The 139,816-nt window shown below is 41.9% G+C and overlaps 11 protein-coding genes across 41 annotated transcripts in view; 6 read left to right on the top strand and 5 right to left on the bottom strand.

Moving 5' to 3' along the window:
* The window catches only part of pou2f1b (POU class 2 homeobox 1b), a 15,613-nt gene extending 12,947 nt beyond the window's left edge, over positions 1-2,666 (bottom strand). For 3 of the 10 annotated variants that reach the window (XM_081720830.1, XM_081720825.1, XM_081720826.1), the window contains exon 1: positions 2,419-2,665. In XM_081720830.1, coding sequence (XP_081576956.1) covers positions 2,419-2,464 — 46 coding nt within the window. In that variant the 5' untranslated portion in view covers positions 2,465-2,665. Of the gene's footprint in view, positions 1-2,418 lie in introns of all 10 variants that reach the window. The other 7 variants (XR_014125331.1, XM_081720824.1, XM_081720828.1 and 4 more) reach the window with 5 other exon arrangements.
* Positions 2,667-4,472: 1,806 nt separating this feature from the next.
* On the top strand, positions 4,473-8,985 carry gpa33b (glycoprotein A33 (transmembrane), paralog b). Of its 2 annotated transcripts, XR_014125305.1 has the most exons (9): positions 4,473-4,604; positions 5,106-5,275; positions 5,437-5,653; positions 5,883-6,047; positions 6,150-6,266; positions 6,444-6,567; positions 6,702-7,296; positions 7,732-7,816; positions 8,029-8,985. XR_014125305.1 is itself a non-coding variant. In XM_081720768.1 (8 exons), the coding sequence occupies exons 1-7, from the start codon at positions 4,565-4,567 to the stop codon at positions 7,291-7,293; spliced, it is 1,425 nt and encodes a 474-aa protein (XP_081576894.1). In that variant the 5' UTR covers positions 4,473-4,564; the 3' UTR covers positions 7,294-7,296; positions 8,029-8,985. The 2 variants fall into 2 exon arrangements, 1 of the variants encoding a protein (XP_081576894.1); XM_081720768.1 differs by lacking the exon at positions 7,732-7,816.
* Positions 8,986-9,778: 793 nt separating this feature from the next.
* On the top strand, positions 9,779-21,245 carry ildr2b (immunoglobulin like domain containing receptor 2b). 4 transcript variants are annotated; one of them, XM_035522873.2, is made up of 10 exons: positions 9,779-9,913; positions 11,983-12,312; positions 13,303-13,422; positions 16,485-16,541; positions 17,168-17,314; positions 17,468-17,632; positions 18,235-18,348; positions 18,904-19,102; positions 19,206-19,839; positions 20,597-21,245. In XM_035522873.2, exons 1-10 carry the CDS (start codon positions 9,868-9,870, stop codon positions 20,630-20,632), a joined length of 1,848 nt encoding a protein of 615 aa, XP_035378766.1. In that variant the 5' UTR covers positions 9,779-9,867; the 3' UTR covers positions 20,633-21,245. The 4 variants fall into 4 exon arrangements, with proteins under 4 accessions (XP_035378766.1, XP_035378768.1, XP_081576511.1 ...); XM_035522875.2 differs by lacking the exon at positions 18,235-18,348; XM_081720385.1 differs by lacking the exons at positions 13,303-13,422; positions 18,235-18,348.
* Positions 21,246-21,349: 104 nt separating this feature from the next.
* On the top strand, positions 21,350-27,366 carry ildr1b (immunoglobulin-like domain containing receptor 1b). Of its 2 annotated transcripts, none has more exons than XM_027005153.3 (8): positions 21,350-22,372; positions 22,947-23,117; positions 23,543-23,692; positions 23,893-24,012; positions 24,259-24,405; positions 24,684-24,809; positions 24,936-25,759; positions 25,930-27,366. In XM_027005153.3, the coding sequence occupies exons 1-8, from the start codon at positions 22,216-22,218 to the stop codon at positions 25,966-25,968; spliced, it is 1,734 nt and encodes a 577-aa protein (XP_026860954.3). In that variant the 5' UTR covers positions 21,350-22,215; the 3' UTR covers positions 25,969-27,366. The 2 variants fall into 2 exon arrangements, with proteins under 2 accessions (XP_026860954.3, XP_081576513.1); XM_081720387.1 differs by having other exon boundaries at positions 24,936-25,787.
* Positions 27,367-27,553: 187 nt separating this feature from the next.
* me3 (malic enzyme 3, NADP(+)-dependent, mitochondrial) lies at positions 27,554-33,812 on the top strand. Of its 2 annotated transcripts, XM_035522756.2 has the most exons (15): positions 27,555-27,708; positions 28,042-28,265; positions 29,088-29,221; positions 29,345-29,494; positions 29,669-29,744; positions 29,844-30,005; positions 30,406-30,509; positions 30,591-30,700; positions 30,822-30,919; positions 31,079-31,192; positions 31,456-31,561; positions 31,649-31,791; positions 31,924-32,097; positions 32,269-32,367; positions 32,720-33,812. In XM_035522756.2, exons 2-15 carry the CDS (start codon positions 28,047-28,049, stop codon positions 32,879-32,881), a joined length of 1,851 nt encoding a protein of 616 aa, XP_035378649.2. In that variant the 5' UTR covers positions 27,555-27,708; positions 28,042-28,046; the 3' UTR covers positions 32,882-33,812. The 2 variants fall into 2 exon arrangements, with proteins under 2 accessions (XP_081576509.1, XP_035378649.2); XM_081720383.1 differs by lacking the exon at positions 32,269-32,367 and having other exon boundaries at positions 27,554-27,708.
* A 4,557-nt stretch (positions 33,813-38,369) lies between these two features.
* On the bottom strand, positions 38,370-44,445 carry nxpe3 (neurexophilin and PC-esterase domain family, member 3). 2 transcript variants are annotated; one of them, XM_027005151.3, is made up of 7 exons: positions 44,239-44,445; positions 43,722-43,899; positions 42,082-42,851; positions 41,734-41,804; positions 41,311-41,346; positions 41,032-41,232; positions 38,370-40,883 (listed from the first exon to the last, which is right to left on the bottom strand). In XM_027005151.3, the coding sequence occupies exons 2-7, from the start codon at positions 43,812-43,814 to the stop codon at positions 40,318-40,320; spliced, it is 1,737 nt and encodes a 578-aa protein (XP_026860952.2). In that variant the 5' UTR covers positions 43,815-43,899; positions 44,239-44,445; the 3' UTR covers positions 38,370-40,317. The 2 variants fall into 2 exon arrangements, with proteins under 2 accessions (XP_026860952.2, XP_026860953.2); XM_027005152.3 differs by lacking the exon at positions 41,311-41,346.
* Positions 44,446-45,499: 1,054 nt separating this feature from the next.
* On the bottom strand, positions 45,500-49,624 carry mpc2b (mitochondrial pyruvate carrier 2b). Its single transcript, XM_027005146.3, has 5 exons — positions 49,342-49,624; positions 48,005-48,045; positions 47,425-47,509; positions 47,144-47,255; positions 45,500-46,523 (listed from the first exon to the last, which is right to left on the bottom strand). The coding sequence occupies exons 1-5, from the start codon at positions 49,439-49,441 to the stop codon at positions 46,478-46,480; spliced, it is 384 nt and encodes a 127-aa protein (XP_026860947.1). The 5' UTR covers positions 49,442-49,624; the 3' UTR covers positions 45,500-46,477.
* A 2,553-nt stretch (positions 49,625-52,177) lies between these two features.
* On the top strand, positions 52,178-76,038 carry dcaf6 (ddb1 and cul4 associated factor 6). 9 transcript variants are annotated; one of them, XM_035522749.2, is made up of 21 exons: positions 52,178-52,665; positions 55,853-55,914; positions 57,362-57,454; positions 58,278-58,463; positions 59,314-59,427; positions 60,429-60,564; positions 60,802-61,013; positions 63,139-63,232; positions 63,493-63,609; positions 64,136-64,510; positions 65,907-66,077; positions 67,180-67,239; positions 68,289-68,511; positions 68,747-68,844; positions 69,311-69,623; positions 69,811-69,852; positions 70,873-71,011; positions 71,156-71,312; positions 71,414-71,502; positions 72,276-72,381; positions 74,884-76,038. In XM_035522749.2, exons 1-21 carry the CDS (start codon positions 52,533-52,535, stop codon positions 74,925-74,927), a joined length of 2,964 nt encoding a protein of 987 aa, XP_035378642.1. In that variant the 5' UTR covers positions 52,178-52,532; the 3' UTR covers positions 74,928-76,038. The 9 variants fall into 9 exon arrangements, with proteins under 9 accessions (XP_035378642.1, XP_081576505.1, XP_035378644.1 ...); XM_081720379.1 differs by lacking the exon at positions 67,180-67,239; XM_035522751.2 differs by lacking the exon at positions 65,907-66,077 and having other exon boundaries at positions 52,179-52,665.
* A 492-nt stretch (positions 76,039-76,530) lies between these two features.
* Positions 76,531-93,225, bottom strand: LOC113574341 (G-protein coupled receptor 161-like). Of its 4 annotated transcripts, XM_081720376.1 has the most exons (25): positions 93,009-93,221; positions 92,293-92,375; positions 92,043-92,165; positions 90,751-90,963; positions 90,370-90,531; positions 90,053-90,274; positions 89,777-89,942; positions 89,512-89,692; positions 89,282-89,378; positions 88,630-88,835; positions 88,363-88,513; positions 88,073-88,285; positions 85,248-87,807; positions 84,524-84,692; positions 84,189-84,425; positions 83,887-84,103; positions 83,397-83,576; positions 83,177-83,293; positions 82,998-83,069; positions 82,826-82,911; positions 82,575-82,730; positions 82,319-82,463; positions 82,079-82,230; positions 81,811-81,993; positions 81,115-81,705 (listed from the first exon to the last, which is right to left on the bottom strand). In XM_081720376.1, the coding sequence occupies exons 1-25, from the start codon at positions 93,149-93,151 to the stop codon at positions 81,559-81,561; spliced, it is 6,381 nt and encodes a 2,126-aa protein (XP_081576502.1). In that variant the 5' UTR covers positions 93,152-93,221; the 3' UTR covers positions 81,115-81,558. The 4 variants fall into 4 exon arrangements, with proteins under 4 accessions (XP_035378651.2, XP_081576503.1, XP_081576504.1 ...); XM_035522758.2 differs by lacking the exons at positions 81,115-81,705; positions 81,811-81,993; positions 82,079-82,230; ... (7 more) ...; positions 84,189-84,425; positions 84,524-84,692 and adding exons at positions 76,531-77,307; positions 77,545-77,664; positions 77,935-78,042; positions 78,348-79,066; positions 79,566-79,880 and having other exon boundaries at positions 86,562-87,807; positions 93,009-93,225; XM_081720377.1 differs by lacking the exons at positions 81,811-81,993; positions 82,079-82,230; positions 82,319-82,463; ... (19 more) ...; positions 92,293-92,375; positions 93,009-93,221 and adding exons at positions 76,531-77,307; positions 77,545-77,664; positions 77,935-78,042; positions 78,348-79,066; positions 79,566-79,947 and having other exon boundaries at positions 80,865-81,559.
* Positions 93,226-94,381: 1,156 nt separating this feature from the next.
* On the top strand, positions 94,382-98,754 carry slc35a5 (solute carrier family 35 member A5). Of its 4 annotated transcripts, XM_027005141.3 has the most exons (8): positions 94,406-94,478; positions 94,803-94,945; positions 95,431-95,601; positions 95,802-95,900; positions 96,165-96,298; positions 96,470-96,537; positions 96,686-97,454; positions 98,231-98,754. In XM_027005141.3, exons 3-8 carry the CDS (start codon positions 95,451-95,453, stop codon positions 98,294-98,296), a joined length of 1,287 nt encoding a protein of 428 aa, XP_026860942.2. In that variant the 5' UTR covers positions 94,406-94,478; positions 94,803-94,945; positions 95,431-95,450; the 3' UTR covers positions 98,297-98,754. The 4 variants fall into 4 exon arrangements, with proteins under 4 accessions (XP_026860941.2, XP_026860940.2, XP_026860942.2 ...); XM_027005140.3 differs by lacking the exon at positions 94,803-94,945 and having other exon boundaries at positions 94,382-94,749; XM_027005139.3 differs by having other exon boundaries at positions 94,382-94,945.
* A 3,233-nt stretch (positions 98,755-101,987) lies between these two features.
* ccdc80 (coiled-coil domain containing 80) lies at positions 101,988-113,118 on the bottom strand. The gene is made up of 8 exons (XM_081720795.1): positions 112,676-113,118; positions 110,456-112,357; positions 109,327-109,483; positions 106,803-106,939; positions 105,703-105,854; positions 105,219-105,322; positions 103,579-103,662; positions 101,988-102,668 (listed from the first exon to the last, which is right to left on the bottom strand). The coding sequence occupies exons 2-8, from the start codon at positions 112,190-112,192 to the stop codon at positions 102,349-102,351; spliced, it is 2,691 nt and encodes an 896-aa protein (XP_081576921.1). The 5' UTR covers positions 112,193-112,357; positions 112,676-113,118; the 3' UTR covers positions 101,988-102,348.
* Positions 113,119-139,816: the final 26,698 nt, after the last annotated feature.

The following is a 139,816-nucleotide window of genomic DNA, read 5'->3' as shown; positions in this document are numbered from 1 at the left end:
CTTCTTAAATATGGAAGCTCTTTCATTTGCATGATAAATTAGATGTAGGATAGATGATGTGGGGAGCAAAGGTTTCTCCAAGTTGCATTACAAAAAAGGAAAACAGAATGACTGTTTAATTAATATCTCAAGGGTCAACAATCAGTGCCAGATTAAACCCTGGGGAGGCCACTAGGCAGTCAAAATATCTGGGAAATTATCACAAAGTAATGTTTTTATGTTTTACCAACCAACAGTTTTTAATACACCAATTATACTAGAGTCTTTAATGTAAGGTTTTGGCTTCTTTGAGTTGGTTCATTTTTTCTCTGTTTTAGAAAAAAATTCAGAAAGCTTGAATGCACTTCTCTTTCAAGATTAAATCAATATTAGTCTGATTTATTGGCACAGGGCCCCTAAAGGTGCGGGGCCCATAGGCCACTTTGACTATTTGGTTAATCCGGGACTGCCAACAATGTAGAATTTAAATCAAAGGTACTCGCTGTAAATTATATGATGTTTATAGCCTGGTGTATGTCAATAGACCAACAAGAATAAGTGGACCATCAAGAGGAAACGTATGAGGAAACTGTTTCCATGAAAACATTTTAAAATTACAATCAAGATCACGTGAAATGTTTTCATCGTTCAAATATTACTTTATAGCCGGTTGAGATCAAAGCTGTATAGGTTCTGAAGCCTTTGTCTCCAAAGAAAATGCTAATACAAACATTTTGCTGTTTTAAAATGTAATTCTTTCTCTATGTCGCTGTTAATTTTAGCCCAACAAGCTTCCACGCTGCGTTCAACGTTATAGAGCAATGTAGAGGCTGACGCTTGCTAAGAAAGAAAGCAAGAAGCCGCTGTCGTACAAACAGCGATAAGTTATTAACACAGCAAACAGACGTGTTGCGACATGCAGCGGTTCCCACAGACAAGCCTTGGGACGGCAAACAGAACAGCGCCTGCAAATAGCGTCTCCTTCACGCGTTACCTGTGAACCGTAGGCTCGGGGTTTTTTCTCCTGTTTCACGACACCTCCCATAATTAGACTTTCTAATGAGACGCAAGGCTAATAAGCCTCATTCTTTAATCGCTAACAAACGCCTCCCCTCAAGGCGGGAGCGCTCGGTTTGAACGGAGCTAAAGCTCAAGCGACTTCTGTGCTGCTGGGGGGTGGTGGGCGCGTTGGCGTGCGCGCCGGGCGAGGACATTTCAACTTTTCACCGAACACGCTGTAAATTACCGCAACCAAACACGACACTTCATGTAAATACGAAAATCCGCGCAGGGGTCACCCGTAATTTGTCGACTGGAAACAACCTAATGCCTCAGTGATCGTTTTGACAGACAGCATCAAAAGTGGAGCTGCGTATATCCCCTCGATAGACAGATCTAATTAAACCCATTCAACCGCTAGCTGGCCTGCTAAATATGCAGCAGCCTTACAGCTGCCCGGGTACTCCTGACAACACGGGTAAGCTATTTAATAAGTGAGGAATTTTGCCTGTAAGAAGCCTAAATAATTGTTGCTGAGAATAAACAGCACTAGTTACGTTATGTTCGGCATGATGGCTGCACAGGACCTTTTATGTGACTATTACCCAGGCCTACTGTAAAACGCACTGTAGCTGTAACAAAAAAGCATAATAATAAACCAAAGAACAGCGTACACTATGAGAAGTGTTTCGACGTCTCATCTGGCTCAGTGATGATGATGATGATGATGATGATTATTATTATTATTATTATTATTATACAGGCCACATGTGTTATAAACTGCTAATGCATTATAAACCGGGCTGGTGGAATATGCTGAACGCCACATTCAGGCGGCCCCGCACCAAGAACACAATACCCGCCTGCGACAGGCACAAAGGCAGGCGGACGGACGCAAAATCAGAGTCCTGGGCACAAACCAGGACACGGAACCGCAGTCGGTGGAGTTACTCGGGCTCTGAAACGCTGGCGTCCAAACATGCGCCCTCGCCGGCCGGCCACGGGGAGATGAATATGCAAACCTTTGTGCTGTGGCACAATACCAAACACAAAGCCGCTGCATTAGCATTAGCCGCGTAGCTACTTATAACAGTGAAACTCCGCCAGCTCTGGCTGTGGGCCCGAGTGATGTCGCCGATTACTAATAAAATATGCTAAATGGCATTTGCTGGGACTCAGTATGAATATGTAAGCGCTTCTCTAATCACACAAAGGGGACATTTTGCCTTTAATTCGCCGTCGTTCTGCGATGCCAGTTTCACCCTCAGACAGACGGACCGAATTATTGCCCGATATTGCTACGTGAATCGAGAAACGGCGGGTTTATTACAACGCCGAGCCCTGCATGTTTTGTTTACGCTCTTCCCTTCATGCTCGTCCGAGTTGAGAGAAAGAGCGTTTGAATATGAATATGAATATGTAAAATGCAGTAATGATTACCTGGTCCTGAACTCTCATCTTGACTCGCTGCTCCTCCGTCCGCCATTTTGAATATTTAAGGCGAAATCCCAACCCAACAAAAACACAATACAGCAGCGCCTCACTGAACGAGAGGAGTCTGCTCACACCAAGGACTTCTGCTGGTCATCGTGCTAAACTTCAAAAAATACCCAGTTCCACGTCTAAGAACATGACTGATTAAATATACAGCTTTCATCTACAAGTTAAAACATTTTTCTTAGCTATTCATTTCGTTGGCTAAAGGTGGGGAGACTCACAACAAGCAGGCTACTAAGACCTAATAACCTATGCTGAAGTAACCTTCCTGTTATTCTAAAGGCGATATTTTCATGTGTATTGTGTTGTAGAGCTTGTCCGCTTGACTGCAGACATAATGGATTTCTCAGGCAAACAAATTAAAATGCTATTTAGCTACCGAGTCATGAAAAGAAACTACGATAATCTTATTAAATTGTGACTTTATGGTGCCCAACTCTGAATAGTGGTTGGATTCTGAACATTATTTTTCCAAGATAGAAATAGCAGAATTTCTATATGCCTAAAAGGATCTCCAGTATTTAATAATTATCAGATTGCAGGGATGTTAGCTGTTTCATCATTGTTGATTATTGTTTTTGTTGTTGCAGTTGATTTTTTAAATTTATTTTACACATTTTAATATTCATTTCTTTCTGTGTATTTCACAGCAAGCCAATGACCTCTTAAATGGTTTCCAATGATTCAGATAGTCATTGCAAGTCTCACGATTCGTTATATCCTAGAGACACTGGGCTCTGTTGTCTCAGCCAAGGAGACACCTTCCAACTTTTAGCCACTGGGAACTTTTTTAATGACTGTGGACTTTAAGAAACTGTGGTATTAAACATTAGTTCATTATTATATAGCGTTTCATTACTGTTTTTGTTTGTTGGTTGGTCAGGTTATTTATTTTTGATTTACATTGCTATTGTTTGTATTTTTTTGTGTGTGTGTACCGATTATCTATTAATGAGGCACATGTTTACTTACTGGAACATCAAGGTGAAGTATCATAGATACTAATCGCCCTTAGAGTAGTTTAGTTTTATTGTTGTTTTTGATATTAAATTTATCTAACAGCTAGCCGTTGTGTTTGAATCGAGACACCGTGGACATGGTGACTATATCAGTATTCACTTCCAAGAGATATCTTAGAATTCAACTTCAGAATATACAAATAATAACCGAGTAATTCTGAGCCTTGTTTCTTTGGATTAAGCACGTCTATAGATCACAGGGTTCCTAAATCACCGTCTCTGTCTACACAGCCCAAAAAATCCAGATCTGTTCCTAACAGTCTAACAAACGTCACCACGCACTTACTAATTAATGACATCAATATTATATTGCCACCTGCTGGTAAGAAACGGAAGTGTACTCAGATGAACTCATGCGACAAATGAATCACGGAAAATGGTTATTCCTGACGATCTGAGTATTGTGTAGTTTGCATGGGAACATTGCAGGTAATGCAATATGCCTACATAACCCATTCATTCAATATCCTGTTACCGGGGATTCCAAGCATTTACTTTCTAGTCTGTTGTTTTGGTTGTTCCCTGTACTTGTGCTTTTTTATACTTGATGGTTTAGGATCCATGAACTGAGAATTGAATATTTAGCATGTATTTAGTCTGATAGTGGATTATATATGCTTTGAATATCCGAGTGATTATCACGTTTCCTTGTGTGCTTTTATGGTGTGTGACTGATGACGGATTGTAATCTTGAAAATGGTACAAATACCAAACAATATCTGGGCTACTTAAACAACTGATCTTGGTCCAAATGTACCTATGACTTGCTATGATAGGAAAGCAGATATGATGTGCTATGCTATCATATATGATGTGACATGACGTGATATATGATACGTCGCTCCTGGGATTCGTTGTTTTGCATCTGTCGTGTTTGAAAGGAAGCTCATTAAAAGTCCAAAGGTGAAAAGGTGTGCCTGGTGCAGGTGGGCAGACATAATGGCGTTAACGGGCAGACTCATTGACCTAGCTGTCATAAGGAAGTGCACAGAGACCAGACTGCCAGGAACATTTGTACTGTTACATGGCTGAAAGTGAGATACTGTGGAGAGCGATCAGACCTCAGTAGAATGGAAAAATGGAAACTCAGATTTTTCGGACTGATTTCAGGTAACAGTATATCATTTGGTTATTATTAACACTACCAGGTGTCTGAAGAAATACTCCCTTGTATTTACAAGGTAGTGTTTTATCAGTATAAAACATGAGAGTATTGAGTGTTCCAGAAATTCACTTAGTAGATATTGTAATAGTCCATGTTCTGATAGATTTCCCTGTAATATAGTTCTGTATCACTTCAGCGTAGGAACAACAGTTCCACTATGCGTATGTGTCTGAGACTCCATGACAAAGCTATATAGGCAACTGGACCCAACAGTCTTAAACATGTTTCATATATAAAAATTCTTACAAAGAAAGCTTACAATAAAAGGAGGAAGGATTTGCTGAATGCCGCTCCGATAACAGGAAAGGCTAGCATGTATCCTGTGTGCCCGTTGAGGGTTTTATATCTGTGATTCTTTTGTTTTTTATTGGGAAAAAATTTTTAAAGTTAGTTTTGTATGAATTACAATAGGTTCTGAATATGTCTTGTTTGTATCTTTTCTATAGTGGTGTCTACTGTTTTTGGATTAAAAGTTACTATTCCACAGTCCCTATATGAAGTTGCCAGAGGTGAAGAGGTCACCATTACGTGCAATTTTCAGCCTAAAAACCCAGAGAATCGGCTTATTATCATCTCCTGGACTGGTGAGCCTGATGGGTCATTTGACGATGAAGGGGTAAGCGTGGAAACACAGATGGTTTCTGCTGAGCTACAGAGACAGTGGTATAGATTAACAAACTTAAGCGCCAGGTCTTTCATTTATTGAATCTTTACTGCCCTTATGAACGACTATGAACTTGCTGTGCAAATAACAGAAGTGTTCTTCTTCTAATATAGATTTCTTTTGGGACCTTCTATTCAGATAAGAACCAAGTAGACATTGATCCCATGTATGAAGGCAAAGCCCTGATTCAAACTAATCTGGTCGGAAAAGAGTCCAAGCTAATCCTGAAACAAGTCACTCTGAGGGAGAGCAGGCGCATAAAATGCCGGGTTCAGATTCCCGGTGATGACGAAGGACAGACATTAGCCACAGCATCTCTAGCGGTACTGGGTGAGAAAACATAAATCATTAACTGCAGTAATATCACTGGAATTGGGAGTCTTATCACATCTGAAAATTCTTAAATGAATGGTGCCGCTACATATGTGGGTTTGTGCTTTGATTGCGGCTCATATCCATTTGTCAGTACAAAGTTCACAGAACCCAAGCAGTCATGAAAAGGATGAGTTTTGCTGCCCTAGATGTATGTGGTACAGAGTTCTCTGTTTCTGTTTGACAGTTCCGCCATCAGAGCCTGTGTGTATGATTAAAGGCAAGGCAGAGTATGGACAGAACATCAGCCTGACCTGCATCTCCGAAGAAGGATTTCCAGCTCCCACCTACAAGTGGGAAAGCTATGATGTCAGAAATGTCCCAAGATCATTCCCACCCAAAACAACTGAAAGTATGTGTAGGGGTGGCTTCTGTGTTTTTATTTACCAATGTTACCATTTTTATTTACATATGTAGCCATGACATATGTTTACTTCTCCTGACTGTCTAACAGAAGACGGAGTCCTTTCTCTGATCAACGTGTCCATGAGCACATCGGGTTACTACATATGTACTTCGGCCAATAAGATTCGCTTTGCCAAATGCAACCTCACCTTATCAGTAATACCTTGTGAGTGTTCTGTTTTCACTATTTCCTGCTTTACACCAATGTCCAAGAAAATGAATGGGGATTACATTTTCATACAAAGAAAAGAGAAGCATTCATCTTGTTTGCCCTGCATTAACTCTGGCAGTAGTCGTAGTCATGACAATGGCCCCCTTGCTAATTTCCCCTCAATCTTTGCAGCTAGAATGAACATTGGCGCTACAGTGGGCGTCATCGGAGGCTGTGTTGCTGGAGTTGCAGTTCTTGTGCTTATCATTTACTGCTGCTGCAAAAACAAGGAGAAGCCGGAGGAGTTTGAAATGGAGTACGTTTCCTCTATAAAGGCCCTTATATTTAACCACATGTGAATCCCAACATTCTACCCACAACTGCTACTTTTGAAAAGCCACCAAAGTATGTGTGGGTTCTTTTGTTTAATAAATGTTCTCTGTTATTTAGACCCCCAGTGGTCGAGTACCATGACCTACTAGAAAAGAAAAAAGAAGAGGATCCTAGAGACCTGAGGAGGATTAGTATTGAGGGGAGTATTGACCAGAGAGAGAAGTACGAGATGAAGGCTGAAAAAGAGCCAAACCTGCAGAGGTCTGAGGACAGTGATCGTAATCCTAATCGGCGTTTAGATTATGATGACCGCCGGGAAAGACCTGCTCACCGTCGAGAAGGTGACCGCGGTGAGAGGTTTGATGATCACAGGGACAACTATAATAGCGATCGGAAGGATAACTACAGAGATCACTACAATGACCGCCAGGATCGCTATGACGATCGCAGAGACCGTTACGATGACCGCTATGACGATCGCAGAGATCGTTATGATGACCGACAGTATCACTATGGTGACAGGAGAGATCGCTACGATGACCACAGAGAACAATCCAATGACCGAAGAGATCGTGATGATGATATTCAGGATCGCTATGATGACCGCAGAGATCGTGACGATCCCCGTCGCAATCGTTATGATGACCGCCAAGATTACAGTCACTACAGCGATCGCAATGACCGCAGAAATTCAAGTGGGGACCTATAAAGGGTAACTATGATGACTATAAATAACTAACCACAAGCAGGAAACTATTTGTGCTCACAGTTATGAGATTATTTGTTCTCGCATGAGTTTGTAAAACTGCTTGTGGTAAATTCTTGTATACACTATCTTGCAAAAGAATTCAACCCCAATATTCAGGATTACTCTCGATTACAAATTACTCTTAGTAGGATTATTCCAGATAATAATTTTACTGAATACCAATATGCTTTCAAATTCAATATTCATTATTTTTCAGCATATGTTTAAACAAATATATAAACTGAAAAAAAACCCTGAAAACTTGTTTAAGAATTCATTCCTTTCAGATTAGCACTTGGTAGATATTTTGCTGTAATATCAGATTTAAGTCTTTTATGGTAAGTTTCTTACAGCTTCGCACACTATTTTGGAGTGATTTTCACACATTCTTCCTGACAGATTTGCTTCATGTTGCTCAAGTTGTTCTTCACTGGATTAACATCTGGACTCACTGATCTTGAGTTTTTTAGTAGACTGAAACAAGGTATCTTGCAGTACCTCCCTGTATTTTGCATGATCGTGATGCTGCCACCTCATGCAATGTTTGTTGAGGAATAGGCAGTGTTAGTTGTCACACCCAAGTTTCTAAGTTTTGAATTTTGAATGAAAACCTGCAAAATTCATATTTTTCTTCAGTGTTTTTTCTTTCTTTCTTTCCAGCTAACCTCCCATTCTAACTAACTGGTGTTCCTTCAGTTTCAGCCAATGAACTCGGGAGCTGCTTCGAAGTGATTGCTGGCACATCTGTTTGAGGTTTGAGGGTTGCCTGCATGATGTAATGAAGCTTTTGCTTCCTCACAATTGATCCAACAATGTTCACTGGCATATCCTAACATTTGCATATTATTTTGTAGACTTTTCTGTACTTACATTGATATTTTATGGCACTTCCTTGGCGCTTTTTATCCAAAGAGTACAACTTGAGCAATGGAGGGTTAAGGGTCTTGCTCAGGGGCCCAACAGTGGCAACCTGACAGTGGTTGATCTTGAGATGGCAACCTTCCATTTACAAGTGGAGTACCTTAACCACTGAGCTGCCACATTTTAAAAAAATGATCATTTTTAACTATTCACATGTAAAGGTATATTGTAAGGCAACGGTATGCTCATTAGGGCAAGGATTTTCATATGTGGAATCCTGGAGCTTCCACAGCATACGTGTGAATACATATGGAAAAAGCACATTTCACTTACTCATTTTTGGCACAGAATATAATCTTAATCAACGCCAAAATTAATTCATTTTGAGTGTCGGGTTGTTGTTTTTTTTAAAGAAGTGACCTAACAATAATTTTCAAAGCATATTTTTAAGGCAATACACCTTTATATGTGAATTGTTAAAAATAATAATTTTTTAAAATGTGGCAGCTCAGTGGTTAAGTTACTCCACTTGTAAATGGAAAGTCGCCATTTCAAGCTCCACCACTGCCAAATTTTATGACTTTTAAGGAGGTTAATTGCTTTTGCACAGTAAATGCATTTTATATACAGAACTAGAATTTTATGTGACCCAATCAGTTTCTTCCTTTTTTAAAATGTCTATGTCTTTGTTGTTACTTTGGCATGTTTTGATTTTGTTAAAATCAGCTTTATATGGGACATAATTATAAATGGAACATAACTTACAGAGGTGCTTAATTTTATGCTTCTAAATCTCGCACATTTTTATTTTAAAATCTTTTAAGCATTTTGACTTCAATTAATGTTTTACATGAGATTCAATAAAGATTAAATGCATTTTCTAATTAAATTAACTTGTCTCGAGCTTGGTTTCAAATTTCATTATTGTTATTATTTCAGCGTTGATTTATTATTATTTAATTACTGACTTACTCAATTTTAGCAGTATTGCCAGAAAATATGCATTTAGGTCTATAGAGAAGATGAGCCTCATTGAATTTTTTTTATTGTAATTTCTCTTTCAGTGTAAAATGATTCCACATACAATATGCCTATTTATTTATTATTAGAAATATTTAGATTGAGGAAGACTTGCCCACAGTAATGTTATATATATAATGTTATATAATATATATATATATATATATATATATATATATATATATATATATATATATATATATATATATATATATATATAAAACATTACTGTTATTACTGTTAATAACATTACTGTTACTGTTAATAACATTACTGTTATTACTGTTAACATTACTGTTATGCATTTCTTTAACCTTCGTGGGCACGTCAATTTAAAAGATGGGGAGTGAAAAAAAAACCTGTTGCAAATGACTTGTTTTTGATAGCGTCTCAGATATTAATTGTGACAAAAAATATCCCTATATTGTATTTTAAAAAGTATTATGTGTACCCATTATACATATATCATCTTTGGTCGTTGCAAACTTTCTTTTGAAATGACTAATTTCGCCGTGTTTATACCCGTTTCTAAAAATGGTACACTCCACTCTTCTTGACCGAGTTGAATTATCCATCAGTGAGCCGAGTGGACGTGAGAATGAGACGAAGAGAGTTCAGGAACATGAAGTGAATTCACTTGCCCTTATTTGGACGATGACTATTTTATCGAGTCGTTGGATTCCCTTTCTACTCTTTTCACGTGAGTTTTCAATGTAATAGTTAATTTATAGAGGATCTATAACGGAGCTATGCAACAGGTTGGACCTCCAGGCCAGAAAAAAAAAAAACATCCCGTTCGCGTTTTATTTCTGGTCCCTCTCTCTGGGTGTTTGAGTCAGATCTTTACGACTAAGTATAACTGATTATATTATGCGCAGACGTGCATTCATTCTGTTTTTCTCATATTTATTCTCATGCGTGCTTCTCTGATAACGGGTCTCAGCATGTTGTGCTCCCATTTTGCTTGTGTAGGGTAAGAGTGGTCGATAATACGTTATTGTGCTAAATATAGTAGCAGCATTTCAACTCCGGTCTTGTTCGTGGTGTAAACCCAGTTAGTTAGAGAGACAACTTCTTTATCAGCAAAAGGGAAATACAAGGTAGTCCGTTGCTTGCCTCCCCGAGCTTTTGTGTGTATGCAAGTTTCAAGAGCGTGTAGTTACACACTGAGTCTTGTTCAGTTGGAGAATCCTGCTGTGGGCGACAACGCTTCAGTCTCCTCCGCTGGAATGAGGCCACATTGGGTCAGCTCTGGGACATGCCTTTGAGATGATACCAAACTATGCTGCAAGTGTCTGCTGGGGGATAAAACTGGCCATTGCTTTCGCAAAATATCACGCAAGCTTAAACCCAGTGGTAGGGGCAGGTGACTGCGATTAAATATGACCTGATTTTTTGTGTTTTTACGGGAATCAGTGATATTTGGGCCCCTTAATTGTGTTTTTTTTTGGTCGAATTATTATCTAACTTGAACTTCAATTAATGAGCTTTGCTAGCTTAATTGCTGACCCAAGAAAATTGTTTTCTAACTGGTTACTATAGTATTAGTTTGGCAATACCATACTTCCCAATATGGCAATCCTGTAACGGTTTTGTTGAAATCTCTCATACCTAATTGGATGTTCAAGGCTGACTGGGTTTATCTTATTGGTGGGATTTAAACGTCCCCCTCCTGTTCTGGGTCTTTTTGGGTGGGGGTTCTCCACTACACCAAACAATGAGTCAGACCAGCAACAAATGGACAAAGGAAGAGCCTACATAGCTCCTGCATGAAGACTTGTAGAATGGAGTTCACCAGTGGTGTTAAGAGGCTTGTCTTTCCTCTGCTAGTTTTGTAGCAAACAGGCTGGAATCTGGGGATGAACTGTTCCTCTCCACAGAGTGAATTAAATTGTATCTCAGGAGCTCACACTCACACTCCTCAAGTTGCTTCCTGTTGGTTGGGAATGTTAAGACGGGAACCACCCCACCATGATCAAGCTCACATGTGTTTGACCTCTCTTTAAAATGACAGCTCTCTACCACTCCACACCTCCCACACAGCCAGGAATTTCACTTCTCATAGACACGCACACACACACCCACACTAAGCAGATCCACCTCCCTGTGCACTTTTGATTCTGTCCAATTCGCTGTTCAGAAATCTCCCACACACAGATGGACAAACACTCTCTTTCATCCTCAGGCACACACACACTCACACACACAGTGGAGGAGGAGACCCAGATGTTTTTAGGCATTTGTGATTTCTGGTTGTCACTTCCCTATCTCTCAGCCTGATCGGCAGCTGATAGTGGGTTCCTCTTGGAATAGAAAGGGCAGTCATCCTTCCTGGCTTTTATTTGGCACATGTTACAGTCACACAGTCAGGAGGAAAGAGCTTGATGTAATCAAGGCATACTGTGACACATAATTACTCAAACAGGGATTGTATGTAAGGATCAATGTTTTCTTTTGTATTTTTAAAAGCACAGATCATCTAATTGTCAGTTATTGTTTAGTAAACATTTTCATTTAGTCAGTTTCATATATAGAAAACCATCTGTATAAAAACATTTTAAAGGAACTGTAAAGGTAAACAAAAATGTACCTGCAAATTTTTGTTGTTATCATTGGCTAAAAATACTATTTTTAGTATGCATTCTTCTGTATGAAGTAAGACTCAACCATGCATTTTTGTTGAATTCAAATTCAGTGGTTTCACTGAATTTACATGAATTGCATAACTTCTGTGATCCTCTCTGCACTCCCTCACCCTCCTCTACTCAGTGCTCAGTTGCAGTGGTGTGCAGGTGATGGTGAGGGATGAGAAGAAGTTTGCCATGCTGTTCTCCTCTGTGGTCCTGCCGTGCCAGTACAGCACCCATTCCAAGCAGACCCCTGTGGTGCAGTGGTGGTATAGCTCCTACTGTACTGACCGCACCCATGATTCCTTCACCTTCCCTGAGACTCTGGGCATGAAGGGCTCCGAGCTGGGTGCCACAGCCCACCTGGACTGCCCCGACAGCAGCCGCACCGTCCGCATCGTGGCCTCCCGACAGGGATCCTCCTTCACCCTGGCTGAGCACTATAAAACAAGAGACATCTCCATCATAAACAGTAAAGTATCCTTATGCGGGTATCTGAATAACTTTAGCTGTGAGCTTAGTTTCTGTCCCGGACAGTAGATTTTACTGTTGATTGGAAAGAATTCTCACGGTTGTCCTCTGTGACAGCACAAGAAGAGTGTATGTAGTTTCATTGCAGGTTGAGCTCATTTCCATTTGAGCAAACGCCAAGCCCAGTAGTGATGACAGGGCTCCCATTGGCAGGAGGTAATCAGTAGAGTAATACAAAACTTAAAGACTTTGAGAGGGGGATTGGCCTCGTCATTGATTAACCAATGGTATCATTCTGGCAATTTTGAACTCTGAGTGAAAGGGAAACCAACTGTCTACATGCTCTGCATGATCCTTATTTGTATACCATCATCATATACATTTCAATATTGCATTAGGTGATACCTGATGAAAGGATTCTGATGCTATCAGTCTTGTACTAATCTCTGAATTAATTCAAAATCTAGAGGCAACAGTTTCTGGCATGTTTTGGAGCCACAGGTTTTCTACATAAGTCATCTGTGATTGTGAAATGCCAGTGATTGCGCTGTGCTTTTCCTGTTCCCCAAATAGAGTGGACATGTTTTGTTTTTTTTTCCTGTAGGCTGAACAATGGCCAGACGCTGGCCTTCGTGAAGGTACCCCTGGCCTGCTGTTCCTCATACACCCTTCCCCCTGCACTCTTTATCAAAAACAAACAATCTGCCCCTGTGACCTTACTAAACAAAGGCTTCTCGCCCCTCACCGTCTCACCCTCCGACAAAGCCTAAGGTTGATCATGCGCATGAGTCCCGAATGACATAATTGTGCTGGATTCTACGAAGTTAGCATAGATTCCTGACATATTCACCAGCTGGAGCAGAGTCCGATCATTTTGCGCTGCCGTGCTGAAGCATAGAGCTACGGTAGCGCAACCGCAGCTAGCGCAGCTAGCGCAGCTGTCGGATCGGAACCAGCTGCTAAGGGAGAATGTGTCGCTGTTGCCGTGCAGATGCGGAGTTGCGCATCGGGGAGCTGCAGTGGGGGGACAGTGGCATCTACTCATGCAAGGTGATCATCGGTGATGACGTGGACGGCGAGACAGAAGGGCAGCTGGAGCTGCTGGTGCTCGGTGAGTCAAATAAAAAAAAAAAGAAATCCAGCTTTTAAAAAGACTCGCAAAACTAAAGCTAAATGAAAGACCATTTAAGTTTGCATTTTACTCAACTGAGCAGAATAAAAGCTTGAGAAATTGCTAGATGTGAAATGATCCACATTGTCCAGTGTGTCCGGCAGAACTCATTTAGTCCTTTCCAAAGCATCTGTTCCACAGTCTTAGAAGTGCTTTTACGTATATGTTTGTAAGATGCTTGGCTTGAGGCAGCCTCTGAAAGCAAAGGGCGCAGTATCTGTTTAATTGTAAGAGTAGCTTAAGCTTTTTTAATTTAGTAACTTGGCTTTGGAGATCAGAGCAGCATTGTGTGTTTTGGTGTTGTTTGCTGTGTCTGTAAGAGCTCTCAATGCAAAGTCTTAATTTACAGCATGGTCCACATTTCTGGGTGCCCTTACAAGGCTGCCATGGTGACGAATGTACGATGCAGACCTCTCGGCAGGGATCTGATCCTTAATAAGAGGAGCCTTTGTTCGTCTGTCCCCTCTGAGGTCAGGCGAACCTGAAGTATGCATCCCAGGAAGAGCCACTGCTGATTATTGGCGCTGTGTTTGCTAAAGTCATGTCTCCACCAGACAAAATATAAATAACTGCTACCAACGGACATGGAAGCCAGATCCATGCTGCTGCCATGGGAATACAGGCCTTTTTCCCAGAGGTCAAGGCATGCCAGGCTGTCTAGTTTATTACCCTGCCATGTGGAGAAGAAAATGAAGAGGGAGACATATAGCTGGTCAGAGCTAATCTTAGCCAGGAGGACTGCGGAGTTATGTGTGGACTGGGAAATGGAAGAAGCCCACTGTGGCCTCTGAGTAAGCACACTGTAATAGGCTTAGGAAGAGATGAGAAGATTGACAGAGAAATTCAAAGAGTGTTTGATGGGGTCGAACGATTGGTCTAAATTAAACTTGCTGGCTGTTTGCCACTGGCTGTGTGGTGTTCTCCATGACTCGACTTTGAAACCTATCTCCTCTGCTCCACTCAACTGTTGATCCTCTTGGCTCTGCGTTCTGGACATTTTTTTTTTTCCCAGCCCAAACTTTCTTACCGGCAAATTTCCTCATACTCCCCTCTCTTTCAGTCTCACTTTTTATCTCTCGACCTCTCTCTCTGTCTGTCTCTCTCCCTCCCCTCTCAGGTTACTGGCCTGTGCTGTTTTTATGAGGGTGATAGGCAGGAAGGAAAGCTGTCCCGGGTCTCACACACACACACACACACACACACACACACTGCTAACTCAGCACAGCAGCTCCGGGACACTGAGACATGCCCCTTCAGACAGGCTGTTTACAAACCCCCTCACTCTCAGTGGGGTCTGCTTATGATGTCAGAGGGCACTGCTTCACAAAAACACCATCATGCTTTGCCGGCATGCACATTTGAAAGGGAGGGATATGGCTAAGCATGGATATCGGATTTGCATAAATAATAAACTTCAGTGCCTCAGAACAATAATTAGAATTGTTTTTGAGTGATGTGGTGCATTGAGATCCCCTGTGAGGCTTTTATAGAAGGGAGGCATTTATTGCAGTTCCCCTGTGTGCTGATTTGGACTTTTATTGTGAAGTTAGATTGAACATTAGCATCAGTTTACACTGTGGGGATATGCTTTAACTGTGGCAGTGTGCCAAGCATCTATAAAGTGCACTTAAAGTAAATTGCACTGTATGTGTAAGGCTACCCAAGCTTTCTCAGGCAGAGGGTCTGAAGATGGACCATGGCTAGGTGCTGATTGGACAGTGCTTCAGAACACCCCCTATCTCCAAACAAAGCCAATGCTGTTACCATGGTGATGGAGCACCCCACCCCCCACCCCCTTGCTTGTATGAGTCTGAATAGCTAATTAGTCTCCCATAATCCTTTGCTCTCTGCCGCTTTGCCTGCTGATTGGGTATCCACTGGTTCTGCCTCTGCTCTCATCTTCTGTCTTTATGTAAACTGGAGAACTGGATCAGTGATCACGCTAAATATAAACGTTAACTAATGTGCAGGACACCACTGCACACTTAATTGGGATAGGCACAATTCTAATGGTGCTCAGTGAAGTTTTAGATTACATGTCTTTGCATAAGACCAAGTTAATACTCCTCAGCCATGTATGTTCATATTGGCACTTTACATTATAAACGATGCCACATTATTTGCACGTGTTCTTTGTATGTTAAGCCATAGTTTATGCTGTTATTGCTCCTACTGGAGTTAATGCACTTACCAGTTGAATTATGGTCCTTTAGCTGGATTTCGAAGCTGGCACTGCAGTTAGCCCTTAGTCTAATAATTACCCTTCAGGTAGGTAGCACTTAGGTTAATAAATTGATATCAAAATTGTTTCAGTACTGGTCTTGATATGTGATAAACTACTGTAATCATGCATGAGGTTTAAGTTGAGGCCCTTTTTTGTCATGCTTTGTGTTGAACATTAGTGGTATAATTTGAGTGCCTGTTTGCACGAGGCAGGCATGTGCTGTGCCACTGCTTATCAGTCTTGCGTGGTTGCTTAAAGCGCCTGAACTGTAATATTTGAATAACTCAGCACCCTGCTAATATTAGTGACTGTGCCGGAGAATGTCATCTAACCCCTATCCCCTGTCTGCATTAAACACACACACACACACACACACACACTGTCAATTGAATGGATTTCATAAATCATACTGGCTGCCTTTGGCAGAGCTGCTTAAATGTGGTGCCCGAAGTGTTGACATGACTATTCATATTTTTTGTTACCCATTCACAATGGCATGCTTGACATGCTTATTATAGGCTTACAAATCCTCTGCATATTTCATCATTTACATTCCTGTGTACAATAAACAAATCTTGCACGCTTCAAATTATAAGTCGTAAAATCAGGCCAATCAGATGGAAATCAGCTTGGCCTGTTTCCTGCATGCCTGCTGGGTGATTAAACCTCCCTGATCTTAAAAAAACCCTCTGCCCAATCATCTGCTTAATCCATAGTGACTAGCTCTGCCCTTTGACCTTTCAGTTGCTGCTCACCTGTGCTCTTCTCCTCTCTGCAGGTAAGACAGGTGTGCTGGATGACGTCCTGCCTGAGTTTGAGCTAGAGATTATGCCAGGTACAGCAGCTACGACGCCCCCCCGCGGCTGGTCCGCTCTGCCGCACGACTTGCCTCCGTTGTCAGTGTGTCTAGCTTACCCCGCGTACTCCTCGTTCTGCCTCCTGAAATCAACTTATACTGATTTGCCTGCTCAATCCGCTTCTGCCAAAATGTGTCCTCAACCTCGTTTTCTTCATTTAGAAAAGCAGGCGACTGCACCGCACAGCAGAGTCGCCTAACAAAATGATTTAAATCGAAGCACATGAGCACACGTAGGGAGACTGTTTTAACTACAGCCATTGTTGGCTGATTATAGCGAGCATGTCAGCAGTCACTTGGGACGTGATTTTAGCTGATGGCTGTTGTAAGTTTATCCCCTGTCCTGAGGAAGTGCATGATTAGTCCAGAAGCAGGGACTGCTGTTACAGATAAGGAGCTAGATGAGAGCACACAGACTGAATCATCCGTGCTGGGTTTGGGCTCTTGCTTGGAAGCTTTATAGGACGTGCACAGATATCCCACAATACTGTCATGACCTTATGAGTCTGTAATGCCTTGTAATGCCTGGTTAATCATCTAATAAAAGCCTCTGCTGTTTTGTAGTAATTTCTCTCTTCTTCTCTTCCTCCCATTCCGGCGTTTAGAGTGGGTGTTTGTGGGATGTGTAGTCCTGGCTGGTCTGCTGTTCCTGTTGTTCATTGGGGTGTGCTGGTGTCAGTGCTGCCCACATTCCTGCTGCTGTTATGTACGCTGCTGCTGCTGCCCAGATACCTGCTGCTGCCCAAAGCATTGTGGGTATTCTTCACACACATACACACACACACAAACATATTTGCACAGCTATACAGACAGGCGTGAACTAACACCTACTCAATGCCTTACTTCTAGTAGGATACTGATGCAAGTTTTATCTTAATTTTGTGATGACATGAATTCCTCTCCAGTATATGAAGCAGGGAAGCAGGCTAATAGTGGACAGCCCACCCAGATTGCCATGTATTCCCCGTACTACATTCCGGGTGTTCCCATTGTGCCTCGCGCTGTACCACCTATCGCTGAGCCCACAATATCTGCAGCACCCCCACCTATGGAGAGCAATATGACTGGAGGTCAGTGAGAATGGCCTCAAAATCCTATCCTGTATGCACAATAAACAAAAAACTGACTATATTAAAAGAGTAGAGCTTCCCAAACAATTTAAGGAAGCCGACCTAATTCACAAGGGACAAATTGTTTGTTGATATATTCAAATGAAGCACGGCACTCGGTTCCTTTAAAGTAAACTCCTGTCCTCAATCTTTACTGTGAATTTACAAACTCATGTTTACAAACTCATTTAACCCCTAAAACCTTCGAATATGTTACTAACTCCACCTCCATCTTCATTAATGTCAGTTGTGTGTCAGAGAACAGGAAGTGCAGACGTTTACATTTTGTATGTATTCAAGTAAACTTTGGCTAAAAAAAAAAAAAAGCTGTCCTCATATTCTTAATGAGCCATTAGCGTGTCAGGCAGACAGAGCCTTAAAGGGACAGACTTAAGGCAGCTTTGAAGCCAGGTAATTACCCTAGCTGATAAGGATTGTTACTTTAGTAAAGTAAAGCACTTCTTACAGGTATCCATAGTGTAGCATCAGTTTTGACAATGGTGGTAGCCTGGGCACAGCAACAACACACAGCATACAGCATGTGTGTATCTGTGTGTCCACAGTGCGCAGTGGATATCGTCTCCAGGCCAGTCAGGGTCAGGACGTTATGAAAGTTGTGTACTACATAGAGAGGGACCTGGCACAGTTCCGCACGGCCAAGGGGGCCAGCCATCCATGTAAGCCTGTATGCAGTTAGCGCGTTTCTCAGCCATCAGTCCATGTACGTGCGTCTGTGTATGTGAGAGACAGAAAAGCAGCAAGAGTGAAAGTGTTCATGAGAGACAGCACAAGTTCACTGACGTATTTGTTTAGTCATGAGCTAGATGAAGGGTGTGGATGTGTGTGTGTGTTCATGTATAAGGCGTAAAGGGACATAGGACAGCACTACTAGCACTGGAAACCAAGGAATGTTATATATCAAGAGTAGCATTATCACCACCATCGTCATCACCACTGTCGTAATCATCATGTTCACATGGAAGGTTTACAAACTCGTGACGTGAATTTGTTCTCGATAAGGGAAAACTACAGTTTAACTTTATGGTGTATGTAGACTGAACTCAAAAAAGAGGGGTTTTTTTTTTGACTCAATACTGAATAATTGGTTCAAAGGGAAGAGGATTTTAAAAATCGATTTTATTAGGTCTGTTTCTATTCAGCAATGATTTGACAAATATCTGATGATTTCAGTGTGACATAAATATTGCATAATGATATTATTGTGTGAGCAGCTCGCAGCCTATCAGAATTGAGCTCCCTGCACGAGGCTGATGTAGACTTCAGGCAGACCTATCGGCAGGTGCAGAAGAAAGCTCTGCAACCAATCGGCGACCACGAAGCTGAGTCACACATCTGCACGGCCCCCACAGGTCCCGGGCTCCGGTCCGCACGCTATCAGAGCACTCGCGATGAGGAGCAGGTCAGCAGCAGGTACAATGCTCTTCATTACATGCGGATGATCTGTTTCCGTTTTCATGGTAGTCCAGTCACAAGCTACAGCCTGTGTGGGATAACACGCCATGACTGCTTGAAGGTGGAACCCGCGGTCAGAACACCTGCACAGGAAGGCCTTCGATGGCAGGGGTCGCACCGGCTCTCTGGACGAGCTGGAGGAGTTTGCGAGGAGCTACGGCCCCCGAGCTGGGCGGAGGGTTGACCCCCGTGGACCCCAGCGAGATTTTGAAATGGAGCTGAGGCCGCAAGACCCACGGTCAACATACCGGGACAGGCCACACCGTTTCCATGACGCCGCCGATGAATGGTACCAGCGTAGCCCTCCTCCATCTCCACGAAGGAGACGGGACACGGGCGCCAGCGAGCGGTACGCCGCCCGCAGCCTATCGTACGACGACACCTACCTCACCTCCCTGCTGGAACGCAAGACCAGGGAGCGTGGAGAGCGTGGCGGGTGGGCCGACGAGGACAGCGACACGCCCTCCAAGGACAGCTCCAAGAACAGCCGGTCAGCCAGCTACCGGCCTGAGGAGGATGACCCCTTGCCTCCGTACTGTGAGGCGGAGCGCTATCGGGCGGAGAAAGGCACAGAACGGGAGCGGTATCGCACCCTGGAGAATGCCGCGCAGCCCTTCTCTTATACCCGCCCCAGTCACGGCACCTCGCGGACCCTGAAGGAGCGCAGGGAGGACAAGGAAAAGCCCAGGAAACTGGTGAGTTACCTATAGGAGGTGCTGCTCTTCCATCCCTCAGTAACCACCTCCCCACAGACTGGGGGAGGCGGGGAGATGCTTGCAGGGTCGGCAAAGCCGAAGTTGGACCGCAGGTGTAGGTACAGCCCTTCAGAGTGGGAGTTTCTACACATTCCAAACCAAAGTCATGGAAGAATTAAGTCCTGAAAAATTTAAGAAAATCACAATAAGAAACACAGCTCGCACCTGGAGCTTCAGGAACGCGAGAAAAATGATTCCACATGGTCTCAGAGCAGAAGAGCTGTAAAGTCTAGAGACAGCAAGACTTCAGAAGCAGGATGTATTAGACTGACTACCTGTATGAGGCTGCTGATTGTGGCCCATATCTGCTGTGCCTGCTGTGTGCTCTGTGAGGTGGATATTCTGAGGCTTTTCTCAAAACTATTTTCATACCTGTATATAATATTTCAAAGTGAAGTATAAGGTTGTACACATATAAAAGAAGATCATTTGTATTTTGATTGTGTTACAGCTCTCATTTGTCCAAATATAATCTTTACAAGCTTTTTTTTTTTATATATAAATTGTTTGAGTTTACATTTTTTGAAGTGGATAAAAGCTTTAAGGTTTGGACATTACAGTTATCATACAGTGTGTCACTAAAAGGCCTTACTAAATGAGCATTGCTTACTACCATGCTCCCAAGCCTCACACTAACCATGCTTTTGCTGCATGTCTGTGGGGTCTCTAATATGTGGCTCTTGGTGTTTTTTAACAGACCTCACATCTAAGCAGAGAGTCCCTCATTGTTTGAAGCCATGGGTGAGGCTCCAGAGCCCAGAGTACCCACTCTGCCGATCAGCCTGGACTCTTAAGGCTGCATGCATCGGTCCGCAGAGAGATGCACAGGGTAACATGAATCGATCTGCACTGTGCACCTTGTGTGCCCGAGGAACAGTGGCACTGGAGCCAGGTGTTAATCACAATCAGGAATGCAGAGATAATGCACGTGTGTGTGCGTGTGTGTGTGTGTGTGCGTGTGTGTGCACGCGCGCGTGCGTGCGTGTGTTTGAAACATACATAATTATTGCATTCATGGATGTGAATTCCAAACTATATTCATCTCTTTAGTGATTGCGGTGTTTACAGAAGGAAACTGAATGCTTGCTCAGTTTACGCCATAAAACCCCTGTAGACTGAACAAAGACTCATAAGACTTTGTAGTATTATTCTTACCAAGAGCCTTGATGTTTTGTACTGGTTAAATACTGTATTTGGATGCTGGCCTTTATTATTCTTTTTATAGTTTTGCACTTTAGAGTAAATTTACATTTCAGTGTTATTCAGTGTAACAAATGACTGCAGTTCAAATAATGTGCCACTTATTTGAAATAATGATTGTTTTGATATAAACCCTTACTATCTAATGTGTGAGGTTTATGTGATGTTTATTTAATAACTTGCTGATAACAGGTGTGTACTAACGATAAAATATGTGTGCTTCTTATCTCATATCAGTGTAAACTACTAAATATGCATAACACGCCTCTTTGGTAAGGAACACACAGCATCATATATATATACACCATATAACAGGAAACGGGACAGGAAAACATGGTTTATAAGCAGGAAATAGCGGTACAATAGGAGGAAACTGGCATCGACCCCCGCAGGTGCTCTGTGCTCACAGCTTCATTTGGATTTACGACAGGAGGACCCAGTGCAATGTTTTACACACATATACACACACACGTTGCACAGCCAAACAATTATGCGTTATATAAGGTAAACTAATCTCACAACATCTACATATTCCATCCGCTCCAACTCAAATGTGTTTGCAAAGTTATTGCGTTTTTAGTTTTAAAAATACCTTTCTGCACTCACGATAATTACCTGGGCTTATGGGAAATAACGTAATAACGCTCTATTAAACACGTGGCATGTGAAATTAGTGATATATTGGTGGCATAATTTGTGTAAACGTTAGGTTTTACAGTAGCTAGCAGTGAATCCGATGTAAAAGCCGACACAACGTGACGATGAATATCTTCATGTCGCCTCGACTTCCAGATTACCAAACAAGCGGTGGAGCGCCCCCTTGTGGTAGTATATATAAACTGGTGGAACATTAATTATTTGTACTTTGTACCATCAAACAAAGATAATAGGTTACAGCGAATGCAGTTAATGCAGTGAAATTTGGCTTTTAGGATGAACAAAAACTACATAATGCTGTCTACGGCGAAGACCCGTTCAGTGGTAAGGTTAATGATATCACCATCGCAGGGGGAGGGGAATGTGAACTGAAGGGCCTGTGGGATATACCTTTACACCTGGACAGAAAGTTGCGTCAAACCAGGAGCCTTTTTCCGAACAACGCACGAAGTTATCCTTATGCGATGGGTTGTTCTTCTGTTAGATAACAGCCTGAAGCCGAGCGACCAAGTTTGGTGCCGTTTTGTGACAGTATCGAAGAGATTTTCCGTGTGCGGTAAAACCATGAACAAGTATACTTTGATAGCGGCGCTGTTCTACAACCATTTCACTGCAGGTAAAGTTTTACACGCCTTTTATTTATTTCCAAAAAAAATCGGTTTTTGTACTTAAAAACACGCATAGACAGAGAGCGCTACTACCTACAGTTTTATTAGTTTCTATTTGTACATTTGTGTGGGTTAATCATCTTCCCTGCAGGTGCAAACATGATGAAAAAACAAACCTGATCACGTGACACATCAATATTTAAAAAACCAAAACTGCGTTTGTGGCTTATTTCTTTAATTACTAATTTACTGTGGCTCTGCTGAACGGCGGGAGTATCCCCTGGTTCATCCACGGAGACGTGTGTTCACAAAACAACTGCCTGTTGCTTTAAGCAAGCTAGAAACCGAAGTATTGTCACATTTTATTCATCACTGCGGTTCCCTCACAGCAACGCAAAAGGTTACAGCTCTCGGTACAATTGCGTTCTGGCATGGTAGCCATGCTGTCCTATCCCAGCAGAAAGCACAGCTTTCTCACAAATGTTTATTCTTGATTTTCTTACACAAAGTGAGGATATGATAAAATAAAATATTTGTGAGAGTGAGGGAGAACGTTTGAGTTTCTTTCTCACACTTTTTTAGAGCTGCTTGCCATCCAGGTGACGGTTCCTTACAACCAGAGAAGTACAATGCTGTTTGCCTCCGTCATCCTACGTTGTGATTACTCTACTTCAGCTAATCTGCAAGAGGTTCTGGTTACATGGCGCTACAAATCCTTCTGCTTGGACCCAGTGTTGCAGTATTACACAACAGGTACACATCGCAGAGACCATAGTGAAGTCCAGACAGCATGCAGTGGTTTCAGTTTTCTTTAATTCCATTCTTTCTTTAATTCCTGTACAGTTGTGTAGGTTTCATATAAACACAACACCGCTCACACCACCCAACGTAAAACACATTATATGAGTACTGTGAGCAGGAAACACCTATGCATTTACATTACTGTCTTTGAATTGTAATGGTTTATACATTTATAAACAATTTATAAATTGAAGATTTCTTTGCCCTTTGTACAGTGAAACAGTTGTCTAATTATGGGTCTGTTTTGCATATCTGCATGTTCAATAAACAAATGCAGGTTGTCAGAGTACAGATACTGACAGCTTGTTCTTGTCACGTTCTCCCTGCCCGTTAATATTAAATTAGTGTGAACCTTCGTATTCTCTGTTTCTGTTCAGTCTACCAGGCTGCTCTGACTCTGGGCCAGAACCCGGCCAACGACTGCCCAGACCGCCAGCGCACCATTCGCACGGTCATCCAGAAGAACGGCAACAAAGAGCCCATTCTGGGGGCTGAGTATCGTGAACGCAAGATCACCATCCTAAACAGTAAACCCAGACCTGGACAAAAACGCTGGGGCACATCGCAGACACTCATGCCCAGTGATTAGAAAAGGGTCACGAGTGTCTGTCTTTGGTGTATTGTGTATGAACATCAGCCTGGTGTTGCTCCTGTAGAGTGCGTGCTTTTCCACTCCGTGCCTGTAAAGTCATTGGACATTTATTTCTCTTAACGTGCTTGTGTGCAGAGGCCGACCTGGTCATCACCGAGGTCATGTGGTGGGATAATGGTGTGTATTTCTGCTCAATTGATGTGGCTGGAGACACCATCGGAGACTCTGATCAGGAAGTCGAACTAATTGTGTACAGTAAGTGCGACTAGCTGTCTACTGGTTATTACCTCGTTCAAATCCTGTAATATGGCGGCATTAATAACAATTGGTGTATTTCTGAATCTTAATGATGATCCAGTGCTTAAAGGGCCTTCATTAACTGATCGAATACTTGGCACATTTTGGACGTGTACCAAAAAACGTTGCATTACTCCCATCAGTAAGCACAGAAAGCGTGTCACCTAATGGGATGTAACGTTATGGCCTGGCTCCCTGTCTCAGATTGGCTGACGGTGTTGTTGATCATCATCGGGGGTTTGCTGTTGATCATACTCCTGGGTGTCTGCTGCTGCCAGTGCTGCCCTCAGAGATGCTGCTGCTACGTCCGCTGCCCCTGCTGTCCAAAGGTGTGCTGCTGTCCAGAGAAAGGTACAAACACACATCGCCTCCTCAGCCAGCAGCCTCGCCTGCAGTTGTTCGTCTAGCGTTCGTCTAGTTCAACTAGTGTTTCGGTGTATGCTTTTGTCTTATCTGATCTGATGGCCAAATGCAAGCGCATATGATGTTGGAATTTACAAAAATAGACTTTATTGTATTGCTTTAAACTAGTTATCCTTAGTTTTTAGGTTTAAACGTGCAACATGATGCAAAATAACCTAACGTCGGTGCGCCGCAAATTTTCCCTCTCGTCTTTTTCTTCCCTCTAGATGTGATGCAGCACAGGATGTTGCGTAATGCTCAGAAAGCCATGGCTCCTTGGGTCTTTGGCCAGCCCTTTTATCCCAACAATGACTCCAGAACATCCTCTCAGGCACACCCTCTGCTCTACTCCGGTCCGTAACACCGCCCACAGTCACTAGCTTAAGAATAGGAGATGCATGGCTGTGCTTCATTCACATTCACTGACACTATTTTATCTGTTCTGATTAGACTGGTTGTATTTAATCTGCTATTCCTAGGCTCCTTCTCTGAGTTTCCTTCTAAAAACAACATTCCAATGGGACCAATGGCTGTTCCCTCCCCCCAGCCCATCCCACCTATGGCATTTCCCCACGATGTCCAATCCACCATGCTTGAGAGTGTGCATGGTAGTGAACGTGGCACCAACCCGATGCTGGACTTCCTGGAGAGACAGGTGAGGGCGATGGATGTGGGAGCCTCACTTGTCTCCCCGTTGGCTCAGTACCCGGGGGTACCGCTTCATGCTCTGCATCCTCAGGCTGCACCCCCCCCAGTCCAGCCTGAGCAGCCCATACAGCCCCTATCGCGGACAGTGTCCTTCACTCGGGGTCCGCCCAGCATGCTCTCAGCCCTGGAGGAGATGGGCGTCCACGGGGTGGAGCGCAGGGTCATTCGGCTGCCTCCAATCGTGAGCCGGGCCCCAAGCCTGTCCTCCCGCAGGGCACCGAGGGATGCACGCGGGGGGAACCGCCTCTCCAGCCACTCCAGCGGCAGTTCGAACCGCCTGAGCGGGCGGCGGAACGACTCTCGGCGGGACCCCGACTCGCCACATGGGCGAGGGATCCTGCGTGGCTACAGAGAGCGCTCTCGTACACGCATGCGCAGAAAAGGCGAGCTCGTAGCGGAGCAAGAGCTGGGGTGTGCTCGCCAGGACAGGAGTTACTTCCCCAGTCCTCGCCAGGCCTCCTGGAGCTCCGAGGAGGAGAATGGTCACAAAGGAGCTGTGAGATCACGAGACAGAGCCTGGACTGAAAAACCTCCGAGCTACTCCTCCATCGAGATCCAGCCTGGACACAGGGGAAGGACCAACGGACGCTACTCGGTGGGCATCTAGGGTGGTGAACAACAAGGTAATATGTCCTTAATCCTTTACACCTTGGCTAACTAACTGACGCCTTCAACTTTTCTCTCTCTGTTGTTCATACTCCTGTACCCTTCCTTCTTGAACATTCTTTACCCTTCATACCCTTCCCTCTACTTGTTTGCTCTCAGGATAAGAGCTCTCGCAGTGGCGTCAGTGTGGTGATTTGAAGCCTCATCCTGCCTTGTCCTGTATTTTCACCCGCGCTAGTGACTGTCTAAATTAGCATGTTTACTTAAGGTAGGAGGGAGTGGTGCTAGGACTTCCTTTAGAAATTACAGCATTGTCCAAGGCTGGACAGCACTAAAAGAAGGTTGAATGATCAATATAATACTCTTTTATGCTTCTTGTCCTTTTTAATTTATAGATTTTTAAACATTTACAAATCTTTTAAATACATTTTATATAGTTTTAAACATGTATTTTTGTATTGAGTTTTTGTTTGTATACCTTTTGAAGTGCTGTGAAGTTAGGCACATGAGTGCTCGGAAGTTATACAGTTCTTCAGCTAAGGTTTTATACTTATTCTTAAGCAGTTTTGTCTTGGCAAGTTGTGATTCAATGTATATTCTGAGAATCTTGTTTTTTGTTAAGTGAATGGTGGTGGGTTTTTTGTATGTCTTATTATGCATGATATGAAGGAAGATTTGTACCCATATCCTTACACTTATTCATTAGGTTTATTCTTGAAATGTCCTTCAAAAGCAGTGGCCAGATAATCCTTATTTTCGATACTAATCAGTTAGAAAACAGGAAATGGCCCTTTTTAACAACCCTCCATCTTTTCCACATCTTTAAATTCAGTTTGTGTGGTGCTGTCTGTTGTCTTTCTGTCATTACTGAAGTGGAAATGATATTCCCTGTGCATAAATATTTGTCCAGGCTGAAAAGGGAGGTTGTGTGTGTGTGTGTGTGTGTGTGTGTGTGTGTGTGTGTGTGTGTGTGTGCGCGTGCGCGCGCGCGCGCACCAGCCAGCAAAAGAAGGAGCTTATGTCAGTGAGAAATGGCATTGGAGCATTGTATTTAGAAGGCATTCAGATCTGTGCATGAGAGTTTGTGGCCAACATTTAGCCAAAAATACTGCATACTAGTACTAATATGCCTGAGAACATGTCCTCAGTTTATTCTCTATGGGCATCAATAGCCTGTATGGAGCTGAATTGGAATCTAATTTGGATTTTCACTAGTGATAACGTCAAATGCTAATGAAGATCGAAATGCATACCAGAATTCAATTCACTTTGCACGTTTTTGCTGGACTTAAACACGCATTAATTTTGTCTGTGACACTAAGTTTACTTCGTGTTTTAAATTACAATCAGTGTTTAGTAATTGTTTGAATCAGCTTGTGACTGCATATTTGGCCTAAAATTAAGAAATGTTTTATTTGGTAGTTTACAATGCATACCTTTTGACAACATGAGCACTAATTATGAAAAAATACGAGTATTGTCTTTCTTTTGATTAACATTTTTACACCTTTTGCTGAAGCAACATTGTTAGCTGCATACCTGTGGCATAAGTTTAAAAGGAGAAAATCGCACATCGAGTGAAATCAGTCGATAAACGATACCTGTCCTTGGTAAATTGATAGTTTAATTCCATCAAGGGCGGTATTATCTGCTTTTTTTGTCAAAGCTTTCCTTTGTAGGTGTGCAAACAAAGGACTGATAGCCTACCCTAGCTAGTTAGCTCACCAGGACTGGATTCACTCCGATTGGATCTGCCCGAGGAAAAGGCTGTCCGAGTTTGGAGTATTAGGAAGTGAAGGTGTCAATGTCAAACCAGCTTGAATCAGCTGTTTCCACGGATTACGACACCAGTCTGACCAGAGGCAGACCTCCGTCAACATCACATGCGGTGTGAAGCTGTTTATACTGGAGCGAAGCAAGGCATCTGAATTTCTTCAGGTATTTCTCGTTTTTCAGTGGCTGTGTTTGGCGCTGGCTCTAAAGCCCACAGCTAGCTTAGCTTAGCTTATCTTAGCTTCCTTATTTCGCTGTGAATTACGAGACGCATAGTTAGCTAAAGTTTTTTTTTTCTTCTTTCAAGTAGATAGCTAAACTAGATAATTTGCATATAAAAGTGACGCCCGATGTTATTTACTTGATGGTCCAGTTTAAGACGAACTGGCTGAACTCGTAAGGTAGCATCTCTACTGAATGCATAACCTTTTGTTGCACGATCATGTACGCCCAAATCCCGATACATATATTACCCCCGCCCCCGTCTTTCTGTTATAGGAACCATGAACTTTCTCTCTGACAAGAGTGTGCTGTTGCTGTGCAAAAGGACTACCAGCGCCATTCGAGTGCTGGGCAGCCTTTCATCTCTCCCTGTGGGGCGCAGGGTCCACGGCCCTCTCACTGGCGCTCTTAGAGGGTGTCACTCGGGGGCGAACTCCCATCCCAGCCTCAGCACCAAAAAGCGAGGTTATGATATCACAAGAAACCCCCACCTCAACAAGGTATCACCTAGTATCTTTACAACGGGGGGTTAGGGGCTGTTGATGCTCTGTTTGGCAGGTGGGGGGAATTTTAGCTGTGCATTAAAGAACAAGGATTGAGATCATGGCGAGGACGTGCAACCTTTGGCAGATATTTTTGCGTAACTGAATTCGCCTTACAAAGCTGCGGTATAATTGCAATATCAAAGTTCCATGCTGATAAGACAAGTGATGTCAGTAGACAGGGGAAGGTAGTTCTTGAATGGCATAAAACTCATTTTTCTCAGAGAGCCAGATTCCCATATGCTGATCTACAGTGTGGGGTAGTGTGCTTATTAATGGTACTTAATGTGTTGTTAATCTACAGTGTAGCCTTTGTTGAAATGAAGGAGCTGCAATGCAGGATATGACTCTGTGTTTTGCAAAGCAGTATGACTGTGTCATGAAGTTTATGTCCACTTAGAAATGCTCTCTCCTGCACTTGGCATCCTGCTTTTAGAGGTTGGAGGTGGCGAGTGAGAAATTTTTTTTTTCAGGATATGGAAAGAATTGAAAATGAGGATAGTTGGGTCCACAGAGAGAAGGAAAGCGCAAAAACAGAGCACCAGAGAGCAGGCAGCATGATGGGGGAGGGGTCGTCCCTCAGCATATCCATTGGTCAGAAATAAATAGGCCCAACATGTGGCGTGTCCGTTCTCCCTGCTGGAAGCATGCCTGCTAACTACTAGGCTGTCCAGTATACTTTGCAAGTTCCCTTATTTAAATGAGATGATGGTCTGATTTGTGCCAACTATAAGTTTGTTTGCAGTGGCGTTTCATTAGGATGTGTTGCTGGATCCACAGGGCATGGCCTTTACTCTGGAGGAGAGGCTCCAGCTGGGCATCCACGGCCTTCTGCCGCCATGCTTTCTCTCCCAGGACGTCCAGGTGCTCCGAGTCATGAAAAGCTATGAGACGCGCACCAACCCCCTCGACAAGTAATATTCAGTTTCCACTTCAGTTTTCAATGGAACTGTATTATCTGTAGAAATTTTTTAACAGAGAGAAAACACACTCAAACTCTACACCTCTCTCTCTACCCCTCACACTTCCTTTCACAGGTATATCTTGCTGATGACCCTGCAAGACAGGAATGAGAAGCTCTTCTATCGTGTGTTGACCTCTGACATTGAGGAGTTCATGCCTATAGTTTACACTCCCACTGTAGGCCTAGCCTGCCAGCAGTATGGCCTGGCGTTCAGGAGACCACGGTCAGGCACATTCCAGAAACGCACATGTGCCAAAATCCGCTGATACTGACATACTTTTCATGTGTATAAAACCTTTTTTCCTGTATTCCAGACACAGCTTTAAATTTGTTTTAACTAAAAGACTGTTACAGTGGGAGTTAGACTGAAAATTGGCTCCTGTTTATTTCCCCTCAGAGGATTGTTTATCACCATTCATGACAGAGGCCACATTGCCACCATGCTAAACTCATGGCCAGAGGAGAACATCAAGGTGTGTGGCTTAACCTAGCACGAACGCTTGCAGAGATGTGGTGTGGGATCTTGAAGGATTTCATATGGATTTTCTGTGTCTGTCTATGTGTGCTGTCAGGCCGTAGTGGTGACTGATGGTGAGAGGATCCTGGGACTGGGTGACCTGGGCAGTTACGGAATGGGCATCCCAGTGGGCAAGCTGGCTCTGTACACAGCATGTGGAGGAGTGCACCCTCAGCAATGCCTGCCTGTGCTGCTGGATGTGGGCACTGATAACGAGGTACACCACACTCCTGCGTTCAGCACTGTAATGGGTCAGCCTCCGTTTCATTTAGGTGTGGGTAACAAGTTTGGGCTGCTTGACATAAACAAAAAAACAATGACGATTTGCCAGTTGTTGCAAAATGCAATGGTGAGAACCTGCTGTGTCATGGATAAAACTGCCCTGGGTTAAATCAGAGGTCTTTCCTGCCAATGTCTTCATGTTGTCTGCCCATAATTTTCTGTTTCATTGTACTGACTGGGTTGATTTAATTTCAGCCCATTTTCTGAATCTGTTCTCTGTTAATTTGGGTATGGTCAGCCAAGAACAGTTGCATGTTTTGATGCAGTCTCCTTACCCGTTCCTGCCTGTGGAGAAAGTAGAACATGCTTGCTTCATTTACTTTCTCTTCTCTAAGACGCTCTTGAATGACCCCTTGTACATTGGGCTGAAACACAAAAGGGTGAGAGGGAAAGAATATGATGACCTCATCGATGAGTTCATGCAGGCTGTTACAGACAAGTGAGTGTTTAAGGGTATTAAGTCTGTTGGGTGTTAAAGCTGATAACTTTTATTAATGATTAACACTGGTCTGAGTTGCAGGTATGGCATGAACTGTCTGATTCAGTTTGAAGACTTTGCCAACAACAATGCTTTCCGCATTCTTAGCAAGTACCGCAACCGTTATTGCACTTTCAACGATGATATACAAGGTAGATATGAGTGCCAGAGAGAACAATAAATACAATCCAGAATTTGGTCCTGAGTTCAGTCTCCTATTTGGTGGTTAATTTGGAATTTGGCTGTAAATAAATAAAATGTCTCATTTTTCAGGCACAGCATCAGTGGCTGTTGCAGGTGTTCTCGCTGCTCTGAAGCTCACCAAAAATAAACTGTCCGATCACAAATTTGTGTTCCAGGGAGCAGGAGAGGTAGTGTTTAGACCGTCTGTCTTCTTATTGACCTATTGTTCATATGTCACTCTGCACTCCCATGAGAAACAACTCCAAATTGTGCATTGTTTGAAGCTTAGTCTGTTTTTGGCTCATGAAGCGGGATATTTCATTGGTTGTTGTTAATCATGTGATCAGGCTGCTTTGGGCATTGCTCACCTACTAATCATGGCTATGGCGAAGGAGGGAGTGTCGCACACTGATGCTGTCAAGAAGATCTGGATGGTGGACTCTAAAGGCCTTATTGTGAAGGTAATGGTTAACTGCTAACTAACCTGTGGGTGTACGTGTTATAATTGTGCTAAGATGCGACTATCCTCCTACGCAATACCTGGAAATGGCTGTTCGTGATGACTTGATTAGAGTGCAGAATGTAATTGCATGAGTCGCAAATAATGTATGTTCCTCCAGTCTTGAATGACATGTTAGAACAGTTTTGCGAGGACAGGAGTTGGTTCTGTATACACTACATACAGAGCATGTCAAACGTTGTCTTTTTGCCATGTGATCTTCAGGGTAGAGGTCACCTGAATCATGAAAAGGAAGAGTTTGCCCATGATCACCCCCAAATAAAGACCTTGGAGGAGGTGGTGCAGACCATCAAACCAACAGCTATCATTGGTAATTTACAGGAGTACAGTGATCAATTGTAGTTACCAAAACATAAATGTATTATTTAATCGTGTTCATCGGTTTCTCTCTTTGCAGGCGTGGCAGCCATTGGTGGTGCGTTTACAGAAAAGATCCTCAAGGACATGGCCTCCTTCAATGAGAGGCCCATCGTCTTTGCCCTCAGCAATCCCACCAGCAAGGCAGAGTGCACAGCGGAACAGTGCTACACGGTGACGCAGGTAACATGACACCAGCCAGCTTTTATGCTCCCTTTGAGTCTGCACTCCTCCGCTGCCTCATGAATACGACCGTGCGTGCGTGTGCGCGTGCGTGCGTGCGTGTGTGTGTGTGTGTGTGTGTGCCTGTCTCAGGGTCGTGGTATCTTTGCCAGTGGAAGCCCCTTCAAGAAGGTGACCCTCGCGGATGGCCGTACCTTCCACCCAGGCCAGGGCAACAATGCCTACGTGTTCCCTGGGGTGGCACTGGGGATCATCACCTGTGGGGTGCGCCACATATCCGATGACATTTTCCTCACCACAGCAGAGGTAAGCATTCATGTTCACACACTGATCACACTGATAACACCGCAGAGAACTTTAGAATGATAAATGTACCATACCTGCTCTAGTTTCAGTTCCTAGAACTCTCTGTAATCTGTCCCATTTTTACAGAGGTGGTAAGCCTGTGTCTCACAAATGTTCTGATGTGTATATCAGGCAATAGCTGACATGGTCACAGAGGAGCACCTAGCTGAGGGAAGACTGTATCCTCCTCTTGGCTCAATCAGAGAAGTGTCCTTTAAAATTGCCATGAAGGTTAGTGACTAATTCCCTGTGATGTCCTGTTTAAACAAGGCCAGCAGTTGAGTATATTGTATAGTGCTGTTGAGCAGTGTGTACATATGTGCACGTATGTGTGCATGTACACCTTCATCTTAGTGCCCATAAAGATGGTGAAATTATAGGGAGCTATATTAAGGCACTGGTCTCGATTGTAAACTAGGTTGAGGAGTGTCAGGCCAGACGGTCGATCGAATTATTTAGGCTTCTATGTATAACCTGATATCCAAGTTTAGTCGACCTCTCTCCTTCCATTGTCTAAACGGTTCAGGTTCTCATTTCTCTGACTTCCTGCGAATGACTTTGTCTTCATCTCTTCTTCTCTCAGATCGTGGACTACGCCTACGAACACGGCATTGCTGCTTGGTATCCAGAGCCCAAGGATAAAGAAGCCTTTGTGTTGTCTCATGTCTACAATTCAGACTATGACTCCTTCACACTGGACTCTTATACATGGCCCAAGGAAGCCATGAAGGTCCAGGATGTGTAGCTGCTTACCCCCCCCCCCCCCCCCCGTATCCTCCTCTCTTGGAGAGATCCACAAAACGCCACCTTGCCTTGCCCATCTGCTCCTCCTGACATGCCAGTCATTTCAGTCTTTTTGCCTTTGAATTCAGTGTTCAACCAATTTCTCCATTGTTAGATTTTTGGTAAGTTAAAAGTAGACCTTCCTGCTCTTAAGACATTGCCTCTGCCCACAGATGCCAAAGACTGCAGTTCATCTGATTGGTCACATGGCTGTGCTGCAGATGTGGGTGTTGAAGGATCATTGGAAGGATGGCTGTAAATACAGGTTAAAAAAAAAAAAAACTACCGCAATCCACTGTTGTCTAGCCAACAGCCAAATTATTCTTGTGTAGCTTTTATGAATAGATTTTGTCACTCCAGGATTTGCTTTACACTTATGAGTGCGCTCCAAGCCAAAATATCTGGTTTTAAACACTCCTTTGATTCCATTACTGATTCATGCTGCAATCATGCAGCTATCAATTTAGTGAGAGGTTCTTTTTATACCATTTCTGTTAGTAGGATCTTAAGAACTGCCTGCAACAAATTGGATGTTTCTCTAGTTTTATTTATAAGATGGCATCATTCTTGAATACTGTAAGCAGGTTTCCTCTTTTATTATTATTTTTTTGCTGTGTTTTTAAGACTCCTGTGTTGTCTCGTACGGATTTTGCCAAAGGACATTGTGTCAAACACATCAAAAGCAGACAATACTGTGCTAACTACAAAGCATGACTACCTGTCTGGGCCACCCTCATTTTCAGTGGTAGCTAGCAAATTGTTCAGTGCTTAGTGTCTGGAGAATTGTTGCTATCGTCATTCATAAATTGATTGAGCACTGTAAACAAAGTCTATTTTCACATGTTCAGCAAAGGGGAACTTTTAAATAAATAAACAATTTAAAAGCAAATCCATTCCATGTATGTGTGTGATTTAGATTATTGGAGAAAAGGAGGAATACGGTAAGAACCAACACTTAAGAAACTGCTCTGTAGTCTACCAGTTATACTGAGCACCTTCTCAGCATTTACCTTTTAAACATTCTAACTTTCCAGTCCACTTCAGTAGAGTACTTCATGAAGTCTTGCTCGTCCACGTATCTGCATCTGGGCTTCAACACTTGTGCCTCCAATGGGCCTCGAGAGCTGTTGTGATGAGACATGATTTAGTCCCCTTAAGAAGAGCTGTTGTGATGAGACATGATTTAGTCCCCTTAAGAACCTTTAAAGTGTCTGATCCCTGTGGAATTAAGTGACTTCAGGGCATGTGGTTCAGCTGTCTAGTCCTGTGTAAAAACGGAAGGGCGTGCCACGTTCAAAATCTACAGACATGGAAGCTGACCAGCTACATTCACTGAATTAGCCTCTATACAGTGTAATTCTGGCTGTAACGCTAAGTAGCACTCACCTGTGGGCAGGCTGAAGCTGGCAGAGGCTGTGTGTAAAACTCTGGGCCTGCCAACCAGGTGGGTGCTGGCTGCAGTGCGACTCAGCTCATACAGGTAAAGGGGCAGTCTGGGCACGTGCGGGCGATGTTACAGCTCTGTCATTAAAGATGTAGGAATGCTACACAGAAAGAGGCAAACAAGCCTCATTGTTGGACAGTTGGATATGACCATCAAAGGCAAATAAATATATAGTACATGCTGCAAGATTTCTACAAACAGAAAATTTCATAAGACATTAATATTCAAGCTACAAGAACATCTGTATTATTTAATCATTTTATAGTTTGCAAGATCAAGCTGATTGAATATGGAATTCTATTCAACAATTGTATGGCACTCCTTTCTGCTTTACTGTTTATTGACTGGTTAGGTAGAACTAGGTGGGGAGAAGAGCAGCTGTGTTTAGGAGTGTCTGCCAGGCTGAACATGGCTGCTTCCTGTATGGTGACATCAGCTACTCAGCCTGCTGGGCAGAAGGGCCTGACAACCACACAGACTCACTTATGGGAACAAGACACATGGTAATTACTGAAAGGTCATCAACAGAACGTTCGTTTTACGGCTACACCCCCCTTCCCAAAAGAACTGGCAAGAAGCAACACATCTTTTTGTGCCTCATGGGTCCTCTGAGACCTCTATCGACATTCTCATGCCTGGTCCTGACTACTCCCTCTGCTTTGCAACCATCATATCCCGAGGGGTGTGAGATATGGCTTGCCTAAGCAGACATTGCTTCTGAATTCAAGGCCCTTCCTGTCCACCCTGATTTTTGGTATCTGTTCATGTTGAGAAAACGAATTTTATTTTGCTGTGCACTTTGTATTCAGCTACTGAAGCAGCCCCAAGATTGTTTGATACCCTGGCTGAGGCCTTTTGTTCAATCCTCTTGAACATTCAATGACTTCCCTTCATTCTTCATCCTCTGGATGACTTCCTCACCATCAACTTTCCTCCTTCCCCCTGCCCAGTGTCTATCTACCAAATTGTCTCCCTTCCACCACCTTGGGGTCCCAATCTCCCTGGAATAACCATGATCTCTACCATCTGATTTAAATCTCTGCATCTTTCTTGACACAGTCCACACGTGCCTCCATATGGATAAAGTCGACTGCGTAACCTTTACCTTGTCCAGTTTTGACCATGGTGCAGTGTGCTAAACTCCAGCTCCTCTCCCTCCTCGGTCACCTCAAATATGACATTTGCATCATCCCCCAAAGAAGGGCTAGACATTCATCTCCTACTGCCTTGCCCTGCACGTTTCGGCTTCCTGGGATACGCCGGTCTCATGTAGACGCAGTTTTAGCACCTCCTCTGTCTGCTGGTGCACTTCCCTTTGGCCTGTGAAGTTTTTTTTTTTGTTTTGGCAGATGGTTCTGGTGACCTTTCCACCTCTTGGGAGCTTTATCGTGTTGTTGCTTCATTGGTCCAGGCAGTTCCTCCTCATTCACTCTGATAAGTTACTGTCAGTTCCATTAACAAAGGGTGCTCCGATTCCCTCATGCCCTCACTGATCGAGTTCATCACCAGTTCTCCATTGTTCTCTGCCTGCCATTTGCAAATTGATCTACACCTCAAAAGCCATGATTGCAATCATTACCTCAATCACCATCAAGGCCTCTTTCTCCTCGCATCTTTTGGTTTCTTTCCGTGGTCAGAATTCTCCTCTAGCTTCTGGTACACCATCTCCTGCGTGGACTCACTCAAACTGCCACTCTTTCAAGATCAGCGCTGCAGCCCAGATCACATTATCTACCGCCTCACATACTGGCTCTCCAGTTACATCAGGACCCAGGTACAAAACCTCATAAAATCCCACCAGCAGATGTCCCAGTTATAACCTGTAGCTTTTGAGGTTGGCCTCTCCCACCTATGGAGACCATACAGAACTCTGGCCCAAAGTTCACCCAAGATCTCCTCCCCTTATACTCCCACAATCACCTCTGTTCTAGAGGTGAAGAAGGCATGGTCTGCATTCACAAAATAGTCAATTTATATCTCTCATCACCGTTTGGCCCCATTCACAAGAATGAATGTGATAATGTGAAACACAGGTAAAATAAGTGGAATGAAGTTACACTTATATAGCTGTTTTCTCAGAACACAAGGCCACTACAGTCCACACACAGCTTTTACATCTGTTCTACATACCACTGAGAAGCAGCAGGCAACTGCACATAGCATGCACTCAAACAGAAACCACAGCCCTCTGCAGAATGCTTCAGGCGCAGAAGGGGTAGAGAAGAACCTGGAGACCTCAACACAAAGCCACACACACACACACACATACACACGTTGAACTACAGGCAGGTAGGCGCACGAGCATGAGACCCCAGTGCTGAGAGGCAAATGTGCTAACCCCCAAGCAGTCGTAACAATAATGGTGATTGTATTGTTCATATTATATTGTCTTTTTATTATATTTGTATTTATATTATATATTATTCTTATGGTGATATTAACTTTATTTACATAGATTTGTTTGAGTCAAAAATCTCAAGTTCTATAATAGTAAGGATTAAAGAAAGTTTTAATATATTGATAAAGTACTTTAATGAAATAATACTACACATTATGGAGTATGAAATGAAATGAAATATTGAGTATAAGCTTGGTTTTTACTGTGGATTTTAAAATGCTTAAAATAGAGCTTGCAAAATGAAAAACCTTCCAAATAAAAAGGTTTCAGTGACAATTTCAGTGCAGAAGAGTGCAGTCTTTAGAACAATGAAGCTACTGTGCTACACCCACAAAAAAAACAACCACAACAAAACCCCTCATTATATATATATATATATATATATATATATATATATATATATATATATATATATATATATATATATATATATACTGCCTCACCCAAAAAAAGGTCACTCTAATATTTCATTGGACCGCTTTTAGCTTTGATTATTGCACGCGTTCGCTGTGGCATCATGTCCACGAGCTTCTGCAATGTCACATCATTTATTTCTGTCCAGAGTTGCATTAGTTTTTCCCCCAAGATCTTGTATTGATGATGGGAGATTTGGACCACTGCGCAAAGTCTTCTCCAGCACATCCCAAAGATTCTCAATGGGGTTCAGGTCTGGACTCTGTGGTGGTCAATCCATGTGTGAAAATGATGTCTCATGCTCCCTGAACCAATCTTTCACAATTTGAGCTGTTGAATCCTGGCATTGTCATCTTGGAATATGCCCGTTGATGGAATAACCTGGTCGTTCAGTATATTCAGGTAGTCAGCTGACCTCATTCTTTGGGCACATAACACTGCTGAACCTAGACCTGACCAACTCCAGCAACCCCGATCATAGCACTGCCCCCACAGGCTTGTACGGTAGGCACTAGGCATGATGGGTGCATCACCGCCTCTCTTCTTACTCTGATGCGCCCATCACTCTGGAACAGGGTAAATCTGGACCCATCAGACCACATGACCTTCTTCCATTGCTCCAGAGTCCAATCTTTATGCTCCCTAGCAAATTGAAGCCGTTTTGCCGGTTAGCCTCACTGACAAGTGGTTTTCTTATGCCTACACAGCTGTTTAGTCCCAATCCCTTGAGTTCCCTTTGCATTGTGTCTGATTTTAGTGGTTTCAGCAATCTCCACAGATCTTTTCTCTGCTTGATGCATGCCAATAATTTGATCCTTCTGAAACAGATTAACATCTTTTCCACGACCACAGGATGTCTTTCGACATGGTTGAAAAGCTACTTACTGCATCAGTTAGGGTAAAATAACTTGTTGCCAGCTGAAACATAATCACCCATGCAGTAATTATCCAATGGGAGGCTCTTACCTATTTGCTTGGAAACAGCTGAAAGCATCACTGACCTGATCTGAAATCAGCGTGATTATTTCCAGAGTGAAATTCCCCTGGTCAAAATTCCCTTTTATTACCGTTTCTTAATTGGTGGTGTTCACATAACACACAATCAAAGCATCACAATGCGCCAAACACAGATGTAAGACACAGGAACTTCAAATGATGCTCCTCTTGGATTAAAATGACTCACAAGCAGCCACATTTGAAAATGACATAAAGCTTGTTTATTTGTGCAATTCTGTAGACCTTTTACACTGAGTGGTGACAACACAGTATTACATTAACATAAAGATAAAGTCAAAGCATGATAAATGACATACCTTATCGTGAACTATTCCCTGGGAATAGGGGAATTACATGGTAGACTGCAAGAAACAGACTGTTGGCACCAAATAATTTCATAAGCTTCATAACCCTGTTTCAAGACAGGAAATAGCTTGGATTCGATTCTGTTTGCATCAGCTTATATTTTCTTATATCATAGGCCTGTGAACAGAACACCAAGACAGTTTCAGATCCTCTTACAGAACAGCATAGCACAGCAGTAATGAAGGGAGGATATCAGATGGAAGCCCAAATAGCACTAACATACAGAAAAAAATTATTAATTACATGTAATTATTTATGATTTATTATAATTGCATAGGCTTACAGGCTAATGCAGTGTCATGTAAAAAATGGTACAATTTGACACAGCAAGGCAATAAAGTTATATGTTCAATCTTTCCACCATTTCCCACTCAGTTCATTAGTAGAATGGTAATAAAACTGCTCTTTGCAATTATAGCATGTTACATTGGTAGCTTGATTCAAATTTGCTGGTACCAACTTTTGTCAGAACCATTTTCATGCGTGACTACAAATTGGCTTTACTCTGAACAAAAATTGTTCAGAGTGAAACTAAATTACCGTTGTTTCTTGACATTTCCACATCTATCCTGGCATCACTTCATTTATAGGTGACCATATGTTTATTACATTCCTGTGATTTAACAATGTTTGAGATGATATAAAATAAAAATAAATAAATAACAGAACATCTGTTGTTGTATATGTTTGACCAGACCTGTCTCGTCCCAAAGACAAAGTATCTTATTTTTTCTCTTCATGTTTTCCACCAAACCTTTTTAATCAGATGTATTCCGAGTTCATACAAAGTACACTGTATAAATAATAAGTTCATTTTTACATATTGAGTATGCATTCTTATACTTTGATAAAAGGACTCTTCTTACATTTTTGTTTGTGTAATGGTTAATTATGTGTGACTAGTCTTACTGCATATGTCCGAATATAATATTGTATTGAATACAAATGTAATAATTAAGGAATTTCTTCCATAATATTAGTATGGTGTGGGTTAATTTTCTGGTGAAGCAATGTCACAAGACAGAACAAATTAACTGTTCTCTTTACTGAAGAGCTTCAACCGTTGAGTTTAAAAACTGTTTACATACATCCAAGTCTTTGGTTAGCTCTGAAGAGATCAGTCAAAAAGCAACAAAACTGAACTCAAACACAGTTTGGTTTTGTAATGCTTTGCATATTCACATGCTCATATATGTGCACTACTAGCTTAGCTGGGTGCAGTCTCAAATATTCACCAGTTGGGCATCGTAGGGCTGCTTTTATCAGTCCTCTAAACTGAAAAACTTTCAGGATTTAATGTTACTGTTCCCCTTTACATTTTACCTCTCAGTTTAATGCATTTAAAATGTTTGGAAGTTAATTGGCACATGCGATTGATTGATGCTTTTAAGTGCCTATATACTGTGATGCCACCATGAGGACAATAAACATGATCATGTGCTTTAATAATTGTGCCTGAATAGGTTATGTACTATATAAGCATATTTACTCTCAATCAATGAGCCCAGAATAACACTGCTAAAAATTAATGAATGGCTATGACTGAAGTCATAGGATGGAATCTTAACTGGCAATTATCATTTGATGTAGAATACTTGCTTTAAGCAACTATAAACTGCACAATATTTAACATTATACTGTATATTTATCAGAATTACTTTAGCAAGTAGGAGATTCATTGCTCATTGAGGAATTAATACTCTGTGGCTTCACTGTGGCTCCAGTGAAGCCGGATTTCCTCACAGTTCCTCGAAAGCTCAGATTCTTCCAGACTTTCTTCCTAACTTCTTCTTTTTTTCTTCCTGACTGGACATATGTAGGACAGGATTAGGTCCACCATGCTTTTGACGATGGCTGGCGGCGGATGCAGCATGTGGGGGTGACGGTGGGCGAGTGACATCTCCCAGGCGTCTAACAGACGCACGTTGAGCCCGCGGAACATGGCCCTGAGCACAATGTCCTGCTGCAGGGAGAACCAGTCACTGTTGAACAGGCTGGACTCCGGGTCAAGCTTCTGGGGGTTGGCCGTGCGGATGGCCACCAGCGTGGTGGGCTCGCGGTTCAGCAGCCGCACCACGGCGCGGCGGATGTGCCGCAGACGCCGGATGTACACCTCCACAGGGAAGGTGCTGAAGTGGGACCACACGCCCACGAGCACCACGGTGTCCGGCCCACCCCGGATACGGTCCAGCTCATTGGCCACGTAGTGCATCTCCGATGAGGACACGGATGTGAAGCGGATGGGCGGTCCGTGGCAGCTGTAACTAAGCAGGATGTCGTGCCTACTGTCCACGGCCAGGTATGGCCCCACGTTCTTGGGGCTGCGGAGGTTAAACTCCTTCAGTTCTGCAACACACACACAGTCAGGTACGACAGGAGAATGACGAGTGAAGTGCATGAAGCCAACAGCCAAAAAAATGAAACAAGTGATCAGGAACAAAGGAGAACAGGGTTCAAAAAGAGACTTGATGAGAGTGTAATAAGATACACTTACCAGGAACAAAGGCATTGAAGTACTCAAACCATTGGCGCACAGTGGAGTCTCCAAACATGTATACAATCTTCCCCTTAAGACACTGTGTTATGGCCCATGAGTCATTAAACTGACGCATACGTATCCCGGTAAAATGCCTCCAGGTATCGTGGTAATAGTATCCGGCAGGGGTGAAGGTGCTGCTTCTCACTCTGGGTTGCACTTTGTAGGAACAAAAGCCGTGAAAAAAAATGGGGCTTACATTTTATTTAAATTTGTGCCCACCGTGATAAATATTACCTGAAGGACTGTTGATCTTAAGGCATTTCTTGTTTTCTATCAAGGAAAATATATCAACAGATTTCAGCCTATTCTGACAGTAAAACATATGACTGAATAAAGGTCAACAATTTCACTGAACAGATATAAATCTGAAAAGAGACTAAATTCATTAGTTTCAGATCGACTTGTGGAAAGATATCAATTTGTACTTATGGTTCAACATTACTATAGGTGTTCTTAATATGAATGTGCTTGTTAATAAACACCAAATGCCATGTAATAACTACTTTTGTATGGCAGATGCCGCACGCATCCTATCAGTTAATTACAGTGTAGCTATAATTAAGTTGCACTCACAGCTTTCTAATGTAAATTAGCCAGTACTTAAACCAAACAGTAGGACTGTATGTTTGCTCACAACATAATAATTATAAAACATACCTTGTTCTGTAGGTAATACAGTTACACTGTCCATCCCTGATGCATGTATAGGAACTTTGATATTTACACCACTGAAACAAAATACAAAATTATAAATAAATGTCTTCTTGTTACTTGCCAGAGACAAAACTTTAAGTTTTGCCAAAAATATTAAAATGTGATAAAATCATTTTGTGAAGCACAATAAAACTAATATATTTAGAATAAGACCCCTGAATTTCATTAAACTCAAATTTTAACCAATTACTTTGTCTCTCCTTTTCCCCTATTTTCTCTCTACTAAAAATGATCTTAAAACTTCATTTATCCAAAACAAGCAGCACAAAAAAGACCCAACTGCCAGCTTACCTTTGGAAGAATTGCTCTTCGTATTTCGTGAGGAGGTTTTTCTTATATCCCCCTTTTGAATGATTGATTCGTGTGTCACAGCCCAACATTTTGGGCTTATAGCAGTACCAGGGCTCACCCGTTTGGGGGTCCGTGTAGTTGCAGAGCGGCTGCTGTCCAAAGGGCAGGCACAAGTTGCACACAGTGGTCTCGGCGAGGAAGCCCGAGCGGAACAGGCTCTTGAAGTACACCCGGTCGGGCTGCTCCTCTCGCAGACGCTTGAGCACCACCACGGCCTCGCTGGGGTGCACCATGGTGACCTCTACCCGCACCAGGCCAGCCCAAAGCAGCGGGAACAGCACCGTGTAATTGCCATCCAGGTGGTCGTGCACCCGACCTGCCACTCCTGCGCCCAGCTCGGGCGAGTGCAGCCGTGCCACCAGGAAGTCTCCACCGTGCCTCTTGGGCTGGCCCATGAAGTTAAGCATGTGAACATCCACCACCAGCTGTCCACCCACGTGCAGCTCCGCAGGGCCCCGGATCACGAAGTAGCTTTGGGCAGGGTCAGTGCTGAGGCGAAGCGGCAGGCCCTGCACGGGAGGTCCCGGCCAGGCGATGGAGCTGAGGAGGTAGCGCTCCTCTCTGGCCTCCTCCACGGTGGGAGCCTGGCCAAGGCGTGCGCAGTACGTGTGGTTGAACTCTGTCGGCAGCGAGGTCTCGAGGGTCTTAAAAGCTGAGTAAATACCGTTCTGGATCTGGTAGAACGTGGACACTGTCTGACAGTTCCACTTCTGCAAATAGATCACACTGAAACTGAGAAGCTGGGGTCCTAGTTATATATATTACTCAAATGTTAACATACAGTACCTATAAGTGCTGCTGCATTTTTTGGAAAATGCTACATAAATGAACATGGACTGCAAGCAGATATGATGCATCAGGTGACACTGGGATTAAGTATGGGAAATGGGTAAAATCACAATGTTTAACAATAACATTTATATAGAGTGTTGTTGTCTCCATTCTCCAACCATTGCAAATGACTGCATTACAGCCATGGTGTCTCAGTCAGAGCAATTCATTGCTATAAACCATCTTTCATTTCTAGTTAATACTACTGTCATTTATCCTCAATGTTCTGCAATAGTTTGGCCTAACTACCTCTTTATCTCATTATAAAAATCCAGTCATTTCTAACAACAGGAGTTGTGCGCTCTTCAGTGCAGTTGCACTAAACTGAATCTATCCAACAGTGACAAGGTCAAGAACATCTAGACATTCTGTCCCTCTAACATAGGTTAGCGTTTGCTTACATTTGCTTATGTCTGTTGCTGTAATACAATGGTTTGATCTGAAACAGTACAAAAAAAATCCACAAAAGATTGCCTCAAAACATGAACTAAACCTATCTGAAATAAACTGCTGTATATTAATGGTACTGACATAATTTCATAAACCTTGTATTTAACTCAAGAATCAAATGACTTGTGCTAACAAGCATCTGAAACACGCTTTCTCTGAGTAGGTAAATGACCCAGTTCCTTTTAAATTTGTTAATGATGATATTACATTTTAGTAGAGTAGGAAAATTCAGACGGAAGTTGGGTTACACCGGCGCAGTCATGAGGGAACACACTCTGCTCCTAAAGTCTCGCACTTACCTCCAGCGAGGTAATGTTGCGGATGAGCAGGACAAATCCTGACAATGCCAGCAGAATGAAGATCGGGGCAAGTCTGGGTATATGTCCCTGCATGGCTGGGTCTCTGTGCCATCCTCCACAACAGCATCGCAGCACGCAACGTCAACACATTAGGGATAACTGGGAAGAAACTCCACCACTAACAGAAAGGACGGGACACAAAAACACACACACACACACAGCCCGGGCGAATGAACCCAACCTGTCCCATGCCCGTTTCACGGCTCTGAAGAATCCTGCACAGGATACGATGACAAATGCGCTGCAACAATGCATCGATCTGATTACTTTGATGTTTATATGTATTCCAAAAGGACTGCAGAGCTCAAACGTCTTCCGGACTTCCGGTCACACAATTTCGCTCCACCCAATAACGTCCATTATGTTATATTTTATGTTACCAGCTACCCTTATAACCTACCTACGTGAGATGTTAATGTTTGCGCTCAGCTAGGAGAGCGAGGTACTCCACACTTACCTTCGATGGAGATGTGCTTCTGATTTATTCCTCACGCTTTACATGGCTGCGTCCGTAAGCGAGAACAAGTACAACCAGCCACTGATCTAACAGGGAAGGGTGTTTGAAAGTTCCAGATTTCTAAGGCGTAATTACGAGGCCTTGTTTCTGAAAGCCAGTGATAGGTTTTCTGGTGAGTGGTGGTCAGAATTATCAGATTACCGTGTTCCTGTTTCTTTACACACCGCCCCCAAACGCCTGGGTAATGAAATTACACAACGAATACAAGGTGCAACTAAAATCATTTGTAATGTAAATGTAAATGTAAAATGTAAAATCAGGAAGAGTTAAGTACCACTCTGATGTAGAATTAGATCCACTCAAATAAAAAGTGACGATGGCTATGAACAAATGGGCCGTAAACATATAGAAGATGTGAACTTGACATTTCACCAAATATTTTCATCAAGGGACAAATTCTAGATTTATATTTAGGTGGCTCAAATTTAATGCCTTCATTTTATTAATAATTTCATAATTTCATAGTTATTTCAATGTCAAAAATTCAATATATTGATTTTATGAATAAGTCAATCAGGATTTATAGTGCCTCACAAAAATGGATGCACAATTCTGTGCATTGCCATTTTAAATAACTGATTAGAATTTACCATATGGTATTTTTGGTCTGCCTAAATATGCTCAGACAAACTACCATTGCAGGCAAGATAACCTGCATCTTGTAACCTATGGCTGAGCTGAAGCTTTTAAAGAGACTCATTAAAGTAACATAAGTGAAAGCTCCCTATCGCAGATTAATCTTAGGTAATTTATGTTACACTTACTAATTTATGTTACAGTTGTCATTATTCTGGAACAAATTGCATATCAGTTTAGTAATTTTTAAACAAACAGCGAGACTTTGTTCAGACCAGTCATTTTAAGTTAAAACTGTACAGCATAAAGTCGCCCGCTGGAAACAGGTCTGTTGTGATGTATACTTGCTAGCTGTCGACACACACTGCCACAGACACAGTAGGCCATCATGTGAGAGCAACTAAGTCAGCCTTGAGACCGCAGCTCTAGCGAGCATACCGTGTGTGAACACCGTTCATTAGACATTCACAGAAGGGTGACAGAGAGGAGCTGCTTATCTTGTCCTGCTGCATTAGAAGCTAGTGAGTGCAGTCCTGAATATTAATCTTCCATTTCAAGGTGATGTAAACAACAGTTGCTTGGTGGTGCAGTGAGTACAATTCCAATAAAGAGAGATATTGGGATATAAAAGTCTACTTTGAACTTTAATTCTTAACCAGGTTATTACCATTGTGTGGCTGGAGGTAGGTGATCTATAGTCATATATGACTACTCCTAGGAGAGAATGCCAGTCTCACACTTAATTCAAGCTGTTGTACTTAAGAAATCCTGTGTATAAATTAAAGCACAGACAATTTTACAACTCATTTGTGGTTTAAAGTGATTTTCTTAACATTGCCTGAAACTAAGACAGCTTATAATATTCTAAGGTTTCAATATTAGAGATCATAAGATAATGTTTCATTTTTCAAAAGTGTTAATGGACAAAAATGCACACAAGAAACATGGCTAAGGTTGCTGATTATAAAAGAAAAAGCTTAGCTAACAAAATTGACAAAACTAACAAAACCGAAACTATGAGCCAAACGTAGCTATGAAGCCTCAAAATCTCACCAGCAATCTTAGCTACTATAGTAAATATATTTTCAATGTCAAATTAGTCCAAGATGTTACTCCAAGGTGTGAATTGTACAATAGTTTTACTATGGCATAGATTAATTTTAAAAACAAAGGGAAACAAGAAAATCACCTAAAATGTCTACAACTAATCCTTAAAACATCTCCTAAGAAACAATTTACTAGGAGACATTTCTTTATTGCAACCGCTGAGGCATCTGTACTAAATAGTATGTTGGCAACCCAAGAAAACCTGGACAAGCATTTCTTTCCCATAAAGCACTTAATATTTTACAGAAAATTACACAATCCCATGAATATTGTTGGTAAAATGTTGTGCGTTAATGACAAAACTGTCTTTATCTTGAGGAATTAAGAATACTAGTAGGAAACTGTGTGTTATACTACTGTGTTGTTTAAAAAAAAACAACATTACAAAAAGATAACAAAAGACGAGAGATAGCGGTGTAGTTTCCTGGACATTAAGCTCGACGGGGACTCGTTTTCTTCCCATGGGACGGCACTGACGGGGGTCGGGGGTCAGGGGTCAAGCCTCTGTAGCTCCCACCTCTGCTTTCTGTTCTTGTTTGTATCTGAAGAAAGGAATTCGTATCCACAATTTTTTTTAATTCATGTTTCACATTCCCAATTCTTCCACAAGAAAAAGAATTTGACTGCCACAAATGACTCATTAGAAAAAACAAACAAGAACTAAAACAAACCCCTGACTGGGGGGGTCTTTTTGCCTTGCAGCTACAATAAAGGAAAATAACTAAAGCATTTGGGTTGTGAGAACATCTATGGTCTTCTTTTGCTGGCAGTAAACAATGTCGAACCTGAAACCTTAATTTTTACTCCTACGCTACTAATATGAGGAGTTTGCTTAGGTAGTCTATGCTTTGTTGCTAGAATTCATTATAGACAAGATAAAAACATGCCATAAAGCATCACTGCGCCATGCTGATGCAACATGATTAATTAGGAAAGTTGTTCATTAACCAGGGGTCTCATGACTACTAAACAACTTGTCCATTTTCCTCTTATTTTGCAACTTCCCTGCGCAACAATGAAATATTTATTGATTATTAAGTCTCAACAGAAATGTGACTTATTTTAGGTAGCCTGGTTGCAAATGCACCTTTAGTGAATGGATCTTACGTGCTATATTATTATCCATTCTTGATCTTTACTGCATTAAAAAACAAACACTCACTTCCATATTCGGTAGAGTTGAGATCCACCTGCACCTCCAACAAAGAAGTTGACAGCAAAGAGATTCCAGTTCTTAGGTATGATAACAAGGGAGTACCTGGACCAAATAAGACCTGTAATCAAAGGAGAAAGCAATGCGATTTACATTCTTGAACAATGATTTGAATATATGAGAATTTATTTTCTGACTCATGCAATAGTATTCAAGGCTTATGCATAGAAAAAACATTTTTCTGGAATTTAAAGAGCACAAAAAGAGCTGCCATCCACAAACAGTGATACCTGTGGCAGTCAGTACAGCAGACTGGGATGTACTAAGCTTCTCAGCTGGTCGAGTCAGGTCTGCTAGACCGGCCAGCACCAAACCCTGATAGAAAACAAGGAAAACAGCAATTATAAACACAAACAATTCTTTAATTTATCTTACTGGCTTTTAAATGTAAGGTTTTTTAAGTTAAGAAATGACAAGACAAATACTCTTAAAAAGCAGAGCTATAGCAAGCATCTGATTCCCCTTGTGCAATCAGAACCAGCACACATTATGTTTAATGTGTTATTAACACTAATCTTTTATTTTCTTTTCATGTGTGTGCAGCATGCTGAATGCCACTGACAACGTACAGATTATTCCTCAATGCAAAGGGCTGTATGTGCAGATGCCTGTCTCTATCAATAGATTTATTATGTTGTGTATGTGCATGACTTAATACCATTTACAGATTATTAGCTCTGTAACTCCCACCCCAACCTTTCTGTGGGGTCTGTGTGTGAGCATGTCTTTGTTTGTGTAAGCATTGAAAATTAAAGATAAATATTAACCAAGGAAAAAAGGTCTCCTTCAAATGTACAAACAAGTCCATACCCATTTAAACATTGGTGCCCAGAAGAAAACAGTCTTTGGACCTAAAGAGAAAGACAATAACAACAGACATTTTTTAAAAATACATATAATCCAACAACATAAATAAATTATGCTAAACAAGGTGTTAAGAGTAGTATAAAATATTACATGCCACTTAGACTTGTAAAGAAGACTTCATCTTACTCAAGACAACCCTTTGGACACAGTAGTTCTTTAAGGTTTGTACTTTTCATGAGGACTAGGATGCCCCTTTTTAAAAATAAACAAACAAATAAAAATTTAAATACATTGCCGTCTAGCTTATGGGTGTGAAGTAAGTTAATGTGGTGAAAGTAAATTTGCTACACCAGTGGGTAAAATAAAAACAACAAAATCTACATTATGATCAACTCAAATTTTCTACAGTAAATTGAAAACACACTATGATTAAATAAACACACACACACACACACACACACACACACACACAAAGCGCCTTGACTGAGCTGGAAAAAGAGCTTCTCATACTCAGAGGTAAAAAGGAGTATATCCGAGTGACACTCCTAACATAGGATTTAGAACTGAAAATAGCATTTTAGACAGATACTATTATTGGCTTTTAAAATGATATTAGCTTATATTTAATATATCTGCATTAATGATAGACTCATTTTAAATATAGCCCAATAGTACCGCTTGCGTTCTAAACATAGCTAGGCCAAGTGATTTTCTTTTTAACAATGCATACCAAAACAACACTGAGTTAAAGAATAACAGCACTGAATCAATGCTGAACTCATCATGTTGAGAGAAAACAGTAAATGGCTCAACATGACAGGCCCTCAACAGCCAAGAGCGCACGCTTGGACCCTTTTAGCATCTCCTCTAGAGAATTTCTGCACTCTTTCCATTAGGAAAATTGCAAGAAAAGAGAGTAACTGTCCTAATTTAACTTTCAGATATATATTCCAAATTTAATACTTTTACAATAAAAAAAATACAGTCAAATGTGGACAATCTGTGAATGTACAGCTGGTGGCTGGACTTTTACAGTGTTTACCCTTGTTTACGGTGCAAGCTCTGCAGTGCTTTTGAGTAGTCAAGGTCGACGACTAACTATCTGAACACACAAAAACTTAATCACACAGCATCCAAATCGCTTGAGACTCAGATAACACGTTAGCTACTGGAAGACTGCGCAGACACAACCTAACCGGTTTTCACCCAGCTATGTTACACTCTAGACAGTCCACAGCGGTGAGCTAACTCTAAACGACACAGTCCAGTCAGGAGTCTCTAACTACATATGCGTACTTATAGGTGACACATAATTCACACATCAATGACACCTGCCTTACCTGCTGGGTGGTTATAAATAGGTCTCAGTTTAGCTGGCAGTAAAAGCTCGATTCTCTGGAGCACTCTGTGGTAAGAGGCTCTCAATCCCACCAGAGCCATGACTGCTAACTAACTAAATAACTAAACAAGAAGCCTAAAGGACGAAGGACAGCACAGCAGATTCCTCTCGCTAGTTAGCGAGCACCTGTATGAAAAATCAAAACGTTAAAAAACCGCCCCAAACTACATCTGATTTCTCGTCCCTTTCGACCTTCCTGCCAGTGTTGTTGCTATAGAACAGAGTTGCCGGAAAGCGGAAACGTCGCAAGTTTATTTCGTCACAGAATAGCCCGCCTTCTGACGTGTCTTATTGGTTGGTTTTAGCCAAACTCTTTCAATGATTGGTCCATGGTGTTTTACGGCATTTGACTACCGTCTTTTAGTAAGTGAATGGGGCGGGGCGACGAGCCCATTCAAATTTCAGAATTGCTGTAGGCTTGTTTACAGCTAAAAAAAAAACCGCACAACAACAAAACAGTTTATCTGAAACCCAAAGACAAATTCCGCTGCTTATTAAATGATCACAAAATCATTTACAGGAGAAAGAATTTCACCCCGTGCTGAATGATCTTTGTCAGAGAATATGTAGAAAGTTACCACTCCAAATCTTTCGGGTTTGTTGCTCTCCAGAGTGAATCAAAAATGAATGGAGCTAAACGGATGTTCATTTAACGTGGGAAAGTAGAAATATGTATTGCAATAAAATAGCAAAAACAAACAAAACTTATGAATATGTTTTTTTTTTCTGCGACTCCAGCGTCAGCTCACAAAACCATTAGCACTCCGTAGCAGAAATGCTTGCGTGTTACTGCTCAAAACCCGACCAAAATGCTCAAACTGACCGTGTGATATTTAACAGCCCTTGGAACATGTTACAATACAACTAAATTTGCCTTTTCCCGTAAATTACACTTGCTTTATATTAAAGGTGTAATGGCAATCAGAACATCATAGGTAGCCTAAAACAACCATTAGTAGATTTTAATAACCTAGCATCTATTTTTGTGCGTATTATTAGGTCTGATTAATCATTAATGTAACTTCAGATAAAATCTTCAACATCAGCTCCGATTTGTTGTAACAGCACAGCTGTAGCTGATTATAGTGAGTGAGTGAAAGTAGAAAGCATTACCATTCATTTTTTATCTGGACATATTTATTCATTAATCCGCATCCGTTTCCCTGATCTGCATATTTTATGTATCTCTCCTCGGCTACAGGCTACAAGCAGAGCAGTCACCATAGGCATTTCACTGCCAGTTATACTTCTGAAAGTAATGATTTGTTATTTAAATTTTTCTACAAAGTGCAATTCACATGAGATGAAGACTCAAGATTGTTTGTAGTCCTCAAATGAACCACTTTATGCTCCATACATCGGGCCCCCCTACATTGATGTGACCATGTTTAAAAAGATTTAGTACAGAATCTCTGAAACATCCAGGCTGTTTTGCAATGCAAAGAAGAATCAATGGAAAAATGATTTTTTGCTCTTTTATAAGTGACATGATTTTCTTGTAAAATCTGTTAGTTTTTCCATAGTTGTTGAAACACCAGAGCTGGAGCCTGAGATGTAGTCATTAAAATCATTAACTAATTTTGACTTTCCACGCAGTTGGAAATTTTAAATGGCACTTTTTGGATACATAGTTCTTCTGTATTAACCATAACAATTAAACAGAGAATCTTGTGTTCATCTGGTAAATGTTTTTGTATTTCCCAAAACATTTAAAATGCAACTGTTAGGCTACCAACACATCAGAGAAAGATTATCATTAGTCACTGGTCTGTCTCACTGATAATATCACAGTATGATTTGTATATCTCTGTAGAACAAATACAGAAATCTTATTTCTTCACTCCTAGTTCTCATTATGTCCCTTAATGCCTATGATATGATACCCTGGATCATAGATGTACATATATAATGTTATATGCAGGGGTCTCTTTTGATTGTTGTAGGGGTTGATAGAGAAGACACATTTTTAGTTAATACTTTTTTTGGCAAAATAGTTTTGGGCATTTTTATCCACCAAGACGAAGTCAAAGTAAAATTCAATAAACTGCTCCATACCTCATCTCTTCCTTCATGTAAGCTAGCTAAACTAACCCTAGATATTTTAAGAAAATCACAGCATTTGCAAGGAAACCTGAAACATTTGCGAGGGCATACAAAACATCGATACTTTTAAATACTTTTTATGCAGCAAACAACATCTGTTTTATATCAAATTGAGGCTATATGCTCAATACCTCCTTAGAGAAATTTTGAGAATAATAATTCAAGTAAAGATGATCAGATAAACGGCTGCACAACCCAAATCGGCCATCTGGAGGTAGCAAAGTGCAAAACAACATTACTAAGTAACATTATTTGTCCGTGTAGCTGTTTAATGTCATAGAAAGGTTAAAAATACTAAAGGTTGGATTACCAATCAGTGTCTGGAATGCCTCACATCCACAATTACTGTATGTTGATATAATCAAGTTCTGGTGCTAAAAATCATAATGACTTTGACCGATATTTGTGTTCGCCTATAACTGGGTATCGCCATACCGGTCGCATGCTGTTACATGACTTAGTATCTCACAAGCCATCAATTGCAAACAATTTACAAAGGATTTTGTGAAATAGAGTGGTGACGACACACTTCCCATCTATCCCAACACTCTCCATATACGGCACAGTCTAAAAGTTACAGAATAAGTTCTGCGTAATGCTGCGCATACATGACGAGCTTCAACAGTCTTTCACGCACTTCGTTGATTACCACGCGTGTAGCTCGTGTTTCATTGGCTAATGTGCGAGGTTTGCCATCCGGGAGAATCAGAAGCAGTTAGCCAGCTAAACAACAACAACAACAACAACAACAAGAACAACAACAACAGCAGCAGCAGCAGCAACAAGAACAACAACAACAACATTTTTGCCTCATTTTGTTTGGGGGGGCGGTTAGGATGATACGGAGACTGAATGACGTTTGTTGTAGGGCTGTAGATTTTTAGTGACTTTTTGTTAATTGCCCTCTTATTGCTGCAATCAGACACTGAAGCACATAAGTGTTCGGACGATAAATAAGGCGATTGCTAGGTAGCGGTGGTTAGCTAGGTTAGCTTCGGGCTAGATTGTGTTTAAGTGTCTTCCCCCTCGATGTCTCAATGCACCTGGTCTCTGAAGGATAGATCTGAGAGCACCATGTCCTGCTCTGGAAACCTGATTTGGGATGTAAGGAAACGCTCCATTGGATACGATGATCCCAACCTTGTCAGAACGAACTATTTGGGTAAGAAAGCCGTGGACATGACAGCTGTGCGTTTTTGGCAGTGTGCTTTCTTAGTGACGACCTTTAGCTAGCGTTATAACATATAGTTCATACTGACGACTGTCCATTTTGTAACCTTAGAGAACTCTGGACAAAACAAACGTTAGCTGCTCACGAGTGCCTTGCTAAATAATACTGTACCAGCTAGGTGCCTAACTATCTATCCCAGCTAACTACGATTAGCATTGTCCTTTGGGTTATTTCAGCCAAACACATACATACACACACTGTGTGTTTGCACAGTGGGTTGTTTGTTAATTGTCCGTGGAGCTAACTTTAGCCGGCTACATAAAAATGAATACAGTGAGCGTTGACCTAACTAATAGCTAGGTCAAGATAGCTTAAGGTATCTCACACACCTGGCAGGATGGCAGCCTTCTTATAATCTGGCTAGTGTTAGCGGACTATAGATTCAAGAAGCCACCATTGTTTGGTTTGTGTGTTTGGGGGCGTTGACGGTCAACATGAAAAACATTAGTCAGTGGCCACGCTAATAACCCAATTTACTATCCCTATCCCTATATACTAACGGATGTGGACGTGGCTGTTTTATTGCTTGGCTAAAAAATGACTTGGTGGTTTCCGTGACCATTTTTATCCGTGCTTCGTAGCTTCGTTAGCCGAGCAGAAGTTAGATAGCTAGGTTGGGTAACTAGCTAGCTACATTCTTGTGCGCTTCTCTTGTCTCTTGTTCCAGATGCTTGCTTGCGTGTGTGATGTAAAGTGCCAGGGACTTGCAGTTCAAGCCTGTAACAGTACTTTTCAAGTAATGTTAGATTTATTTGAGAAAGGTGAAGAAAAGGTGATGTCTTGGCGTCTTTAAATGAATTATGTCATCAGGCAGTAGATGGTTGTTTCACGTTAAGCGTGTGGCAGCAGTATTATGATCTGTATCTTTCAGTATCACATGGTTGCAAATATTTCAGTGCAAGCAAAAGTGTCAAAGGACTGCCTTAAACATCAAATTATGGTCAGTTTTCCTTAGTCAAACTAGCTAAATGGGACTGACAACAAGCAAACCATCAAACGTTAATTTTTTTAACCAGAATATGCCTACAGTGTGTTTGGTAACATATGTCTACATTTAGCCAGAAAAAGCCTTCCGTGTGTATGGTAACCATATATTGTATTGTATTATTGTGTAGTAATACATATTATATCTGGTAATAACAAATGATATGATTTTATACCTAAACCACTAATTTTGAAGTTTATGATCTTTTAAAAGTTCCTGAGAATTTTAACACCCTCATAATTTCTGGATCAATGCATTTAAATGAAAAATAGGTGTATATTTCGAGCTCTTTAATGTGACCAGTAGTTCAAATACATCAGTTAATTAAGTGCATATTAAAATCTAGAATTGCTTGGCGAGATAAATAAATAATTTGGCAAACACCTAAACAGACTAAACAATAATTAAGTCTTAGAACTGAATTTACTATAACAGGATGCTTGTGATACCAGCATGTCATCAAACCAAAACATTCATAGTTTATTTTGTCAGGAGTGATTGATCACGAAATCTCCCTTCAGATATCTTGTACCTTATGAACACTGTGTTTGGTGGGGAATTGTTTGCTACTATGTGGAAAGTACATGTTGACAATAATTATTTATTTAACGACATACTACATAATCAGTTTAGACCTGGATATGTGAGCATACCTGGGGTTTCGCTGACATAACTTGCCTTGCAGCTAATAATGGTACTGTTGTCTTTGGAATCATGTAGACTCACTATTATGAAAATGCTTCTCTTTTCGTTAATGGCGAGTTTGGTCTTTATTCACTGTTGTGAAGCTGCACCACTGCTGTTTTCTCCACCTTGTCTGCAATGTTTCAGATCTGATATAAGTGTTACCACAGTTCATGAGGTAGCTGGTGACGCGTTTGTGTTTGCGTGTGCGCTTGGCCAGGCCACACGTTGTTAGGGCTGTCAGTGCTAATCGACAGGGAATAGACAAGTGCCTGTAATAAAACCAGGCAAGTGATCCACAGAGCCGAGCCTAAATTTAGCAATGTTCCAGTGATTGGTGTGGGAGGATTTTAAGGTGGGTGCATTTCTAGATCCTGTGGTAATCACAGCAAAGGTTATAATGGAGTGAAAGGGGCAAAAATGGTCCAAAGTATTTTTAACTAAAGGGAAATGTAGTCTGAGGTAAAAGTAGGGGGACATTTAAAACTGCCTGCAGGCAATATCAAAGACTAATCAAGACTTGAGAGTTAAAGTCAAGTTGCTGCAAGACTCTCATGTCACTGAAAGCAAGTCAAGTCAAGCAGCCTGTTTTTTTTCCTCTCCTTTTTCCAGTATTGTTACCAATGCTTTCAACCTCAAGCATACATTCTTAATTGTTAAAGAGCGGAATTGTGTTTTTCTTGTACAATCTACATTTTTAATAGCTTGAATCCACTTGTAGAAGGTATATTGTGACTCAGGAAGACCGGATTTCTTGCAAAGTTCTGCTGTCTAGCTTCTATTTTCACCATGTTGTGTGTATTTATTTTGAATCTCTGAGGTGTGCCGAGGCATCTTGCTGTAAAACACCAGCTGCTTACTAGGTTTGCACTGTGCTTAAATTTGGCATTAACCAGTTGCAGCTGATTGCCAGCACAAGGACAGCAAAGGTGTGCTTTCATTGCCAACCCTAGGATGCCTTTCTGTTTCCTCTTTCTCTTCAAATGATGAAACATCTTGCTATGTGCAAAAGCGTCTGAAAGGCTTCAGCATGTTTTTGATTTGAAGAATTGTTCAGTCTGTTGTTAGAAAGGGGGGTGGGGGCGTGCAGAACATTTATCAGGAAATTTTGAAGCTGAAATAATTTATGATCAAATTAATTAAATAAAGAAATATATCAATTATGAGTCATAGTTCGGTCTGGTTTTGTATTGTTAGGCTAGGCTATGTGTACAAAACAAAACTATTAAAATAAATTCATGCATTTAAGCAATAAAAAAATAATTTAATTGCTATTCACTCTTTAATCATATCTTATTGGCATGTTATTGGAAGAAACATGAATGAAAAATAGCTTTCTCAACACTGTTAAAGTGAAGTTGTGTTATAGCGAATCTTTCTGGATTTGGTAGGTTTATGAGAATATCAAAAAAAGTTGTTTAACGTATAAAGCTCCCTTTTCCTTTCCAGGCAGAAGAGAATTCGTGCAGCGTCTGAAGCTTGAAGCCATACTCAATGTGCATGATGGCTGTGTGAGTATTCAATACCCGTTCATTTTGGTTATCAGGTTTTCTTAGAGGTTTTCCTACTTCAGCAAATTAGTGTTTCAGTTTTTATTTATATTTAGATTCTACATCTAAAAGAATGTGCTTGCCTGCCTGTCTGGACATTTCTGCCCCCACAGGTGTGTGTGTGGGGTGGTGTACTTGAGCTCAGTGTCTGATTCTTGATTTGTTAATGACTTGATGTTGATAGACACTAGGCTGCTATAAAGGCTTTGTATGATGCTATTCAGCATCAGCTGTTCTAGTTCAACTGCACTGCTGCCAGCCAGTACTCAAAAACAAGCCAAATGTGGGCTTGGCTATATGTTCTTTGCAATTTTAGGTCATTTAGCTGTCACAAGCCCCAGTCTGTCAGTGCACATTCTTGTTATTCTGTTGCCCTGGTGGAGCGTCTGTATGCAGTGTATCATAATGCTGGTTGTGCCACTGTGAGTAATGCAGGCCTCTTTGAGGTCAGGGAGCTAACAGAAGACAGCATATTAAGGTGGTCTACCTGCTGTCGTTTGCACTGTGCACCTTCAATATGTCACCTCCGCATTAAGCAGACAGGCCAAGCAGACCCCAAGCAGGAGTTTGAGTGGGGGGGGGGGGGGTGAACAGCCAGTCGAGCTTCTTCATCACTGCTCTGTAATTGCTCTTTAATTGTCTTTTTTGCCCCCTTCAGAATAGCGTTTGCTGCAGCTTTTCCCACAACATGTCTTGAGAGCCTGTCAGAGAGGTGGGAGCCATGCTGTGTGTGAAGGCAAAAAAAAAATGTCTGGATTGCATTTGTTGTCTGCTAGCAAAGATAGGTGTCTCCTGTCAGAGAGTAGTAGATAGCGTTTCAGTTTCCGATTCGTGACGTGCTTCCCACATTTAGAGCGTCCTCTTAGCAGACACGTCAGCCATCCCCAGTGGCTGTCTGACAGATCTCACAAAGGCTCAACATTTTTTTCACACTCTGATCAAATAGGCTGTGGCTCATATGTATATAATGCCTTCTTGTCCCCCCAAAAGTTTTTCTAAATTAAATGTGGAGGAGTGTGAGAGGAAAATGACAGCCGCTCACAACAGTAGTTCATCAGAGGGCTGAGGTGAAATGGAACAGGTTCGTGCAACGATGCTCGTTGTTCCCTAATACAGAGTGGAGCACTGGAAACAGAAACCAGAGGGGAGCAGAACACATTAGCCTTTGCGGACTGGGATAATGAAATATTGATCGATTTCTCTTAAAGGCTGAGGCTGCTTGACAGCTGCATTGTCCTGTGCTAGGTTTCACTGCTGCGAGGCCATTGTTTGTTCTTGTACTTCCTGCAGTTCTAGGTGACATGTTGCGAAAGACCATGTTGTTATATTTAGCATGCTCCGTTAATTCCATCTTGAGTGATGTCAGATATCTGTATCACCAGGTATCTTTTTCTCTGTTTTTAAATAGGTTAATACCATATCCTGGAATGACACAGGGGAATACATTTTATCAGGATCTGATGACACTAATTTGGTTATTACAAATCCCTACAACAGGAAGGTAAGTTTATGCGGTAATGTTATATCCTGTGAAGCATAAAATCTGCATAGACATCAAAGAGTAGGCATTATTTATCTAGCAGAAATAATGTACAGACTGGAATTGGTTACCTGACCAATAGAGCAATAATGCTTCATACAGTAAAGCATATCAAGGTGAAACTACAAAAAACACTGAAAAAAGAGAAGATATGTCTCACTAGTTCTTTTGCAAGTGCAAGGGGGGAAAATATAAGGTCAAAATATCTAAAAAAGTGGATTTTCACACAAAAAACTGCAAAAGTGATAATTTAGGGACAAACTTCAAAAATGTATAACTAAAAAGGTATTCAGCATCAAGATATAAGATTTTGCAAGCTTTTCTCATGAATTTAATAGAAATCCTCGCATGATTTTATTTAATTTTTTAAAAAGAAAATCCATGACATGGATTGGGAGTGGGAAATCAAGGTGAGTTAGCATGGAATGTCCCTGAAAACAGAGTGCCTTTTAAAGCCCTGTTTCACACAAAATTTACAGGTTCCAAAATGTTTTAATGCACTGTTCTTATTTGTAAGTGGTGTTCTACTTAAGTTTCTGTCAGTAATGATTATTTAACAGCTTTAATGAGATTGCTACAAAGTCTATTAAGATTTTGAGCCCTTTGAGAACATTACATCCATTCAGATAGTAATGATTTTCATCCAAACAACAAAACAACTTTTTGAAAGGGCATCTTGAACACATTACAGTCCCCCGTTATGCAGAATCGGCTGAAAAGAATTGAGAGCGGCATTCAGAAGGTTTGATCTCCACTGGTCCTACTCTCGCCACTCTTCCCTCAGGTCAAAGCGACCATCCGCTCAGGTCACCGGGCCAACATTTTCAGCGCCAAGTTCATGCCACACACCAGTGATCAGCAGATCGTGTCGTGCTCAGGAGACGGCCTCGTTTACTACACGCACACGGAAAAGAACCCGGACACAAACAGGCAGTGCCAGTTCACCTGCCACTACGGAACGGCTTATGAGGTAGGTGTGATGCTGGAGCGAGTGTTAGAATCACACCGGTAGAAGCCGGAAGCTGGAAAGGCTGGTAAGGTAAGAGGTTTATCATACCTGCCAACACTCCTGACTTTTGCAGGATTCTCCCTATTTTTAACTTTTTCTCCCGCTGTGTTCCCAATTGGTAATTTCTCCCGTTAATCTCCCGATTTCATAGTGATACAAATCAAACGGGTGTTTCTCAGTTTCTGTGTGGGATATGTGTCGTGGTACCTGGCAACCCAACCCAGAGGCAGAGGTGAGCATGTGCAAATGACCCTGCTTGACGTGCGTCACTCGTCAGTTTGCCATGTATATATGTCAACGAAAGTAGATGCAGCAGCTCCCAAGGAGAAGAAAGTCGCTTCCAAATTTCAGTTCCCCTCAGTATGAGACCTTTCCTTTTCACTGCTATCCAGACCAGCAAACACCATGCGTTTTGTAAGATATGTCGGGCCGGCTTTATAATAGAGCATGGTGGGGAAAATGACATTACCAAACATGATGGCTATATATGCTAAAACACAGACAAGCCATGGAGGCATTTTAGTATGAGCATTGAATTCAAGTCTAATTAAGTCGTTTTACTTTCACATCCTTGTATTTATTCTAGTAATCTGTGGTGTCGTTGAAGGTAGGCCATTTGCCGATAACCCAGAAAATCTCCTGCTTTTTCACAGCCTAATGTTGGCAGGTATGGGTTTTTAAGTTAGACACGTGCGCATTTGTTATGTGACATGATAAACGTACCTACTGTTTTTATGATGTCGTTTGGCTTAAATTGCAGACTACACTCTCGTTCTACTCTCTCTCTCTTGTTTTCTCTTGCTCTCTCTAGATAATGACCGTTCCTAATGACCCCTATACCTTCCTGTCTTGTGGGGAAGATGGCACAGTTAGGTGGTTTGATCTGCGCATGAAGACCAGCTGCACGAAGGAGGACTGTAAAGATGTAAGGTTTTGTCTGTTAATTTCCTGATTATACTATAACTTGCACTGTAAGTAACCACAAGTCTTTCATATTAGTTTGTTCAAACGAATTCACTTTGCTTATATAATACTGATTGGAACATTTGGTGGCAATCATCACCTTCCTTTGCTGTTTAAAACAGTAAATGGGCCAGTGAACCCCAAGCCCTCCTCTTTATATCCACCCTCTTTCTTCATAATGAAATAGTTCCTGGGGAGAACATATGTTCAGGTTTTTGTCTGTCGTCTTTGGCCGCATGTCTGGATGATCTCAGCTTTCTACACAGTCGCTGTAACCATTTGCTCTTTTTCTCATTAAAATGTCTTTGACTGGGTTGAGCTCCAGGGACGGCTGCTGTGCTGATCTCAGATCACGTTTCCTCCTGTAACCTTAATCCTCATTTTCCCCGCCGGAGCACCACAGCTGTGGCCTGCCCCAAGCCTCTTTGGAACGCAGACTGCCACATCAGCATGTTATGATTGTTTTATCAAAAATAAGAAACAAACTTTCACCTCGAGTGTTCACTGGCAACTAAGAGATATTGGTCAAAAAGGGTGCGTCTTCATGTTGTGTCCTATTAGAGACTGGGTTGTAGATTCCACAGACCCGAAGACACGCATTACCCGTTGCCTGTCGAGAACATTGGACTTTGAGAATGAGCTGAAGTTCTTATTTCTCTTCTTTCTTCTGTGAAGAAAGTACATTGTACCTTCTCATAATATCTGTCTCAAGTGTCATGCATTATTGATTACATTACAGCCACTCTATATCCACCATTTGTTGAGAAACAAGTGTATTGGCTCCTTTCTCCTATCTTGAACAGTCTTCTTGTTCGGAGTTTTTTCAAACAAAAAGGTCCTTCACACTGCACAGAGACAACCTTTTCAGACTGACATATGTGCATATCGCACCGTATCTCTCTCCCTCTGCCCTGTACACACCATTTTCCCCTGTTTTTGTTCTTTTTGATCATCTGCAATCAGGATATTCTGATTAATTGTCGGAGAGCTGCTACCTCGATATCCATCTGTCCCCTGGTGCCCTACTACCTTGCTGTGGGATGCTCGGACAGCTCCGTGAGAATCTATGACAGGCGTATGCTTGGCACAAGGGCTACGGGTGAGGGCTGCATCTTACCGTGATTACGAACTGCATTCAATATATCAGTATTTCAATATAGGCTGGTGATATAATGGTAACATGACTAACACGAGACAGTAACATTTAAGTTCTCATCAGTCACAACAAAAACGTATGGTATGCAACGTGGCTGTTTATGTTTACCTGTTAGCACAGTATGCCAAGAATAAAGGACATGTTTTTCTTATTTGAAGTCCCCTGTCTGATGAGTTGCAGGTAACTACATGGGGCGCGGGACCACAGGCATGTGCGTGCGCTTCGTTCCGGCCCACTTGTCTAACAAGTCGTGCCGCGTGACGTCGCTGTGCTACAGTGGAGATGGGCAGGAGGTTCTGGTCAGCTACTCCTCCGACTACATCTACCTGTTCGACCCCAAAGACGACCAGGCCCGGGAGCTCAAGGGCCCGTCTGAGGAAAGGCGAGAGGAGGTGAGGAGCACCAGCTCCAGAAGCGCACAACACATTATGCTGAGAGAAGCCTCCTTATATGACTCCCCACGGAAATGGCAGGGAGGAGGCATGGGCCTCTGGGCTGGTGCAATATAACGCAGTGTAGTTCACGCAGGGCTGCAGGGAGTGGCCTCGTGCTGCCGTTCAGGGGAAGGGCTTGGAACGTATCCAGCTGCCTTGCAAGCTTCATGTGCCTTCACTGCAAGTTGAACCTTTCTGTCCCTAGCGGAGTTGTTCTGTTGTTTTCAGGGCTCATGGCCCTTTGTACACATCGGGGCAGATGTAACTACCCAAATGTCCCAAATGAACAGAGGAAAGTGTCATCGCACAAGGTTGCTGCAGAGAAAGCCTTTCTAGAGCAGAGATGTAATAGCAAGCAAATGTCAAAGAGGGAGATGACGGGTACAGGTGTTGTGTTTTTTTTATTGGGAAGGAAATTTAAACTGATCTAAAGGCTTAGATATATACATAAAGATGGAGAGGCATGGTGCCAGTCCACTATAGCATAAGCTTACTGGTGAACATGCCTGCACGTGAGCCATCCAGAGGGACCCCGTTTTCCATCGGCCCCTGCCGGCTCATAGGACTGTTTTATTTTATGTAAGGACATGGGCATGCCTGAACGCATGGCTAAAAAAAAATATGGATAAAATGTCTGTGACTAGATCCTGACTTATGTCTCTTAAATCATGAGACCTTTCAGCATCCCCATTTAGACTGTGTGTGTGTGTGTGTGTGTGTGTGTGTGTGTGTGTGTGTCAGTGTGCACGCGCGAGTGTGTGAGAAATGTGCTGGGTCACTGGTCCAGGCCCATCAGCTGCTGCTCCACTCCATGTGTTCCGCTGTGGTCGGATCCCCTGCACTCACATTCCTTTCCAAATAAAGCTGCAGAGGCAGCCTGCTTTCCACGGCAGGGACAGAAATAGATGTCCAGAGTGTGCAGCCAGCGAGACAGGGAGAAACGCTTGCATCTCTAGCTGCCTCTTCCCTTGCCTGCTCATTCCCGCTCTGTAAGCGCATACAGGAAAAGCCTGGCATAACGGAATCCAGTTACTCCAGTTACCAAGTTTTTCTTCCCCATGTTGAAGCTGTATTCTGATTTTTGCTTACATAAGGCCTCTTTAGCTGTCGGCAGCTGCAGGCGCGGGAGTAAGCTTTCATAATCCGGCTGTTGGCAAAAGTCTGTGTCTCAGAACTCTGTCGCTGGAAGTGATGGAGTAGGAGCAAATTAAAGGAGCTTTTTCTGTTTGCTCCAGTTGCCAGTGCTTAGCAATAATGGCTCTCCTGCCTACCACACTACTGGGAGTGCCACTGGCTTTATGGTAGCCCTTATGTAATCTGCTGGCATGGTCCTTTTAGAGTGAAGTGTCATGACTGAAAGCAGAGCAGCAAGCATGTGAGTGTGACCCATGGCACAGACACAGGAGAGTAACCAGTTGTGTCCGCATGGAGCGTCCCAAATAAGGGAGACGTTGAGCATCCGCTAAAACCCTGTTCGTGTAGACTGACCCTGAATGGTATGTCTTTGGAAACCTCACTATGATTCTCGCACTCCAACCTCTGTATTATTTTATGAGTTATTACAACTCTAGTTTATGAAATGTCTTACGGCCTCTGTAGTAATCAGCCTGTACTTGTAGGCAGAGGATATGATTGGGTGCATATGGGTATTGGTGTTTCAGGTCTAGCCACTGACATCAGTCAGTTACATGTCACAGCTCCCATTCCTGACTGGCGTTTGGCCAGTTACTGTCTGTCAGCTTGTTTTACCACCACTGCATTCTTGGACCATTAGGCATTGCTTTCAGTTGCTTCACTTGCTGTGTTTCTGTTTTTGTGAATATTGTAAAATGTTAACAGCCTTTGACTGCCAATAGAGCATTTGAACATTTGCCTGTTTTATGGTCTGATTTTGCCCGACCCTGTTGGATTTGGTTTCCTGTCTAAAAATCTGTAAACAGTGTGTAGATATTGTGAGTCCCATAGAGCCATAGCGAATATAGCCTCACTTATGATGTGCTCAGGTCACTCTGGACAGAGCGGTTGGAAGTGCAGGGGGGCTGATGGGGTGGCTTTAAAGGTGCTTACGCCTGTCTCCCCACAGCTGAGGCAGCCGCCTGTAAAGCGGTTACGTCTGAGGGGAGACTGGTCTGACACAGGGCCGCGCGCCAGGCCGGAGAGCGAGAGAGAACGCGACGGTAAAACGACACACCTCATACCGCCAGCACAAACATTCCAGCATGACGTAGCTCAAACAGCAAAAAGCGTACAAGTTAAACAAAAAAAAACCCAACCCACATCAACCATGACCCACCCCCACCTCAGCACTCAGATGGGAGTCACATTAATCCGTGTGTGGGTGTGTGGGTGTGTGGGTGTGTGGGTGTGTGTGTGTGTGTGTTCCTGTCTTGAGGCTTTAAAGTGCAGTGACCCTTTTCTCTGTCCCTGTCTGTCCCAGGAGAGCAGAGCCCGAACGTGTCGCTCATGCAGAGGATGTCGGACATGCTGTCGCGCTGGTTCGAGGAGGCCAGCGAGGCCCAGGGCAGCAGAGCTCGTCCGCAGGCCCGGCCGAGAGGTACGGTGCGCGGCGCCCCACTGGTTGCATCTGTTTCGCATCTAAAGAAATTTTACCAGTGAAAGTAATTAAAGCCTGAGTACGATGTGCATCTCAGAGAAGGGCGACATCAAGCGCATTCTAATTGTACCATTTTCTGCAGTTGCATTGCATTAACCCTATAGGTGGCCATAGGGGGTGATCACACTCCCAGCTCCTGCACTTATGTACTCCAGTCATGACGTCATCAATTTTCTTTGTTTAAACACTCTTTAAAATGTCATTAGAATATGAAGTCGTGGACACAGTATCATGAATAAAATGGGAAGCTGAATGTATTGTTACACTCCTGTTTTTTTATATATATATATATATATATATATATATATATATATATATATATATATATATATATATATATATATATAAAACCCAAAAACCCAAACAACAAAACAACTAGTATACCCTATGTTTTATGAAAGGAAAAGTCTATATTTGTATATTTGAAGGAATAAGAGCAGAAAAAAAAAGACTTGTTCCCACCCAGGTACTGTGGCTCGACCAGAGGAGGCAGCAGCACCATCAGAGACACCCTCTCAGGAACCTGTGGAAACCGAAGGCCCCATGGACGTGGAGGCAGCCGCCCCCGAGCCTTCTACCACGCCAGCATCAGCTTCTGTCTCCGGCTCTACCTCAGCCTCAGCCTCCGCCTCTGCTTCTACCTCTGCCACGGCCTCTGCACAACCCCTGCCCCAATCCATCTCCTCGTCCTCGTCTGGCTCCTCCTCCACTGTGTCAGCCCCGCCCCACCCCACTTCTTCTTCCATGCTCTCCTCTCCAGACTCGGAGCAGAAGAGCCAGGCTGAAGACACGCCCACTAGCTCAGCCACACCCACCCCCTCAACAGAGGCTGTTCTCTCTGGTAAGAACACCACTGTGTGGGTGGTGCATGTTAGTACTGTTTATATTGTGTGTGGCTAAGTTCATACAGCAGCTAAATGCACATCTAATTGGACATTAAAAGTGACTGCTAGAAATGATTAGGAAGTTGATGCAGAATTCAAGACTGGATTAGATTGATATGTACTGTATGTACAAGAATCACAGTGGACGACTAGTTGATCGCGTCACTGTACATATGCCAACACTGTCTCCTTCAAGTGTCGAGCTCTCCTTCAAGAATTCGACCTTATACAGTATGATGACTCACTTTCCAGTGCTACATAAGTTGCCATCTTTGAGTGTGGTCTGTCTCTCTGGTTTTAGGTGTTAATCAAGGCTCATTACGGTTACCTGGCTGTACACATTGGGCCTGCTTCACTCTTTCACAATACAATTTGAGAATTGCTCTTACTAGTGAATAAGGTTGCTGATCCCAAACTGTGTGAACATAGCCAAAGTGTCAGTGTGAAGTCCTGAAAGTCACATGTAGCAATACCCAAACAACCGTGTGTCACACGGGCACGGTTCAGGCCCGATAATCTGATCTACAGTAGTTGTGGTGCTGTATATCATATGGCACATGTGTATGTCATATAGTTATGCTGCTACATCACATTACTCATTCACCCTCCCACTCTGGTTTTTCCGTGTCAGTCAGAGTGGCTCGTGTAGGGCCACTCTCTCTGACCCATAGGAAGCTTGTTATTTCACTTGGACAGTGACCGTGGTGATTATCTGTGTTGGTCTAGGCCCAGGGCTGTGTCTGTGAAATCAAATCTGTATTTAGACTAGGAGCCAAGATTTAATAACCTTCTCAGGCAAACATCTTGCTTTTCACATTCATTAGGATACAAAAAACAATGTCTGGTTCCTCCTTGTGACCCCAGTAGAGTTTGGCCTGCCCACCGCAGTTCAGGGAAAACTTCTGTTTCTGCTAGTGAGGGCAACAGGAAGGCTTTGTGTGCTAAGGCGGACCAGGGGGAGAAGACATTATACCTTTTAGCCTGTTTGTGTTTTGTTTTCTTTGGTGGTGTCTTGTTATCTTTTGGTGTCGTCCTGCAACATTGTAGCATGTGTCCATACGAATCTATGATTTTGTATTCTTTGTTCCTGTGTGTCTAAGCATAGTCTTTCTGTGCCGAAGAAGCTGAGCAACCTGGTGGTGAAGATAAAGTGCATGAATATTTCGTGCAGTTTGTACGAGATCTTCACGGCTGCTGCTTCTGTCTCTACATTTTCCGCCTTTTTCTCATCTCCAGTCCTTCCTGTCTGTCATTTGCCTTTCTGATCTTTTTTTCCCCCCTACGTCTTCCCTTCATCTTGCCTCCTCTCTCTCTCTCCCTCTCTCTCTCTCTTTGTCTCTGCTTTCCTGTCAGAATATGGCCCCCGCAGGCTGCCGGTAAGTTTAGTGTGCAGGCGTTTGCAGAGGCTGCTGCTCCTGGCTGACCCTCCTGGGCAGGGCCAGCATTCAGCCTCTCGAGCCTCCAGGGCCTCCAGCTCAGAGGGCCCCGCCCAGGGCCATGCCGCAGGGAGCCGCCCCCCAGCAGGTTACCCTCCACCGCGCTGCTTAGCCATGAGCCCCTCATGGCTCTAGCCCTCCCACCTAACCTCCCCCTCATCCACCTGCTTGGGCTCCTCTTACCACTCTGGTGTGCTGCCTGGCTTTAGGGTTTGGGAGCACTGCTTGTACCCCCTCACAGCACGCAATGTTTTCTCTCTTTCACACACGCGCGTGCACACACACACGAACACGCACAGTGCGTGTTGCGATCACAGCAATTACCATGTTATACTGCCACCTTGTGATTTTACCTTAGAATGCGTATACTCACAAAAGCGTATTTCTCCTGTATTTGTGGGTTAATTTCAGACTTTTCTTCTTGCATATGCATTTTGTAATTAATAGGCCTTGCATTTGTCAAATCTGGCAGCACTGCCATGATTTACAAGCTTCCGGGGTGACAGATTTGCATACCAACTAAACTGCGCTGAGCCTCTGCTGTTTTCCTAGCAGGGGAGTGGCTTCACAGAGCTTCTCCATTGCCGGTTATATGATATTCATAATGTCTTGGAGCATGGACTTCAAAATGAGGAATTTGTTTTTAAAGACTAGAGCTACAATAATTTCCAGATGATGTCCCATGACCAGCAAATATTAACAAATATTACCTTGAAATCTGTGTGTTCTATAGCAATAGATCTGGACTACACCAAGAATCTTGTTTGGTCTGTTTTCATGCCGTAAGTGCTGCAGTGGCTATTTTGTAGTGTAGCTAAGCAAGTTGTCCTCATCATTCTGAAGAAAGGTGAATAACATAGGGTTAGGGTTAAGATTGTGCTTAGCCCTCTAAAATAGCAGATGTTCTGGTTTTGACCTAAGAGTGGTTCGTTGAGTTTGCAGTGCAGCATATGCGCATAGATGGATATCGTGGAAGTAGACAATGAAGCTGTGTTGAGAGAAATTTTTTTTTGACATTTTTACAGCTTTCAGAACTGTCTGTTGATGCTGCCTGCATTGCAGTGTGATTTTTCTTGTGTGCGTGGAGATGTTTCCACATCAATCTCGCCCACTTTTTTGCCTGTGCCATTTTGTTTTCACTTGTTTGTTTGTTTTGTGTGTTTGTTCAGCCTCTCTCGTTTGTGTTCCAGATTCCCCCTCGTCTGTGGTGAACAAACAGCTCAGATCCATGACTCTGGATGAGCAGCAGGGTGCGTCAGATCTTCTCCTCTTCTGCTTCTCCCTTTTTTCCCTCTCTTCCTTCTCCTTCCCTGGCTTCCGGCATCTCTTTGGCAGCGCTGCGGCCCCGGTTGGGCCAGCTGCATCTCGTGCCGTCTTGCGAGGACTCCGCACGTGCTGCCGTGTCCTGCAGGCCTGCCGAGCAGGCGTCCCGAGGCTACTGGAAGCTTTCTCTGCAGCATTAGCTGCCAGTCCACTGAAAGATGAACGCATTTTCCTCTTGGTTCATTTTCCTTCACCTTGGCAGATGTTGCCCTCCTTCATTCAGCCTCAGGAGACCAAGTCCCTGTTTCTTCTTCCTGCTACCGAGGGTTTTCCCCCTGCAGTTTGGGCATCTTAAGTGCTTATTCAATAGAAAAAGAAAATACAAAAGAAAATTGGATCTTCCCTTTTTCAGAGCTGACCAGCTCTGACCTTGGATGGCCGTAATGAAGAACGTACCTTTTAACCTTTCAGAGATGTCCAGAGAAAGCTTCCTGTCACTCGTGGAGTTGCCCTGGTAACTTGCACTCTGGTTGAATGTTGTTGTAGTGGTTGAGGCGTGCTTCCCTTCCCCCAAGCTTCCTGCCGTCTGGAACGGGCATGTGGCTTGTGTGACTGTCATACTGCATTGAATTGCAATATGCGCATTCCATCTTTTAACATCCTGCAGCATATTCCAGTGTCATATTTTTATTGTTCTTTTTTGTTTCAAGTTTATAATTTTGTTTGTTTTATTATTTTATATTTTTATAATGGTTTATTATGTTTTATATATTATTATTATTTTTGATGAAGCAGTGCCAGCCAGTAATGTATTAGGTGATAAATTCATGGCTGTCTCCAGAGTTTGAGCTCTGTGCCAATGTGATAACTGGCTGCTGGATCTGTGGCATTCAGGACCAATTATTATTATTTATGATTAAGTGTAAGGACTGACTGTAGAGACGCGTGAGCATCATATGAGGTGCCCTTCTGCTGGCCTTTCTGTTCTCCTCATCCTGCTTCTCCTCCTCTCTCTGCCACTTATACTCTATTTCAGCAAGCACTGAGGCGTCAGGGACAGTACAGAGTGATGCAAGCACAACTACTGCAGAAGCGTGTGCCGAGTCTGGAAAGCGCCTCCCGCCGGCAGCCGGCACGGGCGCGGGTCCCGGGCGGGTGCCGGGGGCCACGGCGGCCATGGCTGAGCCTGTCCTCAGCTTGCACTACAGCACAGAGGGTACCACCACTAGCACCATCAAGCTAGACTTCACCGACGAGTGGTGAGGGCAGCGGATCTGGCACATGTTCCATCTGTCCCACAAGCCAACGCTCTGCAAGTGGCCTGAACAGATTCACGTTTGTTTTACAGTGAAAAAGTACCAGGCCAAGACAACAGCACAGCGCCATACGTGACTGTGTTTCCCCACAGTAATGAGATGCAAATAATTTGTATGCAGTGCAATTGAAGTGTATTTATTGGAACCGCATGGTTTAAGTGTTTGCTTGCCTCTGTAGGAGTAGTCCCGCGTCCAGCTCCAGGGCAGGTGGTGGGGGTCAGAAGCCTACGGAAGTGGTCAAGGGCCAGGAGACTACAGGAGAGACACCAGTACAGGGTAAACCATTATGGCACCAGCTAACACTGCATTCTGATAATAGTTTCTGAATCTAGGCCTAACAAAAATGTCCTTCCAATTGACAGGTGATATTGCAAATATACATAATGATTCTTGACGTTTTTTTACCATCGCAGTATTGCCGTAAACCACGTTTAGCCACATTGAATTCTATCAGGAACCGAGTACATTCATTTCTTATTAAAAAGGTTATTTTTATATATGCTGATGATAATGTGACATCATTGTACAGCTTGTTGCACTGTGAAGAATGTGCTAACTGCCCAGTTATGTTTTTGTGTGACCGATGACTATGATTAGCTACTGACCTTGACTGTGTGTCGCACGGCTATGAGTAGCTAGACCATGATTGGCTAGCTCTAATTACGAGAGAGAAGCTGAGCTCAGGCATATGCAACTTGGCCTCCCGGATGTGTGATCCCTTGCGTGCGCCTCTCTTTCCCAGTCTCAGCAGGGGTGGCCCAGAGCACAGACAACCAGCCCAATGAGGGCGATACTGAGAAGGCTCCTGGCGGCGCCTTGCAGTCCGACCCAGCTGAGGACCTGACGGCAGGGTGCACAGGGAGCCCGGCCAGCCCAGTTGATCAGGCGGCAGCAGGCTCGGACGAGTCCTCCGAGGGGTTCAGGAGGACGGAAGCAACAGTGAAGGGTGCTCAGAGCTCCGCTCAGCCCGCTCGTAGTAACCAGGACTCTGACGATAGCGACGACGACCCCATCCTCATCCCCTCAGCCAGGTACAGAGGAGCTCCAGGACAGAGGTATGGGCTTTCTTTTGTCAGTGTTTCGTTCAAACCTGGGAGTCTCACATGTCACAGAGACAAACATTTATAAAACCACCCAACCTACCGTTAAGACAGTCCCATCAGGTTGACACGAAAGGTATGCGATGGGTAGGAGTAAGGACATGTTGGTACAAGGATGTGAATTTTATGTTCTTCTCAATAGATTTAGCTTCAGAGGCTCGGCAGTAGGCGATAGGATGATCAGGTATTCCAGCAGTGCTGAGCACATTACTAAAATCATCTAACTGCAAGAGGTGGATGGTTTATTGAATTTTATTTATTTATTTATTTAAAGCATACACTAACCTTACAAATGTGTTCATGATGCAGCAGAATTGCATATTTCTGCAGTGCACAATGTTTTTGTACAGAGACAAACTGTTACCTGTTTTGTGTCTGAGCGTGTATAAAATGTGTGGGTCGGTTTTAATGACACTTCAATCAGTGACTAATCCAGCTAACGAGTGGTGCACATGTGTTTGCAATTATTTGTGTGCTCTTATATTTAATAGGATTTGGCAGGAATCTTATGAAACGTTAAGGATATGTTTGCTATTGTTATATCCATTTTTTATGATTGTGTATGCCATCACAGAGAAACATACCACTCTCATGTTTAAGCCTTCTAAAACCCTGATAAATCTCCTTTTCACAAACAGGATACTCAGAATATTTCGAATGAAACAGTAGGCTGATTTCTCAAACTACTTATAATTGCTGTTGTACAGCCTAATCATTTGTACATTTGTCCAAAGTAAAGCCAATAAAACCTTTTTAAAAATTATCGCTCTGTACTCCACCCACCACCCCAGTGGATGATCTATGCCTGTTCTCATTTGTGGAAAGGTGAAACATCAGGGTATTTGGAGGAGTAAAGTAGTATCTCTTTGAATTGTGTTTAACCCTAGTGAGAAGAGGCTTGGTAAGTTCCACAGCTCCACAGCTAAAGCTGTGGGCATGGTTGTGCTAGGACCAGCTCTAAATGATGGGAAACGATGTTTATTAAGTTATGTGTTGGATAAATTCCCAATATGTTCTTTAAAGGTCTGCTGGGTCGGCTGTATTTGTTTAATGTAGGATATCGATCGCATTTGTTATAAACATGTTTCAAATAAGACTTTGCTGTACTCGTTTTTAAAGTGGCCTTCAAAAGCCACCACTGTGATTTTGCTAGTTTTTGCTTGTGTGTGTGTGTGTGTGTGTGTGTGTGCGCGCGTGCGTGCAGGCGCTCTGCAGCGGCCCGCATCCAGGAGCTCTTCCGCAGAAGGAAGGAGCGGCGTGAGATGGAGGAGAGTGAGACCCAGAACATCAGAAGACCTGCCGTTAAAATGATGTACAAGGGCCACCGCAATTCCAGGACCATGGTGGGCGCCACTTACTGTCCACGGGGCAGGACGAGAACCAATTACTGCTAATAAGCAAAAGTCATACGTTGATTTCAAAGCGGGTGCCGTGTTTTTGCACGCGTCTTTCGGTTTTACGTTAGCCACCGTTTCCGCCCTCTGCAGATAAAGGAGTCATGTTTTTGGGGCACTAACTTTGTGATGAGTGGCTCGGACTGCGGGCACATCTTCATCTGGGACAGGCACACGGGAGAGCATCTGATGCTGCTTGAAGCTGACAATCATGTGGTCAACTGCCTGCAGCCCCACCCTTACGACCCCAGTAAGTGCATGCCGCGCATGGCGACAGGCTCAGGTGCCGCCCCCCAGGAGAATGGCATCTGCAAGCCGATTTGATCTAACAGTTCACGTTGCTTTTGTTAGTTCTCGCCTCATCTGGAATCGACTATGACATCAAACTGTGGTCCCCACTTGAGCAGTCACCATCGTTTAACAGAGACCTTGCCGAAGAGGTAAAGCTTTTCCTTTAACTATTTCAAGTCTGACCAAAAGATCACTCTTTCTGCCTATTGATCCACTGTTTTCTTTAAATAAAAACATTTCTAATTGTTCATTGTAGCATCTATTTTAATATGAATATGACTGCCATATTGAGGAAGCAAAGACATGCATATATACTACTATATGTGTATATACTATTCATGCATATATACTGAATATACTACTCTCTTCAATCAGCTCTTACTCTGGTTAAACAAATCAGAATTCCATTATAAACATATGCTCCTGCATATTTAAAAACTGGTTTGGATGATAGCAATGCACGCAGCTCAAATTTCACATGCAGAAGTTACATTTGTACCCTCTACCGGTATAATGGCTGTTGTCATCTCAACTCGACTGAATGTTATTCCCAAACTTTCCATGTGATCGGTCCAGATGTTATTTATAGAACCACTAGGGTGCAGCAGAGCTCACCGCTGCAGGCTGCTGTCAGGGGTGTCATGCTAGCTTGTTCACTGAGACACAGAAGCCACAAAATACTTTTCCAAACGTATGCTTGTACTCCATTAATCAGTGTAGTGAAAGCAGCAACCACACCCAGCCTTGGACCCGGTTCTTCTAGGTGACAAACCTGTGCTCTGAGTATTTAAACAAAAAGGCCACACTTTACAGAATTAAACACTTCACTAAGGATTGCTTATAGCTGACTGACATCAGCTAGTGATGCCTTTCTTTCTCTCTTTTCTTTTCATTTTTTAAACATTTTTTTTTTTCCTTGTAGGTGATTGCACGTAATGAACTGATGCTGGAGGAGACGAGGAACACCATTACTGTTCCTGCTTCCTTCATGCTGCGCATGCTGGCCTCACTCAATCACATCCGAACAGGTGAATGCCGCATTCCACTCTTGACCTGGTCACTGTGAGGCAATACAGCTGAAAGGCTGAGCTAGGTTGTGCTCGGTGCCTAACCTGTTTCAGCTCTGATGCACCAGTTATCAGGCCCCTTCAGGCGTTTAGTCAGGTGTGTTTGAGCAGAGAGAACCACAGTGCTCTGCAGGGATACCCTGGGCCTGGGACTAAGGTTGTGGTGATTAGTGAATATATCTAGCAAAAACAATAAAGCCTTACTTTTTAATAACTGGCATTGCACTGAGTGTCATAAATGGGAAAGTAACTTCTGAGACCAGTTCATAACTAGACACAGCTTAATGCTGGGACCGGACTACAGGAATACAGCCCGATTCTGACATGATTGTCATAGCCAACAAATTTCCAGTGATGGGTTCGATTGTGAGCATCGGTAGCAAGGAATGATCAGTGTGTTTAAAACAACTGAGAAAAACCTCAACCCTCATAATAGCATTTATTTCCATGTACACAAAGGCACTGGGAGCACTGCACATTCAATTCCAAATGAAACCATGAACAAAATATCAATTTTTAAACTGAAAATGAAGAAAAAAGAATAATGGGCTGTTTAAATGAAGACACTTTTTTTTTAATTTTTTTTTTTTTTTTTTTTACAAACTCGAATATTTACAGTATAAACTGAAAGTTGTTTACAAATTTAGCTTTTCTGTTGATCACTGAACTAATATTTAGTTGTATAACCTTTATTTCTGATAACTGCTTTACATCTGTGTGGCATAGAGTCAACTAACATCTGACACCTGCAAACAGATATTCCAGCCCAAGCTGACTGGACTACATTCCACAGCTCTTTTGCATTCTTGGGTTTTGCATCAAAACCAGCATTTCTGATGTCACTCCACAAATTCTCAATCGGATTGAGGTCTGGGGGATTGGGCTGGCCACTTCATAACATCAAGCTTGTTGGTCTGGAACCAGGATGTTGCCCACTTGCTGGTCTGTTTGGGGTTGTTGACCTGCTGAAACACCCATTTCAAGGGCATTTCTTCTTCAGCATAAGGCAACATGACCTCTTCCAGTATTGGGATATATTCAAACTGGTCCATGGTGCCTGGGATGCGTTAAAGGGGTCCAACTCCAAAGTATGAGAACCATCCCCAAACCATTATGCTTGCACCTCCATGTTTTACAGTCCTCACAGTGCATTGTGGCTTGAATTCAGTGTTTATGGGTCGTCTCACAAACTGTCTGTGGCCTTTAGACCAAATAAGAACAATCTTGCTCTCATCTGTCCATAGAATGTTGTGCCACTTCTCTTCAGGTCAGTCAGTGTGTTCTTTGGCAAACTGTAACCTTGTCAAAGTGTGTTTTTTTTCAGCAATGGTATTTTAAGAGGGTTTCTTGCAAATAGTTTGGTTTCACGTAGGTGTCTTCTGATTGTTGCAGTACTCACAGGTAACTGAAGATCTTCTTTAATTTCCCTGGAGCTGATCATTGGAAGCTTCTTTGCCATTCTTGTTATTCTATGATCTACACAGATGGTAGCATTTCTTTTCCTACCACATGTTTTGGGTTTTGTTTGCCATTTTAAAGCATTTGAGATCATTTTAGCTGAGCAGCCAATTATTTTCTGCACTTTGTTTTCCCCTCTCCAATCAACTTCTTGATCAAAGTTCTTTCTCATTCAGTACAATGTCTGAAATGACCCATTTTACTCACTGAGCAAGGGCTAAAACCAGCAGGTACAACATTTGCTGCCCTCCTTCTTTAAATAAGGGCCATAATTGACACCTGTTTCTTCACAGAATGAATGACCTCACTAATTGAACTCCACACCGCTATTAATTTGAACACACCCCTTTCATTAAATGAATCAATTACACCCAATTAGCACCGTGCATGTCATGACTGTTGATTCTGTTGGTTGCCCATTACTTGGCTACACCTAGTCATGGATTTTTTTCCCCCATGTTGGATTATCTTTTCTGCCAAAATGAGTAATTAAATACATTAGTGATGTTAGACTGCTATTATTTTGCACATAACTGTAAATAAAGAACAGAGCTGTGACATCTAAGATGCCCCATAACTCCCCACTGAAAAGTCTAGCATGTCAGAATTGTTTTACGTTTTCCTGTAGACTGACAGCTACTGTGGCATCATCGTCGACACCGACCAATAAGATGGTCAATGTCTCTGGTGCACATATGTAAACAAGACACTGGCATCAGACAAGTAGTACTGCCAGCCTCCTAACCCAGACACGGAAAGAATTTATGCCACTGTAATCGCCTAATCTGATATACTGACTAGAAAAGAATGAAAGAAAAGAATGTAGCCTGATCCCAGTGTAAGTGCTTGAAACTTGAGGTCGGAATAATGTAGGCCTTAGTATGTCTTTAGAAACAGTTGTTGCTCCAGTAAGCACTATAAATGGCATAGATGTAAATGCATGTATGCAGCATCCAAGTGAGTTTGGGCTATGACCTCACCCTGTCTCTCATCTTCCCCCCCCAGACCGCACTGAGGGCTCTGGACAGGAGAACGAGGATGAACAGTAATCCTGCTGAGACTTTTTTTTTTTTTTTAAACAAGCTGTTTCTTTTGTTTTGAAACAGTCAAATATTTGAGATTTGTACAGGCAATTATATAGAATACTCCCTTGTTAGATCAATTTTTAGTATTCTTTTTTTAAAGATGACTTTCCTACTGATCACCCCAAATGAGATTAAACGTCTGTGAAAACGAATAAAAAGCAAACAAGGGCAATGCGCACATGAGAAGAGGAGTGTAGGTGACAGGTCTGAGAATATTTAAGTGCAATATTTTTGTTGCGCACATGATTGAGCTTTGGTCATTGTTAGGTTTGGTTCTTTTTATTGTAGCATTGTATCAGGAAAAGAATTCAAATGTTGTATACCTGCAGTTGCATGCATGTCAGACATGAAATCATGCTTTGTTTTTGTTGTTGAAAATCTAGTTTTCCTTCTAGTCAGTGTGCAGTTTGTGTAAAGGCAGACAGGCTTTCTATGATTCCTTTTTGCTCTTCCACGAAACCTGCTTGATGGACTCAAATGCCAGCCACCCCCTCCAGATCAGGATCAGCAGTTAGTGAGGTTTCATATCAGTGTGCCCTACTGAGGGATCCAGACATAGCTGTATTACAGTGGACTGAATGTGCAGAGTGCAATGTGAGTGGGCAGATGTGTCAGTTTTGTGAATTTGATCAACAGCAGCTGTCTACTCAAACCGTTCTTACTAATGGCTGGTAGATCACGGCTTGCTTCGGCTGTCGGCTAACAGGACAGACGGTGTATGTTTTGGCAGCTGCTGGCCAGAGTGCTGTGCTAAGTGGACGTTGATTATAGAGAGGCAGGCTACAGCTCATCCTCCCTCCCCCCATCCCCTGTGGCGCTTTGTACACGTCATTTCACACCATTTAGAAATGCAAGCTGCCCCGTTCATCCACCAGGTCCGCAATCATGAGTTTTAGTTGCATTTGAAAGAAACAAAAGTGTAACGGAGAAAATGAATATTTATGGTATTGAATGTGCTGTGATAAATATGGACACTAAATGCATTTTTAAAAGAACCTTTTAAAGGATTTAATGACACAATTTGAAATCGATAATCAAAATGTTCTTTTTGATCACAATAAATCATTGCAAGAAATTCCCAATCTATATGGCATTGCTTTATCATGATAAATGTATAGCACATGAACACTGATTGGTATAAAAATGCATAATGCATTTTCTCCAAACATTCCACAGGAATGCATACCACACTGCTCTTTTCTCAAGATGCAGTTAAGACAAACAGCATTGGTAATCAGCTACAAAAGAGCAATAGAAAAAAAGTACCGAACTTCAGATGTCATGTACCGTTTTCAAGTGCAATTGAAAGACACTGCTTTTCCTGCATTCCAATACTGTTAATGAAATTTGTTATGCATAGTAACAAGCCATGTACAAACTAAGGCATCACAAGATCTATAGGCAGAACAACCCTATTCAGAAGAGTATGAGTCAAGTATTTTAACTACATTATCTTATAAATAACAGATGTTAATACAGTTAATTGCATCATGGCTGCTTTTTACAATGGAAGTAATGGTATCTGTAATATGTCTGCATGTAAAAAAAAAAAAAAAAAATTAAAAAGCACATTTCAGGATCTTTATACAAAGATGATCAAGGACAAGTACATACAGCATGTGCACTAGTCCATTAAGATAAGTTACTAAATATAGTGGTTATGGCTGCCTTAGAAAACAAATAACTAGGCACATGAGCATAGAACCAAACATATATCAAGTTTCTTTTCTTGTTACAATACCACTATATTGTACAAAAGCATACTTTAGCTGAGGGAAAGCAACAAACTCATTTTTCTTATGGAACATTTTCCCCATCACACATTTCTGTTTGGTCATCCCCCCCCAACCAAAAAAGGTAGCCTCTCCACACCAGAGATGATAGTTAATTCACACCGTAGTTCATCTGAATCTGTAAAACACGCAAAAGACACCATGTAGTTCGCCAATTATATACGGCAAACAGCATATATAAATGTATATGATCTCCTGGGTACACTGTGTACCACAACAGGCAGACGTCAGCACAGTGCGGAGTCCCATCCTGTGCTTTAGGTGCAGCAGATGAGGAAACTATGCAGAGATATCATTGAAGCTTTCTTCATCTTCCTGCTCATTATCCCTCACTATTCCTTCGTCGATGCTTTCCATCCTGAGCCTCTGTCCGTCCAGATAGCGTGGTCCTCGCTGTGGGTGGCGTGCGCTCAGTAGGTTGCTGGGGATCAGAGTTTTCTCCCCGAAGAGATGCAGCTTGGCATCGCTCTCAATTGCTTTCGCCAAGCCAGCTGCAAAGCTGTCCAGAGACTTGTGCACATCTGCCGTGACTTGCACCAATGCCAGGCCTCCTGGAAAAAAACAAAAAACAAATTGCAGGCAGGGCCATAGCTAGCCATGAATAGTGCAGTTATTTAATTTCTCACTATGCCAGCATGCTGGGAAGAATGGAACTAAGTTTTAGTTAAAGACTATCATGAAGTAACTTGAGTGATGTGATATTCTTTTGATATTTCGTCATACATATTCAATAATACAATAACCAACAAATCAACAATAACTCTGCACGGCAAATCAGCTAGAAATACCTTTGCAAGGCTGGTCCACTTGGTCCTCAAATGTAACAGAGCTTCTTCTCTTAATGCCACTGTAGTGTGTGGAATGAGAAAGGTCTGAGGAGTAGTTATCCAGCAGCATGACATCTGTGGCTGGAGAGGGACAGTGAGGATCTCTCTCACACACACACACACACACACACACACACACACACACCTTTCTGACCTCTCTACACTCTCTTCACTCCTTGGCGCCTGTTTTCCCCAAAACTTGTTCCCTCGACAGTGCCCAGCCCCTTTAATTCCTAGAAACAAACCCTTTTTCTGCCCTGTAGTTTTTCCACCTCTGGGTTGAAGCTCTTTTAACCCTCTGAGCGATGGGAAGCATGGCTGAGTGTGTGTTCCTGGGAATGATGGACATACCAGAGTCCTGAGTGTAGCTGAACCCTGTGTCACATGTGCTGCTGCTGGGCCCCAAAAGTTGAGCTCCACCCACCAGCATGGCCGTGAGGTGAGGGGACATTCCTAGGTCTGCAGGACACAGGAGACATTGAGCTCAAACACTTGGACAATCAAAGTTACAAACTGCTTCACTGTGAGGCATTAATTCTTGGACATAAACTGAGCCTAGTCTAAATTGTCTATTCATCATTCAAGTCCTTTTTAGTCAAAGATTAGGATTATTCATTGTGTAGAAATCCCCAAAAGGCTTTAAAATGGTTACAGAGGTGATTGCGACCCACATCTTTTCACAGATCAAGCCTCTTCCCTAAAAGGGTCATGAAACTGGCCCTTGTGGCCCAGAGCCAAAATGGACCAGGTCCGCCGACACTCACCTGTGATCCGATTGGAGATGCTGAAGAGTCGTGACGTCCTGTGGCGCGTGACGAACGACTCCCGGTAGTAGCGGTCCCCAAAGCACATACCCAGCAGTTCCTTGCGCACCGTCTTGTTCCACAGACCATAGATGAGTGGGTGGCAGGCTGCGCTGGTGAATGACAGCCAGGACGCCAGCGTCTCCAGCCGTGGAGAAACGCTGTCCTTCCCACACAGCGCCTCTGTCCCGATCACGGCCACGTAGGGCCCCCAGGTGGCCAGGAAGGTGCCCATCACCACCAGGATGGTGACGAATGCCTTGCACTGGCCTCCTGACTGCACGAGGCTCTTGCGACTGCTGCTGGACGACGTGGAGGTACTGGAGTTCTTGCGGCTGCCCTTCTGCGAGCTGACTTCTTCGCGGGATACCACCACACTCCCGCAGTACACCTTGCGCGCCTTGATACGAGCCACACGGAAGATGACCCCGTAGCACACCAGCATGGCTGCCAGGGGAAGCAAGCAGCACCAGGTGACCCAGAAAGCCGTATAGCTAATCTCCCGATGCCACGCTGCTGTGCAGGTCCATTTGAAGTGGTCAAACTCGAACGTCGACCACCCGAAGAGTGGAGGCAGGCAGCCCACCAAAGAGTGAAGCCAGACGTAAACAATGGCCACCACGGCCCGGTTTCCTGTGATCTTCATGGGGTAAATCATTGGATATAATACAGCATAATACCTACAATGAAGATTGGAGGGTTCATGTTAAAACAGTGCCACATGCTCCTCCCAAGAGACATACGAGTCAAAACCATTTTTATAATCTGCCAATAAATTCACCCCACATATCTTTTATTCCCATAGTGCCCAAAAGCATCTCTTGGATTTGAATACTGATAAAAGTGTAGTTGAATAGCTCTCTGTGTGCATAATCACAGTAAAACTGCTGAATCAAAACTAGACTCCTGAAATGTCATCAAGAACAGCCATTAGTGCATGCTAAATGGAGTTCAATATGGAAAGTGAATGGAACCTTTAAACAAACATGATATCCAACAAGCAGTGTATCTTTGGTCTACTTTGCTCCACCAGACCCACAAAACATGTAACCACTGTTGATATATTTACTGGGTTCCCAAAGGTTAAATTCCCTCACTTGCATTGACTAAAAAGCTTAATGTCTTAACTGACTAAAAAGCTTAATGCACCCCGAACAGCCAAGCACACAACTGACTCACCTGTCAATGGCTATGGCTCCTAATGTAAGCATGCTAGCTGAGCTGACCAGCAGGTAGAGCAGGGCCGTGAAGTTGCACCACACCACCCCAAACATCCACTCCCTCTGCACTGAACTGACTGCCACAAAGGGCAGTGTCAGCACCGACAGCAGCAGGTTGGACAACGTCAGGCTGAAGACAAATTTGTTGCTGGGCGTCAGGAGGTAGGGCTTCTTGTAGAGCGTCACTACGACGAGCAGATTCCCCAGGCAGACGAGCAGAGCGATGATGATGATGGAGGCCGACTCCAGCACCACGGCCGTGCCCTCACCCAGACTGCCAGTGGAATTCCCCACCACCGTACCATTCCTGCTGCTGTTCATTGTGGGAGGCTGCTATGCACCTGAAAGAAAGACACAAATGAGGCATGCCTCAGCACTCAACCCAACAGCCCAGTGTACTTAGTGATTTAAGAGGAAATACAAAGAAACTGATACAGGTGGTGTAAAGTGCAACCCTGACAGACCAGCTGATGGATTCCAATAAAAAAACATCCCTGTAGTTCCTGTAATGTAATGGAGCATTTATTACTGTCCTGAAATCGGCTACTGGGCTGCTTAATGACGTGAATTCTGGTTACAGATTACCATGTGTAAATCAATGTTAAGGGGTGTTCCTATATCCGCTCTCAGCTAAAGTTATTAATAAAAGTCGGAAGGACAGTTTTATTGCAAGCTACACAATCGTGATGGACAAGCACAGACTTTAGTTTCTGCCTCTATAAAAGCAAGTTAATGATTAAGGTCTATGTGCCAACCGAAAAGCTAGGCAGATAGATGAACCTAGCTAGGTTAGATTTAATTATTCTAAGACTTTTTTAAGGAAAGGCACTTGGGTAAAAATGAGTATCGTGCAAAAATATAAATAGATAACCTATAACGATTTTAAACCAAAGATTAAATTACACTGTTATATCTTTAGCACTTGAGCTATGTCTAGCTAACGCTAACTGGTAGGATAAATATAGACAGGTGTAGCTTAGTTAGCTTTAGCTCTGCTAGATAGCAAGCATATTTCTGCCACAGTATTAAGATGGCCTTGCAAAAGAGGTTTATCCTGATTTTCTTTCAGTTCATTCATATTATTAGACCTTTAGTGTTGTAAAACAATCTAACAGTTTCATGGACCACTGTAGCTAGTCGACTTTCATCTACGCTTTGGCTACGCTAACTGAGCTAGCTTGCTTTATATTACAAAACCGAAACTTTCTCTTCACACATAAAAAAAAAAACCAAAAACCGGGTAACGGTCATTTCTCACCTCGACCAACAACCTTCAACTTCTCACCGTCCCACGACAACATTTCGAAAGCGGAGCGTCTTTGTGGGTGGAATTACCAGGGTGATATCTGCATGCATTTCCACCCACCGTGCGGAGTGAAGCCCCTCTGTGCAGTCGTCGGGAGGGTAAAGAGGGCAGTTCCTCGGCTACGATGGCGTCGACATTCTCGTCCTAAAACTTCCCTCCAGCCTCCCACAGACTCCACAAGAAAATTACCAACACTGGGTGGTCTGCGTACGACGCGCGGTTATCTTTACGTTTTATTGAATTTAATAAGGAATTAAAGTAACACAGGTTGAATAAAGTATCGACAACTGTAAAAGAAAAAAACATTACATTTAAATATTCAACAGCTTCAGCATGGACCACCAAAGTAGATCAAAAGTTCCCGCATGATTTCACAGCACGACCATGTGTGATTCTGAGCCAATCGAATAATGGAGGGGCTGTATCGAAACCTGAACAAGTGAACGCTGAATTGCCTCTAGGTGGCGCCAGCATGCTTAGCAGTTACAAAGCACGTAAAATATAAGCGATAGCTCCCGTTGCCCGGATCATTTCAGTACTGAATTTTCAATAGGAAATACTACATACGAATATAAAAAATGTCCAAATGCCCATTCATTCGTTGTTCCCAGCTTCAACTGCGCAGAAAGATGATATAATATTGTCCTTATTCAAAATCACACCCAAGCAATTCAATCCTCATGGTGACAGCGTTTTGCCATTTCTTTGGAATTATCCTGATATATTTGGAAAATATTGGAGGGTAAATATAATTTTTCACATGACTAATGTTATCGGAGTTCCCCGAGAATGTCTGCAGGAAAGAAGAAGGAAGATGAAGAGATTACTGTTAAGTGCATCAAAGTGCATCAGAACATGTTTAGGTCTACAGCAGGACTTGGTTAATACGGTGAGCTACCTTCTGCTCATAGTCCTCATCGTCTGTGTACTTCGTCCATATTATCCCATCATCACTATACTCCAGGACATATGACGTCACAAACATCTCTGTGCCAAGTGTCTTTGCTCCCTGGGTTACAATTCCAGTGATCTTCTTGACTACTTTCAGCTCTATTTGAAGCCAAGGCTGCATGTCGTTGCTCTGTGAATGGGTGACGATGCCAGAATTAAATAAATGACTGGATCTGAGGTGGGAACATGGAAAATCTGTCTTATGTATGAGATACCTTGGATTGCCAAGCGTTGGCGGTCCCTTGTTTGTCTAAACGACCATACCAAGAGTGCCAAGGCCCAGAGTACCAGTTGGTGGCTACAGAACTAGCTGTGATCTGTTGGTCTGTGATCAGTCCACTCTGCATTCCCAGTGGCACAGAACACCCTGCACACGTGAATGTTATCCTTATTGCAGTAGGTTCTTGACACCTGTGCATTTTCTATTTTCTATTAATCTATTTTTGCACACCTACCATCCAGTTCACAGCCATAGAAATCCATGCGAATGGTTGGATAGTTGTATGAATGAGACGGATGAAGTCTCACATAGCGGCCAATTATGGGTGGGAAGAATATATTCTCCTTCACCTCGTGGGCTTCCCTGTTACCTTCAAAAGTCTTTTGGGGCGTTGGAAAAGACAAATTAGCATTTACAAACAGAACAGCACTGTTTTGTCAGCTTGCAGCATATGCAGTAGAGCAGTTATATGCACTGAAGCAGTTACATGCCTTTCTGAAAGCTTTGCTGTCTCCTTTATAGAAAATCCACCTTTTGCGGTCTGTGCTGTAGGAGACGGTGTAGTTTTGTACAAAGTGAGAAGTGAAGAGTTGTTTAGCTCCCTGCGTGGCCACTTTACTGATCACCACTGGCCTTTGGAAGTCCACCTGAACAGCAGGACACAATGTTTTCTTTTAACTGCTTATTAGCATATCTCAGTTTCTGGGGTAATAATAATCTGACTGCTATTAAGTAAGAATACCTGAATCCATCCTTCTGACTTGGTTGTGCTCCATGCATTGTATTTTCCTGTATTGTGCAATCTGGCTAAACTGGGTAGCCAATAACCTTAAACATAGAAGGAGATGGATTGAATTATCTTGCTCATAGTCATGCTATTTATTTTTGTCACATGTCATAATTCTGTGTCGTACTTCTGTAGTCAGACGCAGTTATTTGGCTGTCCTTTACAGTTCCAGAATTGAGACCAAGAGAGTGATCACATACTGCAAAAGAAAAAACATTTTTCAGAGGAAAAAAAAAAGCATTCAGCATGATTTCAAATGCAAAGACCTTAATGTATTGTGTTAAAAATATTTAAAGGGTTCGATACCGTTATCTAACACTAAGAACAGAGTCTGCATTCCTCTCTGCTGGGAGAGTCCAACCTCAGACTCCAGCAGCCAAAGGCCTGGCTTTGAGGGCCACATCTCAAGAGTAGCAAAGCCTCCTGTGTAGCAAAAAAGGAAATGAGAAATTGAGAGATCATTTCTGGACCTGGAAGTTAAGTTATAGGCTTTGACCAAAGAATAAAAGAAAACCCCCAAAAAAACCTGGTAAAAGTGGATAGACCGCTTGCCGATGGTCATACATGTTCTTGTTTAGGAAGGTTTGACCATGAAAGTGAATACTGTGGAGGTCTTTTGGGGAGCCCATGTTTATAAGATGCCACTTTATAAGATGGTTGCTGTACATGCGAAGTCCTTTAAGACTATATATAATTCCATTGATGGCTGAAAAAACAAACCAAAGGGATCAGCAATTATTAAGTCAGTAAACTGTGGGTGTGCACTTTTAACTATTAACAAGGGTGGAAAGCAGTTAAGTCACTAAATGTTCATATAATATGATGCAGAAATAATTTTCTTTATGAATATATTATGTACCCTTTAAATCTGATTGTAAGCAACATAAATAAATCAATTAATTCATTTTAAAAAGGCTGTTGTCCTACATCTTTTAAAACAGAAATCAAGATGAATAACTGTTCAGAAATTTAGATAAGCTTGGAAACATAAACACACAAATGATTTTGATTATTACCAGAAAACTTAATGTTGTTGTTAAATTCTGGATCCATGACAGCTTTTCTGTTGGTTTTCTCGAGAATCTCCCGATTTTTCTCATAGTACCAGCTCTTATTCTCATCAAACGTCATAAACAGTAACATGAAGTCTTGTGTGTCCACTGGATTTGTATTCAGTGTGCCCTTCCTACAGACCAGGAGAGGCCCAATCAGCCCAGAGTGTATATCTCGCTCCTGCAAAGACAAGGATTCAGGCATCATCAGGTAGAATGATTGTTCACATCACCAGTAGGGTCATGGAAGCCGTATTGGCACTTACAGGATTAACTCCAGAATAGTAGGCCCATATTCGACAGTCAGATTCATCTTGTTGTGGTCCCACTTTAGCATTTACTGTCCACATGTAGATGAAGGTTGCATTGGGCTCAATTGCATCATCCTGCTTGTACCAGTAAGGTGACTGATCATCATATTTCAGTCCCTCCATGTTTTTTCCATATGACACTCCGTTTACGTGCAAAGAATATGGGCGACTTGCAAGATTCCTGAACACTATCTGGAATCGAGGATACACAGTTATGACACTTTTAACGTGGATTTAAAATGTCTACTTTCAAATTCATTTATAGGTATCATTAATTTAGCAGTATTTACATAAATGGTCTCATCAATTTCAGCCTTAATGACTGGACCAAGGATGCCCAGATGCTCATCTAATTCTCCTCGAATGTGTGGGGTGGTAAAAGAGCTGTCTAAGTATGCCCTAAACGCTACTTTCTTGAATAATGTGGGCCTCTCCTTTTGTGCTGATCTGTCTCCCCTCCTTTAAGAAAGAAGAGAAGAAACATATTTGAGCTTAACAAAAGAACTCAGTGTAGAGTTACCAGTCAAAGACTTAGTACAGCATGTAAGAAATCGTTTGTAATGATCTGTTCTTTAAAATGTATATAATTACTTCATATATGATTCGGTTTTAAGTGAATTACATTCAAAATATCAAAGGTTGTGAATCTCAGTGAAATTACATTAAAGCCTAAAATAACAAAAGTCTGGGAAAACATTTAGGATGATTTTCTGAAGACACCTGAGGTAAGAGGTGGCTGTTTTTGAGGAATAAAGATAATATATTTTTTCTTTGCTGTCTGTCTTTTTTAAATTTATTAACTTTTTTACATGTTTACAGACATTTGTTTGGCATAAAATATTCTCAATCCTGATTTTAAGAAGCCTGCATTCATGCAGTTTTGCTTAAATGTTTGCCTAATATTATACAACCTGTTGTATATTAAATATATCAAATAGATCAACATGAAAAACTCAAAAAGAATATTATAATAACATTGAACTTTTCTAAGAGTGTACTTTGATAAGACAATACCTTTGTCCATAACCTGCATAATCCCAGTCGACTTCCTCAGCGGTAATGAAGTAGCTCCTGGCCTTGGTGCCAGTTATTTTCAAAGAGTATTTAGATCCATCATCAATCACAGTATTCTGTAAATCTATCTGTTTTTTGTATGGATCTTTGTACTCAACATATTCATAGTCTTCATTTTCATCTGGGATGTCCTCCATATTTTGCTTTTGATCGGTGACATATATTTCATAGTCGCTGAAGTCTCTTCTGGGCACTCCTATGATTATGGACTTCCCTTGCATGTCCTCTTCACTAGATTTAGACCTGGTTCCCTGTAGAGCTAACTCGGATGGCCCAAAACCCCGTGGAGAGAAGTAGCGTGGGGATACGGCACTCTGCGGTTGTGGTTTATAATCCTTCTTTTTTTTTGTCTTCAATCCATAACCTTTCATTGGCATCAGCCTTTTGAGAACTATTTTATTTTTATCCTCCTTTGCACTGCTTGTTCCATTTAATTCTGTCAATGGTTTGTCTATGATGTACTTGCTGATGTCCTCTGGCATCTCCATTGGCACCAGCTGGTGTTTACCTTCATAAGTCCAGTTTTCTGACTGCTGATCCAGAGGAGTGGTAAAGATGACCTCGGTGTTGTTGTGGTCCTGCACGTAGATGACTACTTCTTCTTTACTGAGCTCTTCTGTATCTGGCATCCCCTTCTCTGAACTGCCACTTGGCAATAAGGTGTCAGTAATGTGGTCTTCTTTTCCAGCAAAAGCTGACTCATTTTTCAATGTACCATTTGAAATCCTGCCTTGAGATGACAGGTTAAAAATACAAGGAAAGGAGGTATTCTCCAGGCTTTCTGAATTGAACTCGTCTGAACAGTTCCAGAGTTTGCTGACATTAGGTTTCAACTTCTCATTTTGTGCATTGTCAGTGAAGGTCTCTAAGAAAGATGATGTCACATTCTGAGAAGATAATTCTGTATCTTCTTGGGTGATATTGAATTCCTGAACTTCCTCACTTGAGATGTTTATTTTTTTTGTGTTATTAAATTCCTGAACATCCTTATTTGAGAAGTCCAGCTGGGTGCTGTTAAGTTCCTGGACCTCCTTTTTGGAAAAATTTAAGGCTACTTCCATGATAATAAATTCCTGAAGTTCTTCACTGGAGACTTCTAAGTCTGCTTGGGTGCTATTGAGTTCCTGAACCTCCTTACTGGAGGATTTTGAGTCTACTTTGGTGCTACTGAATTCCTGAACCTCCTCATCAACATTTGAGTCTTGAGTGTTATTACATTTCTGAACATCCTTATTTGACAATTTTGAGTCTAGCTGGGTGCTGCTAAGTTCCTGGACTTCCTTATTCGACAATTCTGAGTCTACTTCCATGATAATAAATCCATGAAGATCTTCACTGGCGAGCTCTAAGTCTGTTTGGGTGTAATTGAATTCCTGAACATCATTATTTGAGAATTCTGTGTCTAACTGGGTGCTATTGAGTTCCTGAACCTCCTTACTGGAATGTTCTGTGTCTACCTGGGTGGTATTTAATTTCCGAACCATCTTACTCAATAATGTTGAGTTCATTTTGGTTGTATTTAATACTTGGACCTCCTCATTCATTATATTTAGAGTAGTAACACTTAGCTGCTCTGGAGTGGTATTGATGGGAAGTGCTGTAGTTACGATGTTGTGTTCATTTAAATGCAAGTAGGTGATATTTTCCAATGGTTCACTACCTTCCAGTAGCACAATGTCTTCCATGTCTTGATCCTCTGCAATGTTGAGGGGAGAGTTAAGAGCAGGGACACTGTAACTAAAGATGCCCCTTGATCTGTCATCATCTTCTTCATCTACCGCAGAAATCATCCCAGATAACTCCTTGGTATGTGTCTTTATCTCTGTCACATTCTCTCCATCACCCTCTGAGGTATGGGATGATAGCAATGACATTGCCACTGGTGATCTATTGTGACTGTCCACTGATGTAATGTTTCTGTCATTGTCTTGCAGAAACCAAGTGTTACTGAAATTAGTGGAAGAATTCATAGATATAGGGTCATGCATTATGGAGTTGTTCCGCAATGTCTCTTCTGTACTAGTGTTTTGGACAACCATACTTGTCAAGTTCTTGTCATCAGAATCAAACTTTACTTCAGGATATTTTACCCCAAGGTGGGTAATGTTTGGGATCTTAGCAGTGAGGCTAGGACCACTATCTCTATGGACGAGACCATCATCGTGGTCTAAGAAAGAAAGATCAAGCTCCTCTAAATCATCTGTGCTGTTTTCTGTATTATGTAACGTCCTCAATCCAAGCACATCTGCATACATATCTGTGTATACATCAATCTCCACGGTTCTTATTTTGTTGTTTAGTTGTTTTTCTCTCTCTCTCTTTAACTCTGTCTCATCAATAGGTTTCCAGACACTGAAATAATCGTGATCTTTTTTTCCCTCTTCAGAGTAGTCACCGTATTCTGCCTTAACATAATCTCTAAAGCATTCAACATCCTTAAACTTCACTCTTAATCCTTTGGCGGTCTCATGTGTGTTTAGTGATGCCAGTAGCCAGATTCCTATAATCATAGATGGAAAGAGTTTGGTTAAGTGCATATACAGATTTGAAGGTAACTGTGAATCTTAATCACATTATTACAATAAAATATTTGTTCACATTAAAACAGTAACTTACTAAAAAACATAGCACACCTAATAGCCACATTTAAAAGGTTCACACTGGTTTATATTCAACTTGATCCCCCATAACTGTTTTAAGTAACAATTCCAGTTAATATTAAATAAATAATTTTTACCATTGAGGACCATTTTAGGAATACTGACCATCATTAGCCATGCCCATGGTAATGGTCTCTCCTGTCATGGGAAACAAACTAAGGATGTCCTCTTCTCTGTTGTTCAGTTCAAATGTGTGGCCATAAAAAGTAGCAGTCTGGATGTCGTCTTGGTTGCCAACACTCGACACATGCCAAGTCACAATTTCGCCATTGCAAAATCCCAGGACTTGGCCACTTTCATACACATAACCATTGATTGCTGTGGACATTCATAAAATTGATATACACTTCACAAAACTGATATATAAAAGTGGGGGAAGTGAGAACTCTACTCACTGTGCATGATGTTTGATTTATAGAACTCTGGGTCATCTGGTTTTACTTTTGCGGGCTCTTCACAGTATGTGTTAATGTTCTCGGCCAGATACCAACTCTTGTTCTCATCGAATATGGCAAACGTGGCATGCTGCTCCTTATCAGCCCTGAGCTGAGAAACACAGAGAAACACTACAAATTAAGTGAGTTATCTGGAAAATTAGATCAGTGTGGAATGGTCATCCAACCAAGTAACCAAAAGGAACTAATTCAAGTAATAAAGGTTACCTGGACGTTCTTGGTGTTGAGAGACTGACTCTTACAGATGAGGAGGGGGCCTATGAGACCAGACGCAATGTCCTTTGGAGTGTTCACTGCGCTGTGGTACATCCTGGTTAGACACCTAGCGTCACGCTCCAGGGGCTCATCCTCCTCAACCACTCGCCACACATACGTGTACGTCTCTCCTGGTTGTACGGCATGGCTCTGATTACCTTTCAGAAGGTAGGAGGCATGAATAAAAATATAAAGATAAAGTCAAGACTGTCACTTACGCCCTCTCTATGCTCTTTTATATATAAATTTTTTTTTTAAGCTTCTTCAAATGTAATAGGGTTAGGGGTCATTATCATTATATTTCATGAATTATCATGAATTGAGTTATCTGAGCCAACCAAACTGGTTATAAATTAATAGTATTTAAATCAATTCAATTAAAATTAATTTTATTTGATTTCAATTCAATTAAATTCAGTTCAGTATAGTTTGGTTGTATTCGGTTCAATTCAGTTTGAGCGTTATTCTACATACACAGGAGTACAGTATTACAAAAGCTCAAATACAAGCAACAAAAACAAGTAACCTATTAAGATTTATTTTCATATTAAATCCTGGTCAGGATATGGCACAGATGTGAATGAACCGTGGTCGTTTTGCTCACCTCCCTCAGGGTAATTGGCTCCCTCAGCAGCTTTATCAATGGTCAGTCCATGAGGATAGATGCTGTATGGACGTGAGGCTTTGTTTTTGAACACAATCTGTGGACACAGAAAAAAAACCATATACGTGATCAATACCCTTGACTCTTAAGAGTGGACTTACAGCTCAGAATCAGTGTTTACAGGCAAGGCTTGCTATGTGCTTTGTTCTGACTAATATTATTATTATTACCTTGATTATGTCTCTAATCTGTGCTCTGATAACAGGACCAAGAATTCCAAGTTCCTTCTTCCTCTGCTTGTGTTCAGCCCTTTCTTTGAATAACGCATCCTTATACTGGGTGAACAGTGCCTTCTTATATTTCTTACCTATCCGTTCTGCGCTCTGTTTCAAGAATGCGGCCCGGAAATGCCTGCGTGGGGAGGAACGAGAACAATATATCTGCTGGCCAAAATGAGAGGACGTTTCATCAAGATCGGATTAGCAATGCTCGTACTTGTCTACATTCTCAGGCAAATTTGGTGCGTAATCCCACACCTCCTCTTCTGCCGCTATGTAGTATGTCCACTCCTGGCTCTCTCGTGACTGCACGATGGTGATTCTTCGCTTTGGGGCAGTAAACTCCTTACATTTGTTAACAGTTAGGAAGCCATGCATTCCAACTGAAATGGTAAGAAATCACAGGCCCTGCTGACAACGTTTACAGAACACTAATTAAGTGAGCTTTACTGACAGTACTTGGCAATGTCTTGCAGTCTCAGGCAAGACTTACACTCCAAGTGCTTGCTGATGAAGGATGACAGGAGCCAGCGGCCAGGATGGACCGCAATCATCTCTGCGCTGGTGGCAGTACCACTGATAAGGCCAACCGAGGACACCTTGTGCCCCCCCCGCTGAAGCACCTGCCCATTAAAGTGCACAGAGAAGAGCTCTTGTTCAGAGCTCATACCCAGTAGGTTCCAGTTCACTTCAGAATGGGCACACACACTCAAACCTGATAAAAACACAAAGAGATTTGACCATGTAGCATATGATTCATAGATAAAAGGTAATAATCTTCAGTGGTATTTAAGAAACTAACCAACTAACCAGGGATAGAGCCATTTGTGTAGCCATTTATGGTGTATTTCACGTTCTCATCAAGCGGTGGACCTCCTTTGCTGTACCAGCCATTATTTTCATCAAACACCCCAAACAAGAGCATGAATTCCTGATGGAAATTGTGTTGCTTTCCAGAGTCATCAAGGCTATCTGTGGACCAGAGGCACAGATGTCACAGATGTCACAGATGTCACAGATGTCACAGTTTGGGAATAAACAAACTTATATCGCACAGTCTGGTCATCCACTCATCACCCAAGCCCTCTGACCACCAAAAGGGCAGAGCACGCAACAGAAGATGTTATGCATATTTCTGCATTTATGAGGATCACAGACGATAAAAAAAAAAACAACTGCTTAGTTATTTACCTTTCTTACAGATCAACAGTGTACCAATCAGTCCTGTGTTATAGTCCTTGATGATGTCATAGTGCGAGGAATACATGTAGGTGATGCAGTGGGGGTCTGTAGCTTTAGGGGCCACTTCTGGAGTCACATCCCAGTAATATGTGTGCTCATTGCCAGGAGAAATGACATCATCTTCTTTCTCAAACTCGGAGGTGTTGTCAAAGTACAAGGACCCTAAAAGGGTTCAGTAGTTGCAGCAGCAATATTAACATTTCATTGTGCCCATTAACATTTGCTTTTCACAGATAAATGTTCAGCAGCCAATATGAATGGCAAAAAAAAGTGTCTATATTACACCGCAAGGGGAAATATAGTGAAATCTTTGTGAGGGGGGATGAATGATTTTTTTGGACTTATTTTGGACTTGAGTACTGGTTTAGTTAATATGTATGAAAAAGGTAAATACACCTCTTCGTACTGGCAGTTTGTTTACTCAGCTAAACAAGTAACAGTGAAGTATTTTGATGTGCACACTGTAACACAATGTTCTAACTTCAACAAATTTTGCATAACACGTTTACTTAAACTAATATCCAATATGAATAACTTTCATAACAAAATGATGCCCTCATCTGTGTACTGGTATGACAACAGTAAACAATGACATATAATGTTTGTTACAAAATCATGCTTATATCCAACCTAAAAGAGCATCCAGTGAAAATGAACCTGGACTACGTGTAATCAAAATAAACATTCAGTTTGATTAGAAAACTGAATAAGCAAAACAGACTGTTCTCTCCTGTCCACAGAAAACAGGGACAGATAGAATGTTCTATCAAAAATAATGGTGGCTAGTCTTCACCACTGTCAAACCACAGCGGATAAAATGAATCAGGATTTCTTTGCAAATAGGACAACAGCAGTTCTTTAGCTCATTCAGCAGCATTCAGTATTCAGTGGCAGGAAGAAAGTCCATGTTTGAATGAATGGGGGAAGAGGGTCAAATCCTTGCTGGGGTGACAATTTTTTTTGCTTGACTTCATTTTGGACTAAGGGCCATAGCCTTTGGTTAATATGTATGAAAAAGGCAAACACACCATTTCATGCTGGCAATATTTTACCTAGCTAAAGAAATAGAACTGAAATAATATACATAATAGTCTTACTGCCACTAATCTTTTGTTTTATCTCCTAAAAGTACAAACTAAAGTAAGACAGTACTGTAATGCTCACACACTGCCTGACTGCAATGTTATGGTGTTTCCATGCTTTCTGTGCTATTGAGGCAACCATTACATTAGTCTACGCACCTTCTGACTGTTTTCCATAAGTGATGCCATGCGGATGGATGCTACAAGGACGATCTGCCATGTTCTTGAATGTGACAACAATCGTTTCACCTTCCTGGCCATGGAGTGGTGGTCCTAGCAGCCCTGGAGATAGTGTGAATTAACTATAGGTTTTGCAGTCTTGCAGATCTTGGAAATCCTCTTAGTGGCTTTAGCAAGTATTGTGACTACTCAGTGATACTATTTAAAATGACGAAATTAAATTTAATACCTAACCATGAGGGATGAGTCTTAGCATGTTTGAAACCCTCATCGTACGCCCTGTAAACTGTCTTTTTATAGGTGGATCCATGTCTGGGAAAAAAATAAACAAAAAAAATAAATAAACAAATATTCACTGGAAGATTTATATCACTACTTAGTTTACAGAATCAGTCTAATTCATTAAATGCAAATCATGCAACAGAATTATCTGAATATAACAATTTACTAAAGATTAGATTTAAAAAATGTTTCTAAAAAGATACTTGGAAAAAATGGCATAGATGATATTTCGCACCCATTTATCTTCTGACTGAAGTTCATTAGAGTATTCATTCACCTGACCAAACATCAACCAATTTTGAAATTTGTCTCTAAATAATTCAGTGAAACACTATGACAGTGACAAGACTTCCAATTACAAATGTGTATTATCTTATATATAATAAATAAGCTTTTATAGACTTAACCTCATTCACAGTGCAATTGCATATATTTTTTTCATTTTACATTTAGTTTGACTGTCATTTCCAAAAAAAGAGATATTACATATTTTGCTTAATTAAATGATAATACTTCAGTGAATATTAACCCCCCAAAATATGATCAGAACTGATCAGTATTAGTACTTTACTCAGTCATATCAAATATATCTGTGAGGAAAAAAAAGAAAAACATGACTGAAACTAGACATGATTAAACAATTGTCAGATAAGGACAGAATACCTCTGATTTCCATTAGCTGTGTAATCCCAGTTAATGTTAACTGCAGCAATGTAGTAATGTCTCTCCACTGCTGCCACACAATGAGCCAGATACAGTAGGAGTGGTAAGGCACTGGAAGCCCATGGCCAAGAGTGAAGCCTCATATCTCAACCTGTACCTCCAGGTAAAGTCCGTCTCTTCTAGTGTGCAGAAACTTCTGATACTGATGTCAAGGCTACGACTAACTTTATCTCTCCCTCACTCTTTCGTTGTTTCTCATCCTCCTGAGTCAGACTCAGACAAACACACACACACACACACACACATGCACACACACACACACACACACACACACACACACACACACACACACACACACACACACACACACACACAAAACAGTTGCACAGAGTTTCAACATGTTTTTGTTGAACAATGAACTATGTTCCTTCATGACCTTAAATCAGAAACCGCATACTTGTTTTTAGCTAGCAGTAACTTATAATAAGGTATGGCAGCACCTATTTAAAATGCATATTTAAAATAAAATATTATTTTTTGTAATCCATAAATTGAACTTTAAATGTCCTAAAACTGAAACCAATAGCCTCACAAACAGGATCTTACAAAGACCAGTTACAGATTCTCTACATTATAGCTACACATTTTTGAGCTTGAAATATGACAGACATTTCCCTGAATAATATACTAAACATGATTAGCATTCAAATCCATATTTCTATTTGACTAGAAAGTCAAATAAGCGACACAAGATGTTCTTCCTGACCACAGAAATCTGGGAAAGATAGAATGTTCCAGTAACTACATGTTGTTCCTTTGCTCATTTTATGCCATTTAATTATAAAATATGTTGTAATTTGAAATTTAACCATGTAGCAAACTGATAATACAATGTAGCAAATTGTCTAATTATTTTAAACTACATTTTTGCCCTACACTGGTTTTAAAAGAACTCACTGGTCACTTAGAATCACCTAGAAATACCATATCCAGTCAAAATCCAACAGTCTAACAAGGCCAGGGAGTGTAGGTACAAGTTAAGTAATTACATGAAGTTCAGAGTGAATGTATTTTTCAGTGGATGTTTATAACTCTCCAGCTAATGGGCACAAGGCACTAAACAGAACTGTGTGTCTTTCCTTAAAAATATGTTCCTGTCAAAACATTCTAAGATGTCTCACATATTACACGAAACACGAAAATGTTTCTGTTAACTCATACATTTTACGTTTCCTGACGTAAGCAAGAATTTAGTTATTTGGGAATTGATCATTATTTGATGCAACATTCCCCCGGGACCTTTTCCACATCTGTTTGCGCTTAGAAGTGGCAGTTTACTGACTGTAGTTTAACGCTTAATATAATAAAATCTCCGCGCATGCGCAGTGCCATCCGTCGGAAGCCAGGCGCGGGTAGTAGCTAACGCTATGTGGACAAGTAGCGTTAAAGTTTAAAAAGCTAGCGTCAAAGGTATTCTGTCACTGAATTTGCTGAGTTTTATTTATTTCTTTTCACGTTGTTTGTATTCTCACTCTCGGGAAGCGCAGTGCAGATGACATACCGTAGCTTATATACGTATATTTCCGTTTTGGAGGTGCGCAAAATGGCTAAACTAGCTAGCTAGGATAGTTAGAATAGCAAGGGAATTTTAACAATAACAAAGGCAACACGAACCCTGTCAGTCTAAATTGTGAAACGATTGTTTTCTTTCGGAGGGGGTAACTTTACACCAAATGCAAAGGTATGTAGGTTAAAAATGTATCTGGTGTTGTATCTTTGCGGTCGGTTCATTAGCTAGAGCAGTGGAAGTCCTGCAGTGAAACCTGTCTGGGTGGTTGAGGCGAAACCACAGCGGATTTGTGTCTTGTTGCTCACACACCAGCCACATTAAGAACCTGGCAGCGGATCAGAAGATTTAGTCCGCCAAGATACGTTAGGTACGTTACGGATTATTTTATGGACAATTTATTTTGCTGTGTAGTACTTGTCCGTTATTTCAGAATCCCGAGAGATTATAAAGCACATTTTGTCCCCTTAATGTAGCTATTTTAGCTAGCTAGCTAACTTCTAAGTAGACCGACCCATGGCCGTTACCAGCCGTGTTAGCGAAATAATCACATTGTGAACATTCTGAGAATCAAGCCTGTTTTGTAGCCATGTTTGTTTCTGGCTTATCATGTGCTTCTGAATGTTTCACAACACTCCTGATAGCCAAAAATACAAAACAAAACAAAACAAAAACATTGCCCCAAGTTATGAAGCTACTGTAGTTTAACACTTACTTCTTATCTGCCTTATTTTGTTTCTTGATCAGACCCTACCACCCTGGTTCTTATTTAATTATTCATTTATTTATCTCTGTGTGTGTGTGTGTGTGTGTGTGTGTGTGTGTGTGTGTGTGTGTGTGTGTGTGTGTGTTCAGCCCCAGCACTGTCCTCCAGAATGGCTCCTTTCTCCTCTTTCTCATGCTGTCGTTGCCGCTGCCGTTCCCGGCTGTGCTCACGCTCTTCAGTTTACACCCTAGCTTTGGGCTTGGGATTTGTCGTCCTGGGGACCAGTCGCATCCTTTTGCTTAAATTCTCTGCCAATGAAGGTAACCCTGATCTGATGCTAGTTATCTGAAGTATGCTTTGGAAATGGCCTGCAATGGAAAATACGTATTGCATTTAATTGTCAAAGTTTGTCATTTAAGCAGTAATGAAAATTTGGTCTTGCTTGAAGTGGGTAACGTACGAAATGGAGTTGCACAGTGGTGACCTGCTAACAAGCATTTTGTATTTCCCTCTTTTCCAGATAACAAGTATGATTTTATCCCTGCCTCTGTGAATTTAATGGCAGAAGCCATCAAACTGGTCTTGTGTTTAGTGATGTCACTGCGAGTTATCATTCGAGGTAAGGCTTGGTCATCTACTTTTGGAATTAAGAAACCACATAAACCTTTAAAAAGGTTTTTTTTTTCCCCCAGAAGATCTTTTGTAGATGTGAGCCAAACTCATTCCATTCCGTTATAGACACCTTCCCTCACATTTAAACATGTCACATATTAACATGTACCACAGGCTCTAACACTGACTTTTTGCTATAATAATTGTTGTCTGCATTGCATTAATGTATATCTTTTTATTCTCCTTTGGTGTCTGTGCCTTTGTTTTGCAGAGGGTCGCTCATATAAAGATTTGGGCTGCTCCTCTGGTGCCTCTTTTCTTAGCTGTCTAAAGTGGGCAGTCCCTGCATTCCTGTACTTCCTTGACAACCTCATTATCTTCTATGTGATGACCTACCTGCAGCCTGTAAGAATGACTTCAGTGGCTTTTAATGTGACATACATTAACATACCCTGCTAGGGACTTGTAACATAGTTACATGCTGCATGTTATTATGGACCACTTATTTCAACATCTATGTAAATTAAGACCATGAATAAATATGCATATATTATTTTGTTCTCTTGTCTTTCTCAGGCTATGGCAGTATTGTTTTCCAATGTCGTTATTCTCACAACAGCCATTCTGTTTCGGGTTGTTCTGAAGTAAGGACTTCTCATTTTTGTACTTCGCTTATTCTAATGCAACTAAAATGATTGATAATTACCTGATGGTTTGAACAACACAGATCATCAGTCTGAGGCGTGCCTGCATCCTCCTGCTACTGTGGTAAATGCACACTGCTCTCTGCAGGAGGCGCTTGTCCTGGGTGCAGTGGGCTTCCCTCGTGATTCTCTTCCTCTCCATCGTGGCACTGACTACCAGCACTGGTGCCGACCAGCAAACCTTGCACGGCCTGCACCCGGCACATGCCTCTGGCCAGTCTGACAGCTGCCTGAACTCCAGTGGCGTGGAGGTGGCGCACAGCAACCACAGCGGCCCCCCCGGCTGGGCCGACAAGCTCTGGGACAGCCGGCTCCTGCATCTGCGGCGCGGCTCGGGCCTGGGCTACGCCCTACTGCTGCTCCAGTGCTTCACATCGGCGCTCGCCAACATTTACAACGAGAAGATCCTGAAGGACCGCGACCAGCTCACCGAGAGCATCTTTGTGCAGAACAGCAAGCTGTACGTGTTCGGCCTGGCCTTCAACGGGCTGACGCTGGTGCTGCACGGCGAGTCCCGAATGCGGACACTCCGCTGCGGCCTGCTGCACGGCCACAGCCTGTGTTCGGCCGCGCTCGTGGTCGTCACGGCCGCCCTTGGCCTCTCGGTCGCCTTCATCCTCAAGTTCCGCGACAACATGTTCCACGTGTTGACGGGCCAGCTCACCACGGTGGTGGTCACGGCGCTCTCGCTCTTCCTCTTCGACTTCCGTCCATCGCCGGACTTCTTTCTGCAGGCGCCTGTGGTGCTGCTGGCCATCTTCATCTACCACAGCAGCAGGGCCAAGGACCCGGAGTTTGCGCTGCAGCAGGAGCGGCTGCGAGTCATCAATGGCGAGGTGTTTGAGAGGTCACGAGGGGTAAGATCCCAGCCTCACCACCATAAGACACTTCAGTCAGAATATCAGGCAGTTTGAAACCTACGGAGTGTCAGAGTTTAAGCAGTAACTGCTATGTGTGTACACATTTTTAAGTGTGATAACAGCCTTATTTATGAATAAGTAATAATTAATGTGAAAATTAGACACTTAAAAACCATGTGATAGAAAGGTTCTACAAGCAGATTTGAATTCAGTGTATTACATACATACTATAAGGTCTACGTGTGTCAGTTTGGGAAGTAAAAAAAATGTTTGTTGCCCAGTGTAGGTTAATGCACATGTAGAGAGAGGGTTAAAAGCAGTTGGGGCTTTTATTAACCCCTTAAACTGGGGCTTAATCTGAGTGTAACCGACACCTGAGTGTTGTACTCTTTGATTTATGCTTATGATTTAGAAAAAGTGGAATGAATGCTGTTTGTAATGAAACTGCATTTTAGAGCATCTTAGGTATACTTTGGATGATTTCATTATTTAAATAAAATGTAATGCTTGGAGGAAGATAGGACAGAAGAAAAAAAAATAAGCAAAAAGGAATAATCTAATTATAGATAGAAAGGATTCGGTTTAACCTGGGGAGTGTTTAGTAAGTAGCGTGTTCCCAAGTTAGAGATCAGATGATGCCCGAGTCAATGTTTTTGTAAATACACAGGTTCAGGTCAAGGTGCGCTCATGCAGTTCACATCTCTTAATCAGTGTTTTGAGTATTACTAATGCACATGTTGTGACTACTTGATATTCTGATGTCTGTATTTTAGGATGGGGAGGAGTTGGAGAGACTGACCAAGCCCAACACAGAGAGTGATTCTGAAGAGTCTTTCTGAGCCTGTGTTGACCTCCCGCCTTCTGTCCTTACTGGGAGTGTATTTATATTTGTGAAAATGAACACTGAGTATGGAATTTGACACTATATTTTATATATATATGAGAATGAGTGAGTGAGTGTATTCAAGCATTTGGGCAACTTTTCGAATTTGAGCAATGGCATGTCTTTGCTAAGGCTGAATTAACTTTCTGAAGTGGATTATTAAAAAAGTCAATTGCAATCTGGTTCAACTAAAAGCATTCAAAGCTGACAGATGGATGTTTGATGTGCAAGATGATGTGCAGGCTTCCTTTAAAAACATATAGTGTTGTAATATTGCATCCTCTTGCCCTTCCATTCCTGCTTCCGAAATACTGTTGACAACTTGTTTAATTTACTTGCATTTTCTTTTTACTGTAATGGTGGTGGCACATCAAAGTGGCAATAACTTCACAATAAACTTCACACTTTTTTTCAGTCATTGTTTAAGGCATTGCTTTCAAAATGCTGGTTTACATTATGCATGTGTTGGATGTACTATTTCGTCTTGCATCCTTCCTGTTTACAGCATCCTTTCAGGGGAATTTTTCGAAAGTCAACATTGTGCAATATTTTAAAAGTTTCTCCACCTCAGAAAAGGCTTGTGTTTTTATTTGGCACTTTAGGAGAACACTTGAAATAAATCTGTTCATAAAGTCTTTGTGTTCCAGACATTTTGGTTTTTAAAACAGTTACGTGTTCGTTCTTCACTTAAAATTTTTTTATTAATTTATTTTTTTAAAAGTATAGTACGACTGCTGTTCGGTCATCCGTGTGACGTGGGTTGCTCAATTCTTAACCAAGCAAATCACCCAGGTTTGCCTAACCTCTGACCTAACCTACCTGATTGTGAAAATAATATGCTGCAAAACTGTTGCATGACCTTTGCATATATCTTAGGCAAGAAACTGCTTGGATCAATTTGACTGACATTTTGTTCAGATAATTGCTGCATTATCGTTTGATCATTTTTCATGTTTATTTTTACATTTTTAACATAAATATACCTGGCATGACCTTTTTAAAAAAAAAAATACAGAATGGAATATGTAAACAATATCTTTTGATTGTAAATACAGGGACATTTACAATGCAACGTTGCAGCAGAAAAGTCTTTCCCTCCACAAAATGACCAGGTGCTGTGCCTGACGGTGGCTGATGAGGCGTACTCTGCGTGGAGTTAACCCACGGAAAGCTGCTGGACCAGACAACATCCCGGGTCGTGTGCTCAGAGAATGTGCTGACCAGCTTGCAGATGTCCTGACAGACATCTTCAGTATCTCTCTGAGCTGCGCCGTGGTCCCAACATGCTTCAAGACCACCACCATCGTCCCCATGCCTAAGAAGCCCACGATGTCATTTCTCAACAACTACCGTCCCATCGCACTCACATCCATCATCATGAAGTGCTTCGAGAGACTCGTCATGAAACACATCAAGACCCAGCTTCCCCCTTCTCTGGACCCCCTGCAGTTCGCGTACCGCTCCAACTGCTCTACAGATGATGCCATCTCTACCACACTTCATCTGGCACTCACACATCTGGATAAAAAGGGCACCTACGTAAGAATGCTGTTCATAGACTTCAGTTCAGCATTCAACACCATTGTTCCTCAGCATCTGATTGGAAAGTTTAGCTTACTGGGCTTGAACACCTCCCTCTGCAACTGGATCCTGGATTTCTTGACTGGTAGACCTCAGTTAGTCCGGTTTGGGAGCAACACTTCCAACACCACCACACTGAGTACTGGTGCTCCCCAGGGCAGCATGCTCAGCCATCTGCTGTTCACACTGCTGACTCATGACTGTGCAGTGATGCACAGTTCGAATCACATTATCAAGTTCACTAATGACACAACCGTGGTGTGTCTCATCAACAAAGACAACGAGTCAGCATACAGAGAGGAGGTGCGAGAACTGGTGAGCTGGTGTAAGGTCAACAACCTGTATCTGAATGTTGCCAAGACAAAATAAATGGTTGTTGACTTCAGGAGAGCAAGGCGAGATCACTCCCCGCTTGCCATCAACACCTCCTCAGTGGAGATCGTCAAGAACATCAAGTTCCTTGGTGTTCACATAGCGGAGAACCTCACCTGGACCCTGAACACCAGTTCCATCACCAAGAGAGCCCAGCAACGTCTTTACTTCCTTCGGAAGCTGAGGGAAGCCCATCTCCCATCACCCATCCTCACTACCTTCTACAGAGGTACTGTAGAGAGCATCCTGAGCAGCTGCATCATTACCTGGTTTGGGAACTGCACCGCCTTTGACTGCAAGACCCTCCAAAGAATAGTGAGGACAGCTGAGAAGATCATTGGGGTCTCTGTTCCCTCCATCACGAACATCTACATAACACGCTGCATCCGGAAAGCCACCAACATTGTGAAAGACCCCACACACCCCTCACATGAACTGTTCACCCTTTTGCCGTCTGGAAGAAGGTACCGCAGCATCCGGTCCTACACCTCCAGACTGTGCAACAGCTTCTTCCCGGAAGCCATTAGACTCCTGAACTCTGGCTAACTCCAATTCCAATTCAGATTCCAAAATGGGCACTTTTATACATGCTTATACACAGTCTCACACACACACACATACGTACGTACGTATGTACATACATATCTATACACACACACATTGTTTTTCATCGGACTAGTGCTGAAGTCAAAACTTACACAAATAAACTATGCATTCCTGTTGCAGTCTTGCACATTATCCTACTTGCTGCTAGAGTACTGTACTAAACCAGCACTGTACTCTGAACTGTTCTGGCTGCTACCGGTGAGTGCTATGTTCAGGGTAGCATGTCACTGATTGCTATGCACAACTCACTTTACATATGCCCAGTACTGTGTACTGTACTAAATAATTGCACTGTCTACTCATTTTGCATTTGTCCTGTCCTGTATTTATTTTTGTTTATTTAATGTTTATTTAATGACATTTTGCACTATATTGGACTGTTTGCACTTGTGTAGCATGTTGTCTGTTGCACTGTTGTTTTTGTGTTGCACCATGGTCCTGGAGGAACATTGTCTCGTTTTTGTTGTGTACTTGTATATAGCTGAAATGACAATAAAACCTCTTTGAACTTTGAACATTTTGAGCACCTTAGCACAAAATTTGACTTTTTGGACATTTTTTATTAAATGCATGCCTTCAAGTGACTGATATTTGCTTCCAACAGTCTGCAACAAAAATAAGCACCATAAACCATAAGCTGTTTTCGTTAACAAGCATTTCCACAAATGCCTATTTCCTGATATTTCTTGAAGATTATTATTGGTACATAATCAAACCTTTAAAAACTTTAAATGTGATTTCTTTTTGGAAGTTGTGATGGATTCAATGTATTAATCTGATTATCCCAATGAATATATTAAAGATAAGAATATAAAGCTATATATTCACACCTAATAAAATGATTTTTAAAAAAAGCACGGCTTGACTAGAAGTCATAAAGCGTCTTGATGTCTTGCATGTACAATTAAAACAACTTTTAAAACGCATATTTGGATTGATAAATTTAAGACGGACCCTCGGGGAGATCTAGTAAAGGAAATGGAAATGGAAATGGAGAGTTCTATGTGGACACTGATGGAAAAAAGCAGTTCACTGCAGTGTGAAACTGGCATTTGGCTTAATAGTCGAAGAAAGAGTCCAAGAACCACTTATAAAAGGAGGCTATTTTTATTGGCATCATTATAAATAAGGACACAGTATATAAGCAACAGTGCTTTATAATAGAGTAGCAACCACAAAAATAAGCTTCCTCGACAAAATGCAGGTTTTGATCCTCAAAAATGGTGATTCAAAGAAAATATGAAATAAATACAAAAGTTTATCTTCTTTTATCTACAAATGATTATGTCTATAGGTGTTAAACACTATACATCCTCAGGAATGGAGGGGTCATATTCCTACAGGAGTGAAGAGATGTTCCAGCACCACCAGCTGTAAACAACTGATGCAAAAACACTAAAAGAGTAAGTATGGAGGATGCCCACTGACACTGAAACTGTCCAGTACCCTTCAGTAACCGTATCCTTGGTGATAGCCGTCTTGGTAGCCCTCGTGGTAGCCGTGGGGGTAGCCGTAGCCAACGTACTCTTCATCAGGGCAACGCATGCCCAGGCTGTGCTGGATGGCCATCTCCTGCCTGCGCAGCTGCATGGAGTCCACCAGATCATAGATGATGGCCATGGACCACATGGGTGATGGGTACCATGACTTCACGTTGCCGTCCTTGCCCACCAGCAGCATGGAGAAGTACTCAGGGCTGATCTGGAAGTAGTTCCGGATATCCTTCACGAGCGTGCCAGACAAGCCCTCCCGCTCCACCCCTGCAGTACCTGGGATGCAGACATGCAGTTTCAGGGACGACGTTAGAATACGACCACGTGACATGGAAAGGCTTACTGAGAAGCTGTGTTCCTTTAACATGGTTGCTCACCCACCTGTGAAAACATTATTCAAGGCAGCAGTGCCAAAAGCCGCAGCACGCTTTTTATTTAAGCTTATGAAATGTAAGAAAACATTCCCTGTCCACACATGTGAAAAGCAGATCTATCTTTGCAAGACCAACATTTGTCCACAGAGTTTGACCTTGCTTTTAGGGCTGAAGGGAGAGTGGATTTTATGTCTGCTTCTAAATTCAGCCCTATTTGAGCTGCTAATCAACACAGCTGCTTGATCTGTGAGTGTCAGGCCGTCGTTCACACTTGCTGATTCAGCTTTTCAGACACATGAAAGCCCAACGCTCAGTGCAACAACAGTTGCACAAGGACACCAAGAACATCAACGGTTTCAGCCGTGCCGGAAACGACTGAAATCTTTTCCAACTTTGTGGGGAAGTGTGTGGCCCTCATCCAGCCCTGCGGGGCTGAGGGGTCACTAGGATGGGGGGGATTCATGGAAGATGTGAGGCAGGCTCTGCTTCTGTAGTAGCCTGCATGCTGCTCCTGAGTTAATTGGGCAAAGATGCCAACTTGCTGGAAAGCTTTAATCTGGCCCTCAAAGCGCCTTCTGAACACCTGGCTGCCGAATGAACCCGCAGGACTGAGCACGTTAAGCACATAGCTGTCCATCCAAGGCTAATCAGTGACCATTTGTTCAGTCTCTAATACTGCTGTTGTATTTCTGGAGAGTAGGGCATAGTTGTGATGGTAATGACAATGTAACAAACTGTGTATTGAGGTTTAGCGTCAACCTTATTATTCAAAGAACTTTTATGAGCAAGATGACTTGCACAAAGATGCTTACCATTAATGGGGTAGAGTTCCAGCACGCCATCCATGTCTGGCACGACAGTGCCCACTAGCTTCAGAACAGATATATGACGAAGCCCTGCAAATATGCACACATTAATACATTATTACATGCTCCACTAACTAAATCTAAAGGCAGAAAAATTAACCTATAGATTTTGTCAAGTATGGACTCATTTTCCCATGATCCCTTAGTATGGTATTCAGTATGGTCACACCTGGGGTACATAATCAACATGTGTTCTAACAGAAAAAGAAACATTTGTCTTTTTTAAACGGTCCTGCAAGCTAATTACTACAAATGTTAGCAATGTTCATCTTGCAGTATGTTTTTCATACAGTATTTATTAAATACAATATTTATTTTCATGAATAATTAATAAAATTGTCAAGCTTATTGGGTAGACCTAGCCAGGCTGTGTTCATGTGCGTTTAAAATGGTGGACAAAGATTTAAAATGGTGGATGTGTTCTGCAGGAATGTTGTGCAGGTGTGTGCAGATGGTGCAGGATGTTGAACTTGATCAGGAGCATTGAATTTGCCAGACATTCTTCAGTGGGAATTGAGGGCCCTAATATATGTGCCAGGAAAACATTCCCCACACCATCACACTGCCACCACTGGCTTGTAACAGTGCAATATGTGGTAAATCCAAAAAAACATTCTCCACACTGTTTACAGTATGACTGGCATGGTTGTGTGAAGCTAAAGCCCAGGACGATATGCTCCAACAGGCATGTTTGGCGCCAACAACTGTGTCGTGTTCAAACTCACTAAGATCACTTATTTTCTACACCAAGGTCACTCATTTTGCCTATTTCCACACTCATTTAAACACTGGCTGATAAAATAGCCCTGCATGATTTAGAGCACACACCACAGCGACGTGGTGTGTAACTTCTCAGAATGTACAATTTGTGTGAAAGTAGGTGGTGTAGCTTTTAAACTGGAAACTCAGTGTTATTACATCAAAACATCAAAAATCAATCTCAAATGTTTTCTAACCCAGCACTGATTGTGACAAATCAGCAACTTAAGACTAGAAATACGATGACGTCCACAGATAGCATTTGTGGAACAGATCTTCGTTTGGATCCAGGAGTCAAGAGTGAAATCACCACAGCCATACCCTACCATTAGTAGTCCTGAGTGTGGTCATGTAAGCTAGGCTACAATAAAAAATGGTGAGGAACATTTTATAACTTGTGCCAGAGAAATATATTTGCACAAGGCCTGTGGCTGTTGACAGCTGTTACTTACACAGTATTTATAGTAATAGTCCTGCCAATACTGTAGTTTGGCATCTACTCATATTTCAAACTTCAGATATAATGAATGAACAGACACGAATGCTACATAAAACAACCTGCGTCAGCTGGCTGGGTTTTAGGTACTTTAACAATGGCATTCTTTTCAGTACCCTTTGAATGACAAATGAAAACAGATGACAGTTTTCCCTTGTGCACACAGATTTTCTAGGCTGGTAAGATCTTGGGAAGAGAAGCATATATAAATATGTAATGGCTCAATCTGGGAAGAGTACTGCATTTAGGTAGACATACGAATAACCACTAATTGTCAACTTGTCATTTGGTGCGGCTAAAACCTTCAGTGCAAAATCCCGGCGAGACCTACCCATGTTACAAGCCTGACTGGATAGTACATAGAGCTGCTGTTGATAGGCCCACTCTTCATCATCGGGAGCTGAGATCACAAACAATCTGCGTCTCCAGCGGAACCTGAGATCACACAGATAAAAAGAACCGGAAGACTGTTACCATGGCTACATGTCTTAGATCTAGGTGCATAGTGATGAAAATGACTTAATGCAAAATAATGCGAATGTGATGAGGAAAAAAAACCCTCTGAAATCATAGCGGCCTTGTTCGGCAGGGACAGGATGTTCTTTTGCTTTGGAATGAAGCATGTAATTCACAAATTATGTATGACTGCATACTGAACTGTTTTTAATGCACAGAGCTTCATACCATAGAACTTATAACTCACACCCAATCCACAGAACAAATCAAATAATAAACAAAAGAGTCAATTGCACGTGTAAGCTGTGTCTGAATAGGATTTCCTAACTAGTTAATTCCCAGTAATGGGTCTACGCTACCTGGACAGGAAATTTTCCAATGATCGTGGTTTGTCCTCTTTTTTACATGACACCCCATCCCGCTTCTGCTGTTCCATGTCCCGGACACGAGAGGAGAATGTGTCGATGTAGTCGAACACAACCTTCATAGCAATTGGCACCTCATAGAATTGCTGTAATGACATGGAGCACAGGAACAAGAAAAAGATGCAAATGGGCGAACGACATATGAATAGCTTTACTTGTGCCTATTGAATGACCTAAAACGAGAAGCCAAACCTAACATTATGTGTGTGACTTGGCACGTCACAACAACTCATCTCGAGAGAATTCTCCCCAAGCCACAATAAACAGGCGATTCAAGTGAGGGCCAGAACAAAAAAAGTCAGATATCTCATTTCTTTCTTCCGCTCCCATTCTTCTGGCAATCCCGTCTCAAAAACCCTTCGAACGAGTACCTCGGAAGTGCAAGGAGAACAGTCTGAGGGTGACACGGCATCACTGGTGGCGAGTACGCAGCTGCGCGGGGCTTGTCGTTGTTGGTGTCTGGTGTGAGGGGCTTGGCCAGCCCTGCAGTCTGCCTGCACACTGGGCTCTTTGTTTACACCGGCTGACAAATGTGCCCTCGTTTTCACGCGAGCACACACAAACATGCCACTCAGAACTACCGAGGGCTGCTGGCAAAACGGAATGCGATGTAAATGCAATGCACCCTACGCCAGAGAATGTGGTGTCTGCCATTCCAGACTGATAATGGGAAGCCTCCTGTGTACACTGAGCAACATGTTGGTGTAGCCCTTAAAGTCGAAGACAGCTTGAATTTCAGCCATTTAGAAACTTTCTAGTGGAACTAGCAGTGTGAATTCGAAGTCAAAAATAACTTTCTTGGCAGCCCTGAAATTCGATTGTACGCCAAAAGCTCTCAAAAATCTATAGTAGCATTACTATATTTTTCTAGAGCATCTCTGACATTCCAGGGCTCATGATGAACTAATAAATTAATAGAGATCGTTACCAAGGATTAACTTTATAGAATGTGCGAAAGGACATCACTGAGTCATTATTACCTCTGACTTGTACATGCCGAGTAAACCGTTACGACTCTGACCTTATACTCCTACCTTCCACTTCATGTCCACATCAGTGAGGACCATGTAAAAATCGTTGTAGGTCATTCCGAACTCTTTCCTCAGATCCGTGATGAGGTCCTGGTTCACGAGGTCCTCCTGTCGCAAGCCTTTCATAGCTCTGTCGTTCTCTGAATGGTGAAGAGACCAAATTCACTAACTAATCCAGTCAGCATAACAGAAAGACGTTGTGTTGTGTGCGAGATAATACATGACTACTCTAGTGTGTTTGACATGTCTTTTGACTTTCAGTTCAAACCATCCATAATTGGTGGTCACTGATTGGAGGGTTACTGATTGGAGGGGTACGGGAGCCTGGGGGGTACGTGGGAGGCTGGGGATTATGAGAGGTTGCAGGGGGTTATGGGACGCTGGAAGGGTATGAGTAGCTGGAGGGGTACGGGAGTCAGTGGGGAAGACACTAAGACATTTAAGGTTTCCAGGACACAACAACCAGGCTCTGTATGAGATTGAAGTGGTTCATTTTGTGCCCGATGTGAAGCTAGCATGAGCAACCATGCTAAAGTGTATGGGTACACAGCTACTCAGAATAATGGCATACACTGCCATTTGCAAGCTTGCTGCTCATTGTAAGTCTTTGAAATAGTAAATGAATACAGTGCCCTGTTATGATGAATGACATCATAGCCATGCTAGAGCAAGAAAACGAAAGAGTATGTTTGAAGCATGCAACCATTGAGGAGGGCTGCTGTAGTTATATAACTGCACAGACCCACAGTTGTAGGCCTTTAATTATGGTTTGGGAACCACGGCTGATTCAGGCAGACCTGCTTCTAATGCCTGCTCATGTACTGGCATCAGACACGGTGGCCTGGCCACCTGGGTCTGCCCAGCATGTCCAGCTCAGTACTGAAGGAGCTCGTCATGCTGAGACTGAGCACTGAATCAAAGTCCAAAACACGTGTGAGCAAATTCAGCACCAACACAGCTCAATACAATAAGACTCAGCTGTAACAGTGAAGCAGTCCAACACAATGAGACTCGGCACCTACAGTAAATCCTCAGGTCTCAGCTCTTGATCCAGCTTGATGTAGGTGGACAGTGAAGTCATGTAAACACCTTTCCAATTCCACTCCTAACTCTCTGATGCCCTCAAGCCATGGCAATGAAAGCGACCCCACCATATAGCCACGTGACCCAGTGCAGCCCAGTGAGCGTGTGGAACAAAAGCCAGACCGCCCACTGCCTCACATGCAACCAACACAGTGATGTCATATCTGTCCACATGCTGCAGTTTTGGTGTACTGCCCTTTCAGGATTCAGAGTGTATTATGATTCAAATATTGTCATTAAAAGCTGTTCAAACTCATGGGTTTATACAACGAACGTGCAAAGCAAAGCCAACAGTGGCGACTTTGATTCCACCATCATGTCATTTAGCATGTGTGTGCTGTCTGAAATGTCTCTATGCATAAGGGCATAAAGGAACTGTTTATATGAATATCTCGCTCGGCCTAGACTCATTTAAGTTTCTCAATCCATTCTTTATGCTCTTGCCACCTACACACATTCTCAAAACTGGCAAACTTTTACACGTCACCCCTGTTATAAAAGCCAGTTATGAAAGTGTTTTATAAATATCCTCTTTAAAAGGAGATTGTTCTGCCAAAAACCAAGGCTTTATGTCTTTGTGAACTCAAACTCTCAGAGTTAAGAGTCAGGATATTCAAACAGGAAACTTTCCCTATGCCTACCGAAATGAACCACAGAAAATATGCGCCGAGAGAGCCTGGGGTGCCCCAGGGTATCATGCCCCGGTTCTATTTGGTTGATCAAGAAATTCTCCGCTATAGTTGCAAACCCTCCGCCTACATTCTCAGAACAAACTCCAGGTACCCATTCTGTCGCGCTCCATGTCACATGAGGTCACTGGCTGGAATGGTACTGCTTTTACTCACAGCCAAAGGCCCAATGACAGATCAAAGGGACTTCCTGCGGGGGTATCATTCAGAATCTCTTTATACGCCACACCAAATAAAGGGCCACTGAAAACTGACCTTTGTTTGGCCCAGTAGCAAATACTTTTAAACCGCAGACCAATTAAGTCTGAGAGAACAGGAAGCTGTAACTGCATTTTGTAAATGTCACAGAGTTTCTGCTCTCTGCCAGTCCTGGTTTAGTTTGGCATTGGAATGCAATGGAAGCTTAAAAGCCAGTACACTTAAATGCCAGTACACTAGGCAATTCATACCCCTCACTGTCTACTAAAAACATTTGAAATAAGCTTATAAGACTAAGGCCGATGAGAGGGCAAATACAAAAGAATGAGAGATAAGCATTTTCTACTGTGGTGAAAAGTGTAAAGATTAATTACTCTCCATTTCTATTACTATATGGGAAGGAAAATAGGTTATGGGTTATAACGAGATATTTGTAGAATACTCCACAGAGCTTCAGCCATCTTAAAGCTTTAGCACTAGTCCAGTGTACATGTTTATTCTCTCCTGGTTCTACCTTGTTCATATGAATGCAGAGTACAATGGAATCTTTGGCTCACCAAGCTGGTAATGGTCAATTTTCATGGTGCTGTTGATCATACTGCCAAAGATGGTGATGATGGAGACTTTCCTGATGGCCATCTCACACACATGTTCCAAGTATTCGTCCTTTTGTTGCACGTACATGCTATTCTCTTCTGTTGGAGCTGTAATCAGCTAGAAACAAAGATATTGACAAAGAATGTGTAGAAATTAATGCACTAGTCAAGTCAAGACAAATGTATTTATATAGTGCTTTTATATATAGCTTAGACTCAGACAAATGTCTGAGTCCAAGCTCCCAGAGAGCAAGCCAAGGGTGACAGAGGAAAGGAAAAACTTCTTGGAGCATGAAACCTTGAGAGGAACCAAGACACAAAGGGGAATCCTCCTCTGTACTAGACCAGTGGTTTTCTACCTATCCGCCACAGCTTCCAGTGGGCCACAGTGGTACCGATATGGGGCAATTAGCCAAAAATGTATTTCTTTTTTCTGTTTTGCCACGTAAATATCCTTCCAATATACACAGATATTTCAACAAATAAAATTTTGTATGGGATAGATATTGTGTAAATTATTTGCAAAAATAAAATTTAGGTTGAGTTCATTGATTGGTCTGGCATAATACATGACTGACAAAGCTAGCTGGTGGGTTAGCAAGGTTAATTAGGCCTATTAGTTAAATAGAGACTGAGTGAAATGTTTCTATCCCCCTGTATGAGTTTTACCCATCATGGATACATGCTTAAAAACAGGACCTTTCACAACAAAAGATCCTGAGGCTGGGCCATCTACAAGTGAAGCGGCCAAAGTACCTCTGACCGGGAAAACTGAGAAAAGCAAGTATAAACCAAAACAATGGAAAGGTTTAGTGTTTCTGTTTAGTGTTTATATTGTTGCTTAATTATGTAATCAAAAATCAATAGGCTATACTTACTGTTTGCTGTATTTGTTTAGATTTTAAATGGTCGATCAAATTTTCATGTGGGCCGCAGAACATTTTGTGGTGGGTTAAGTGGGTCGTGAGTTGCAAAAGGTTGGGAACTCCTGTACTCAACTATGGGCCATAAATTGGAGTATTATAGTAGTTATAAATTCTTGTTAAACACAACAGTATCAAACAAAAGACACACCAGTGTCTGTACTTACAATAAGCCGTCTTCTGTTCTCAAAATACTCCAAGAATGTTGCCAGAGCTCCCTTAGTAAATGGTTTCTTTGTAGGTTTATGGTACTCTTCTTTTTCTTTTTCATGGTTTTTGGAAACTTTCTTTCCATTCTTCTTATGGCCTTTCCCTTCCTTTCCTTTCCTCTCTGATTGGGCCTCCTCTCTGATTGGTCCACTCCTCTCTGACTGGTCCTCCTCTCTGATTGGTCCTCTCCTTTCCGATGGGTCTTTCTTTGCCAGTTTGTCGGTTTTTTGCTTTTTCCTTTTTTTCTCTGCCTTGTCTTGCTTGCCCTTCCCTTTCTTGGTGGGAATGACCTCAACCTCTGCCACTTCGGGGTAAGTGTCTGTGGCTCTAACAACATCAAGCTTGTCCTCGTATGCATTGCTCAGTCCACTGTCGCCATTCTTCTTCTTGGGTGGTTTAGTTTTGCTGGGTTTGTTCCGATTCGGCAGCACACCAGCCTGTTTGCGACCATCATCCTTTCGGTCAGTACGATTGTCCCCATATTTTCCAGAGTTGGCTTTCGTGTAATAGTATGAGGGGGTGGTGGACTGGAAGGAGCTTTTTTTAGACTGGTGTCGGTCCCTGCGGTGGTAATAGTAAGGCTCGACTGTGGTCTTGGGGGTCGGGATCCACTGCAGGGTTTTGTGAGCTTTGGCTGTCGCCAGGGAGATGGTGGTGGCCTGTGTCGAGGTTGTGGTAGCACGGGTGGTGGTCGTTGTGGGGCGAGCGGTAGGTGGATGGGTTGTGGTGCTTGTAGTTGGCCGGATGGTTGAAGTAGTAGTTGTAGGTCTTGTTGTGGTAGGTGATATGGCCTGGGTGGGTCTTCGAATGGGTTTATGGAACTCTTTTCTTTCTGGTCGCCTCTCAGTAGGTGAGTCCACCTGGGTTCCAGTGCTGGGGACACCCTCCACCAGCTCTCCCTCTACCCCTGCTCCCTTACATTTTTGCACAAAGCCCTTCTGTCTAATCTTCTCCATCTTGCGCATGGGTGATTGGTCTATGACCTCATACATGGCCTCCAGTCTTACTGGGTATGGGTAGCGCTCCTCAACCTGCAATGTCTTTTTCAAAAGTACCATACCAAACTTACCTTTTTCTAATTTGAGGAAGTTCATGAGCCTGGGAATAAGGGCTGTATCCAAAGGCTCCTGCATGACTTTGCCCTCATTGGTAATACGTCTCACCTTCCCTCCCATCTCACCTTCCTGATGAAACATCACAATCTGCTGCATGTGCCGTTCTGCCAGCTCACAGTAAACATCTGGCTTAAGCAAGCTCATCATAAGTCTGTAGTAACCGTCTGACTCATGGGGAGCTGAGATGACCAACAAGCGGTTTTTCCCTGCAAACGAAGCTAGCAGGTTTGGGGAACCGGCGCTTGCTGGCATGCGGGACACCACTGCGCGTGCTCCGGGTATACCACGGTCCCGTTGGATTCCGACGCCACGCTGCACAGGTCTGTCTCGTGCCAACGCTCTCCTCGTTTGGCCGGTCCTAGCAGCGCTTATGCCTTCATCTCCCTGCATTGTCTCTCGTCTATCTGTGATTCCGGTGGCCACCGGATCTCTCGTCAGAAGGCCCGGTGGTCGTTGGGCTCGGTTTAGTCTCGCGCGTCTAAAGTGGGCTCGCTTGTCGACGGACAGACTTTCTGACGCGCACACCTCCCATGCCAACAGACACCAAAAAACGATACCCAGCATGCGTTTCACCCTCATATTTACAAAATCAGCGAGGTTCTCAGAAATAAAAGAATCCAACAAAGCGTCATAAGACTGGCAGTAGCTGTTTAGGTTCCTGTAGAGCAAATAAATCCCGATGACTGGTGCCGCAGAATGAAAACACGTTCAGACCATGACTGCCTTCAGTTAAGCAATATACCTCTGCAGAATAAAAACAAATCCAGTCTGATTCGATTAAGAGAGAATTCCAGGCAAGTTTCCAAAAATTACTACGCAAGCCAACAGTAATTTAACCTACAGGATTTGTTTGACGCACAACATGCATATTCAGCGCGATTAGCGGTAACTTTGGAGAACATTTCTTGAACGTTCAGTGTTGTCAACTGAATTTACGTGGCATACATTTGATCAGTGCGATGGGTCACTGGTCATTTCACAACGGAAAAACACTATTCTTTTCCCATTTCACTCATGTGATGTCAGCCTTCTGACCAAGAGTAAAAGAGGTTTTCAGTTCACCTGAAATAGCGCCGAAATAGCACTACCCTCGATATTCAGTGCAAAGTTAGCAAGACAAAGACTTTTCCGAAATTCCAAAGTACGTTCTTCGAGTCACACGAAAAAGCAGGAGCGGCGTGGTGTTGGTCAGTCGATTAGCCGAGGAAAACTCGGGAAAAACTCAGGGAAAAGTTTTTTCCAGCTTCTTATCACTGAAAGCTGTCCCACACACGCTAGCAAAATAACCTCATCCTCCGAATCTTCTGTTCACCGCTGGTATGACCAACCCTTGAAGCCTCCGGTTGCCAGTTTACAAGATATTAAATCCTCACAACAAATCCCATACATTTCACATGTTACATTTAACCAGATATTTGTAAATTATATCCAATCAATAATAGACTCTGTAATTTCAATAATCACCTCAATGCAGAACTATTAAGTAAATAATAATATTGTCGATAAAGAGCGATGAAGACTTCTCACACTAGGCGTAGTTTGACTTTATGCTAGGTAGGCTTTACATAAAAGGACAGTTCTGTTGATAATCCTGAAACCTGGCAACCCACAGGACACAGTAAGAAGACCATCAACATTTATATTAGGGATGGAGTCAGATTTCACAGATTTCATCCAATTGAAATAGAATCTCATCTCTGCACTCAACAACAAATGTTGGATATCAAGTCTCATATGGTTTTGATAATATTATTTTTACTTTCAACTATGTTTGAGACAGAACACAAGTTGTATTGGTTTTACAACAAGCTACAAAATACCTTATACACGTGATCTTCTTAATATCGTCCTTGGGCCATAAACAAAGGATACTTGTTTACATGATGATCTTGGGTAATTAAGTACGATGCATTTGTCATACAGGGATAGATTCACTCAGAAAAGGACATTCCACTTCAAATATGCATGCCGGCTTGTGCACTGTAGGAGAAATGAGCAACATTTAGTCGGGCTCTGTGCATGGAGCTCACCATCACAGTGCTCCCTACATCATTACTCATTTCTCTGCTCCAAACCATTCTTCTGGCAGGCCTGTAAAAACCTTAAGAACCCAAAGCAAAAAAACAAAGCAAATAAACAAACCAAAAAAAAAAGAAGAAGAAAAACCTCCCAGGTCAGCTTTTTCGGTGAAAGTCACAGTAGGTCGATGCTATGTTATTATTTATGTTAATAAATATTATTTATTTATATGTTATTATAATTAGTCTGACAAAGTGAGCAGCTGGAAATAATAAACATTCCTCCACTTTTCCTCCTACTGAACTAATTAAAATTCCCTTTTTGGGGACCTCTCCTTTGGAGTTCACGGCTCAGACAGCAAGCCGTAAGAACAGTGGCTGGACCTTTGCAGCTGCGATGTGCAAGTAAAGACACTCTGCAGAGATAAAGGAAAATGTTCGCTCAGAAACAGCAAATAATGTGAGTCTAGTGCAGACTCCATTAACATAAACTCGCCAAGTAAATTATCTTAGTCCCATCTTGCATGACATAGCAACATAACAGAGCAAGACAGGTACTCCGGGGTGAAGTATATAATGCCTTACTTATTTTTTTCATAGCTTTTATCATTTCATTGCTTTATGTATTGGGTCTGGAATATAAAAAAAGTCTAGTTATGGGCCTGATTCTCCACAACTGGGGGTCCATTGAATGTTATGGTGGCTTCTTTTGTTCCTGTTGGTGCACATTTATATTTGGTTTCATTATTGTTCGTTTCATTAAACTCTTCAGTTGGAGAGTGCTTTCTTTCGCTTTCTTCTTATTTCCTGCACGTTCCATGCCCATGACAATTTCATGTATGAATTTTATTTTGATTGCAGTTTCTTTAAAATTAAAATTCTCCTGTTTTTATTATAACTCTCCTGTCTGTATTCTGTTGTATTTCGCCTATTTTCTGTAAATTACTTCCTACACCTTTGTTAAAAGTGCCTTTCAAGAAGAAGAACAAAACAAGAAGAACAACACGACAAAAGAAGAAGACCAGAAGAGGAACAAAAAACAAGATTTTGTCTCCTGAGCTCAGAGCTAATACCAATAAGGTCACGTTTAGTTAAATAGTGTAATTTTGTTGTAATTCATATATTGTCACTCACTTTACATTCAAGATACAGCAGATGTAATTAACTTGAAATTACATGTTTATATATACTCAAAAAAAAGAAGGCTATCAAAAACATCTTTTTATCCAACAGCTTTCCAACCTGCTTTTGAAAATGCATACAAAATTGGACATGCTCAAAACCATGTCATGGATTCTGACATACTTCCTCAAATCCTGTGTCTGAAGATCCCCTGTTGCATAGAGAGGCCGGATTGCAATGCAGATTAAGCCTAGTTTCTTCGTAAACTGGAGTGCAATGCACAGATTAAAGCATAGTAAAGTGGATTGCAATGAACAGATTAATGGTGAGTTAACAGTCAGACAGTACTTGCATAATCTGCAATGTATTCATTAGACTCGCAGATAAAATGGAAATGTTTTGGCACCTAGGCGTCATCAGCGTGTTTTTTGTTTGTTTGTCTAATGAACAGATTAAGCCTAGCTTCTACCTAAACTGCACTGCACATGAGACACTGATCCTTTAATGCTGAGTACAGTGTGGGTTCACGCACAGTAGTGCTATAAATCTTTGCCTGTCCCCAGCTGAACTTTGACAAGCAGTAACATGGCCCAGATGGTCAATGAGTGCAGACCAGCCTTCTAAAACCTGGCCCTAATGAAAGGCAACTTGAAACTATGCAAGGTGTCAGCAATGGGTGTTTACTCTCGCCTGCCAGTAAGTTGAAGGTTGCCAAATGCAAGCCATCAACAGCATCATCACAAGAGCATTTCCTGAAAAGTCTAAAGTCTGAGGCTGTTGCTCATCTGGTATTGTGGGTCCTAGCACTTTCACAGCTGCTCCAGAGTGGGAAACACGTGCCATGCTCCACTGTCTGTCAGGCTTCGCTCTCTCCCATAAGGCACAGCACATAGTACCACCTGTAATGAAGCTTATGTCGCTTTTACAATAGAGGCTCATCATGTATCCAATTTCCTGTAAATAATTTGGATTCTCAGTTGACTGATCTAAGAAGGTTTTCTTGAACTCTTAATTTATAATGACATTCTTTCTGTAAGTACAGTGTATAATAAACTCCTGATGCTTTCAGCATGTCTCTGTGTATTTTGTGGAGGTGGTTTTAGATGATCACACAGAGAGAGAGCTCTGGAAAAAATAAGACACCGCTACAAAATTATCAGTTTCTCTAGTTTTACAATTGATGGGTATGTGTTTGAGCAGGCTGAACAGTTTTGTTTTATTCTATAAATTACTGGCAACATTTCTTCCAAATTCAAGATAAACATATTGTATTTTAGAGCATCTGTTTTTTCATGAAAATGACTAATGGTCAAAATAACAAAACAGTTACAGAAATTTCAGACCACAAATAATGCAAAGAAAACAAGCTCATATTCATTTATAAATAACACAGTACTAATATTTCAACTTAGGATGAGTCCAGAAATCAATATTTGGTGGAATAACCTTTTAATCACATCTTTCATACGTCTTGGCATGCTTTCCATCAGTCCATCAACATAGCTGTTGGGTAAATTTACGCCACTCCTGGTACAGAAATTCCAGGAGTTCAGCTTTGTTCTTGATCACATTCCATAGGTTTTCATTGAGGTTCAGGTCTGGAGATTGGGTTGGCCATGATAGGGTCTTGATCTGGTGGTCCCTCATCCACACTGATTGACCTGGCTATGTGACATGGAACATTGTCCTGTTGAAAAAAAAACAATCATCAGAGTTGAGGAACATTGTCAGAGCAGAAGGAAGCAAGTTTTCTTCCAGCACAGGCTTGATTCATGTGTCCTTCATAAAGATAGGTGCCCATTGTAGAAGCTGAAATACTTCACAATGGTCTCTCAGTTTTAATGATAATGGTGTGTGCAGCAAGGCTAGAATCCAGGGCCCTTTTAGCTCTCATAAACCATGGTAAACTCATACTCTTAGAAACATCATATTCTTGTAAAGGCTTTAACTGCTTAGTAGTTACAATAATACATACGGGTTAGCGTCACACACTGCAACTCTGCATTGCTGTTCTGGCTAGGATTGCCAATCACCTAACATGAACCCTTTGTTCTGACTGACAGTTATGCAGCAGCTACAGGCGCTACAACTGTACACCAGCTAGCTGTTAAAAGGCCTCACAAGAAATGGGAGCTTCCCAAAGAGTTATTTTGAGGTAGATCTGCCTATAGCACACATAAGATCACCTCCACCTACACAGACTACACCCAGCAACAAAACAGGGCTCTCTCTATTCAGCACACAGTTGCTCTTGTGTCCAGATGTGAGCTCATATTCTGGTCTACTTTAGGAAAATAGACACACATGCTCACTCCTGTGCATGTGCCCACATTCACAGCACACAAATAAAGATGGAGGAGCCAAGATTCTGGTCAAACAATCCAAATGTAATTTGAAGGCAAAATTTCCACAGTCCTTCTTAACAAAGGCCCATCATTTTTGTCTTTCATCGAAGCAACCTGCTTTCATCCCTGATGTTTGGAGCCTTTTCAACAGTGGGGTTCTTCACCATCCACATATTTTTTAAATGTATTTTACCTGAATAACCGCAAGGGAAAAGTTTGCAGGCCTTCTGATTTAGGTAACAGTTAACAGCTTTTTCCTGAAGAGGAGTTTCTAGAAAAGAAGCAGCTAATAATTTATGTAATGGGCAGCTGATGAGAAAACAGCAGATGCCCCTGGTCAGGGGCCTGTGGCAGAGAGACGGCTGATTAGAACCAACACTGACTCCTTCAGCTTGGGTGTTATGAAATGGACCAGAACGCACCACAGAGCAAATGCCCCAGTTACCTGTTAGTGGAACAGTGGTGGAACATTAGTGATCTGTAATGTCCTGTTTCTTCTCTCTGTTTTGTTGTGAAAATAATGGCTGTGAACAGATTTGCTTGGCATGCTAATGTTCAGAGTTACGGAGAAAATAGATTTCATTTTTAAGTGTATAGTATTACTATTGTTAAACCTATTACTTGCATGCATATATATTAAAATATAAATATTTACTTTTTAGAACAAACGCTTAAAAGTTTTTTCCTGTCTGAAATATCCACTGCATCCATCCCCTTGCCCCCGCCACACACAGAGGCTGCCACTGACCTGGCATCAGAAATGGCATTAGAAAGCTACAGTAACATTAAAAAGCTATACACATAAAACAAACAAAAATGTTTCTTCCATATTACTTCCACTTCCACATTACTCAGGAATACCAGTCTCTTTTTATTCACCTGATGTCTAACACATCCTTGGGAATGTTTTCACTCCAGTAAATAACACAAACTATACAATACCATATAAAGAGAAATATGTATCACACACAGCATCAAAAAAACAGAGGTTTGACTACTTTTCTGTGATACATTAACCATACAAACAGCAGGGCTATTGTAGAGAAAGACTTTATAAGTAATGAATTGTGGCTATGGGCACTGCTCACTAATACAGAGAATTAGAGCACAATAGCTCAGAACACTTAGTCTTAGTCTCTCTCTCTCTCTCTCTCTCTCTCTCTCTCTCTCTCTCTCTCTCTCTATATATATATATATATATATATATATATATATATATATATATATATATATATATATGTTAGAATAACTAAGATGTATATGATGTATCTCTCTCTCTCTCTCTCTCTCTCTCTCTCTCTCTCTCTCTATATATATATATATATAAATAAAACAATCCAGGTGAGGAACTGCAGTGTACTGCAGTAAGAGATATTAAAAATTGTAATGAAGTGCACAAGGTTTCCAGAGAAACAGGATGTTTGAAGGACCACTATATATATATAAATGACACATTACATAAAATATATAGACTATTTATATTTATGTGCTATAAATGTAATGTGTTTGGTGGCATGTACTGGTAGTGATAAAACAATAATTGTTGGCAAACAATAAAATCTTTCATTTTATAAAACTAATGTTTTAGTTTTGACATCTGCAGCCATCTTTACATCTTTTCAACAAGTGCTGATAAAATTATTTTGCACATCATTAACTTGATGACATCACATTGATACACATCTGGAACATTCCCTTTAACTAACATATCCTTTTAATAAGGGAGATCTGCAGCACATGAAAATTGCAGCTTAATTGATCTCTTCCAGACATATAAAATCTAGGGCCACAGTGTGGTCCAGTAAACAGAACTTAGTCCTAGGGAACCTGTCCTAGATTGACTGTTTAAGCACAGTTCATTGGCTCCCCAAAAAGAATATTTTTTCCCCCCCAATGTACTGAGGGGTTGTGGTAGTCATGCACTATTAAGATATTATTGAATTATATGAACACAAATGACTCATTTTTCATTCCCAGTTATGAAAAAGGTTAGTGCATTTGTGTAGTATCCTCCAGCAAGTTGTGGTAACCAAGGTTACCAAGGTCACCAAGATGACTTACTATCCTGCATGGATGATATGCTTCTGTGGTTTACTATACCGTCAGTGACAGCATTGGTAACTTGACTGATGTTGATTGCTCATCCTGAAAGATTCCCTGAAAGGAGAGTAAGAACACTGTACATGAATCTCAGAAGAAGGTGGTTGCAGTTTACCAATGGCAAAACAATGGCATTTTTCAGGAACAGCTGAAAAGAGAAAGTTCTTGCAATATTTATTTATATATTAATAATCTATATATTAATAATTTTGCATATTAATGCTTGTGAGAAACTCAGCTCCATATGCAAGGCATTAAGGAATTACAATTAGTGATTAAAATGAAATGAAATAAATAAATATATAAAATGAAACAAATTTAATATCCAGTTTTTAGATCTATGCAGATAAGTATATGTCTTACTCCATCAGTACGGAGGGAGAGGTATGTGTCCTTAAATGTTTTCATCCTGTCATAATCTCATTGTGCAATCTCAAAATTTTGCTCAAAGAACAAAAGTCAAAAGTTCCTGAATCAGTCAGCACTGTCTGAATATAATAAAGACTCTGAACAATACTCTCAAAACTCTGAACAATAATGAACAATTGATTTGTCTAGTTTAACTTTTTCATTCAAACGTGGAATGTGGATTTGCCCAATGTGTTGCAGTTTGGGCAAATACAACCTGCATTCTTTTAATCTTTTTGTCTTTTGCCATTAGTCATTTATAGCCCAATGGGATCATTCGAAACTTCCCTAGTTGGCTGTTGTATTGCAATATTCATTATTCTTTCATCCAAAAACTTTTCTAGACATCACCTGCAGATCTAGTGTGCTGGTTACCTTTTTCCACCACTAGACTACTTGCTCTCTCTTCCATGAACAGGATTCTGTCTGCATTTAGGCTCTGGAGACCAGTGTGTAGTGGCATCTACCAAACAAAAGCTGGAACCAAAGATGGAAATGCAATGCAGTTTTTTCATAGATGTCTCTGGGTTACCAGTTTTACCAGAAGATGCAGTTCTCTGCAGGAAGAGACATTTTCCTGAAAGCTTCTCATTGTCTTTGCCTACCTTCCTTGTTTGTTTAAACAATTCATTCATTGTTACTGGATAGCCGGTATGGACCACCAGTGACAGATATGAAAGGACTGGGTTATATTGCAGTGACATTCAATAAAGCTCAAGATATCTGGTATATTTTCATACCTCAGAAACCCAACATTCCTTTGTATTCCCAGTAGTCAGCTGAAGTTAAGGAACATTTTATCTCTCCAGCAATCTCTCATGAGAATTATTATCAATTTGTTTTGCAGTGGGGTATGGGGTGGTATTCCATTTGGAAAATGCACTCTCTATTGATGCAGTGTTTGCACAAGCATTCCACATCCAGGCATTAGAACAACATTCCATTCAAAGCTCCAAAGATGAGTAACCAGTATGGCCCATTCCTCACCCCTGCATCACCTCTCCCCTGCTTTACACTTCCCCTCTGACACACACGTACAGTACATGCACACACACACACACACACACACACACACACACACTTGTACACCCACACACAAGTAAACATTACAGAAAGACTAGCCTTGTGTTTTAATTTTGGCATGTATTAGCATCCGTTTCTACATTTTTTTTTTACCTATTCACCTTTATAGGAAAGATCATGAGTGTACAAAGTGCACTGATCCCTGATGGACTGGATAGTATGCACATGAATTATGTTCACTCAAATAATTAACCATGTGTGTTGGTATGCAAGATATTCTGGTATGCACAGAGTGCATGTACAGTTCATTTATTGGTCACTTGTTCAAATCTACTACTTGAGCATTAAATCACTCTGTATTAACTGTAATAGTAAGCTGTAATGTTGAAATCAGTTTATTTTCTCTTTTACATGAGTAGATAAAATGGCATTTGATAAAATGGCTCTGACACTAAAACAATGTTGAAAATATCACATTCTAAAAGTTGTATTTTTTTCCATTTTCTTATAATATTTTAAGTAAAAGATCAGATATGCAAAATCTAAAAAGATATTGGCATGTCATTGCCTACTCTTTGAATAATATTAATAATAATAATGATATTATGAAACAACCCTGCTCTGTTGAGAAAAGATTGTGAAATACCCATCTGACCCTATTTCACTGACACACTACCCTTAAAAAATTTATCCAAGTGAAAAGATCAATTTAAGGGTATAGTAAGGTCATTAGTCTTTCTGGAGCATGAATGTTGGAAGCATCCTGAATTTGAGAACAGCTTTGAATCAGTGTAAATAAATCACCCAGGCTTCTCTTTTTTAACTCCAAATACCTATGCCACATGTTCTCATGCCCAATGTGTAATGAATATGACTACACTGTTGCTTCATTTTAGCATGATTTATTGGTACATGTAATTTAACAGACAAAAAAAATGTTTGCAAATATCCAAGTCACTGAATAGCCAGGCTTAACACTGCTTGGTGTTTCATCAACCCAGAAAAGTGTGGATAAATCTGTTAGTTGACATGCTAAGGTAACTTGGACGTCAAATGCTGACTCATTTCTTGAAGTTAAACACTTAGCTAAGTTAAACATGTAGCTGGCTGGCGCTGTCAGAGGATTTACTTCTCTCATGAAATTAAAACACATGTGAAGGTCCGTGGAGGCTATGCTGGTTTGTTGAACATCACTAATGAAAGCCATCAGCAGTGGTTTTGCTTCACAACGTGAGACAAGCAGGCAGGCGCTAATTCTGTGCGCTGAGCCCCAGATCACTGCTCTAGTGTCTGTGGTGAGGCACCTCTTCACACAGAGCAGATTTAGAGGCTGACAAATAGTCTCTAATATAAGCACGGAAAAGCAAGTGCTGACTCTGCCTTGCCTGGGAGACGAAACGTCCTTCAAAACCAAAAATTTGTTATGAAGATGTTCAATAACTTTATGCTCTTCAGAATTGTTAGCACTTTTGGTGAAGATGAACAAAAATCTCTATATTTTTATTTGTTTGATCTTACCCTGATATTTTAACTAAAATGTACTGGTCAAAATTATTAAAATAAAAGAATACAACACCACAAACACAACACAATTATTGGTTCATCTAAAAAGTTCTATTATTTTTTAAGTATTTAAAAGTATTTTGATATTACATAATATTATTTTTGATGGCTTCCACTCCACTCAATCTTCCTCTTGGCTGCAGGAAAAGCTCTGGTTATCTTGTGATAATACTTATGGATGACTCACTACCAAGTTGGAAGATCTAGGACTGCATCCATCCTTTTGTGACTGGATCTCCAACTTCGTAAGAGACAGACCACAATCAGTACGGGTGGGCAACTGTGTCTCATCCACCCTCACCCTCAGTACTGGAGCTCCTCAGGGATGTGTCCTAAGCCCCCTGATCTACTCACTGTACACCTACAACTGCGTGGCCACTTCCAGCTCTACCACCAAGTTTGCTGACGATACCACCGTCATGGGCCTGATCTCGGACAACATTGAGAGGGCCTACCTGGGGGAGATAAAACATCTGTAAAACTGGTGCCAGGGAAATAATCTCCTCCTAAACATCAGCAAGACAAAGGAGCTGATTGTGGACTGCAGCAAGAAGCAGGAGCAGCACTACCAACCTGTGAGGATCAGTGGAACCACGGTGGAGAGAGTAGACAGTTTCAGGTACCTTGGAGTTCACATTTCGCAAGACCTGTCCTGGTCCTGCCACACCGACTCCCTGACAAAGGCTCATCAGTGTCTTTACCACCTCAGATGCCTAAGAGACTTCAAACTGCCCTCTAAGGTGCTGCGGAACTTCTACACCTGCACTATTGAGAGCATCCTCACGGGAAACATCACAGTCTGGTTTGGGAACAGCACCAAGCAGGACACACAAGCTCTCCAGAGGGTGGTGCGTTCACCAGAGCGCATCACTCATACGGAACTTCCTGACCTGCAGACCATATATTACAAGCGGTGCCCGACCAAGGCTAGAAGGCTCGTGAAGGACCCCACTCATCCCAATAATAGACTCTTCTCTCTGTTGAGGTCAGAGAAGCGCTTTCACTCCCTGAAGACCAACACAGAGAGACTGAATAGAAGCTTCTTCCCGCAGGCCATTCGTGCTCTGAATCAGGGCAACTGATGGAATTGGTGGGACTACTCCGTGTATGATGTCTACAATAACGTCATAATAAAACTGTAAAAACTGTAAAATTGTAAATTGCAAAAACTGGAAAATTGTACATTGTATATCTGCATATTATACATTCGTTAATTATTCATTGGGGCATATTTATTTATTCATTAATCCACATTCGTTTCCCTGTTCTGTGTATTTTATGTATCTCTCCTCGGCCACGGGCAAAGCAATCACAAAAAAGCATTTCACTGCCAGGTATACAGTGCATGACTATATATGTGACAAATAAACTTTGAACTTTTACTTCTATTTATGACTGCCAACAGCCAAAAGAACAAAACTCAAATTCCAAATGAATTTCTTTTCAGGTGCATTTTGTCACGCCATGAAAGTTGTTTCCCATGCCTTTCTGCAGATTTGAATCTTATATGTTTGTCATTATGACTTAATAAACTACTACATGTAGAGAAGCGCAGAGCTGCACCTCCCGTGTAGGTATCATAGAACATCCGCGAAGCAGCTATGACTCAAGCTCACAGTTCCATCTCCTGTGTTTCCCTAGCCACTATGTGCTAAATTGCTCCGCTGATCCAGAAACAGCACCCAAGACTCTGAAATACTGGTCCAGCTTGCCCTCGTCAAAACCCTCACAATTACATTAAATGCAGTATTGCCAAATCCCACCACAGAGGAACACAATCATTTGAATGAGCTGTCACACACTAGTATTTCCCACAGTCGTGAGAATGCAGGATGTGTGGACGATGGTTTAGGTCTTCGCTGTTGTTGCACTGTGGCTTTTTTTCAGGACCTCAGCCCTGGTGACCTGGGAATGATTCACCCAGGGAATGAAACTGGCAACGATTAAGGTCAAAGGCAATGTGAATTGCTTGAGAGGACTGCACACTGTGTTCAAACATACAGGCTGCAACATGCACAAGTTTGCATGTCGTATTTTATTTTTCTGATCCCGAAACCCAAGATAAACTACCATGTTCGGTGCCCCTCAATAAGACCAAAGCGTTTATTAAAAATGAGAAAAACATAAACATCTCTTTTTTGCTCATCACGTTGAAAATATGAGAGAAACGTAAACATTGTTAGGTATTTGATGGAAAACAAACAAACAATACAATCCTTAAGAATACTGCTCACTTAGTGCAGCCCTGGATGTGATACTATGTGTACTTCCTTTTGCCAAGATAAAAGCACTGAAACTTCAAGATAGCAGCATGAAATCTTCATGTTAACAGTACTGAATTTTCAGGCTGGCAGTGCCGAAACTTCAGGATGACAGCACTGAATCTTCTCTGCTAATGCTGGGGGGGGATCAGAGACCATCCCTTCATATAAACCTCCTTTAGTTCACCCCAGGTTTAGGCCAAGGGACTGGATTGGCCACTGGTTCTGCAGCACACTTTGAACACCACCAATGACTCAGTCTCATGGTGGAGACGTTTATCTACAACCCCTAGAAATGAATGCCATTAGGTAACTATGGATTTTTATTTTTATTTACTAGTTTTACCTCATTGAAAGGTTATATTTTTCACACATTTGCAGTGTAATATCAAGGAGATAAACAAAAGAAAAAAACAATTTTTTTTCATCACTTTTTTTTTGCTAAGGATCTCTGGATATAGTATAAAAATGTACAAACAGAAGTGACTTGCCCACCTGATCCCTTTGGGCATGAACAGACACAACATGCTGTTGACTAATGAGCTAAAGGTTTGCATGACCACAGTAAATATAACCAATGCTATATATGTAAAATAAACATTCAGCAAAATCACGGAGGCTCTATTTTTGCTATTGTAAGTTTAGACAGGCATGTGGCCAAAACGCTTCCAAAGGCTCCCCTTGTTCAGGATAACTTGACTTCTGCGATCATGTCTCTTGTGGACAGAAAGCATCAAATATATGTTTGTTTGTTTTTTTTGTTTTTTTAATTTTGAGCACATTAGCTCTCTACTTACAACAGTCATAGTCTCCGAGTGATGTGTGACTAACAGTCAAAGGAAAGAAAGCTGCTAGCGCTTTAGAATTAATAGCATAACCAGACCACTTCCCAGCCTTTTGCAATTCACATTACGAGGTCTGAGGATTGCTAATGCATGTAGCAGACCTCTGCTATGATACCGTTACAAGAGTAGCACACAGGCTTCACCAGCTACAGAGGCCGGTACTGACAAAAAAGAGTTCACTCACGCCAGACATTCTTTCCAATACTCAAGCATTTAATTGCATAAGAAGATGCTTGACTCATATGCAGCCTGACACCAGCTTTGAATGAATCATGGCAAATGTGAGAAAAACCATTTTAAGCGTTAGCCATCTGTTTTTCAAAATACCTTTGCACTTTTAGCTTCTTATAATATTGTATGTATTTTATTTTATTTTTATTTATTTATTTATTATTATTATTTTTAATTTTTTTTACTGCAGTCTTGGTTGGGAGTCATGCACTGACAATAAAGCATCTGTCTAACAAGAGACAACAACAACAATAATAATGTATTGCCTGAGGTTTCGGGAAAAGAGTCAATGTCAAATGTACATTTTAAAGAGCTCAAGACAATAAATCTCATGGCTGCAGGATGGATACAGGAAGACATAAAACCATAATGACTGATTTCACACAAAGGTGTTACTGGCACCATGGGCTCGCTTGAGTGTGTTTGACCTTTTCAGTGTTTGCTGAAGAACAATGTAAACACAGACCACCTCTCCCAAAATCTCCCAGTATATCACTCCATTAAGGAATACTCACATCTGTTCTCGAGGCTAAGATGAGCTTATTAAACCAGTGGAAATGTGTTCCAGACTGAGAAATGGCTTTGTGTTGGGTTTCATTGCAAACCCTCTGACTCATGCAGGCAGTTCAGTTCAGAGACCCCAATTTCCAAGAAAGGAAGTCAGGGATTCTTCTTTCCTTTTCCATTTGCGTTTAGTTTCCTTTGCACTCACCGCCCTCTCGATTAGATGCAGCCACAATGCACCTAAACTCACAGCCCACTTTATTAGCTCCAGTGATTCTAGATGCATTTCATAGTACAGCCGCACGCTGTTGCCTGTCAGCTACAATGAACAATTTGCACTTTGTTACCCCCTGCATTGCTCATCCGGTCAGTTTCTGACAGTATGAACGCAGCTGAAAGGATATGACTCAGGTTTCAGACCACTCTCAGCCCAGCACTTACAATGCCATAGCACTGATATGGTGGCACATTTTGCCCTGGTATTTGTAAAAATCTGTCACGGTCGCTGCTGGTCGAGACAAGTACACCCCCCCCCCCCCCAAAAAAAAAAAAAAAAACTGGTCTTGTACTATGATGGAATTGGCTGGGAGCTATTACTGAAGATGGAAAAAATAATTACAGCAAGTTACATATCTTAGCAAGTGACTGAAAATTCATTTGGATTGAGTGTTCTCCCTTAGGTGTGCTCGGTTTGAGCTACGTGGGCGGAGGGCTCGATAGTAATGCTTTTATCCTCCTCCTACTGCACAAGATAAAACATTTGGGTGAATTTACATTTTTCTCTTACATTTTAATGTCAGATAGAACAGGACAACGTCTTAGTCCAGTAACGTAGCCGTCTCTCGTGGTATTAGTCAAAGAATTATGAAATTTACTGTTGAGAAAGAGACCTTATTTTAACAAGTGAAATGCCTTAAAAAAGATGCCTGAATTCCTGGTGTGTATGGTGTGATTATCAGTGGATAACAGCAGTTCACAGCCTCTCTGAACCACAGTACTGCGTTCTGTGTGTACTGCTACTTACTCCTTTAAAAGGAAAATTCCACAATGGAAATAAGATCAGGATTTTTGTTGTGTTTTTATCCTCGATTATTTGAAGTGTATGTAATGGCTGCTGTGCAGTGTTGTATGTATTGTTAATCACCAATTGAATTCATTCATTCATTTATTCATTCATTCATTCATTCATTCATTCATTCCTCATTTCGTCAATGGCTCTAACGATACACTTCCTACACGCCGAAATGTCTATGTGATTTAGCCGGAATAACAGCACTCTTGACTGGAGCATTCTCTTCTAGATGCTTCACTGCGACAAGTATAGCAGTGATCTGGTAAATAGTCTCCATGTGACTCATTCTTCCAGACAACCTGTGGTTCTCTGTGATGTGAACAGATTCGATCCAAAGTGAAAAGCTATGTAGCGCAGAGCCTTCGTATTTTAGACGTGTCCATTTGATTTCCCGACTCGACTGAAGTAAAAAAACGTCTGGCTCTGCAAATGTATAAACTATGATGTAGTTGCCATCTAGTGACAGATTAAATTTTCCTGCGGTTTGTTTCACACCCATATAAAGACGGGGCGAATGTATCTTTTCATATAGGCCTATATGTTAAATGCATTTTCCCAATTAGCGCATTTATGCACCAAGAATGCTCCCCTAATGTTATAGGGTCTTTATTTTTAATGTTCTTTTTGAAACTATTATTTTCAGTGTGTTGTTTTCTTTACGTTCATTGAATATTTTTTTCTTGTTTATCAGAACATTCCATTAAAAGTTCTTAATACGTTCGGTTCTTCGTTCTTAGAACACATTTCAGAACCAAAGTTGTTCCGAGAACGTCCAGTGAGCACTTTTCGTATGTTCGAAAGATCTTCTGCTGCTGTCGTTACCGGGACGTTATAAATAGAGTTTAATGAAAAAGTACAGCATTACAGTTCAAATGTTCTGGGAACGTTCATAACGCCCAGTGTTGTTGTTTGTTTTTATGTTTGTACCGTGAGCATTCAAATAGCACTGCAAACTGAGAAATAACTTCCATTAACGTTCAGTGTTTTCTCTCAAATTTGTGAGAATGTCAGAGGTAATGTTTTTGGTTTAGGAACATTCCTAAACGTTGCATTCATTAATTCTTTTAATGCTTTTATATAATAAAGATTTGATCACATACAATGATTTTAATCATACTAATATTAGAGTTCACGTGTTAATATGATGAAAATTAGAACAGAAGAATGCCCTTAACGGAACTATAAAACTTGTAAACCTTGTTTTGTAGTAATATGTAATAAGCATTCGTGTGGTTGTGCCGCCACCTAGTGAGAGACTGGGATTACACCACAAACGAGGCTTCTGGGGCCTTATTTTACGTGTAACACAGGCTACAAATAATCACAATTTATAAGTTGTGGTATATGCAGAAATATACCACAGAACACTGTAGTACCGCTATAAGTTAATTCACTTTTATATATACCTCATAGGCCGCTACGCGTTATGCGTTCTTCATTCGTTAATTTCTGTGGTCTGATGAAAATGGCAATATCTTAACCAAGCCCGCTGCAGCCACTGATAAATCTATACCTTATTTTTGACATAACAAAAAGAAACAAACAATACAAAAAAACCCCAACCCAAAACCAAAACAAAACAAAAAACAAAACAAAAAAACCCTACCGTCCAACCAACCAAATAAACTATTAGACATCTGGCACTGAATCAGAGCTGATGATTAACCTCTGTACTCAGTCCTTTTTAATACTCCAATGTGTCATAATGACACATCGATGTGGAATTCTATGCCTGGTTTCACATTTGTCACATGTCATCGTTTGACGATGATTAAGAACATCTGAGGCTCTAAAACAATCCCGTTTGTGAATACACATCTCTCAGTTCGTGTATATACGTTTACAGACCAGTTCCCCTTAATCTTAACGTGGCGAAATGAGCAAAGACTGAATATGATTTCAGACATGTATAACCAACAAGCACCATTTTGTGTAGTTAAGAGTACATATAGTTCGAAGCCATATTTGATTTGTTTGCAAATGCATTATGGAGTGCTGACACGTGATGGCGATGTTGTATACAGGATGGTCCGTATTAAAGTTTCTCTCCTTACGGTTTTACGACTCTCACATGAACCGGCACTGTATTTATTACCTGGTGGATGTCGTGTTTCTCGTAACACAAAATCATGTCTGTGATTTTCAACAGCAGTAAAAATATCAAACGACAACCGTTGGTCATCATTTCAGTCATACATCTCTTTTAGTTTATTCTGGACAGATCCTTATCTCTTTACAAACCTTTTAAACATCTAGCTAATAAACATTTGATTGATTTCTCTAACTCAATCCTTACTAAGAAAATTAGTCTAAAATGCAGTATCTTACCATTTGTTTTAACATTAATACACTCCATTCCTTTTCATGAGCTCACCGCTCATGAAACAAAAATGTTTTTCTTTCTATTGTGTTCCTATTTTACCTCAGGCGCAGTCCTGGCCCCCTTCAGACCCTGTGCAGTACTCAGCAGCTTGAGTGGGAGACTTGTGCGCCTCAGGATTCAGACTCTTATTGTGGTGTAAACAGGACATGTCGATTCACATCCCCAGTTATCTTGGGTACCCCCCAAACTCCATGCATTCCTTGGCATGCCCTTCAAAGATGAGCATAAGGGTCGAGTAAAGGCACTCAGACGCAGGCATGGTGAGGGACTGGGCGAGAGTGGAACAGGCTGCTCTGCCTTCTGTCAGCTATGCTGTGACAGACCTTGCCTAGCTTTTCGCTGCAAGAGATTCGATAGCAGCTTGGTTTGTTTTAAAAGAGGATTCCTTTCTCATTCATCTGAGATGTCATGCGAGCTATCCCGGCACCGCCTCCAGGGCGTTCTGCAACAGGGCCGTGTCCGTAACACCTCACTGCGAAATTAATATTTGCAGGCCGTCAAAATCTCACTTTCTCGATTACGCCGACAGCATGAGTTTTCGCCGCCACACAAGGTATCAGTCACCGGCCACTGATAGACATTGACAAGTCGTTTCCAGGCAGCTCAAACAAGGGATTACAGAGGCATTTTAAAAGCTCTCTCAGGATGTCAGAGTTCACTCACAGCCCCATAAAGAGACCATAACTCTTTGGAGAAATGGACACTTTGTGCTCTAGTACTGGGAATGCCTGGGATGAACCTGAAACAGAGGTGGTGGCTTTAAATCATATTAAGACCTTAATAAATACATGAGCAAAGGTTTCGAACATCATAATTTGCACCTCCCAGTAAAGACTTCTAAAAGACAGAATCAGCTGTGACTAATCCAGTTTAAGCCTTTGGGATATCTTCCAAGTCATCAGGAAATGTTGGACAAAATGCACCAAGCCCACTTTATTTTTGAAGATATAAACGTACATTTAGGACTTAGGACTTCTTGGTATGAAACGAATGTGAAGTTCCTGAGGCTTCAGTCACATACCTCTTTACCTCTGCTCATTTGAGTTTTTGCATCCTGTTTTACTACGTGTGTGTGTGTGTGTGTGTGGGTGGGGGGTATTAGTCAGAACAGATCAGATCACCCGTGATAAGATATCCTTACCTGAATGAGGCCCAAGCAGACAAAATTTTTTTAATGCAAATTACTCCTAATAGTGAACCCAAATGATGACTCCGAGTATTCATGCTGTCTGCTGCACTTCTGCTTGCTTGTTACCCTCTCTCTACCTCCTTCCTAATGAGCCTATCCACAATCCCATCCTGTTGAGCTGTAGCGCCGTTACAGTAAAATCCTCATCATGCTTTATCTCAATCGTATTTACACCGGGCATGGCCAGGGGGAGGGGGTGAAATCACAGAGCCGATTTCACATGTGCTGTGATGCCTCTTCACTTTGTCCTCCACTCAGCAGTTCTACAGTGAGGCTGCACAGGTGTCTGGAATGCACGGCTAGGGCCCGCAAAACAGGTGATGTTTCCCCGACTGCTTTGCCCCTCACAAGCAGTCGGGGGGGGGGGGGGGGGGGGGGTGCGGTGGGCGGAACCAGGAGAGGGGAGGTGAAGGGGTGGGAGGTATGGGGATGACTGTGGTTGGTCCTCTCCAAGTCTGTTCCCATGTCTTGGTTAGGATTTAACGGGCTGAGACAGTGGGAATGTGACAACTTTTGTTTAATTTACGAGAAGATGGGCCTGCTTTTGTAGTTTCCCCCCAGGTTGCATTCCAATGTGTGTGTGTGTGTGTGTGTGTGTGTGTGTGTATGTGTGCCTGTTTGTAGATACATGAGACGGTTTCGAATTGCTTTTGCTTAGTGATGGTCACTATTGTGAGGCATGCACTTCTGAGGTTCTCTTATCTAAATTTAGCAGAAGCTTGTTTTCTGATGTGTTTGGGGTTGATGCTTGAGAAAATGCAATTTTCTTTTTTTCCTTATTTTTTAGTCCAAGCTGCTATCATACCCACCTCTTAGTGTAGTAGATGCATCGACTACCACAGGGTTACTCTGTACCACTGGTCACACAGCATGGCTGGTTGCCTCTGTGAACTCAGAGGGGAGCATATGTACCCAACTCCAATTGCCGTGTGATGAAGAAGGTGACTGATTAGCTTAACACTGACTGCCAAAGGGACCAGCTATGTCTCAGTGTTCCCTGGCTACAGACAGCATGAAGCACGGCTGTGATTCCACCTTGACGCATGTAAGCTGCGCTTTCATAAGATATCCAGGTGCCTGGAGCTAATATAATTACTTTGTTTTGTCATTACAAAATTAAATGATATAAATAGGTTAGAAAATGATATAAATAGGTAAAGAAACAGAATTAATTAATTTGCATAGTATTTTGCCAGGTATTCAGGTAGTTGGCACTGGTTAGCTGTTTCCTCATATCTCAGGAATTGAGAGCTGTCTCTTTTTTAAGTGATGTCTTTTACCCATGGGTCAAAAGGTTTAGCTATTGATTTGACCTACAATATCAAAATCCATCCACTGCAGTCTGTACGTAATTTGACATTAATGCAATTTCTATTATTTTTTTTAGCTCTGCATTTAATTTGGAAGGAGACGACGTGCAGAATTCCAGTTTCAATTAAAGTGCGGCGCATTAGTTTGATGGTATTTACATCTACATAGGGTGAATCATATAGGAGAAACAGATTTCTGTGTACAAAATTTGGTAACTGTCTATTTATTGCATGGTCCTGATTAAAACGAACTTGCCATATTAAACGAAATCTTAGTGCTATCTTATCCGGAGGGGTGACAGAAACAGAGTACTGTTGGAGAGAAAACAGGCAGAAAAGGAAAGAGATGTTAAAGAGATGTTAAAGAGACGTTAAGTTATCTTCTCTCTGAGGCCTCCAGAGGTTTTACCTGTTAACGAGCAGTACTTGTGTCTGGTTAACCTTAGCCTGCAGAATAACATGCTGCCTTTTCTGAGTGTCGACCAGGAATTTCCCATCCTTCAAAAAGAGAGAACGCCGCACTAATATATAACCCATTACAAAAGTAGCATTTCCTATGTCCCTTTGAGATTTTTTCAGCCACAAAGTGCCAATCAAGGCTGGAATGCCAGAACATGATTCTTATTTGCCAGGGGTCAGTGCACCAGTGCCCTTACATTCTAAAGGCCCATTGTTCCCAAGGGCTGGGAGACTCCATAACCCCCGGCCCCTGCTCTTTTCTCTTGGCGCCCCCGCATCGAGGGCCCGCGGTGTTTACACGGCATCCGCTCACAGAGCGGACCCGCCACGTAAAGGATTAAACACGGTAGGCCCTCGCAGGAAAGAACAGGACGATTCAATCACCTCCATCGAGAGTTTGGCTCAGAAAGAAAGAAGCAGAGGAATAGCAAACAGGACTTGTGCCTGGAAGGGTTTTTTTTTGTGCTGGTGACAGTGGGCGCATAGAGATGGCTTTACTCACATTCAGACGCCTTTTTCCGTTTTTGTGCTTCATTAATGATTGTCAATGGAAGAAAAGACTTCCGTGTTCAGAAATGGTGAATGTGTGAGGGTGCGCATTCTTGCTAGCCATTAGCATTAAAGGTTATTGACATAAACTTTGTGTTGGATAGAGGCTAAATATTTTACCCTTGAAAGCATCAGGATTTAACGAGGTGTTACCACTGGTCGGTGACTGTGCACATTGACATTGGAAATTAACATTTGCTTTAGTGAAGTGATTTTATAGTGTGGGCTGTGGCATTCGAGCTGAGACGCTAATCACCCCATGTCTTCAGAGTCAAACGAAAAGGGCAAAATGGAAAAGGAACCTTTTTTCTGCAATCACGAGCTGATTAGTGGAAATGTGGCCGTGAGACTTAGTGTGTTGCTCATCAAAGGAAGCACTAATAGCTGCATCGTTGAATGTGGGATTTTCACAGGGCTTTTCTTGTATGAACTTGTACTGGGCCATCTTCAGCAAGCTAATGTCTTACCAGGGAAAAGACAGTGAGTAATACTAAGGGCATCTTAGGACAAAAATTACTCTTAAGTTTTTCTTTCCTGCAAATGTGAACATTTGCCATTTTGCCCATTTTATACAGAATAATACTGAAAGTGTATCTAATAAACAATGCTATTTCCTTCATCCTATGCAAAATGGTAAATAAAATCCACCAATCCTGCTTCTCTTCCAAGTGTGACTAGCCAGTCAAGTAACAGGCACAAAACTGATTAAAACCTGTGCATCTCCTGAACATACACACAGCAGATATGTCTGAATTCCAGATGCTTTATTAGCACCTATTCATCTGCTCTTACACAAGAAGATAATAGCGAGAGGAAGGAATGATGTGGTTTAAATTCAGTGTGCCAGCAGTTTGCGAATACTGATAGATCTGACCTTTGACTGGCAAATGCAAATGCAATAGGCAGATTGAGACAGGGGGTCAGCAGTGTTTGCTTTCTGCAAAAGTACTGTGACTATGACAGGCATGCAGAGAATTCCACAGATCTTTGTGTGGCCCGATTTGGCTAAAAGGTATGCAGTCACGTTAACAGAAACCTGGTCTACCTGACTGATCGAAACTACACCCACACATTAATAACCTCACAACGCCTGCCGTGGGAAACAATGCCACACTTTTGGAAGCAAATTCTACCTCAAATAAGAAGGACGAAAGACAGACAGCTTTGAATGGAGTGATGAGGGGGAGGGGTGTTGGAGAGAGAGAAATAGCAAGGTCTCCCCTTCTTTTTTTTTCTTTTGTGGCTGCCAGGGAAGCCAGTTGTGGCATTTTTACATTCACTATGCCGGAAAACTCACTTTAGAGACCATAACTATTTTCAAAATAGACTTTAAAAAAAGAGAGAAATATTGAGTACAGGCAATAGCTGTGAAAATTCAATTGGGCATCTTCTGTATCGTCCTCAGAACAATGTCTCACAGTCAAGAGCTTCAGTGTTGGCTGTTCACCCTCGATCACTTGGTATTTGGCCTGTGACGCTGACCGTAACCTGAAGAATGAGTGCTTTTCTTAAAAGCTTACACTTGCCTCTGAAAAGAAAAAACAGCAATTGCTGTGGTGCAGCATGACTAAATAAATGATCTGTTTAAACTGTGTTTTCTGTTAACATCTCAAATATGTGACATGCTCAGAATGTTTGCTTTGCACACATGCAAGGCATTATCAAGTATAGGTTTAAACGAATGCACATATTCCTGCTGGTAGGAGTGCAAAGGACTGGCTTCCTCTCCAGAGTCCCAGTGGAAGTGCATTCCTGAGGGCTTTTGTGGTTCTTGTTGTATCCTCCCTCCCCAGCCCTGCAGCGAGCCCTGCCCAGCTGTGGGAACATGGCAGAGGGGAGGGTGCTGCCTTGTGCCCAGATCCTAAACACACATACACACACACACGCAGACACATGCACACACACACACACACACACACACACACACATACACACACACACATACACACACACACACACACACACACACACACACAGACACACATACACACACGCACACATACACACACACACGCGCACACACACACACACACACACACACACACACACACACATGTACACGCACACACATGTAGACACGCACACACACATACACACACACACACACACACACATGTAGACTCGCACACACACGTAGACACGCACACACACACACACACACATACACACACACATGTACACACACACACACACACATATACACATATACACACACACACACTCACACACACACACACACACATACACACACAGATTATTTTTTCCTCCACGGTTAGTGGTGCTAAATTTAGCATTAATGCCAATTTGTCACACCTGTACTGAATATTTAGATATAATTAAATTACAACTTAAATATCAGTCAGCATGTCATAAATGCATGGGCTAATTCTCAGATCTGTTTAATTATTGGTTTGTCATCGCAAATCTTTTTGTGCCAGATCTAAGTTCAGAATTAAATTCGTATCTATGCAGTACAGTTATGTCGATGCATAACCAACCGGTGTGTCGGTAGCTGGGAGCTGCTCCCCGCAAGCCCTCATTAACCCGCTCTCCAGCTCTGGCGCGTGTGGATGACATCCGGCAGCGTTGGCCCGTGGTGCCGAGCATGGGGGCTCATTATTTGGGCCCACACATGCTGCCCACCTCCGACCGACAGCAGCTAGCTCTCAGTTCTGCTGCCTGATTGATGTTGTCGCCACTGAGATGTCATGGCTTTCATGTAAAAGACCCACTTGAGACAGGATGAGCAGCCTGGCTGGGGAGATGTCACCGTGGGGAGAAGAGGCAGAGAAAGATGGTGCAGAGAACCCATCCTTTTCAACACCTCGGAGAACCCATCCTTTTCAACACCTCGGAGAACCCATCCTTTTAAACACCTCGGAGAACCCATCCTTTTCAACACCTCGGAGAACCCATCCTTTTCAACACCTCGGAGAACCCATCCTTTTAAACACCTCGGAGAACCCATCCTTTTCAACACCTCGGAGAACCCATCCTTTTAAACACCTCGGAGAACCCATCCTTTTCAACACCTCGGAGAACTCATCCTTTTCAACACCTCGGAGAACCCATCCTTTTAAACACCTCGGAGAACCCATCCTTTTCAACACCTCGGAGAACCCATCCTTTTCAACACCTCGGAGAACCCATCCTTTTAAACACCTCGGAGAACCCATCCTTTTAAACACCTCGGAGAACCCATCCTTTTCAACACCTCGGAGAACCCATCCTTTTCAACAACTTACAGAACCCATTCTTTTAAACACCTCAGAGAACCCATCCTTTTAAACACCTCAGAGAACCCATCCTTTTAAACACCTCGGAGAACCCATCCTTTTAAACACCTCAGAGAACCCATCCTTTTCAACAACTTACAGAACCCATCCTTTTAAACACCTCGGAGAACCCATTCTTTTAAACACCTCAGAGAACCCATCCCTTTCAACACTTTGGAGAACCCATCCCTTTCAACACTTTGGAGAACTCATCCTTTTCAACACCTCGGAGAACCCATCCTTTTCAACACCTCGGAGAACCCATTCTTTTCAACACCACGACCTGAAGTGGCATTCACACTCATTACGATGATTAGCTGTCTGTATTCTCCAAATACTGATGGCTTCTCATCCACCATTCCGAGAGTTGTCATTGACTCTCATGGTAATGCATCATCACGGTTCCAGCAGGCAAGACACAAGATGGAGACATTTTACTCACAGCTGTTTTACAGATTTTGGGTTTTGAATTTCTGGACTTCTTTTTTCTTCTCCCCTCTCCAAGACAACAAATACGAATCACTATGTCTAGAATAGATAAAGATGTCTTGATGCCTCAGACCATGGTCTGGCCCAAAACAAAGCATACTGTTGAGGGCAAGATGGTGAAAACAGACCTCTTCAACCAGTCATGTTCCTTCCTTCCAGCCTTGTTTTCGCTTGTCTTGTATCATTTTTTATTTCATCATTTGAAGTATTCACATGGAAAAGGCTAACCTTTTTGGGTCCACAGTACCAATCTTCAAGAGCCTGCAGTGACCTAGCCTGGAAAAAATAAAGGACAAGAAGACATTTACAGTACCAGCTAAGGTAACAAGACATGTTACTCCCGCTAGTAAAACACAGCTGAGTACGTCTCTTCTGAGTTTAGCTGGTGTTCCTAGCCCCCTAACCTTTGGCGTTTTGGACCAATAGCTGCAGTAATTTAGAGCTTCAGGTCAATGACTTTTATTGGGTCTTTCCAGTTTGCTGTCTCTTCATATCACATGAGCTTATGAAATGCTATTGTTCTCACTGTAGTCATGTCATGGTAAAGATGCTTGTTTACGTGAAATCTAGACTGTACATTGTAAGTTGCTTGGATACAGATTTTAGAATGGCTTTATATTTTTTTCTTTTGCAAACAGACCATTGTTTGTTCAGGTGTACATTTAGAATGGCAGATATGTTTTAATATACAAATTAGTGTAGTTTATTAGAATCAGAATAACTTTTTTTTACCGCCCTATTCTTGACAAATTGATGTTGCCCACTTTAGAAGACTTCAATTAACGTATATGAAGAAAGAAAGCATATTTTGTCATATTCGGATTGAATATGTACATTTAAAGTTTGCCCTTGTCCCAAGTGGCCTGCACCATGTTTAGTTCATCTTGCAGCATATACTATGCACGTGTGTTCGGTATGTCATTTCTATTTGTGCTCCTATGGGGTTGAAGAGTCTGTGGGGAATATAAAGTATTAGGAGAACTGTAATAAATTACCAGGGGTAGATGGGTTAGGTGGTGGGGGGGTGGACTCCTGGAAACTTGATGTCCAGCACAGCAGTGATCTCAATGACACTTGGCTCTACCGTTTATCTGCTGTACATCTGTAGCAGAGGGGCAATTAGTTGATTGCTGAAGACTCCACAATGTGCTGGAACTTGCCCTTGGAGATGACATTTGATCTAGTGAGACTAAACTGCCAAACCAGACTGTAGGAAGATGTGATATTTTAAGGTATAAAAATTGTTTTAGTTTCTGTGAGTACATGATATTTGTGTCTTATTGTTGTCAATAATTGAGAGATTTGGGAATGCAACAACAACAACAACAACGATAATTTCCATTTAATAGTAGTCATAATTTCTAAATTGATTTAAAAATCAGAAATTTTGTGTGCTTACCTAGGTACTACATGTTACAGAGGAATGTTACATAATACATATAGCCACCAGCTTTGGATAGTTCTAGCTGGTTTTAGGCGGTAAGGAGGAGAACTACATATTCACATATAGAGTGCGTAGGTTGACTTGGTCAATATTCAGAAATCTTTTATAACCATTTCACCTTCATGGAGTACTTCAAAGCAGCCCGAGCTGATAAAATAGACCTGTGACTGGCAAATTGGAAGGGGAGGGATCCTTATCGCTGCTATTCTTTCCTGCATGGCCTTTGGTACCATTTGATTACAGGCACATGAAAGATGAGTGCCGAAATCATTTCCCGTTGGCCATGTAAACAGGGCCTCTGCCTTTATCAGCTCACCCTTAGTGGATCAGCAGGGACCCCTCCAGACTCCAGCCAGTCCCCTGTAGCCCAGAGTGACCTGACTGACGCTTCTCCGGAGGCCCACTGTACAGGGCAGAGAGCGCGGCCTTTTAAAGCCACGCATGAATCTCCAAGCTGCGTTTGCCACAGAAACCTGAAAACTAAAGGGTTTTACTTGGACAGGGAATAAATACATCACCTGTCACCTTTCTTATAACCTTTTTTGTTGTTGTTGAATTTACATTTAAAAATTATTTTCATACTTTTCACATTTTAGTGAGATAAAATGCTGGATTTGTACTTTTGATACATTTAGGGAAAATGTCAATATAACCAGTGTCAAGCACTGAGTTTAGATATAGTCTATGGTTAAGGAATACTAGCTATTGTATTATGCAACTAACAAAGTTTACAGTCAGACAACCTGTAGTGATACCCTTCTAAGATAAAGCTCATCATTTTTTGCTTTTAATTGCAAACAGCCCTTTCCATTTTGTGTTAAGGTCCTGCACTTTCTGTAAGCCTCATGGCTAAGCATATCTTTGGGGTAGATTGTATCGAACCACTCACCTTTTATCTTATCTGTGCATGCCAAATTAGGTCAGAGATTCCTTAGACTAAACCAACACCTTAAGAGGAATACATGACATATGTGTGAAACATAACCTTGGTGCACTGGGTCACACCATCTCAATGCGGAAATAATCAATACTTTTTTATAATAAATTACATTTTTATTTAAAATAAACATTACCTATTTGATTCAGTTTGAGAATGTTGACTGAATGAGTGCTGGCCAAACAATATTTTGATGGTGCAGCTGTAAGAATGTCTGCTCAATAAAACCACTAGTAACTGTGTAATGATTGTTACCTTGAGTATGTGTCCTTGCGAACTATATTAGATGAACAGAGATGTGACTATAGATCCAGTTCACATTGCAATTGCAGAAGCTGCCATTCTTAATGACGCACTGATCTTCAGAATTCTGCAGGACAGAAATTCACAGCGCTTCAGAATTCTGCTGGACAAACATGTCGGCAGTGTCCTGATGGCCATATTTGTGGAGATGCTGGGCATCACTCTGAATTGGTCTAAGGCTTGGTCATGATGACTTGTTGATATTCCTCAGTGAAGAACGTCGGTAACGGCTCTTTGTATTATTAAAAAAACAGTACAAAATGGCTCCCTAATGTGTCTTCTTATGTCTCATCTGAAAGCCTCAGATGACAGCCTGGTTGGTAGCTTGTCAGTACACAGGCCAGTGTTCGCCTCCCTCTGTCGTTCTTGTGGT

This window comes from Electrophorus electricus, chromosome 9 (genome assembly GCF_041902795.1).
Source record: "Electrophorus electricus isolate QZ-2024a chromosome 9, ASM4190279v1, whole genome shotgun sequence".
Lineage (NCBI taxonomy): Eukaryota > Metazoa > Chordata > Actinopteri > Gymnotiformes > Gymnotidae > Electrophorus > Electrophorus electricus.
Note: the sequence above shows the minus strand (reverse complement) of the source record. Positions and strands in the feature narration are given on the sequence as shown.

Coding starts and splice junctions, on each gene's coding strand:
- gpa33b (XM_081720768.1), top strand. CDS start 4,565: ATGGAAAAATGGAAACTCAGATTTTTCGGACTGATTTCAG. Junction 4,605..5,105: donor ATTTTTCGGACTGATTTCAG/GTAACAGTATAT, acceptor TCTTTTCTATAG/TGGTGTCTACTGTTTTTGGA. Junction 6,048..6,149: donor CCCACCCAAAACAACTGAAA/GTATGTGTAGGG, acceptor ACTGTCTAACAG/AAGACGGAGTCCTTTCTCTG.
- ildr2b (XM_035522873.2), top strand. CDS start 9,868: ATGACTATTTTATCGAGTCGTTGGATTCCCTTTCTACTCTTTTCAC. Junction 12,313..13,302: donor AGACATCTCCATCATAAACA/GTAAAGTATCCT, acceptor GTTGCCGTGCAG/ATGCGGAGTTGCGCATCGGG. Junction 19,103..19,205: donor GAGGAGCAGGTCAGCAGCAG/GTACAATGCTCT, acceptor GACTGCTTGAAG/GTGGAACCCGCGGTCAGAAC.
- ildr1b (XM_027005153.3), top strand. CDS start 22,216: ATGCGATGGGTTGTTCTTCTGTTAGATAACAGCCTGAAGCCGAGCGAC. Junction 22,373..22,946: donor CTACAACCATTTCACTGCAG/GTAAAGTTTTAC, acceptor ACACTTTTTTAG/AGCTGCTTGCCATCCAGGTG. Junction 24,013..24,258: donor AGTCGAACTAATTGTGTACA/GTAAGTGCGACT, acceptor TCCCTGTCTCAG/ATTGGCTGACGGTGTTGTTG.
- me3 (XM_035522756.2), top strand. CDS start 28,047: ATGAACTTTCTCTCTGACAAGAGTGTGCTGTTGCTGTGCAAAAGGACT. Junction 30,510..30,590: donor ATGCAGGCTGTTACAGACAA/GTGAGTGTTTAA, acceptor TCTGAGTTGCAG/GTATGGCATGAACTGTCTGA. Junction 30,701..30,821: donor TTTCAACGATGATATACAAG/GTAGATATGAGT, acceptor CTCATTTTTCAG/GCACAGCATCAGTGGCTGTT.
- nxpe3 (XM_027005151.3), bottom strand. CDS start 43,814: ATGCAGGGACATATACCCAGACTTGCCCCGATCTTCATTCTGCTGGCA. Junction 41,347..41,733: donor TGTATTACCTACAGAACAAG/GTATGTTTTATA, acceptor TTTCCTTGATAG/AAAACAAGAAATGCCTTAAG. Junction 41,233..41,310: donor TAAGATCAACAGTCCTTCAG/GTAATATTTATC, acceptor GTTCCTACAAAG/TGCAACCCAGAGTGAGAAGC.
- mpc2b (XM_027005146.3), bottom strand. CDS start 49,441: ATGGCTCTGGTGGGATTGAGAGCCTCTTACCACAGAGTGCTCCAGAGA. Junction 47,510..48,004: donor GGGCACCAATGTTTAAATGG/GTATGGACTTGT, acceptor GTTTTCTATCAG/GGTTTGGTGCTGGCCGGTCT. Junction 46,524..47,143: donor CAACTCTACCGAATATGGAA/GTGAGTGTTTGT, acceptor TCCTTTCTTCAG/ATACAAACAAGAACAGAAAG.
- dcaf6 (XM_035522749.2), top strand. CDS start 52,533: ATGTCTCAATGCACCTGGTCTCTGAAGGATAGATCTGAGAGCACCATG. Junction 64,511..65,906: donor AACAGAGGCTGTTCTCTCTG/GTAAGAACACCA, acceptor CTTTCCTGTCAG/AATATGGCCCCCGCAGGCTG. Junction 71,313..71,413: donor GCCCCACCCTTACGACCCCA/GTAAGTGCATGC, acceptor TGCTTTTGTTAG/TTCTCGCCTCATCTGGAATC.
- LOC113574341 (XM_081720376.1), bottom strand. CDS start 93,151: ATGAGGCTTCACTCTTGGCCATGGGCTTCCAGTGCCTTACCACTCCTA. Junction 89,379..89,511: donor AGATTAGAGACATAATCAAG/GTAATAATAATA, acceptor CTGTGTCCACAG/ATTGTGTTCAAAAACAAAGC. Junction 82,731..82,825: donor AGTCAGAAGGATGGATTCAG/GTATTCTTACTT, acceptor CCTGCTGTTCAG/GTGGACTTCCAAAGGCCAGT.
- slc35a5 (XM_027005140.3), top strand. CDS start 95,451: ATGGCTCCTTTCTCCTCTTTCTCATGCTGTCGTTGCCGCTGCCGTTCC. Junction 95,602..95,801: donor TAAATTCTCTGCCAATGAAG/GTAACCCTGATC, acceptor CCTCTTTTCCAG/ATAACAAGTATGATTTTATC. Junction 96,299..96,469: donor TGATGACCTACCTGCAGCCT/GTAAGAATGACT, acceptor TGTCTTTCTCAG/GCTATGGCAGTATTGTTTTC.
- ccdc80 (XM_081720795.1), bottom strand. CDS start 112,192: ATGAGGGTGAAACGCATGCTGGGTATCGTTTTTTGGTGTCTGTTGGCA. Junction 106,940..109,326: donor AATTGACCATTACCAGCTTG/GTGAGCCAAAGA, acceptor TTCACCATTCAG/AGAACGACAGAGCTATGAAA. Junction 105,855..106,802: donor ATGTGGACATGAAGTGGAAG/GTAGGAGTATAA, acceptor ATGTCATTACAG/CAATTCTATGAGGTGCCAAT.